This window comes from Homalodisca vitripennis, chromosome 5 (genome assembly GCF_021130785.1).
Source record: "Homalodisca vitripennis isolate AUS2020 chromosome 5, UT_GWSS_2.1, whole genome shotgun sequence".
NCBI classification, from domain to species: Eukaryota; Metazoa; Arthropoda; class Insecta; order Hemiptera; family Cicadellidae; genus Homalodisca; species Homalodisca vitripennis.
This window is the reverse complement of record NC_060211.1, coordinates 25006485-25150663: the sequence shown is the minus strand read 5'-3', so window position 1 is coordinate 25150663 and position 144179 is coordinate 25006485. Positions and strand designations below refer to the sequence as shown.

The 144179-nt window shown below is 34.7% G+C and overlaps 1 protein-coding gene across 1 annotated transcript; it reads left to right on the top strand.

Moving 5' to 3' along the window:
• The first annotated feature begins 26406 nt into the window (after positions 1–26406).
• LOC124363389 (protein kinase C-binding protein NELL1-like) lies at positions 26407–138982 on the top strand. Its single transcript, XM_046818640.1, has 19 exons — positions 26407–26508; positions 26816–26934; positions 36110–36309; positions 97478–97597; positions 101818–101968; positions 104603–104723; positions 106080–106235; positions 110411–110566; positions 111961–112089; positions 112372–112465; positions 115635–115826; positions 119368–119487; positions 120719–120979; positions 122006–122245; positions 123544–123681; positions 125602–125861; positions 127264–127491; positions 133803–133823; positions 138266–138982. Exons 1-19 carry the CDS (start codon positions 26407–26409, stop codon positions 138470–138472), a joined length of 3015 nt encoding a protein of 1004 aa, XP_046674596.1. The 3' UTR covers positions 138473–138982.
• Positions 138983–144179: the final 5197 nt, after the last annotated feature.

Here is a 144179-nt window from a genome sequence, read left to right as displayed (position 1 = left end):
AGTATGGTTAACGTTATTACAATTTGATGATGATATTGAGTAATAAAATAGATCCGTAGATCTTTGCCATAATTCTAATTCATATAAGCCTTATTTCAAAAAGAATTCAGTAAAAATTAAAATCAATGTTAGTTTTTCTAATTATCTTTCACTCGATTTATTCTCGTTAAACAATTTAAGTTGTCCTAAGTTGTTGGTAAATAACTGTATGTAAGAACCCACCTATTTTCCCTTCTAGATTGATACTGTCTTCTCTTAAAATATTTGAAGAAAATTTCTATAATCTGAAACTTTATTTTACAAACTATATATGTTAGAAACATTTACTATAACACACATTTTTATGAACAAAACATTCGTCCACAACAAATTTTATATTATTTTAGACGACTTTTACTTTTTCGTTGATAACATCGTCATTTTTGTACAATATTTATTTATAAAATATATATATAATGAAAATAAACGATAAAATTTCACGTGCAAGTAAAAAATTCTAAGACGAGAAAAAACATTGATTAATAGAGAGATATATCCAATAGCAGGAGAGGACACAGTTGGCCCAACTTGCAGAGTCCTGGTGGTCGGACCCTAGAGCTGAACCTGAATGAAACCGGTCTTCCAAAAAAAACTTGCCAAACGTTGTTTCAGCATTTTGAATTCTCGGAAGAAATAATGGTCCTATTCTATGTTTTTTTACTGTATAACAATCTCACAATCTACATAAACTAGCCCGTTATTTATGCGCGGTACATTTGTATACGACAAGACCTCATTCTATTTGCGATTTGAGTTCTTATTTATAAATAAGGAACAAATTCTAAGTAAGTAGTATAATTAATCAGTCTTAGTAGTTGGTAGACGAATTCAGACGTATTGTGACCTGTATTTTGTAGTTCAGTTTTAATGATTAGTGATGTGTATAGTTTTATTAAGTGCGTGTTTTAGAGTAAGTGAAGTTGACACACGACATTGTGGTTGTGATTCCTGACTTAGGCGTGTCACAACGCTCTGGTATGTTTTGTTTATTTTAACCTAGTTTGTAATTATTTGTTAGTTTATTTATTTACCTGAAGAAGAGATCAGATTTCAGATCTCGAAACGTAGTTTTACTGATTTTTTGTTTTCACTGAACGAGGGCAAATGTTCGGAATAAAATCCTGTTTCTTTTAGTATAATTAGCTAATTAAATGTAACTGTGACAATATTTTGAGAGTTTAGGAAAACAAAGCTATGCTTTCAAAGTAATTTGCCACATCTCTAATTAGAAAAGAAATGTTTTAATAACTTGAATCCTTCTTTATCACCTTCTTAACAACCTGTTTTATCATTCTTCTAAATGATTTTGTTAACCGAAGATGCACTCTCACATGTTTAATAATAAAAAAAAAAAAAAAAAAAAAATAGTACATACTTTTACTTTCTAAAATATTAGAAAAGTATTAATGTCAAGAGTGTCACCAACCGACGGAAAATTCTAGAATCTAGAATTCCAGAATCTTTTAGGTCTCAGTCTCGTGAGAGTCTGTCAATCAGATTACTAATGTGGTTCGAACTCGTAGATATCCGGTGCTCTACTCTATGTATTTCGAATCCCTTACATAGTTAACTATCCGAGTAAAACTACAGTATTAGTCTATAAACAAGAATTTCAGTCTAGTTGACAATATGAGGAATGAATATGCTAAACCGCTAAAAAAAACACATATTTTATCCATGCACATTTCTTTCCCTTTTCGTTTAAAAAGTCTGAAAAGTCGAAACAGTTTCCAGCGCTTGTAAATAACACCGATGTGATCGTACACACCAAATTCTATCGTACTCATTTGCTTAATTTCTATTAAATGTCCATCTAAAATTGAATTATATACTTAAACAAATTAATTCTTGGAGTATAATTTTCCTTTTCGTTAATTTATCATTGGTTGAAATTTAGCCGAAATTACGAAAACAAACATTCTAGATGAAAGTCAACCCATCATTAAAGAGTATTCGATAATGTACCTGATTAATGATCCTCAAATATAATTATCGTCGGTTGTATTTTATGCTACCTTAGCAACGTAATTGCTTAATAATAGATATGATTTGTTTTATTTCCGTTAATTTGCAGTGAGATAACTTGAAACATTGAAAAAATATATATATATATATATATATATATATATATATATATATATATATATATATATATATTATATAGTGTCGTGTATCGAGACATGATGATAGCTGCAGAGGACTGCTGGCACGACAATGCTACTGGGTGAGTGATAATGCTGACGTCGCTGCAGCCAGTTCTGGAGACACTCAGCCTAGACAACTGATTATCCTGCCATATGGTGGCACAGTTACCTGGACATTGTCAATCAACCAATCAATGTTTATTGCGAAGACATGATTTACATGTATAGCAAACGTCAATTCGAGTTCAGAGCTAAAATTTTGTACGAGGATCACACTCAAACATACAATTCAACATTCATGGATCCTTCATCCATTTGCCAATTTTCCACTACAGCGCCGAAGTCAATCTCCTAATTGAGAGGGTTCCCAGTCAAATGCCAAAAACTCGGTAACATTATAAAACGAGTTGTTAGCACATTCAGTGTCGCGGCATTCTTTACCAAATTGGGCAGTTTGTTGATGAAAAGAACACCTGCCTGTGAGGGAAGATGTTCATAAACTACCGTTCTGTGTTTACCAATTAGGTAGTTTCCTCTGCCTCTGGTCTCATACGAATGAATGTCTTGGCCAGTTGTCATGGCACATTTAGACATACAGAACAGAGTTGTTTCGAAAATGTACAGACTTGGCAGAGCAACAGCCGAAATCTTTGGAAGGTTGCTCTACAAGACTCTCTGAAATTCAAATGAGCAATTATTCGAATCGCTTGCTTGTGCAATTTGTGCGCGTGAGGTGACACCATGCGACTACTGGGTGACTGATAATGCTGACGTTGCTGCAGCCAGTGCTGGAGACACTCAGCCTAGACAACTGATTATCCTGCCATATGGTGACACAGCTGTTAGTTACCTGGACATTGTGTGCGTGCGGTGGCGCGTCACAAAATAATAATTCCTCGTAGTCCTTATACCATTCTAGAACTTCTAGTCATTGAATATCTATCGATTGTGTGGTGTTGTTACTCTAACAAAATACCCTTTGGTTTTCGCCTAGGTCTCTGCTGATTTAATCCAAATAAAATCTCAAGCATGCTACTAGCCTTTTTTTGTTCTTAAAAGTTCAGTAAGGCTATGGAACCGGATCAGTTGTGAACAGTTTAATTTGAATTTTTATCTAAATTAAAGAACAAAAATATAGATAGTAAAGATTATGATATAGATCGGTGCCAAAATTTTATTTCAACGCACTCTGGCATTGCTGTACCAACCTTGGTAGCGTCAATTTTAAATCCATCAATAATAGATTATTGTTTTACTAAAATAGTATCCTACGTCATAATCAATTGGGTCAAAATAGTCATTAACATGCAATATAGTTTTAGTAAGTAAGCAATTTATGCATCATAAACGCATGGTTCATAACAAATTAATTAATGGAAACTAAAAAGTTCGTTAGTATTGGTTAATTTTAGTAATTAATATATCTCAGCTTATACTTTTGAAGTCGAGATTGACACATGATTGCGCTGTGACATTGAACGATAGATGTTCCTGTGAAGTATCTGACTATTATATTCCTGTGTCATCGTTAACAATTTATTCTATACAAAAATAACAGGCTAAAAATCAATAGTTTTATGGAGCATTAAATAACTATTTAAGAAATTTTCTTCTGGATACGTTAAAATTCTTAGACTAAATATTACTAGAGTTCTGTAGTCCACATAAAATAAGGATATTGTAAGACATGTATTAACATGTTGATTGTGACAATAGCCCTTACATCTCAGAGCCTGGTTACTTTGTTCCATGTCGCTCAGCTGTGAAGGTGTCAAAGAAGATCTAACTGATTTCATATTAATTTATTAATATCAACGTTAAATCACATTAACACTCTTTTGTTGCAATCTGTGGTTTCCAGCTCTTCAGGAAGCTTGATCTTGGAGTCAGGTATAAAAACAAAGTGGCTGAAGTAGGATGTGATTTTAAAATTATTCACAAGGTGAAAGAAATCGTGCAAACATTATATTTACACTAAAATGTCAAGGATAATGGCAAATTAACAAAAATGAAGATATAGTGTGTTCAAACTGTGAGTAATGTAGGGGTTTTGTAAGCATACAGTTTATTCAAGGATAAGAATCTTCACTAAAATGACAACTAAGATATTATAGCGTAGTTCAACTTGTTAAACATATATTTAGGCCATGTACAACTGTTAATACAATTTTTAAATGCCATTATCGATGTAACAGAAGAAGAGCACTAATATGATTAACCTTTTTATGTCTTTAACTTTTGTTTCATTAGTATTTGAGCTGCAATAAATAAATGAAAGATAATGATAAACATCAACTAGCGTAATGGCAAGGTTATTGCATAGTAAGTAGACTGCTGTACGAGAATGTTTGTGCTCCAATAAACCACAGAGAGGGCCAGATCTACAGATATGTCAAACATTCACAAGCGAAACACGACAACACGAGATTGTTATCTAGTTTCGTGGAAGTTATGTTTTTCCTGTTTTAATAGCAATGGAACCATCTTTAATTCACGTCGTTTCCAATTAACTATATAGCTTGTTCATAAAGTAAAGTGGCATGAATAAGTAGTGTAGATATCCTAAAACCGGGGTTGTAATTCTGGTGGAAGACCCGGTCAGAGCAATCAGTCGTGTCAGATCTGGAATACTGTCGACACACACGATAGGGTCAGATTATTCCCTATAAGAATCAATCGTCTCAGATCTGGAACACTGACGACACACACGATAGTGTCAGATTGTCCCTACAAGAATCAATCGTATCAGATTGGGGGGTGGGGGGGGGGGGGGGTGGGGGGGGGGGGGGGTGGGGGGGGGGGGGGGTGGGGGGGGGGGGGGGTGGGGGGGGGGGGGGGTGGGGGGGGGGGGGTGGGCAGAGTGCGATAAACGAACCCGGTTTTCATATCGCTTATTGCAACCATCGATACTGTATATATCGAATAACAGAACTATCAATCGATATCAACGTGCCTAAAATGCTAAATTAAAGTCACAAATAAGTAGAAATAGTTTAAACGATTACGTCATAAATAATAAAAATCCATAACCATTAATAAAACGAAACCTTAAGAAAGGCGACAGTAAAGAAGTAATTTAAATATTAAAGAAAACTTAGCAACAAAACAAACGTCGTGAAACCGATCAAGCATGAGTAAATCTTTTTTTTTTTAAGGAGAGTCCGATCTCCTTTTAAGCCTTATTCTGTCCGCCCTCATGGGCCACTGGCCTGTGCGAGGATCTTATCAAACAGAATAAGGGGGAGAGTCGATACAGTACAAGGCCAATGGTACTGATAAAAAGTGCAATGGTCACAGACAGGATTTGAACCTGCGTTATCTCTAACTCAGACCCAAAGTCCAACGACTTAGACCGCTCGGCCATCGGCACTCCACATTAATCATCTTTAATGTTATACTGTATCGGCGACGAAGAAGCTGAAAACGAATCTTTCCATCGTTTCCACATCGGAAACACCTATAAATAGGTGAAGTGGCAGTCTCATTGTCTCATGCAGTGCACAATTGAGTGCACTACGTTTCTGAAACAATCTCTAAGCACGGTGGAGCATCCGAGTTTTCTACACATAACCTAGTTGTGGTTAGGAATAGTTGATTCAATTTGAATGTTGAGTTTAGTTCCAGTTCACCTTCCTTTTATTGCAGCGTCTGGTATTTGACGCTGTGTCAGACTTGACTCCTGGAATCTGGAGCCATGTTCGTCTGAAGAGATCAAAAGAAAGTCAGCGATGAAGAAGCTCAAAACGAACGTTTACATCGTTTCAACATCAGATACACCTATAAATAGGCGAAGAGGTATTCTCATTGTCTCATCAGGTGCACAATTGAGTGCACTACGATGTTACTGACACGATCCCAAAGCACGGTGGAGCAACCGAGTTTTCTACACATAACGTAGCTGTCGTAGGAAGGGTTGATCCAATTTGAATTTTGAGCTTAGCTCCAATTCTGAGATAGCGTCAGATACCAGACGGAAGGTGAACTGGAGCTAACCTCAACATTCAAACTACTCAAAGCTGATTCTTACAGGAAAAATATCGGTGGAATACGAATAACGGTACAATGCAATTAAAGTGAATTGCGCTTTATTAGTCGAATAGCAGGCAGGCAATAGGCTGTTCCACCACCTGTATTGTATTGTGCGACGGGCGATTGAATTTTTAATTGCCAGTCTGCCAGGGTGAGTCACAAAGGGGCCAAACAAAGCTGTGTGAGTGCCGCGCCGCGCCCGCCATGTAGCGACGTGTTAGCGCTTTGTCGGTTATTGCGAGTAACGATACTGTACTGTACATTACTCTCTTGATGTTTTAACCTAATTACTTTACAAAGCCACAAAGCAATCTCCGTTTAAATACCTTTCCCGTAATGGCTTTATAAAGGTTTATCAGATTATTGGATTAAAATAAAACTTAGTCTCGTAACATAAAAATATGTTTATAACCAAGGCAAGTTTCACATTATAGGGCTATCTTTATATTAGTATAATGAAAAGTCAGCTAAAACCTCTTTAAAAATGTTTTTATTACCATACACGTGTTTTGGTATTCAACCATCATCAGTGTACAAAGCTCAGTGTAAATTATAATAAAGATCCTCATAAAATTTTAAATAGTAATCTGAAAAATAAGACAAACCCAATTTTTGAAAAAATTAAAATATTAGATACAGATTACTAATCAAAATTACAACTGTGTCATTAAAATTTAACATACGTTTAAATGGTCCACGTGTGTATATTTAATTGTATATTATTTATTTAGAAGTTAATGTACACTGATGATGGTTGAATACCGAAATATGTGTATGGCAATAAAAACATTTGTAAAAGAGTTTTAGTTGACTTTTCATTATCCTAATCTAAGGATAGCCCTATAATGTGAAGCTAATAAAATAAAATAAAACAATTATTTTTTTTTTTGGTTGTAACATTTTTTTATGTCACGAGACTGTATGTTTGACGAAACATCATTTAGTTATTCCAGTGACTGTTATTTACAATTATTCATATACGTCCGTAATGATACATTGCATTGAGATATTCTTCCGTATTTATTCGATTGCTTACTCCAAAAGTATACCGAAAATTACTGAAAAGGAATAGTAAATGGTATTTATAGCCAATTATGAGGGTACGGTTGTTATATTGTAGGGCATTTTGTGAATTTAATCATACTCGTATATCCTCTAACAGTTAATTGTGTTTTAACATCTAGAGATTTAACATACAGGTATTTGATTTTGTAAATGTTTAAAATGTATTGATCTAGATCTTTCACTTCTCTCAAAATGTTTGGAAATCTTTGGACTGGAAAAATTGTATTTATGATTATTTCTATCTTGTCTCTCCACACGCACGAATATAAAAAAGCTTCATACGTTTATTATATAATTGAATTAAAGTAAAACTATTGTTTCAACCTTGATTGTAAACATTTTGCGTGTTACAAGACTGTATGACCAAAAAATCATGTTGTTATTACAATGATGGGTATTTACAATCAAAAAAATAGTATTTTTACTGTTACTATGTAACGCAGTTATGGTAGGAAGTTTTTATTCAATTTGAATGTTGAGTTTAGCTCCAGTTCACCTTCCTTTTATTGCCACTCTCGTAAACGATGTATGTTTTGAGCTTCTTCGTCACCTCCAGATTTCTTCTTAAGATCTCTTGAGATGAACATGACTTTAGATTCCAGAAGTCAAATCTGAGATACCTTTACCTATCTGAGACGCTACAATAAAAGGAAGGTGAACTTGAACTAAACTCAACAGTCGTATTATTGTGTGTTTAGACGACAAAGTGCTGATCAAGCTCGAGATTTCAGCGTTGACATTTTAAAGATATTATTGGTTTAGGGTTAGCGAATTCTGTCATTGGATGGGCTAGAAAAGTTTTATGTCTGTTTATACATCCGAACGATATATCGGAAACGAAATGATCTATACACTTTAAAATTTGTACGAAGCTTCATTTATATACGAGTATATTCACATCGATGATGATGTATGAAACTCCATGTGATTTGGCTGAGCGTTAGCGAACATTTTTAGACCAGCCTTCTGGGTAAGAATAATGGCAACTTAATTAGCAGAGTAAATAAATTTATAAACAGGCTGAGTAAAAGCACACGAGTTTTTAACAAGTGACATATTAACTCATGTACCCTAACTTTCCCAATATTTACATCATATTTTGATTACTAGATGAATAGGTTTTTACTGTTTTAAAATTTGCTATGAAACTTAAGTAAAACAAAAATATGAATGTGACATGTCGCAAAACCTCATTTCTACATAGACAAGAGCTCTATAATGGTACATGTCCAACCATTTAAGTAATCTCAACCATCTTTGAAACATATAATTCAGTAAGCAGACACAATTTCTCTTGTCTAACGTAGGGGTGTAAACAATTTCTTTTCTGTATGATTGTCTGCAAGACATTTCGAGAACAAAATGAGTTGTAGACTTAAGCTAAAACTTTTCATGCAACCTCAGCGAAGCCTGCTACGCGAAACCTGGTGTACTCATATGAAGTACAAGGTGAAATACTCTAGAATCAACATACAATCAACAATAGATTGGAAAATCTTCGTAGATAACCACTAATAATCCTCCTTGATGAGGCTCCAAATTCCTTACTGTTCCTATGTTCTGAACAGCCCAAAATGTTCTTTTCTCCCAACGAAATCAAATTTATATTTTTGTCACTCTAATTGCGCAGTGTTTAACAAGAATGTCACATCAATTATAACAGTTGAGCGACCTCCTGCACTGAATAAAGCAATTAATTGCAAAGCAATTTAGTTTGAATGGTGAAAAGCAATAACAATATTGTGACACGAACATGCGTCCATTGACGGGTATGGGTTGGTGGGAGGGAGGTAGGGGATTACATTTGGGGTTAGTCACTGCTGGGTCCTGTACTATCGCATTACTGTCACATGCTTTGAGCCTCTATGCTTTTAGTTGCGAGCAGTAATTGAGATATTATAAGTGAATTGTTTCTGTTTATTTGATAACCTATTCGATTTTGAAGGAAACAGGACTTTTCCGGACATTCGTCATCGTTCAGTGATACCAAAAAATCAGTAACACTACGTTTCGTAATCTGCAATGTGATCTCTTCTTCAGGTAAATAACTAACCTAACACATTATTACAAACTATGTTAAAATAAACAAATCATACCAGAGCGTTGTGACACGCGTAAGTCAGGAATCACAACCACCATGTTGTGTGTCAACTAATTCTAAAACACAAACACTCTCAAAAGAAAACAAAATACAACACGACTAATCGTAGGTGGTTGGTTGGCGAATGCAGACGAATTGTGACCTGCATTCTGTAGTCCAGTTTTAATAATTAGTGTTGTGTTTTGCTATTTATTGAGTGCAAGTTTTAGAATTAGTGAAGCTGACACACAACATTGGTGGTTGTGATTCCTGACTTGAGCGTGTCACAACTCTCTGGTATGATTTTTTTATTTTAACAAAGTTTGAAATTATGTATAAGGTTAGTTCAGTTATTTACTTGAAGAAGACATCAGATTGCAGATCTCGAAACGTGGTGTTACTGATTTTTTTGTATCACTGAACGATGGCAAATGTCCGGAAAAAACCCTACTTCCTTCACAATCCTTCCATCGTCAAAAACAAATGTTCAACAAAGAACTGTTAAAGTCTGAAGCAGTATTAAAAACAATAGCTGAAACCGTTAAGGTTAAGTTATATAAAAGGCCCAAGAGCACCACAGTACTTTGCCAAATGGCTGTTGTGTTTGGTTATAGTTTTACTTACTGGACTCTTAATCCAAGGGCCATTCTTGTACGACCACTTGGCTGACGCTCGTAGTCATACGTGAACACGTTTCTTTTGCTTCTTATCCAGATGTTGAAATGCATGAAAGGAACATTTCTGCTCACTTTATATAGTAATAATTAATTAATTGATTTCTGTTGTACTTGATGGTATTCCAGATATAATTTTAATCTATCCCTAGGCGAGCTTAATTTTGTAAATCAACTAATCTGCTCTGTTGGACAGAAAAATAATTGTTGTATTACTGAAGTTTATTTTGTGGGTAGTTTAAGTATAATACTGATTTAAGGTCAGTATTCTTTCAAAATATATTCACTTGACAACAACGATGTGTGTAAGCCTCTTGAGTAAAGATTGCATCTGTAACGTACATTTAAGCTTCTTCTTCTTTATCTCTAAACAAAAAGTACTTTGTACAATATTGTTCATCTTTAGGAACTCCGCAATAAGTTCATATAGTGAGCAATTTTGGCTATACAGAAAACACGAGTCTTAAACCAAACTTTAAAAAGGATTAGCCCCATTGTGATGGCTTAGTAAACAAATCTAGAAATTTGCTGTTGTCAGCGACATGACGCTATGTAGCGTGTGAACGGCTCGTGATCAGGTGATCCTGTAATATGACACGCTCGACACCTCTGCAGTTCTGTACTACCTGTAACCGATCTGGCTTGTCATATTTGTGACATTCAAGATTGAGTATTGTCATCGATATGTAGCTGAGGTCGAAAACTAATCATATCTTTTAATCAAAGCGAATGCAATACTAATAAATACTAATGTAAATTTAAACGAAATATGTAACTAATTATGAACAATAAACCCGAATCTTCTCCGTGTAACCATTCCGTTGAATACATTGTCGGCGCTGGTTGTCAACCCGATTACAGGCAACAAACCCAACTATTCTCCGTGTAACCATTCCGTTGAATAGATTGTCGTTGCTGGTTGTCAACCAATTACAGGCAACAAACCCAGCTCTTCTCTGTGTAACCATTCCGTTGAATAGTTTGTCGTTGCTGGTCGTCAACCCGATTATAGGCAACAAACCCAGCTCTTCTCCGTGTAACCATTCCGTTGAATAGTTTGTCGTTGCTGGTCGTCAACCCGATTATAGGCAACAAACCCAGCTCTTCTCCGTGTAACCATTCCGTTGAATAGTTTGTCGTTGCTGGTCGTCAACCCAATTACAGGCAACAAACCCAGCTCTTCTCCGTGTAACCATTCCGTTGAATTAATTGTCGTTGCTGGTTGTCAACCCGATTACAGGCAACAAACCCAGCTCTTCTCCGTGTAACCATTCCGTTGAATAGTTTGTCGTTGCTGGTTGTCAACCCGATTATAGGCAACAAACCCAGCTCTTCTCCGTGTAACCATTCCGTTGAATAGTTTGTCGTTGCTGGTCGTCAACCCCGATTACAGGCAACAAACCCAGCTCTTCTCCGTGTAACCATTCCGTTGAATAGTTTGTCGTTGATGGTTGTCAACCCGATTACAGGTAACAAACCCAGCTTTTCTCCGTGTAACCATTCCGTTGAATTAATTGTCGTTGATGGTTGTCAACCCGATTACAGGTAACAAACCCAGCTCTTCTCCGTGTAACCATTCCGTTGAATTAATTGTCGTTGATGGTTGTCAACCCGATTACAGGTAACAAACCCAGCTCTTCTCCGTGTAACCATTCCGTTGAATAATTTGTCGGCGCTGGTTGTCAACAAAATGCGTGCCATTTCATTTTAACGCACAGTTGTGACATTATAAAATGTCTAGTTAAATATATAAAACTACTCAATATTTCACGCCAAACCATTATAAGGTATTGAACAATAAGTTGCAATATTGAAAATAAGGTATCAAGTTAATTATTAGTAGATTCTCTATAAGTTTAGAAATGCTTAAAGTAAATTGTCCATCAAGAGAGCATGTGGTTTTGATATGAAATAAGGAAAATTCATCTTTTGACTCAAAATTGCTCACTTACTGCACATAATTTAAAATTATTTTTTGCAAAACCGTATCTAGAGAAAGAATTTACCTATAGACTTGAAATTTTGAACGAAAATACTTCATTTCTATATAAACAGCATCGAGTTCGGTTATGGTGCATGTCGTCCAAAGGGATTTGACAGAACGTTAACTGACATTTTTATATTGCTCCTATGCGAGACCACAAATTCAACGAGAAAATTGAAGAATAGATAATTTGTTTGGAAACTGATAAAATGATTTGATATTTTTGCGTGTGACATAGTAAAAAGCGTTCCTTAGTGAAATGAGGTATAGATTTGAAATGTTCCACGTAACCGCAGCGAAACCGCGTGATATTCGTGACATCTTGTGTATTTAAAAGTTGCCCTTTTAGGTTCAAAATTTTGATTCAGAAACTATTTCAGCAATAACATGAGTATAGACAGTGGTTGTTAGTTATAAATATTGATCTCAGAATTTGATACGCAGCAGGCCATATACGACCTCAGTTAAACTTTGAAAGGAACGACTAATTGTATAGTTCCACACCTAGTCCAGCGGTGGCGAGGCGGCGTAGCGCAATATTGCGGGGCCTCGGCTATTACCGCCACAATGGCCATTGTCTCCATGAGTGATGGTGTTTACTCGACACCCTCCCCTCCAATATTGCACCCTCCCTTCCCCCTCTATTTGTCTATGGAAATCGTATCAAACTGAACGGTAACACTCGCGCCACCAATAATAAGGGTAGATTCCTCAGGGTGGCCCCAGCCCCACAGCTACAAAATTGCTAAATAGATCAAGCTCTTTATGAGGGGCTTAATGTGTCCCTTGTAATGTTTACTATTCACAATGGACTTTATTTGTCCGTTGTTTTCCACGTATCTAGAACCTATTAAAGGACTAGTAGATCTCGCCAAAACTGCATGTAAACCATCTCATGAATATGACTCCCGTATAAAGCACCGGTGAGAGAATAAAATAAGTCCAGCATGGAGGGGGTTGTTAAGGCTTAGACGATTTTCTAATTTTATCTTAGATGGGGGAAATTTTCTGCAGGTGGTGGCAACCCTGAGCAGATTTCGAATTCCGAAGACCACTTGCCGATTTTAGTTTGTTATTTTGATGTTACGTTTAAATCACTGAAATACAATTGTTTTACCATATAATAGTTTAAATCATTGTCAAGATACATATCAAGTGGATTAGTGATGTTTCAACAAAGAGTATAAACATGCCAGGTTACGAAAATGTAGTAATAAAAAACTTAAGTACTAATTTGTTACGCAACTTAAAATGATTGGAAATGAAAATTAAGCACCATCGGCAATGGATCCATTGAGATATATCAACGAGATAATTATATAAAAAAGTAGATCTTTTTTTATTTTTGCTTCAGCTTTTATTTGATGATGACTCATATAGACTATATCAAAACTAGGCTATCTAGAGTTGTATACTTGTTGGGACGATTGAAAAATTGTGTAACATCTGAATATATTAGAATGGCTTACTTTGCTTTTTTCCAATCAATAATTAAGTATTGCTTACTTGTGTGGGGCAACTCTTAAAGAATTATAGAAATTTTAAAATTGCAAAAAAAGTCGTTAGAATAATTGACGGTTCAAATCCATCTGATCATTGTAAGCCTATTTTTAAAAGATTAGAAATAAATACAGTAATTAACCTTTACATATTTGAACTGGCTGTCTATTCCTTAAAAAAAAAACTACCTGACATGGTCCTAAATGAAAATATACACTCATACAATACCCGCAATAAAAATAAACTTAGTTTTCAGCACTGTCGTTTAAGTAAGTTTTTTAAAACGTCATGTTGTAAGTTGTAATGTGTAAGAAAGTGTATAATAAATTAGTTTCCAATATAAATAAATACCCGCAACAGGTATTCATAAAAAAATTAAATTATTGGCTTTAAAAAAATCCCTTCTATAGTTTTAATGAATTCCTAGAGCTTTCTGACACAACTTTTTAATGTAATTTTTTGTCCTGTTATTGTTACCCTTCGATTTTAACCATATGTTTATATTTTTGTTATTATATATGTTATTGTAAATAGTTTGTTGGTTATTTAATAGTTTATTAACGATAATGATCTAACTGGAAGGCATCATTTATAATTTGTAACTGGTTCAGTATATTTTAAGTTAACTCAAACTATAATTTGTTTCTAAATATTGTGACAAAAAGTAGTATTTCGGCTTATTGACAATGTCTATGCATGTACAATGTCTACGACAATAAAAGAATTTGATTTGATTTTGATTTGATTCAAATTTAATTGATAAACTTTTGGTTTTAAGGTTTGGTGCATACTGGAGAGCAAAAACAATTATTATACTTCTAATAATATACCTCAAAATTTAAATTGTATACATTCTCTTAAGGACAAACAATAAAGATTTTACTCTTTTGAGCCACGTGGGCTCTCAGGTCTTTGTTCTCGTGTACGGGTAAGCTCACAGAAAGGAAAAATATTAAAATCATATTGTAAAATATGTATAATACGTGATGGTTATAATATTGCATTTTTAAAGTAAAGAAAAAGCCTACTGCAATCAAAAAAATAATACATAGTCGAAAAAGTAAAACACAAATTTTCAATTTACGAAAGAAACAAACATTTAAAATGTATTTAATGGTGATGAATATGTGAAGGACATCGAATTGTACGATTTAATTAACGGAGAAATATTCCGATGGGGACGAAAAGACTCCCCATGCTGTTCTCATCTTGCAGTAAACAGGCTGTAGAGTATAAGCCCACTACAGATTTTCCGAGTGGTAGCTCAGTAATTCAATATAGCCTACAGGGTCTTAGTGAGCTGGTTACTGCTTATTAAATGTTAAATGATATTTTCGCTTCATGTACATCCGTAATTATACATAATGTTGAGATGTTCTCCCGTATTTATTCGATTGCTTACTCCAATATTATAACTAAAATTACTCCAAAGGAATAGTAAATGGTATTATAGACAATTATGAGGGTATGGTCGTTATATTGGAGGGTATTTTGTGAATTTAGTCATATATCATTTAATGGTTAATGATGTTTTAACACCTAGAGATATAAATATTTGTTTTTGTAAATGTTTAAAATATATGGATCTAGAACTTTCACTTGAAGAAATCTTTGGACTGGAAATATGTTATTTATATTTTTCTATCTTATCTCTCCGCAAGCACGATATCTCAAAAAGCTTCATATAGGTTTATAAGATAATTAAAATAAAATAAAACTATTGTTTTTGCTTTGGTTGTTAACATTTTTCATGTGAATAGACTATATGTTTGACAAAAAATCTTGTTGTTATTCCAATGATTGTTATGTACAATCAAAAGAATAGTAACGTATCCATGGTAGTAAGGGTTGATTCAATTTGAATGTTGAGTTTAGCTCTAGTTCACCTTCCTTTTATTTACTCTCTGATGTCGGAACGATGTAAAGGTTCGGTTTGATCTTCTTCATCGCCGACTTTCTTTGGATCTCTTCAGACGGACATCACTCCAGATTCCAGGAGTCAGTTCTGAGACAGCGTCAGATACCAGACGCTACAATAAAAGGAAGGTGAACTGAAGCTTAAATCAACACTCATATTACTTTGTGTTAGAAGACAATTCATCGAACAACTACCTTTAGTAAGTCGTTTACAGTTTCTGCCTGTCGATTGTGGAATGCTTTACCTGTGAACATCAGAGCCATCGATAAGCGCGCTCGCTTTGGGGCGGAGGTCAGGGCCTTGATGCTGGGGGCTCAGGGGGTATAGCGGTTTGCGGCTTTGGAGTGTGTTACTTAGGGCAATTGAATGCAAGTTGAATGAATGCGTGTGTGTCTAATTATAGTATTGTAAATACGTATAAAGTTACATTAATTGATGCTTGTTTTTTTATGTTAAGATTCATTTAATATGTAATGTAAATAAATAGATTTATTTTTTAGTTATAAATGTGTATATGTGTGTTTAATTTGTTATGAGGTTAAGTGGCAGAGATTACTTTATAGTCCTAACTTCGCCTCTAATAAAGACATTTTTCATTTAATTTCATTTTCATTTGAAAACCTCACAAAACGGATATGCATTTTAAAAAGTATGATGGACGCTCGAGGGTTTCAGTTTTTGAAAACTAATGGGGCAAGAAAGTCAAATCATTTGTGCAGTATTGCAGCAGCGTGTTCCTGTACAATATTGATGTGTTGCTAATGTCAACGCCCAGTTTCGTAAACAAACTCCACTTTCTAACAACAGAACACGTGACGTCAGCAGTCAGCTGTCAACAATCGATGACAAGATAGCCCAGTTGTATCATTAGAACTGCAGACGTGTCACGAGTGTCACCTGATCACGGCAGCCAATCGCACGGTGCGTAGTTGCCGAAATTAAATCTGTGACACGGAGATAAATTTTGTACGAAGTGGCAATTCAAAATTTCTGTAATAGTAAACCATTTATGTTTCTTTTTTTTTAGTACAGTCTTGTTAGTGGCGTGAACATGTTAACACAATATAAACAAACTTTTTGCAAAAAGTTGAAAAATCATTTGTACTTACTGAAAAGAAGGAGAAGTTTGTTTGCTTTATGATATATTTTTATTTATATTTGTACAGCATAGTAAATAATTTTCACGGCTCAGTCGGAAGAATTAAGTAGATGTTGTGATAAAAGAAGAATTAATAATTTATTTCCTATGAAATTTAAAATTATTTCTAGAAAACAGTTTGAGATAAAAAAACTCATTCATAAAAAGTTTAAGAAATGTATATATATATATATATATATATATATATATAAATGATATATAAATTGTATAAAAATACACATAAATATAACCAGTATTTGTGTAGAACATTTCTTTATGGTCCTTTAGGTTGATTTTATATACTAAATCTACGCACAGTTATGATCAAATTTCAACTTTGCAAAGAACGGTTTCCGAGTCCATTAATATCAAAATGGATTCCAAATAAGATACTTTACAACACAATTAGCTGCTTTACTCGTTAAACATACACAGAAGGCTTTAAACTCAAAGCATTGACAGTATGTTCTTCTTTTAGACAGTCTAAAAAGATTAACATTGGAGCTCGTTATATTATACTACAAAGCTAAGAAGTATGTTTATCAGTTTATCTTTCTTCTATATTTACGCTTTAAAAGATAAACCAATTATTAAATTTGCAACTGGTGATTCAGATACGGAAACGTATGGCAGAAAGTGGATGTCAAGAACTGAATTCCAGTAATTTCCAGATTACTTTCCATGTCAGGGGGTTGATCCTGCGTCTTAATCGAATTTTTCAATCGAAACCAGTCTGTGCCTCTCTACAGACATGGATATTGCCCTGTAAATTTGTGCCTCTACAGACAAGGTATTTGGTGTGTCAGTCTGTGCCTCTCTACGGATAAGGAGATTGGTGTTTTAGTCCGTGCCTCTATACAGACAAGGAAATTGGTGTGTCAGTCCGTGCCTCTCTAATGACAAGGACATTGGTGTGTCAGTCCGTGCCTCTCTACAGACAAGGTGATTGGTGTGTCAGTCTGTGCCTCTCTACAGCTAAGGAGATTAGTGTGTCAGTCTGTGCCGGCAGCCAATCGCACGGTGCGTAGTTGCGAAATTAAATCTGTGACACGGAGATAAATTTTGTACGAAGTGGCAATTCAAAATTTCTGTAATAGTAAACCATTTATGTTTTTTTTAGTACAGTCTTGTTAGTGGCGTGAACATGTTAACACAATATAAACAAACTTTTTGCAAAAAGTTGAAAAATCATTTGTACTTACTGAAAAGAAGGAGAAGTTTGTTTGCTTTATGATATATTTTTATTTATATTTGTACAGCATAGTAAATAATTTTTCCGGCTCAGTCGGAAGAATTAAGTAGATGTTGTGATAAAAGAAGAATTAATAATTTATTTCCTATGAAATTTAAAATTATTTCTAGAAAACAGTTTGAGATAAAAAAAACTCATTCATAAAAAGTTTAAGAAATTTATATATATATATAAATGATATATAAATTGTATAAAAATACACATAAATATAACCAGTATTTGTGTAGAACATTTCTTTATGGTCCTTTAGTGTGTCAGTCCGTACCTCTCTACTGACAAGGACATTGGTGTGTGAGTCCGTACCTCTCTACTGACAAGGACATTGGTGTGTGAGTCCGTACCTCTCTACTGACAAGGACATTGGTGTGTTCTGTCCATGCCTCTCTACAGACAAGGAGATTAGTGTGTCAGTCCGTACCTCTCTACTGACAAGGACATTGGTGTGTGAGTCCGTACCTCTCTACTGACAAGGACATTGGTGTGTCAGTCCGTGCCTCTCTACAGACAAGGAGATTGGTGTGTCAGTCCGTACCTCTCTACTGACAAGGACATTTATGTGTTCTGTCCATGCCTCTCTACAGACAAGGTGATTGGTGTGTCAGTCCGTGCCTCTGTACAGCTAAGGAGATTGGTGTGTCAGTCTGTGCCTCTCTACAGACAAGGAGATTGGTGTGTTCTGTATGTGCTTGTCTACAGACAAGGTGATTGGTGTGTGAGTCCGTACCTCTCTACTGACAAGGACATTGGTGTGTCAGTCCGTGCCTCTCTACAGACAAGGAGATTGGTGTGTCAGTCCGTACCTCTCTACTGACAAGGACATTTATGTGTTCTGTCCATGCCTCTCTACAGACAAGGAGATTGGTGTTTTAGTCCGTGCCTCTATACAGACAAGGAGATTAGTGTGTCAGTCCGTACCTCTCTACTGACAAGGACAATGGTGTGTTCTGTCTGTGCCTCTCTCTACAGACAAGGAGATTGGTGTGTCAGTCCGTTCCTCTCTACTGACAAGGACATTGGTGTGTTCTATCCGTGCCTCTCTACAGACAAGTAGATTGGTGTGTCACTCCGTGCCTCTCTAATGACAAGGGCATTGGTGTGTCAGTCCGTGCCTCTCTACAGACAAGGTGATTGGTGTGCCAGTCCGTGCCTCTCTACAGCTAAGGAGATTGGTGTGTCAGTCTGTGCCTCTCTACAGACAAGAGGATTGGTGTGTTCTGTCCGTGCTTCTCTACAGACAAGGTGATTGGTGTGTCAGTCCGTGCCTCTCTACGGACATGGAGATTGGTGTGTCAGTCCGTGCCTCTCTAATGACAAGGACATTGGTGTGTCAGTCCGTGCCTCTCTACAGACAAGGTGATTGGTGTGTCAGTCTGTGCCTCTCTACAGCTAAGGAGATTAGTGTGTCAGTCTGTGCCTCTCTACAGACAAGGAGATTGGTGTGTCAGTCCGTGCCTCTCTACAGACAAGGTGATTGGTATGTCAGTCTGTGCCTCTCTACAGCTAAGGAGATTGGTGTGTCAGTCTGTGCCTCTCTACAGCTAAGGAGATTGGTGTGTCAGTCCGTGCCTCTCTACAGACAAGGAGATTTGTGTGTCAGTCCGTGCCTCTCTACAGACAAGGTGATTGGTGTGTCAGTCTGTGCCTCTCTACAGCTAAGGAGATTAGTGTGTCAGTCCGTGCCTCTCTACAGACAAGGAGATTGGTGTGTTCTGTCCATGATTCTCTACAGACAAGGACATTGGGGTGTTCAGTCCGTGCCTCTCTACAGACAAGGTGATTGGTGTGTCAGTCTGTGCCTCTCTACAGATAAAGAGATTGGTGTGTCAGTCCGTGCCTCTCTACAGATAAAGAGACTGGTGTGTCAGTCCGTGCCTCTCTACAGATAAAGAGACTGGTGTGTTAGTCCGTGCCTCTCTATAGCTAAGGAGATTGGTGTGTCAGTCTGTGCCTGTCTACAAACAAGGAGATTGGTGGTGTGTCAGTCTATGCCTCTCAACATGAGAGTTGAGTGATGTGTTACGCCTTTTAAAATGTGTACTTCTATACCAATTGTTTGTTTTGTTCATTAAAATTGTTTGTATGTTATATTAGCAGCAAAACATTGACACTAGTCTAATTTAGTGGTATACTCTATATAATTACGTATTTTGTATTCGAACATGTGAATACAGGAATAATATGCAATATATTTTTCTTTTCTATAGGAATACAATTTTGATACAACAGTAGTTGCTGATAACCGGAATACTGACGAGGATTGGTACATAATAATTCTGCACTGTTCTTATTTTTGTTATTACACTTTTGAAAGTTCCTCCCCGAAAATGAATTTTATATTGTAATTTAGAGTTTATGAGAGCAAAATAAAGTATCCTGTTAAGATATTATTAAAGATGGTTTAATACAGAAGAAATGTACGGATATAACTTGAAGAATTGTAAGAAGCAGTGATGAAAATTGTCACTTGAATGTTTTATCTTCGTTGATAAATGTTTAAATCTTCTCCGATTTCAGGCCGATTAAGCAATTAAGAGCCAGATGTAGGCATTTCTTGTCTCGTCACTTCTGGCGAGCCGCTTGCCAAGTCGTTAGCGTGTTCCGGGAGATAAGAACAGAGCAAACTCGCTGGTCCCTTGGCAATTACCCGCTAATTTATCAGGGCAATTAAATAGTCAAACCCTAATATACGATTTTATCATAACAGTGTCAATTAGTTAATTTACGATCTGTAAACAATATCGGTTCTTTTTGAACTAACCATAGCGTTAAAAGTACCTTTGCCAAATACATTCGGACTGATTTAGATACAAATATGAAATAAGAGTAACTTGTTTATTTTATTGAAAATGTTAAATTTAACTAATGTGTCTTAAAATGCATTAACTATAACATTTTAAAAATATTTGTTTGATTAAGTGTCTATAAAGGTTTAAGAAAAATCTCTTCAACAAATACTGATATTAATGTAAGGATAGATTTATTTTTAAAAGAATGATGCCACTCACTATCTAATATGAAACTCTACTCTTTATAAATCGGTGAACCGCTTCAGTGAAAATTTCCCAATGTCTTAAAAATTTCCCCGTTAGATTCAAAATTTGGAGTCGTCGAGAATTTTAGGGAGATGTAGAATCAGCAGTTTAATTAGTCAGTAGTTTTAGACCTTTTAGGAGGTTTGTTGTACAAAATTACTAACTTCTTTTAGTTTAAGCTTTTACCCATACTTTCACTTAGTGTAAGCTTTTTCCCACAAATGGATACGATTTTATCATAACAGTGTCAATTAGTTAATTTACGATCTGTAAACAATTTCGAAACTTTTTGAACTCACCAGGATAGTTGAAATCAGATTGAGCTTTACATTCCTTTTTTATTTTATTTCAATTCTGTGAACCTGATATTCGTAAATGAACATTAAAATAAAGCTACTAGCTTCCAACATTTTATAAATGTGCTTCACATGTTTAATTACGAGCTCTAGACAGTGGATGGTTTTCCACATGGTTGTCATCTTGCTGCAGACACACTGTAGAAAATAAAGCCACTAGAGATTTTCCGAGTGGTAGCGTCGTAATTCAATATACCGCGCTCTCTTAAGCCGTTTAGTTCCCCCACACGTGAGTGATTTACATAGTAATTATCTGGGCATTTCTTTCTCGAATTTATCTCAAAATCTGTCATAAAGCATTTAAAAATAAATATTTTTGGTTCAAAAAACCATATACTTTGTTTTTGTCTAATGTTTTTCATAACAATTATACGAAATTCAACGGAAAACATTAAACCTCGAACTGAGGAGTCTTAAATAATTATATAGGCACGGATATACCTGCTTATAAACAACTTGTGCTTTAATGCTTTGTGCTTGTACTGTATCGACTCTCCCCTTTATTCTGTTTGATAAGATCCTCGTACAGGCCAGTAGCCCATGAGGACGGGCAAAATAAGGCATAAAAGGAGATCGGCTTCTCATAAAAAAAATTTTTTTTAACAATGTTATTTTCTTCACATCTCGAAAAATTTCTTGCGAACCGACCCGCTTACTGAATTAAATATATAAATTTGATGTTTTGGGAATGTAAGTAATTATAAAAACAAAATCAACAGTAGCATGTATTTAAGTACATTTTCAGTGTTAGGTCGATTTTGTATACAAAATCAGCTTATTGCGATAAGAACCACAAACGCTAAGAAATGCTGAAACAAGTTTCAAAAACACCTTGGTACAGAAATTGATCTTACAAATATCTCTTTTACATTCATTGGTAAACTTGATATGTCATTTCATTTCAATATGGTGTCTGTAAGAAATTTTGTATAACTCTGTTATTTGTGGGCCTAGAGATAAATTAAAAGTGTTTTGGAATGTTTATACAATTTGCTAATATTAATAATTATTTTTAATACCTACATCAATTACATATAAATCCCATAAGAAAACGATATTTATATTTCAGCTATCGCAAAATTTACTTTCTTCCGATTGAGCCAGAAAGATTGTTCTGCCACAAGCTTTTAAAAACGATTAAAGTCTAAAGATCCACTGACCATAAAAGCTATAAGCTTAGCATGACTGTTTTTACTAACGGTGGTTATAGGTACTTGGCAACAGCTTTTATATATTGCACAAATTTGTCACGAATTCGTAGTTAATTGATGAGCATAATCTTCCAATTACCTAATAATAATGTTCCTTTAAAACTAACTGGAATACTCGAAATGTTAGCTTTAAGAGTATTTGGAAAAGATTTAGTACGCATTACAAACATTTATTAGCTTTCAAAATGTGTCACATTCCACAATGGAAGTACGGTATTCCTAATTTTGTACATTATTTTTTCTACAAAGTTTTGATTCTATTTTCAGTGTTCCTTAAAATGCAGTGACCAGAATATAGGCCTATGTAAATTGCTGTAACATAAAAAATTCTCGAAAACATTTGTTTTTTAGTATAAACTGTTTTGTTAGAAAAATGTTGAGTGCCTTGTCAAAATACGATTGAGTGTCTTCCCGCAACCTATTTTTTACGGTAAACTGATACATTTCAGTAAACAAAGCACGGTTTCAAATTGGTGTTTTGTAATGGTGCCTTTGTCTCACCAAAAATCGTTGTTTTGATAAGTCCAGCTATGTCTTTTAATTTATAATTTTTTGCATCTCAGTACAGGTGTTATATTGAGGTCTACTAAAACTTTCCATTCTTTAAAAAGAGTTTAATTAGTTTAAACGTAAGGGTTTTCAAATTATCCTATTAATAAGCAGTACACTTTTTCCCTCCTGTAGAGCCTATACTCATTATTATTTGTAACTAATCCTAGCAAATATTATTGAAGTTTCAGCTGTGAAATGACGTTACCTATAATAATTAGACAATAGAATCGGAAACCACTATAATATTAGTCAGTTTGGTGGTGACAAAGGTAACCTACTTATAGGCACGTGACCGTATCACCTGATCGACAACATGTCATATACTTGCCAATGACCTCACTAACGCTAGGACCATCTATCATGTCATTGCACAAAGACCACGCGAACTAAAAAAACTCTATTCCTGAGAAAATTATATTTCACTTTATAATGTATGAGGTTTCCATAATGGTACGCTTATAATGTATGAGATTTCCATAATGCCACGCTTATAATGTATGAGATTTCCATAATGCTAAACCTATAATTTATGATGTTTACATAATGCTACGCTTATAACGTATGAGGTTTCCATAATGCTACGCCTATAATTTATGAGGTTTCCATAATGCTACGCTTATATTTAATGAGGTTTCCATAATGCTACGCTTATAATTTATGAGGTTTTCGTAATGCTACGCTTATAATTAACAAAAGCTATGAGTACAGCAGACCTCGAGTCGCGTTCACCAGACTTTGTTGCTTCAATGTCAAAGGCTATGGTTCATTCCTTTGCTCGGAAAAACTGCCTTGGAATAACTACCGCCAAAAAGTACTAAAAGGACTGACTTCCCCAGCGGTTTCAAGGCAACGGGCACAACATTAACGCATCTCAGGCAGACGAAGGACATTGTACTAAAGGGGAACCGATTCTGCCTATGTAGAAATAAACATTTATCTCATCTTCAAGCCCATTAGCTTTACACGTTGACTGCCGAGGATTAAGCACTATTAACTAATAATGGACGCAACATTGACAACACTCTGGTTAAACGAGGGATACGTACCAAAAGGAAATCCATGCTCTCTATGCAGAAATGAGTTTTTATCAAAAGTTATAGCTCGTATCTTAATTATCTCTCGATATATATATCCTCCAGTAGTCTGTGCTCATCTGAATCACATCAAGGGGCGTCAACATCATTGAAATGTATCTCGCCTATTTAAAAATGAAGTTGCATTGAACAATTCAAGCCTACAGCTCAATAAAGTGTCAAGATATTTTCCCGAGTGGATACTCACCATCATTGAACTGATCTTGCGGAAGTTAAGATCTATGTAGAGATGAATGTTCCTGGGAAATTCAAGACTATCGCTCAATCAGCTCTCGAGATATATTGCGGAGAGTTAGGTTACGCTAACATTCAGAGATTCCAATCTGACGTCATCGAAATGTAATTGTTCTTGTCGATGTAGAAATGATGTTTCAACTAAAACTGAATGTCCGTAGCACATTTCGTCCTCCCTACGGAAGACAAAGAGACGTAGCAGAGTAGTAGCAAAATTAGAAGTCTATAGCTCAATTCGTTCTTGAGATAATCTGTGGCAAATTCGGCTTCGGTAACGTTTAGCCAAATCCCGTGGAGGGATATGCTCAGTCATTCAAATCTGTGTTGACTTTAGAAAATAGACTTCTTGTTAAACCTTAGTTCTATGTCTCAATTAGTTTTCGTGATATCGCGGGGACACACAGACAGAAATGAAATTTTCCAGCTTCCGAGTGATTCTTCGCTAACGCATACCCAATTAAACAAGTTGTTTCGGTTATTAAACTTTGAAGGGAGTTCATCTTAAATTAAAATTCCAACTGTGGAATGCGTGAAATGTAATGTGAAATATGAATTTTTTTGATTGTTAATAACTAAAAATGTGCCTCAGTAATATACTACTCACTCATTGAAAACACAAGGTTCAGAAACTCACGAAAATAAAAAAACAGAAAAAATAAAAGAAGGGAAATAAAAGGGTTCAAACATATCCAAAAGCTGCTTGGAGTGCGGTCCCGACGTTGTGGGAAGTGACTTTATTTTTGTATGTATTAATACCTCCCCACCTGACGAAGAAGATAGATTTCTATCCTCGAAACCTTGTGTTATGCCTTTTGTCAAATATAACGATGGCAAATGTCCGAAACCCTGTTATCTTAAATTCAACAGTTCGATCGTTTTAGTCTACGATTTTACTATTTTACTGCCTAGGCCGAGAGTAGGTGTAATCTATAATTATATAGTTCAACGAATTTATTTAAATTTGGTTACTAAATATTAGCATATACACCACGTTTTGTTATAATCGCTTGGCTTTCTGTTTCGAGGGTACAAAACAAATTGTAGATGATAAAGTAGAGAAGGAAAATTCATACTCGTTACAAGACATAAATAATATTTACTATAACTTTCACCAAAATAATATAAACGATAGTTGTAAGAGGGTTTGCAAGGTTGTAGTAGAGCACACTACGCACACATTACTGTCACCATCTCAGGTAATTAATTATGTCATCATTAATTGCATCAATCGCTTAGTAGAAGCTTTTCGGAGATTTTAGTGTTTAATATACTCTCCGGCATACGATTAAACTGTCATATCCTACAATCATGTGATTTCAAAGGTAATCACTTTATTTCAATTAATGATAAATTAACTCTTTTAGTGTTTTAAATAAATATCCGTTGGATGGTTAGAGTTCAGTGATATAAAATAAACATAATTGCTTTGTAAAGGAAACAGGATTTTCCGAACATTTTCCATCGTTCAGTGAAACAAAAAATCAGTAACACTACGTTTCGAGATCTGCAATCTGATCTCTTCTTCAGGTAAATAACTAACCTAATACGTAATTAAAAACTCTCAAATCACACGCCTAAGTCAAGAATCACAACCACCATGTTGTGTGTTAACTTCACTAACTCTAAAACGTGCACTTAATTAAAAAAACTAAACACAACACTAATAATTAAAACATTTTATTAAGTGTATGTTTTAGAGTTAGTGAAGTAGACATACAACATGGTGGTTGTGATTCCTAACTTAGGCGTGTCACAACATTCTGGTATGATTTTTTTTAATTAACCTAATTTGTAATGATGTATTAGGTTAGTTATTTACCTGAAGAAGAGATCATATTACAGATCTCGAAACGTAGTGTTACTGATATTTTTTCACCGAACAACGGCAAATGTCCGGAAAAATCCTGTTTCATTAACAAATCTTTCCATCGTCAAAAATAAACTCCAAACAAATAAATGCTTTAGTAATTCATCATCACGTAGAGGCATTTGTATTTTTGTAAATTAACGAAGTTAGTGAACGTTTACGTTTCTCGGTGTTTGTAGAAGAATGGCAGACAAGTTTTACTGGAGAGAGCTATTACTAGCAACGCCGCTGTAACGAATGGGTGCCGCATTAGCGTTCAGCAGTGACGACTGGGTCAGCAGTAGAGTTACAATCAGCACGGGTGGCGTGATGCAGCCCAGCACACGGCAGCAGTCTATTGTAAACAACGTGTCAAGTAGATTGACTACTCGGCGATATTGATCACTTCTGTATTCCCCGCACCCATTCATTGAACTCGATCAAGTTTAAGGTGCGATTTCACCTATCGTGATTTCCGAGGCAGTAAATCTTTTTACAAACTGATTTGGCTTTTGTCGGCGTAACATCTGTTGATTGAAGATGGCTCTTCACAGGGAGGTTGAAATGTCTCAAGATTTTAACTGTGTGAACCTTGTTTATTATTCTCTTAGGACAAGAAGTTTAGAAATTACGTCTAGTCCTATAAGGACATGTGCGTTGCTTACAGGTTGACAGGATATTCTGGATGAGCTGTTTTGGGGTAGGGCCACCTTCTGTCGAGATCAATGAGGAAGAATTTAGGGTACTAATCTTAAGTCATGTTCTCTCGGAAGAAGGGGAAGCCAGGTTTGAACCAGCCTCTCCAGTCATAGCAGGCAGGGGGTGGCACACCCTTATGTCTAAGCTAGCAAGAACCTTTGACACTTAGGGAACAAACCCCACTAACTCCAAGAATCATCTCCCGCAGTAGACTAGACCTATCGAAGTACCTTGCACCCCAGAATCTCGACATTTGCGGTTAGCGATATACCACTTCTGGCCATCCACAAGTTTTGCCAGATTTAAGTGACACATCAGTTTTTGCTGTGCCCAGTGGTAGGTTCAACTGGAAGGTAAAGCCAACCAGAAGTGACCCCTGCTGGGGTTATCAGAAACCTTAGATCGTGGTCATAATTTTACCATCTACTCTGTGCTGAGGGTATGGACGTATTATTCTGACACCTTCACTGTGGCACGAGACATGTACTGGCTTTACAACAGTCGGAGTAGTAGTAAAATATTCCTTCTCCTAGCAGTCAATGTGTTAATGAGAGACTTTATAATTTTAGCCTCATTCCATCCGTGTCATTATCTACATTATATATTGTGCGACAACTGTTCAGAACCGAATTAGGTTACTGCTGGTACTGGGTAGGGAATACTTTTGAGCAGGGGGAGTTCCAAAACTGGAATACGTGAATAGTTGAAAGGCTCTATTTCGTGCTTTTAAAAGCCTGAATTATTTCAACTTCCTGCAGAGTTTGTCTTTTAAGAAACATTCTCTAATATTATTCACTACCTCACTTCAGCATACCTCAGATGTAACGCTGGTGTTAGTGTTTTCCTCTCACAGACCAGTGGCCCATACGGGCAGAATAAGGCTTAAAATGAGATCGGCATTTTTATTTTTTTAAGAAGAAAGAATAATAAGTTGCCATCTCTTTTGAGGATACCTATTAGAAATTTACTTTCAGAGTGATTAAAGGATATCTTGGTATTTTTATATTGCCTACCCGATTTACACGACTAGCTTCAAAAGTGTTGTGTATATTATCTCAGTAACTGTTGTCATCTAGGATAGTTTAGTAGGTTAGGGCCAACTGTTATCCTCAGGAGATCATTCTAGACTTTGATAATTTCTTCCGCACCAACTGCGGAAGAAATTATCCAGCACCTCCAACTGCTGAGGCATGAAAGAACCGAGAATCAATTCTTTGTTTGAATTTTATTTTTGACGATGGAAGGATTGTGAAGGAAACAGGATTTTGCCGAACATTTCCCATCGTTCAGTGATACAAAAAAAGCAGTAACACTACGTTTCGAGATCTGCAATCTGATCTCTTCTTCAGGTAAATAACTGTGGTTGTGATTCCTGACTTACGAGTGTTACAGCGCTCTGGTATGATTTTTTTATCTTAACCTAGTTTGTAATTATGTATTAGGTTAGTTATTTACCTGAAGAAGAGATCAGATTGGAGATCTCGAAACGTAGTGTTACTGATTGTTTTGTGTCACTGAACGATGGCAAATGTTCGGAAAATCCTGTTTCTTTCATGAAAGAAGCATCAAAGTTTGATGGTGGTTCATCGTGATTTAAAATTATTCAGAGTCTGTCTGCGCTAAGATCGGAGAAGAAAAAGATAGTTACGACAGCTTTCCTTAAGACGCACAGACAAAGATGTTGCGTTTATAATATTTTGCATTATCTTCAACTGTTTTTTGAAACTTAATTGAAACAAATCATATTGTTTACCTTACACTACAATTTTGTGTTAAACAACTCACTAAAAAAAAAAAAAAAAAAAAAAAAAAAAAAAAAAAAAAAAAAAAAAAAAAATAGAACTATGTTTATCCCAAAATCGCTTGAAACTCAAGTAGTCCACGACAGCCGGGTATTATAATTAAAGTGATTGCATTTACTGCCAAATTTACGAGCGACAGTTGGAGAAACAAATCTGCTTTGTAACTGATCTCAGGAGATGCTGAGTGGTAAGGGTAATGTGATACAGTTCAAGTCAGGACACTCACATGCGTATTGAGGCAGAAGTCGCTAATAAAGTAGGGTGGTCTATGTTTAGACAGTATCATCACTTTCCCTCCGGGTATGATATCGGCTTAAAATACAACCTCCAGGAGTTATAAGTGGAGTCTTCGTTTTAAAATCCCAGACAATAATCTTAAATTTTGAAATATTAATGTTTCATACAAAACTTACTGCTTCGAAGGTTCCAAGATTAGTTTATTTTAGCTCTTAAATTGTTCACGTCTAAGACATAAACGTTTGTAATGTATAGCTACCACCTCTCAACATTTTAGTCCCGACAAACCCCTCTATTCCAAACAATAATACTTAGTGTATTTAAAAAACTGTTGTTTATATTACGTAAAATACTTCATTTTTGGCTTCAGTGAAGGTTTTTATTTTAATTGACGCTACTAAAATAGGATACGAAACAGGGAAGAAGAACGAAATATGAGTGCAATAAGGGACTGAGTTTAATACTTTAAGCCAATTAAGAATTAAATATTTTTTTTTATTTATTTATTTATTTTCAATTTTACATGACAGCTACAGGACATGATATAGCACAAACAAAGTACAAAACCTTCAATTATTCAATTATATGATGGAATATTTTAAGGCAATCATTAATGGAAAATGAATGCAATAAGGAATAAGGTGGATATTGTAAGACATATATGAATGAAATATAAGTACGATCAGGGAATGAGGTGAATATTTTAAGAAAAGTAATAATGGAAAAATGAGTACCATGAGGAAGTGAAATAAATATTTTAAGAGAAGTATTAATGGAAAAATGAATACGACGAGGGAGTGAGGTGAATATTTTAAGGTAAGTATAAAGGAAAATTACAAAGATGAGTAGTAGGTGAATATTTTAAGGTAAGTATAAAGGATAATGATGAAGATGAGTAGTAAGGTGAATATTTTAAGGCAAGTATTAATTGAAAATTAGTACGATGAGGGAGTGAGTTGAATATTTTAAGGTAAGTATAAAGGATAATGATGAAGATGAGTAGTAAGGTGAATATTTTAAGGCAAGTATTAATTGAAAATTAGTACGATGAGGGAGTGAGTTGAATATTTTAAGGTAAGTATAAAGGATAATGATGAAGATGAGTAGTAAGGTGAATATTTTAAGGCAAGTATTAATTGAAAATTAGTACGATGAGGGAGTGAGAGGTAAGTATAAAGGATAATATTTTATAAAGATGTATGGAATATTTTAAGGCAAGTATTAATTGAAAATTAGTACGATGAGGGAGTGAGTTGAATATTTTAAGGTAAGTATAAAGGTGATGATATCAAGTATTAATTGAAAAGGTGAATATTTTAAGGCAAGTATTAATTGAAAATTAGTACGATGAGGGAGGGAGTTGAATATTTTAAGGTAAGTATAAAGGATAATGATAAGATGAGTATTAAGGTAAATATTTTAAGGCAAGTATTAATTGAAAATTAGTACGATGAGGGAGTGAGTTGAATATTTTAAGGAAAGTATTAATGGAAAATGACTACGATGAGGTAGTAAGGGGAATATGAATGACAGATGAGTGCGATGAGGGAGTGAGGTGAAGCCTTGTTACTACGATTGGTTGATTATGAATTTCGAGACTTTTAATAACCAATTAGAAAGACTTTGAGTTTTCACGTGGATTCCGAACCTGGGTGTTTCCGTCTCTGCTACAAAGACAGGTTTGCGAAATTCAATTTCCAATGCTATATTCCGTATATTCACCACCTTAAGATGACCAATATTCTGTATACATAAATATATAATTCTGTTCAAAGGATAAGAAGTCTTTGTGTGATTTTATTATCGACCAAACTAGTACGGAAACAGAACATCACTGTTACAGATGTACTGGATGTTCTTGTGATATCGACGGTAGACAAAGAATGCAAAATGATCGGTCAATAATAATGAAACGTTATGCAAAAGTAGGAAAATGACAGAGGCAATTATCATAAAACTCCTCAAATCTGCAATGCGTCTTATACCAGTAAAGCAAAAAAGTACCTTGAGTCACTTAAAGATGGCTTGTAATTCTAATTAGACTCATTTTCCTGTTGACTCATTAACAATCACAAGTCATTTGGCAACACTGAAGGACGGTACTTAAGACTGTAAGTATTATAGAGACAAAGTCGAGTACACGAAACTTTAGCGCTTGTTCAACAAATTAAGTTAAGCGCTGAAAAGAACTAGTCTTAGCTAATTAATCTGTCTGGGGAAAGAGGAGTAAACGAGGTTACGTCTGAAACGACCCTTCATTAATACGAGTACTTCTTGTGTTTACGTTGTAAGGGTGCGTTTAAGGATGGATATGAACATATTTCATCATCATTATGTGCTACTTATGTACAAGGGGCATTTCGAAAATTCGTATCAGCTGTCTTCATCGGTAAAAGAATAAAAAACATCAGACATAACAGATTTATTTGTTAAGCTTTCCGCCATCAAAATAAAACTCAAATAAACAATTAACCAGCTATTGATTTGGGGTCGGTCTGATTAAGTCTGTTTTAGAGGAATAGGTCTTATACGAGGTTCATCCTAACCTCAGGGTACGATAAGCGGACCCGGTTTTTTATATCGAAATTGGCAAACGATATTACTTAATCATAACCATCGATATAATCAATCGATACTGATTAATTATTTTGAACAATTAACTTAAATAATATATATCAACAGCTGTAAATACTTTCAAATAATACTCGTAATGTAATATTTCAATTTTATATAAGTAACATTTGATTATTAAAAATAGCAGTCAATTTTAGAAAACTCACGACATTGCTTTGAAAGATGATAAGAATGTTTTTCGTGACTTCAACATGTTGGACTCATACGGAAAAACCCATTATGTGAAATTTGTGGGAAAGAAACAACTGAAACTGTGAGAGTAACAAATACGGTCGTCTTCAGTGTTCCTAATTTTGGTTATAATACTTTGTTTGATCACTGTAAATATTAAATTAATATTTTAATTTAAAACATATGATTTTTATTGAGGACTATAGATACTTTTATATCGATTGACAGTCGAGGATTTCAGATGCGAATATTAGGTATCGATTATTACATTCTTCGATATAAAAAACCGGGTTCGCTTATCCTACCCTACAACTAACCTCATAGTGTGTTCTGAGTTGAAATTAAATCGTAATAAATAGTCTACTTGCTAAAGTTGAAACATTCTCAAAACATTTTATGTCTTAACAACCCAATCCCCATAAGTAACCGATAGGACTTTTGTGTTGCCGTAGTGTATAAACTATAGTTATAAGTCGGACACATATTAATGGTATTGAATTTTATTTTGAAATAAAGTTCTCCTTTAGTCTCTGCGATGTTCTCTATGCTACAGCATCTTTGTTCAGGGACTTTGCGTTTTATACGGAAGCGGAAAGGTACCTACATAAAAAGTTCTTTACAATGCCACAAACTGCAAATGAAAGATAATGATTTACAAATAAAATTTTTCATGGAATTCAACATTTCGACCTATGTCATCATCTACCCCAAATTCAAACTCCTGCTAGAAATATGCCTAGTTAGTCTTCCTCTGTTATAGTTTGTTCTTCTAAAGAAGATCCCGGCAACCTCTCTTACGCGCCGGGAAGTGAAATGTTTATATCTCACTTCTACTACATTAAAATATACAACTATATAACTTCGTAAATAATTTTTACCGATTCACCGATCTATTTAGTTTGTGTGAGAAGCAGTACAGATATACAGTATTTTCAAATTCTCAAAAAATAACTAATAATTGATTTCGTCTGGATTTATAAAAAAATAGTCATATCTTTAATTATTAAATCAGAATTCTTAATTCTTAGTTCTTCTACAGACATACAATAAATGCTATATAGGAATGTTTAACTGTCATTACTTTTGGTATAATGAAGAGTTAAAGAGGAGAAAACTTTAAACATAAAACCGTGTTTTCACCATATTTTTGCTTATCACAATCGACATCACACAAAATATTTTTCATTTATTCGAATACATGGGTGAATACTACCCAATCAGGAAAAGATTATCTCCTAGGTAATGTAGTGGTTTATTTTATTGTGGACAAGACATAGCCAGGAAAAAATTTTGGAGCATCAAGACTTATATTTTCCCTTAATAGACAGAAAGTAAAACAAATGCAGTCAACAGCTTTTCCCCCATTTTGTTCCCTACAATGTTCTTGATCCGTTTCAATGTTGAGAACGATATTTCAGCAGTACATGTCAGTACTACTGAATTATTTAAATAATAATAGTCGTTTGATAATAATAATAATCATATCGTTTCAATAATTGAACATATTGAACATTTGCCGGAGGGTCCGGACCCCTTGGATCTCTCGCTGGCTACGACCGTGGTAGAAGCCGTTTGAAGTAAAATATTTAGCGTGTGACAGAGGTCGCCGGGATCCGGCTCCGTCAGGGATATTCTTTAGAAAAACAGTATCTGATAGTAGCCTGTATAATCCAGTTAACAAAAACATTTCTATTTACCACTTGTAAATTTAAATTGAAATAGTGTTGTGTTGTCAAAAGGTAACTGAGGTTGACCTGAAAATTGATTTATGCGGACTCTCTAATGTAACATTGCGCCCAATGGCAGTTTAGTTTTTAGATGAAACCACAACCCTCGTTTTACCTACTAATAATTTGAAGTAAATCCTTTCAGAGCCTTCTGAAATGTTGAAACACTTTATCGTGTGCCGTTACATTTCATATAAAAAGTCACTCCTGTCAATAATAATTGTGAGAAATTTAGTAAAAAAACAATATATTTGTCACCGTATTTTTTATGTTTATGGTATCAAAACGTCGATAGTAAATTGCTCTTTAATTTCTCTTTATTCCCAAATATAATCAAAGCCGAATGAATTTTAGTAAATTGTTTAAAACAATTTCTAATTGCACCTGAAACTATTACCTACATTAATAAGGTACCTTAATTTTAATAACGGGTTAAGGCTTAAATATTTTATTTTATTCAGTTATTTTATTGGCAGAAAAACTAATATAACCCAACTATGAAGATTGTGGCAGTATACAGTCCAATCTTGATAATCCGACATTTGCCAGTCCGACACGCTCGAACAAGCTATCGGAAGTCGGCGCTGGCCGCTCAGGCCACTGTAGTACTGTACAATTGTACAGAATCTTTAGGTAAGAAGGAGCATAAAAACTGTTTTAGATTTTTTTAAAGTGTAAAGATGGTATTATAAGAGTTTTCACTTATTTATGCACAGTTTCTTCATTCTACTATAATTAGGTACGTACAATAAAAAAGTTTGTTTTTACTGTACAATGTTTGCTTATTTTCACGTTTCTTACTGATTATAGGTTATTTATTCATCGTGTAAATGACACCCTTGTCCCTTGGTAATCCGGACTCCTTGGTAATCCGACAGTGTGCTGGTCCCACATCTGTCTGATTATCAAGATTGGACTGTATTAGTGCGTTTTGTTGGCTGTAATCCCACTGAATTATTTGTAAAATAGTGACACGCATAATGGAAATAATCAGTTCAATAAAACAGCAGACATCAAAACTCCATCTAGTTGGGTAGTTATTTAATCGAATAACGCTAGACAAGGGTTCTCTGTTTGCATTGGCTGATAGTATACAGTGGTACTGTAATTTCAAAGTATCAGCTGTTATAAATGAATAATTCATAGATAATCATTATTTGCGTTATTTACAGTTCTTGCAGTAATCAACAGAACCACTTTTGTAAAACTGTAATACAGCTGTAATGTATTGGGTCGCAGATATTGTTTAATTTAGTTCTTTAACTTTTATGTCAAAAGTTATATTGAATGGCAAGTTAGTAATGGAATTATGACCGAAAACAATCTAACATTTGGAACAAAATGACTCTAGGCCGAAGTCAGTAGAATATTTAATTCAGCTTTTGATAGAACCAGTGTGGGACTGGTGAATTTGAATTGAACCGAGTTGGCGCCTCGCAGTTTGTTCAGGAAATGTGGCGTATCGTTTCCGCTAACCGAGGAGTGATGAGAACGCGAGAATGCGTGGTAGTCAAATTTTTGCACCAAATCGTAACACGGACTTTCCACTGTATTTTTTATTCTTTATTCTGAGAAAGATTTTTTTTTAAATAACTTGTACAAACACTGGAATTAAAAAAGTCAAATAAAATTAAAATTTGAGAATGTTTGGTAATAAGATTTTTGCACCAAATCGTAACATGGACTTTCCACACTACTTTTTATTTTTTATTCTAAGAGGAAATTGTCTTTTTAAATAACTTTTGAAAATAAAAAATACGCCAATTGAAAAGTCAAAGAAAATTAAAACGCGAGAATGCTTGGTAGTCACACTCTTGCATCAAATTGGAAAATGGACTTTTCCACTGTGTTTTTTATTCTTTATTCTAAGAAAGAATTGTAACATGTGAAAAAAAGATAATTGAAAAGTCAAAGGAAATTAAAATACGATAATGCTTGGCAGCAAAATTCTTGCACCAAATCGTAACATGGGCTTTCCACTCAACGTTTTATTCTTTATTCTAAGAAACAATCGTTTTTTTAAATAACTTTTGAAAATAGAATATACGGTAATTGAAATGTCAAACACAATTCAAACGCGAGAACGCTTGGTAGTCAAACTCTTGCACCAAATCGTAACACGGACTTTCCATTCTACTTTTTATTCTTTATTTTAAGTAATAATTGTTTTTTTAAATAACTTGTGAAAATAGAAAATACGGAAATTGAAAAGTCAAATCAAATTAAAACGCGAGCTTGCTTGGTAGTCAAATTCTTGCACCAAATCGCAATACGGACCTTCCACTCTACTTCTTATTCTTTATTCTAAGAAAGAATTGTTTTAATAACTTGTAAAAATACAGTAATTAAAAAGTAAAAGAAAATTAAAACGTGAGAATACTTGGTAGTCAAATTTTTGCACTAAATCGCAACACGGAATTTTCACTTTACTTTTATTCTTTCTTCTTCTTTTTTTAAATAACTTGTGAAAATAATTGAAAGGTTAAAAAATTTAAAGTACTAGCTAAATATGGATCTTTTGGTTATATTATAAGTAGTAACCATACAATTTGGGATGATTAGAAAAAACAAAACGAAGTAACTAAGAGCAGATTAAAAAAAAACTGCCGCTTGGTCCTAGAAGGGTTGGAACATCCTAATAGCTTATTGTACCCTGAAAGTGGCTATGACACGATGATACGGGTGTTATAGAGGGGTGGGGAGAGGGGGCACGTGCCAGACTGTGCAGGATCAGGTGTCACAGCGCCCGCCAGCTGACTGTATCAACTACTACCCAATCATCTGTGAAACTGTCGCCGTCATCTCCACCTGCAAACTGTTGTCAACACATGATACACCCCCTCCCCCTCCCCCTCCTACCACTGTATTACTCATCTCCTACCACGCGTGCTGTGTGTTCACGCCGCATTACACTTCTCCACTTAGTGGCCGATAAGAATTTAGAATGTATATTTTATAATGTGACAATTATAAATAAACAAAGTGAAACCTATAAAAATATGGGAACGTTGCTGGAGTAAGCCATAATTTTAGTGGAAATTCCTTGTTTCCGAATTTTTTCGGAAGAAGGTAGAATATTGTGGCATGAGAGTGGTAGTTAACTAATTTTGTAAGGATGGAAACCTGAGTGTTATGCGTAAGTTAGTTAAGATTAGTTTGGATGAGAGGATTATACAAAATATTTTCACTGACAATAGTACAACTAAATTTTATTATTTCTTAACTCCTATGTTTGTTTCAGGTATGGTTTGTGGTTGCTGAAAAATACGTGAGTCACACATCTGATCTATCCTTAAAATTAACCCGCCGTTGAAAAAGTGTATAGGTTAAACTCAATTTTAAAATTGTAAAACACTGCTGAATGTGACACTCAAATAAGTTTGGATTTTGGAGGTTTGTTTACCACACACGCCATGTTCCAGTCTGCAATATTTTAATATCGTGTTTCTCCCGAAGTACTTTCAGAGAGGGGTTTTCAAGCTTTAACGGAAATCAGACGGAGTTGTAAGTCTGGAAGTATAACCAATATAAAAATAATTTTTTTCATACAATATATCCCTTTCGATCCCAACGTCCTTATTTTAGGACGTCACATGAAATCGCGTATGATCCCAACGTCCTATTTTTAGGACATTCGGAAAAAATATTTTTCGAATATAATAAATTGCACTATAATTATATTTATTATATCAGAGTACTCGTAATGAACCGGCCTACAAAGTTACAGTAACTATCGATACTTTTTATTCGATGTGTCAACTATGTTTTAGTTTGATTTAGATGGCCGTGGCTGTTTGGCCATGTACACCTTTTTTTCTTTTGATATTATCTCAGCTATTTATAAATATATTGCAATGAAAACTTGGGTTCTACTTCAATTTTATGTGTAATAATAAAAAAAACATATTGTTTTTGACCTAGGAATTTTTCGAGGCTTCTCCTTACCATTAGAAATGCATAATTTAGGAATTATTTTTTTGTAAGTAACAATTTTTTTACAAAACGTTTTTTGTGCATGATTACAAAAGTTTAGTTTAAAGCATGCAATACAGTGTACTTTGGGAAGTAAAAACATAAAAACTACATGAATTTTCATCAATAAATGAAAATTCTATGCAATTTTTAGCTAACGTCTACACTTCTAGTAAAATGTGGCTGGGACTGGTGCAGATACCTCAGCGCCAAGAGCTGGGAATCTGGCAGACCCCCACATAAAAATCTTGGGATCGAAAGGGATATTACTGGTTTTGGAAAGGCACTTACTTCAAATAGGTCGTCGGTTTTATGGTCCAAAAAAATTATAAAAGATAGTACAGCCATTCCAAATTTGTATCTCCTCAAAAACGTGCTGATGTGAATTTTAAAATTCTGTAAATTTTCAAGAAATTATAGACACACTCCATCTTTCAATTACTGTTCCAGGAGACAGTTCAGCTTTAACTCACCAAAGCAGTAGTTACGTCATCTACAAAAGGCCCAACATAGTTCTGAATGACTCCTGTTGACATTTAACAGTCCTCGTATTCCACTCTTCTGTAAGACCGCTACGAGAGCACAAGTATGCCCGAGTACAGGCAGCAGTTAGCGTATCGCTTTGAGATAAACAACAGCTGCTAGTCCTCGAGTTAATTGTGCTGAGTGGCTGCCCACACTGTCTACCTTTCTTTGTGTTCTACATTGTTTCCATGACTTCCAACAATAGTAGCATCTATTTATATATAAATGAATGTTTGCCTGTATGTCCTTTATAGACTCAGAAACTATTTGACCGATCATTATGAACATTTGTAATGTATATGTATTTTTCCACGTAGAAGGTTTATATGTTATGCCCATTGATGTAACTCACCACCAGTCGGCGTTGCAAAATATAAACGTTATCAAAGCGCCTGTACATTATAAACTGCAATTACAGCAACACAGTTACGTATATTAAATTGTCAAACACTATTTGAAGGCGCTGAGTTTTTATGTATAAAATGTCTTTAAAATAAATTTCTGGTTCAACTTAAAGCTTGAGTAATAGACCCCTTTATTATTAAGAAAGCTACATGTACGTGTATAATGGATATATACATACACTTTTGACAGATTGTTTTTGATTGCGGCAACAAGGTGAACTTTACATCGGTGTTGGAAATATAATTCACTTGTACCAGAAGTGCTCATACAGGGGCAAAGCTTACGAAAAGTGTGCGAAGCTGCGGGAAACAGCTAGCAAATTTATATAAATCTCCCCACTGCAAACAACGTCTTCATGTCGGAAATTGTAGAAGTTAACTTAATCTCTTTCCTGTTCATGGATGACTTCCAACATCCAAAACCAATATTTTATGTAATTCTTAAGAACAAAGCTGATTCTAAGTTGAATATGTAATGTAGCAAGGATAATCAAAAAAGATAGCTTGCTTGTATTAGCACCAATACCAACGGAGATTAGGGAGAAACGGGATTAAGTAAGAGAGGAAGATAGGAGATCATGGGTATCCATAATACTTTAATCATTTGATTCCAAAACATAGAAAGATGAATGGACTCGCCAAATATCTCAGATGTTTGATCATGACGAAAACTCATCATCATTGTAACTTCGTGTCAATGTATTACCATATCTATATGCTATGTCTTTGAGCCCCTATGTCACGACTACCTTTATTTGCACCTTTAAAGACCCTGGATTACCTCTAATTCTACACATCTCAGAGCTACAATAGTGATGCCAAGCTTCCCAATAATTCTGTGTATTGTGATGATCAAATCCCACATGAATAGAGGTTAACGGTAGTCTCCTAACATCGCTCTGGGACAACACTAACCTCTAACTTATCACTAATTGTTTTAATTCTAAAGGAATTAAATTTTTGAAAGCTGCCGAATTCCAAAAATATTTTTATATATCTTTATACATTTTAAAATGGCATCTGTACTTAAAATCCATTGTTTTTTTATATTTTCCTTTGAGGAAATGAACATTTGCAAGAACACACTGTTGCACGTACAGGTGCACAATGATTTTCTTTATTTAGTTAATTTACAAAAATAATTATTTTCATTAATTTATTTTGATTGTTTCAGTTTCATAATGGTGGGATAATTCTCATTTAATAATTGAATTTGAAGGAATTCGATGTGTATATTTTATCGATGTAAATTTTCAATCACAATTTGACATGCTAAGCAAAGAAGCAAGAATGTAGCCAGGAAAGAATTTTGGGGTTGTCCAGACAACTGATATTTTCCCGTAGTGGACAGAGAATAAGGCCTCATTTCGTTGTTTAAAAAGGTCTCGACCCATTTCTTTGTTGAGAACGATCTTTCAGCAGTACATGTCAGTAATACTGAATTATTTAAATAATAATAACAGCTTACTAAAAATGTAATTGAAAATTTGGGGGATCCCTCGGACCCCCTCGCTGACTATGTCCAGTAATTATCCTCGAAGTAAATATCAAAACATTAATGTCGTCGATAAAACAGGAAAACTCCCATCTTTTGTGATTGACAAATCATACACACTTGAAGAAGTGATTACACCTCAATAACTGATATAGTTTATCTCGAGTGCTGCAAGTTCCTCTGTGACTGTGACTCTCTGACTTCTGTGACATGCATTCAGTTACTGCACTCACACACTTAGTCACGCAATATTCCTCACTAGTGTACAAACACTTGCATGATACAAGCAAGCGAAGTCTACTCAGTTTAGTAATTTCGCACATTTCAACAATGTAGTATAAACATATTCTAGGTCTTTATTTATTCTGTTGAGACATTACACAATATTTGGCAACCGATTCTCGAAGCCATGTGAGTAATATCCTAGGATAATGATCCGGTATCCGAATTCATGATGATAACTAATTATATAATAATATTTTACATCTACTTTCGATATCTTCTTTAGATGGTGAAGTTCTTGCGATTGATTAATCAGGTCTGTTGCATGTGGGATTGTTGAAAAAACTTACACTCCTGTCCTATGCCTATCCTTTCTGCTATTAAGGGCCCGAAAAGCCTTTTTTTTTAATCATGTCTTTGTCTGTCCGTCTGTGCGATAGCTTTTGATTGAAAAGTCCTAGACACTTGAAATTTTGGAAAATAGTGTTCTCTTGTTCCAAGATGGAACCGTGTTAATTTTGGGGTCGCATAATCAAAGTACAGTCCATCCGTCTGTAAGATAACTCTTGATGGAAAAGTTCTAGACACTTTAAATTTGGAAAATACGATTCTCTTGTTTAAAGATGGGACCCTTATTAATTTCGGGGTCGGAGAATCAAAGTGCAGTCCATCCGTATGAGCGATAGATAACTTTTGATTGAAAAGTCCTACACAATTTAAAATTGGTACAAACGTTCGTCGTGGCCAGAGAAAGAGTTTAACGATTCTGGGGTCAAAATATAAAAATTAAGGACAAAATACAATTCTAAAATGTTTACATTTTTGGTATAATGGGTAACCGAGAAGAGAAGGAAAAAAATGACGAATAAACAACTTTTCACACAAACAAGGTAGCATCACATTACATTTTATCATGTAACCGTATAACCGTACCCTATGTGATAATGTTACTTTGTCTATTGGTTGGAAAGACTCTAATACTTTGATTTATTCCCAAAGCATAAGCCCAATTAGTTGTGAACGAAATCTGTGTTTTAGAGGACATTTGAAGTATTGTTTGGTCTTGGAAATATTTTTGAGATAGTCAACAACTGCATCTCAATAATTTTCAATATAACAGATTCTCACGTAATTTTAATCCATTTTAAAGATTGCCACGGCATGAGGAATATTAAACAATAGCAATCAATATAGTATGACTATCGTATTATCTGCAAATTATCATTTCAATACCACTGCAGAAAAGTTTAGAAAAGGAATTTCTAAATTTGGTGTCCCGAATTTCTTCTGAGGGGGACTGTAAAGCCCCCTCAACTCTCTTTCGGTGTACGGCACTGGGTCCGCGGCACACGCCACTCGGCGCGCCGCCGGGGGAGAGTTTCCTGGAATACATCTGGCCAATACAATACCGCAGACTGTATTGCTGTTTACACCGCGAGATGGCCACTGACTCCTTAACTGCCGCCCATCAATCCTGTAGACAAGCCGTTAGCTCGTTTCCGGGCTTAAACTCGCGCCATTCATCAATTCCTAATTGTCAATTATTATTAATAACTGAGAGACTTTTTTATCTGTTATCAGAAACACTATTTTAACCCATACAGATTAATCAAGTGGATTGATGCGGTTTCTGTTGATAATTTTCTATTATTTTGTAAAGATTTGTTAGTATAGGCCTACTTTGGCGGCGGAGCGGAATGAGATTTTTTGCTCTCTCGAGTATCTCATTCGTGTGTTTATCTATCTGCCTCTTTGTTTATTCAACGACCGCGGACAAACATGTTGACCTAATACTATATTCCTTTCACAGACTTCTTCTAAATAGACCAATCGCTTATCGTTATATGTGATATGCCTTTACAACACGATAATACTGTAATTCAGTGATGCCTGGAATTCCACGTGGAATTGTAATATGCCTTTACAGCACGATAATGGTGTAATTCAGTGATGCCTAGAATTCCAAGTGGAGTGATCAAAACATTCTTTGCCTATTCAGGGAAGTTAGCCTATCTTAAAATGCCATGAATTTCATGTGAAGCATCTTTTCCAGACACCAGACACAAAACGTATTGCACCATTTAAAAATATTTAAATTTCGTACTTTGATGGTTATTATGAATAATGTATATAATATTTCAAGTAGTTATTATATGTGTACACACACACACACACACACACACACACACACACACACACGCACGCACGCACGCACGCACGCACGCACGCACGCACGCACGCACGCACGCACGCACGCACACACACACACACACACACACACACACACACACACATATATATATATATACACTATATGATACTTTGTGATTCAATGTATATTGAAATTAAATAAGGCTATTGCCATTTATTTATACAATTTAATGTAAATAAAAGTCGTTTGACAGGTATTTGGTCTTCCGATCATATGTTAGTTTGCTTATTTAAACGCATATGTGACAGATACGGCCAAATACAAAATAATTGAATCGGAAAAAGTAAGCGCTCTGTGGTGTAATGGTACCACATTCACCCGGCAAGTGAGAGATCCGGGTTCGACTCCCGGCGGAGCAAGTACTTTTTGTGATTCAATGTTTATTGAAATTATATATATATATATATATATATATATATATATATATATATATATATATATATATATATAATATATACTATATATCACCACAACCCTTACGTTTTACGATTGAATTATTTTGTATTTGGCCGTTATACATTAGTAGTATATATGTTATACATATATAGTAACTACTTGGGATCTAACGGTATGTAATAGTATATTTTTTTGTGAATCGCTCCATTATGACACAGTTATACAGCCACTCACCGGTATTTTGACTTATTCTAAATTCTATGTATTTAGAATGTCCGGGTTAATGGTGACCGTCCAAAAGTATTTTTCTTCTCTGGCTTTGGACACTAGTTTGTGTCTAAAAATCAAACAATATAGGTAATAGAATCATAAGATTAAACATTGTGTTATCATAAATATAATTAGCAAAACGATAGAATTATTATAAAAAGACATCTACTCGAAAATGTCAAGAAGAACGCCTTAGTTGTACCTTTCTATGAGAAATTATCTGAACAGGCTACTCAATGTTTGGGAGGCAAAACGTAGTTGTATTTAAGAAGGGCGTCGACCGCATATTAACCACATATACGATGCCATAACTGAGAACTGCGGTGAAATTGATAAGAAAACATCTTTATAGTTCTTCTTTCAAGAAAAGCAGACAAGCGTCTCAAGCCATATAATGCCCGCGGCAAACTTGATCGATTCCACCAGTCTGTCTGAGATCTGAATTTACCAAGAAACGACATTGAATACAAATCAAGACCCAAATGAACCCCTTCGAGTAGCCTTTGTATATCATTTTAGTTACATTTACTGTTAATGCGAAATGAAAAATATTTCCTTATTCAATATTCAAGTGAGATTAGTAAACGACAACAAGTTTTTTTAGTTGATTAAGTAGAATTTAAATAATTTCCTGCAATGTAACGTATTACTTTCGATTGTATTAGGAGCACAGGAGATAAATCATTGAATCATAAATCATCATAAATCAAGCGGACTTAGCGTGCTGAAGCCCGCTGTATTATATCAGTTAGGAAACAGGATTTTGGACATTTGCCATCGTTATTTGTTACAAAAGGTATTACAAGGTAGGTTCTATACAATGTTTTGTCTATAAACAATAAATGATTTCACTTTCACAAGTACAAAGAACACAGCAATGCTACGGATACACCTTCAGGAGGCCCAATCAGTTTTCGATTACAATATTTATTTTTTTTATTTTTAAAGATAATTTTTACACAATCATTCACATTTTCTGAGAACAAAAATAGAATAATATTTTTTTACAACTCTATGAAGAGTGGTGGGCATTTAAAGCAGAATTTATGTATATTTAAAAATCACGCCCAAAGAAACACTGCTGATTTTTTACAATATATACATAAAAGATGACACTTTTTATGTACAACATAATTTAATATTTCTATGAAAAAATATTTTTAAACACATTAAAAAATTATATTTAAATAAAAAATATAAGTTATGAAAGAGTAAAACGTTATTCTGATGTTTTAAGTTCCCTGTAATTAGAAATCATGCACACATTGTAAAAATTGTAAATACTTATGTTTAGTCATGTTTATTTGGTCCTGAATACAAAGATACAAATTTCATTCTTTGTGCCTGTAACCGCCGTGGAGAGGCCAAAAATATTGTCAACATTTCTGTCCTCAAGGAAGTTACCTTAAAGGATTAAAAAACATTTTTCCAACAAAAATTAATTGCACCACCTTGAGGAACTCCTACTGTTGTATTATACTACATGCTCAGCATCTTAATAAACATGGCCCTAGGAAAGGCGCGTGTGCAGGCGGGTGTGCGTACGAGAGGTGCAGATCGTCGCAGTAAAGTGCGATTACCGGCACCATCGTCCATTACCTACCCCCTCCCACCCCCTCCCCACCCACAACACCCACTCACGGCTTAAAGGCTTCTTTACTGCTCTTTTAGACTTTTCTGTTGCTCCAGCTAGTCTCCACGCCGACCGTACTCTCCACGTACTCAGTAATATGAGTACAAACATGGCAGTGTAGATCCTGTCAATGGTCACTATTTTTGTACAGTTTTAAAAATGGAAGGTACCAAAAGGGTTAAAAAATATCAAACAATATTTTTGTCTCAGATAATATTTTTCTTAGCGTGCACACCGTCATGTAAATCAAAATTATATGACCAAAGACACTGAAAGTATCCCCTTTCAGCCACCTCTGTATACGGTTAGCTAATGCTGACATTTATTAGTTACTTGAAGAAACTAAGAAAAATATGATCTGAAAAAATACCCTCCTATTTCGACGTACACCAAAACTTTCGACGATCGTTTACTTTCTTTGGTGTAATTCCTCTATCGATTTCAACGCAAACCAGTTTATGTGTTCATACAGTGCTAATAGACTCTGGACCTGGACCCAACTTTCATTAACGGTATTAAATGTATGGAGTATAAGAGGGCTCTAATAATGTGATACGGCGAAAAGTCTGGAGTCCGGACTGGTGATATATAATGTAAAAATGAGGAAAGAAAAAACTATAGTGTAACAATAGTGAAAATCTCAGTTTTTAGGTTATTGAAATTAACAAATTTGTAAACATGTGATTGGGAGACCGCTTACGGATTCACACCGAGTACCACTCCGGTCCTATTCACAAAAGTTTAGAAAGGGAAATGTTATTTACAACATACAGTTGCCCTAAGCAAATTGGAATAAATAATATACCTTAGTTCAAATACATATATTAACTAATAAAATTATATATTTTTAACATTTTTTTAATGTTTTGGAACAATCAGATTCACTTAAAAGAACGATAATAAGAGCAACTAGAGATCTTGACTCCGCAAAATATGCGTATTACTTGTTTTAGTCAGTAAATAGATTAATTTTGCGAATATAATTACCATTTAGTTTTCTTGCCACGTCGCTTATTATGAAAGGGTTGTCGTTTTCTAATGCCTGAGATACCAAGGAATGATAGGAAAACTTATTTTTCGTACTTTCGTTGAATTTTATCTGAATCTTGATAACAATAAAAACAAAGAAATGTGGTCAAAGAAATATGAAAAGAATTTTCCGACCAATGTGGAGCAAACAATTCTCTTTCCAAAACTTTCCAAAAAATTTTCCTTCTAACCTGTGTTGTTTTTTATTTTAAGACTTTTTGTTAAGATTCATCGTGACCTTTTGCTGTTAACCTTGTTTTGATATTTTCGTGTTTGTTTCCAAAGTTACTAAAAGTGTTATCTTTCTTATTTTCAAGAGTTGTTGTCCTCCTTGTACCTTCTTTTTACCTCTTACTGTCCTTAAGAGCTTCATACACATTAGGAGCTCTTGCTCTTCTTGTTGTCATTATACTCTCAATTGTTAAGGTTTGTTCTTGTTAAGTTTTTTCTTTAACCTTTCTGTTTCGTCTATTCGAGTTGGACAAATTATAGTATGAGAGTTTAGACTATACTAGAGTTTAACTAGCATTATCCATGCTTAACTACGTATTGTAAGTGTTTATTGCGGAACGAAAAGCGTACTTTATATTGTGCAAGTACTTTACATGACAATACAAACATCTCTTCTGTTTTAATGCTTGTGAAGTTTGTCAATGCTAGCTAATGGCATCATAGTGACCGGCGACACACATTGTACTTGTGGCCGGCTGTCGCTAGAGGAGCGTATGCGAGCAGTTGCCCAATCTGTGACATCTGCATCATACCGACTGGCCTAAACGGAACGTGTGAACTAGTCATCGGTGTGATTTGTGACAGTTTTTGTGCGGTGCCGTTCATCGTCAAATCATTTTGAGTTCACGATTAACACACCGTGATTCGACGATTCTCTACATTTATATGTTACCGTAACACAAAATAAAACCGATGTCAAAGATAAGAAATTAAAAATAATAGTACGCCACACCATATGTTGTAACAGGCTTCGCCGTGGTACCATGCAAAATTTTAGATCTATAGCTCATTTTATTCTGAGATTTCCTTCGAACAGATATACAGGCAGACAATCGTACAAAAAAGTTGACCCAAAAATGAAGCATCATAGAACTTAGAACAACAGAAGTTTCATGCAAAAGTTAAAGTCTGCATATTAAATCATTCTCGATATATCTTGCAATATGATACATTAAAATATGTGTATATTAAATCGGTTTCCATATAAGTGTTTAAATAATAAAATTCTACACACTAAATCACTATAAAATTGATGAATGTCCTGGAATTGTTGGATTACACGAGTTAATATGTCACATGTTTGAAAAGCAAATTTATTTATTCTGCTATTACCTCGTTACCATCATGGCTACCCATAAGATCAATTTAAAATATTCGCTGACGCTCAGCCAAATTTCATAAAGTGACATGCGCCAACATCGAACTCAGTGTTCCTCATACGCCTTGTGCACATTTTCAAGTCTATGCGTCAGTTAGTTATCGACGTGTACTTTGGACAGTCAGTCAGTAATGAGTGATAGGCTGCGCTAAAGCTCAGCCACTTCCGACAGACAGTCAGTAATGAGTGATAGGCTTCGCTAAAGCTCAGCCACTTCGGACAGACAGTCAGTAATGAGTGATAGGCTTCGCTAAAGCTCAGCCACTTCGGACAGACAGTCAGTAATGAGTGATAGGCTTCGCTAAAGCTCAGCCACTTCGGACAGACAGTCAGTAATGAGTTATAGGCTTCGCTAAAGCTCAGCCACTTCGGACATACAGTCAGTGATGAGTGATAGGCTTCACTAAAGCTCAGCCACTTCGGACATACAGTCAGTGATGAGTGATAGGCTTCGCTAAAGCTCAGCCACTTCGGACATACAGTCAGTGATGAGTGATAGGCTTCGCTAAAGCTCAGCCACTTCGGACATACAGTCAGTGATGAGTGATAGGCTTCGCTAAAGCTCAGCCACTTCGGACATACAGTCAGTAATGAGTGATAGGCTTCGCTAAAGCTCAGCCACTTCGGATAGACAGTCAGTAATGAGTGATAGGCTTCGCTAAAGCTCAGCCACTTCGGACAGAAAGTCAGTAATGAGTGATAGGCTTAGCTAAAGCTCAGCCACTTCGGACATACAGTCAGTAATGAGTGATAGGCTTCGCTAAAGCTCAGCCACTTCGGACATACAGTCAGTAATGAGTGATAGGCTTCGCTGAAGCTCAGCCAATGATAAGATAGAGCATACATCTGAACGCTTAGTGATGTAAAAACTCAGACTGAAGAAATTTATTGTAAGTCTAATTAGAAAAAATATGATTTTTTTGTAATTGTAATAAGTAGTTTTATCATCTTTCAACTGTTACCTTTGTGGTTTATCCACAAATAAATACGTTAATTGATTTAAAAGCATATGTAATATACTGCATTCAATGATACTCTCAACTGTCGCTGGAATGTAAGTTGCCTCTCAAAAAAGCAATCGCACAGAATGAAATTCAAAAGAACTTCGTGGAATACTCGGAGAATTCTTGTGTCAAGAGAAAAGTTCTACTCAGAACCAGTAAAAACTTCCACAAATAGAAATTTCTTACAACTGTTAAAAACTACAACAAATTGTATAGGAATGTTATTAAAGCATCAAATTCACAACGTAAATGGCATTTAAAAAATCAAAAAACTTTGTAAAAAGGTTTAAAATATAATGTAAAATTAAAAAAAAACAAACTTCCTTGAAAACCAATTAATTATTAATAAATGGAAAAATCAAACGCGATCCCCAAACTGTAATAACGGAATTTAATAACTTTTTCAACGGTAGCTTACCAATCAGATGTGATAAACCAAGTTCCCCTCTGGACCCCACGTGGTGCCTTCTATGATGCTTTCCTCTGTGTTTGAAGCGGGGATAGCAGTGATCATAAGATATTTTCAACCAAAAACATATAAATATATCAATAGATCATCAATGTGGCTGAGCAAACAATGCTTTAAGAGCACATTAACTAAAATTGTAAACCTCTCGCCTGAAGTGGCATATTTCCAACATAGTTGAATAGGGCCAAAGTGGTTCCGGTCTTTAAGAAAGATAATCCAAATTCGTATAGACGTACTATGTGATCATAAGAATTAATTAGTTGCCACAAAATAGTGTGTCCCGTTTTAATAATATTCATCAAATGACAATAGCCATTAAAAATTTCCAAATCCCATTAACAAATGGAATTTCGAACCCGCGTAGGGGTATCGTGTCAGGAATAGCAAAAACTATTGATGGGTTGATTAAAAAAGACCTGCCATTCATGGTGAAAATATTAGTGGTAGACACACAATAATTATTATTCAAGATACACTGAATAATTTATTTGGACATATAATTCATATCAAACTAAGTTATAAGTTTATTGTCTTTCACGAAGTTAATGTATTAAACCATGAGATGCACTGCTCTCAGACAGTTTTATGACTTTTCGCAGATATACTAAAGTGTTTATAGCTATTTGCAATAGAGTAAATTGTGATTAGTACAATAAATTTTTCTACGCACCTTTATTTATAACTTTGTGTTTTTTGTTTACTTTTTTTAGTTCAGTGCATTTTAAAAAGGGTTTCTGCGTGGGTTCGTATATATCTAAACATTTCGTTACTTATAACTGATTATAACTATTGAGTCTGTGGAGAGTTTAATTCCCTTTAAGGCCATAGAGATGCAGTACATAACAGATAACCAATCTTTTATAATCAGTTTGAAGTCAGAAATATAGTAACTCGTTATGCTTTAATTTGGCAATAATTAATTGAAATTATCCTGGAGAAATCTAAGAGAATTATAAATGTAAAGGAGATTAGATTGGAAACTAGTTGAAAATAGCCATTCACGTTGAAGAAGTATGCTGAAGATGTTCAGTGGCTTTGAAAATGTTCAAGGGGAATCCAATAAGTGATTAAATTCCATACTACAACCAGTAAAATGTTACGGTTTTCTTAGTAACATTTAACTTCTAATTCATTTGGTAACCTCTTTCAAGTCCATAATTTTAGTAATTACATCACTTTTGTAATTTCGGAAATTCGGAAACGAAACTTCAGCTCGCAAAGTTAAATTGCTTTAAATGTGTGTAAATATTTCCAGACGTTTATCTAGCAAAACCAAAATGTTTAGTTGTAAATCAATCTGCAATCACATAAGTGTACGGTATACCCATATACGCAAAAGTATACCCATATACCCATATAAGCAAAAGACGAACCGGCCCTGTAACAACGTATAAACCAATTTGTAGTGGATATTCACCGTGTTCGAGTAATACCGTCCAGCAAGGGTTGTGAATGAGCGAGTGGCGAGTAATGTGATTGTAGGGTTGAGTAGGGGGGTGAAGGGGTGCAGGGGGTCGTCGCGGGGCAGCGGGGGAGAGGGGGCCAATCGATACAACACTACTGCTACTGTACACGGGCTGCATTTTGCCGCATTGACTACACCACGGCTGGACACATACAGAATACTGACTCTCACACATAGTTGACAGTTCAGACCCTACAGTATGCAAATATAAGCGTACCCTGGTCCGTTACATATCGTCGAGTAAGACCGAGAAATTAAATTCATTCACTTTCTTTATAAGGTAATTCGCGTTTGTTCACAATATGAGAAATTCACATTTAAAATATTTGGTATTGAAAAAGCGTTTTCATTCTTTTAGCTTTTTATTGCAGTTATATAAAATGCTTCACACACACACACACACACACACACACATATATATATATATATATATATATATATATATATATATATATATATATATATATATGTCGAATTTGCGGCATTGTACCCTTCTAATAGAGACCTTTAATTTGGTGTACTACTCGACTTATGCTTTAATTACAAATTTCCTTCTGGCCCATTGCGGGCCATCCCCCTGACGCGACAAAAATATATACAAATTAATTTATAATATATATAAATTAAAGGGCCCAGTTTAGAATTCATTTTCAAATGTGATCTTTTATATATTTTTTCATCTGCCGTTTTATATTCAGTTATATGAGTTATTCACTTTTCACCAATGGTTAAAAATGCTATTTATTTGAGTTACATTTTTTGAAGTGGTGATCATGAACTGCTCAGTATCATAACCAATCTTTTGGAAAAGTTATGACCAAAAAACAATTTGTGTATTTTGTGTGGCAAATAACACTTGTTGGATGTCCTGAAGAACCAGCGACGTCCAAATAGTTGAGAGGATTCTACAGGTACCATCAAGAGCTCTAAAATTAACGAAATCTTTTATTTGGATCGGCGCAAAACTAACATGTTTACGCGTGTAACTGCAGTACTATTATACATAAAGCTAATAGACTTTAGAGATTCACAATCATTCTGAATTTAAAATTTCCAAATCTTGAACACCGTATGGTTTGGATGCGAATTAAAATATTTTTATCGTAGTTATATAAATAACTCATTAAGTCGGCGAGATTCACTTCCTAGTTACTGTGGAATATGCAATATAACGTAATCGGTAATGTAGTGCTGTACTATTTAATTTTCAAACAAAACTACAAAATATAAATGTCACATGGGAATATATAACACATTTATGCTTTACAGTCTGTTTTATTTTATTTCAAATGAGAATATATGACACGTTTATGCATTACAGTCTGTTTTATTTTATGTCAAATGAGAATATATGACACGTTTATGCATTACAGTCTGTTTTATTTTATGTCAAATGAAAATATATGACACGTTTATGCATTACAGTCTGTTTTATTTATGTCAAATGGGAATATATGACACGTTTATGCATTACAGTCTGTTTTATTTTATGTCAAATGAGAATATATGACACGTTTATGCATTACAGTCTGTTTTATTTTATGTCAAATGAAAATATATGACACGTTTATGCATTACAGTCTGTTTTATTTTATGTCAAATGAGAATATATGACACGTTTATGCATTACAGTCTGTTTCATTTTATGTCAAATGAGAATATATGACACGTTTATGCATTACAGTCTGTTTTATTTTATGTCAAATGAGAATATATGACACGTTTATGCATTACAGTCTGTTTTATTTTATGTCAAATGAGAATATATGACACGTTTATGCATTACAGTCTGTTTAATTTTATGTCAAATGAGAATATATGACACGTTTATGCATTACAGTCTGTTTTATTTTATGTCAAATGAGAATATATGACACGTTTATGCATTACAGTCTGTTTTATTTTATGTCAAATGAAAATATATGACACGTTTATGCTTTACAGTCTGTTTTATTTTATGACAAATGAGAATATATGACACGTTTATGCATTACAGTCAGTTTTATTTTATGTCAAATGAAAATATATGACACGTTTATGCATTACAGTCTATTTTATTTTATGTCAAATGAGAATATATGACACGTTTATGCATTACAGTCTGTTTTATTTTATGTCAAATGAGAATATATGACACGTTTATGCATTATAATCTGTTTTATTTTATGTCAAATGAGAATATATGACACGTTTATGCATTACAGTCTGTTTTATTTTATGTCAAATGAGAATATATGACACGTTTATGCTTTACAGTCTGTTTTATTTTATGTCAAATGAAAATATATGACACGTTTATGCATTTACAGTCTGTTTTATTTTATGTCAAATGAGAATATATGACACGTTTATGCATTACAGTCTGTTTTATTTTATGTCAAATGAAAATATATGACACGTTTATGCATTACAGTCTGTTTCATTTTATGTCAAATGAGAATATATGACACGTTTATGCATTATAGTCTGTTTTATTTTATGTCACATGAGCATATATGACACGTTTATGCATTACAGTCTGTTTTATTGTATGTCAAATGAAAATATATGACACGTTTATGCATTATAGTCTGTTTTATTTTCATGTCAAATGAGAATATATGACACGTTTATGCATTATAGTCTGTTTAGTTTCATGTCAAATGAGAATATATGACATGTTTATGCATTACAGTCTGTTTTATTTTAAAATTTAACTGATAATTTTTAAATACTCATTAGAGGACTTTAAAATGAGTGATTATTTTAATAAGTTAGGAAGTAAAAATACCATTTTTGGGAGGAAGTTGGAATAGTACACTAATTGTTGCATATTGTGGTTTTCGAAAGGCAAAAAAATAGATTTGATGTTCGTATAGTGCCCATCTCGACTCTAAATTAAAACCAATTACTTATTTTTTGATGAATTCGAATAGGAAATTACTGAATGGAGAGTATCGGTTACACAGATTAACGGTCGAAGTAACAATAACACGGCGAGGACGATGAAGCTGCCCGAGAGAGGGTTACACCGCCCTCTCTGGCGAGTCCGCGCGCTACTGTTGTAATTGGCCCCACTGTATTCCCGCTGATACCGTTGGGGCTCTGCGTTTCAATTTTCAGCTTTGCACACAAATTAATCGGACCCTCTCGGCGTCTGCGGGCTCCCTTGTGTAGAGGTGATTTAATGGATTCATTAGAGGGCCTTGATGTGCATTCCGCCAGAGATTATCCCGAATGTTTCCCCTTTCAGCGAGTTTGCTTTGAAAGGCCTTTCAGCGCTTTTAGAGGGCGGAGATATTGAATTAATATTAAGGAGGGTGGCCGTGATAGTATCATTAATTATATGTAATAAATACATGTTTAAGGATTACACAATGTGAATGTTTACTATACTTCATTTAAGCATTGAAACAACAACCTGCATGTCGGAAAATGATCTCCGTTATGTTCTTCGAGTGACAAATATCTGAAACTTAAGTTACAGAAATAGAAAGAGCAATAAATCAAGCAAGACGGTTCTGAGCACTTCTGCTATCTGAAGATACTTCACACATATCACCACGGATGAATATGTAAAAGCGATTTACATTCACCGGCATGGTATATTATCGTACGTGGTGATGGAATGAACACACAACTTAGAAAAGTTGTGTTACTTAGTCTTGAACAACGCCACGTTTTCGTTGCTAATAGTTGAGTTTGTTGCGTATTGTCACCCGAGTAAGAGAGCAAGTGTTATATCCCGAAACGTTGTTTTTCAAATATTTAATTGGTAAAAGGAGGCAAACTTCTTCTTATAATTGAAAATCAGCAATAATGTGAAGTAAAAAAAGAATGTCAAGCATAAAATAGATAAATGTTATTATCGCTTAATTAATGTTCTAGTATTGAACAAAATATGAATATGGGCGGAGAAAATATATTAAAGTGGAAACAGTACTTGTTAGAAAACTAACCCACAAAGCACAATACTAATGAATGGTTTCGCATATGTGGTACGACTTTCTCCCACTTATTATGCATACCAACAATTATCCTTAGAATCTTTGTGGTAATTTGGGGTAAAAGAACTTTTTTTAAGTACGGTTATATTTTTCCAACTACACAGATTTATTATACAACACCTTCTTTTCCAAAATACAAATTTTCATTCGTCATCCTCATAGTAGCGTTAATATTACATCAGCTTCACCGGGAAACCCTATCACGCCAGCTGCAATGCTGTACTGACAGTACACTGTATTTGCCGGAACCCTATATCGTCAGCTACAAAGTTGTATTGGAAGTGCACTGTCTTTATCAAAACTCTATATCGTCAGCTACAAGGCTGTACTGACAGTACACTGTATTTGTCGGAACCCTATATCGTCAGCTACAAGGCTGTACTGACAGTACACTGTATTTGTCGGAACCCTATTACGTCAGCTACAAATCTGTATTGGCAGTACACTGTATTTGTCGGAACCCTATATCGTCAGCTACAAGGCTGTACTGACAGTACAATGTATTTGTCGGAACCCTATACCATCAGCTACAAGGCTGTACTGACAGTACACTATATTTGTCGGAACCCTATTACGTCAGCTACAAATCTGTATTGGCAGTACACTGTATTTGTCAGAACCCTATATCGTTAGCTACAAGGCTTTACTGACAGTACACTGTATTTGTCGGAACCCTATATCATCAGCTACAAGGCTGTACTGACAGTACACTGTATTTGTCGGAACCCTATTACGTCAGCTACAAATCTGTATTGGCAGTACACTGTATTTGTCGGAACCCTATATCGTCAGCTACAAGGCTGTACTGACAGTACACTGTATTTGTCGCAACCCTATATCGTCAGGTACAAGGCTGTATTGACAGTACACTGTATTTGTCGGAACCCTATATCGTCAGCTACAAGGCTGTACTGACAGTACACTGTATTTGTCGGAACCCTATTACGTCAGCTACAAATCTGTATTGGCAGTACACTGTATTTGTCGGAACCCTATATCGTCAGCTACAAGGCTGTACTGACAGTACACTGTATTTGTCGGAACCCTATTACGTCAGCTACAAATCTGTATTGGCAGTACACTGTATTTGTCGGAACCCTATATCGTCAGGTACAAGGCTGTACTGACAGTACACTGTATTTGTCGGAACCCTATATCGTCATGTAAGGCTATATTGACAGTACACTGTATTTGTCGGAACCCTATATCATCAGCTACAAGGCTGTACTGACAGTACACTGTATTTGTCGAAACCCTATTACGTCAGCTACAAATCTGTATTGGCAGTACACTGTATTTATCGGAACCCTATATCGTCTGGTACAAGGCTGTATTGGAAGTACACTTTATTTGTCGGAACCCTATATCGTCAGCTACAAGGCTTTATTGCCAGTACACTGTATTTGTCAGAATCCTATGTCATCAGCTGCAATGCTGTTTTGGGAGTGCACCATATTTTGCGGAATCCTATTTCGTTTTTTGTAAGGATGTATTGGCAGTACACTATATTTTGCGTAATCCTATATCGTTTTTTGTAAGGCTGTACTGTCACTGCACTGTTTTTGTCGGAATCGTAAAACGTTACTTGCAACTCAACTATTGCCACCTCTGACTAAAGCACACGAGAAGGAAGTATCCAATATATATCGCATAACCTACTTCTATCTAATTACTATTCATGAACTTGACTTTCATATTTTATCTCGGGTTAGGGTGCTCGTGATATGAACAATCATATGAAATGATGTGCAGATAACATGGGGAAACGTCAGCCACCAATGATTTCTGCGGGAGGTGAGGGACGGAAGTGTGGGGTGAACGGTCGTGACATCGCAACATTTAGGACCCTCCTTCCTTATTGCTTTCCGTCACTCAAGTGCTACAGTCAAGGGTAGGAGGCTAAGTGGACTCGAGAGACGATTTTTTCTGTCATTAGCTCTGCACTTCTTAAATTGGGCTTACAGTTTCATCTAAAGGTGCTTTTGCATTCGGGGAAAATCTTTTAGTACGCAATTTACGTATTGATATTCACATTCCTTCAAATACATTGTATCGTATTATAGAATGTGTGTGGAATGTTCGATTGAGGATTATTAAATAGATTAAAAAAGGGTGGGAATGTGATGTCATGAATTTGTATGATATTATTTTTCAATAAACACTGAGTGACTGTCCTCAAATCGCATTTATTTAATCAGGCTACACGCTTGTGGACATTCACCCCCCCCCCCCAACGGTCGCACTGACCACAGATTCCCTACACTGAAGACATCTCAATAGATATACGCCAGACCATACGAAAGAGTTATGCTGGTCGGTTGCCAAAAGGAGGATTCATGGAGGGAAAGATAAGGGTGATAGGGTTGGAACCCCTCTTTTTCTCTATCGGTGTAGGGTTATAGTCTGTCTTGGAAAGATAAACTCCTTGCAGATATTTATCTGAAGTTGTGTAATTGCCTCTATGACAGCAAGAAAGGCAAAGTCCAGCAACAAGATGAAGCTGAGTTTGAATATATTACTCTGTTGCTGTATTTACACAACAGGTACAGGTAATATAGTAATAAAATGGTTTTACTGGTACAGTATTTTACCTAACTGATTTTTGTGTTTTTTTATGAACTGACGGCTACACTAAGTTTCAAGTTGACTCTTTAAAGCCTCATTTGTGATTGAAACGCGTTTATAAACATTGGTATCCTCAAATTTTTGATGCAGGCAATATTTTCGCTCGAAAGGCGTGGTCTGCCGCAGGGCTATAAACTAATAAACAAAATGATATATCAGGTGAAGATCAATAGTGTTTTTATTATAATCAGACAAATATTTAGGTCTGCAAATCGGAGCCCAAGGGTATGATCTCAAAAGTATTAGTTTTCTGCGCACGATCAGAAGGACACTTCAGGCTAGACTCATGGTTGTTGGTTATCATACGAAAGCTCTTTCTGAAACCGAGATTCGAATCCTAGTCCCTTACTGATAAGCCTTAGATGCTAAGTACATAGCTACCAGGGATGACCGTCTGAATGTTATGACTTTTAATTCAGAAACTTTTCTTTTTTATAAGAGTGCCGATGGCCGAGCGGTCTAAGACGTTGGACTTTGGGTCTAAGTTAGAGATAGAGCAGGTTCAAATAGTGACCTAAGCACTACTACGCATCAGTACCATCGACCTTGTACTGTATTGACACTCCCCTTTATTCTGTTTGATAAGATCCTCGCACAGGCCAGTGGCCCATGAGGACACACTGAATAAGGCTTAAAAAGAGATTAGCCTCTCCTTTTTTATATGTAAAAAATATCTCAGAGTAAGAAAGATTTAAACATTTCCTGTTTCAAAATGGCGGACAAAACCACATTGAAATTATTAATTATGAGAACACTCCAAGTGAAGAAGCGAGATCTGGTCTGATCCAAATATGAAATTCTTAATCGATTAATTGCTCTAATTGGCGCGAAGTTTACCAGTGACTTCACACTCCAGAAGTAAATAAACATTCCGTCTGTCAATTGTCACCACACCATAATATTTGCTACAGTGTCACTCTGCAGACACATCACTCACTCAGATGAGAGCTTTGTTATTACAATGACAATGTATGACTCATCCACTAATGCATGGATCCGTAGGATTTGTGAAGTGACATTTTTCGACTAATGACGTTCCAGCAGGACGGCCCACTGTTATTATTCCCTACACCTAGTGTGTACATATCCACTTTTGGTGTACTGCATGGGCCTTCGTAAATGATTTATTATGATAATTGTATGTTAATGATACAATCCCAATAGCAAAATCTAAGGCCTTTTTCATTGGATACAATTGCAAGAATGAGCTGTAAACAGCCTAGATGGAGAAAGGCGTGAAATACAGATGAGTATCGATTAAACTCAAATCTATAGTCCTGCGGAAAACTTCCGCGTGAGCGGAAATATCGCTTGAACCCAAAGCACTGAACACAAATTCTTGTACTAGCGTTTTACCGCTCGCAACTGAGACTTACTACCCCGCGAGCCCTCACTTACTTGCGATATATTTGTTATGTTATTTTAGCAGAAAACTGCAGTCTACTCTATGAAATGCCTTTTGCATGGAAATACGTCGGTTATATTGTAGAGGCCAAAGAGGTTTTCATTTCTTATTTCACTAAGTAACTCGAGGAAGGAATATAATTATAAGCATTTATTGATAATTTCAGATTGTCTGCCGGTCAGTGTGGAGAACGCGGCCTTCTCGCCCAGTACCAGTACCAGTACCGGTACCGGCTGTGCCCTATCAGTATCAGAGGCGCCATTGTTTGCTCGGGCTCGAGGAGTGTTACTTGATTTCCCCGCAAACAAAATCCGTTCTGTATACGTACGTTATCACCAGCAGAGCCGCGCCTCACGCCAGGTGTCTGCCGCTCTGCCTTGGGCTTTAAACCCTGTGCCCATAACACGTCTGTCCACACATGTGGTACTCACTCAATCTTGCCCGTATATCACCCTTTGTGTTGGGGTTGGAAATTTGGGTTATTTCATTTCACTCATACGATATAGCATCTAGGTATTAAGTTTTGTTTTTTCTTGCAGAATTTTAAAGAAAATAAATTTCGTTATTTTCAATATTTTGAAAAACTACATTTCGAATGAGAGAATCAACTCTTTTAGGTTTAATATTTTATACCAGAATGTTTTAAGATATTTGATCTGTTGAAATCTTGTGTTAAGTTGATGTTTACTCATTAAATTCTCCAAACTCAATCGGGTTTCATATCATGAACTCTTACAACAATAGTTACTATAGACATCGATAGTTACAATACTATAGTTACAATAGCACAGCAATTGAATGCATAGCAACTACACCTTTATATAAGTTGGTATATAAGTGACATGTCTATAATTTAACGGAAAGGGATAAATTATTTTACATAATAAAATAAATACCAATCATGTGTAAACAAAATAAGTGCATTCTGGGGTGAACTTCTGAATTGATTTGAGCTTAGTACGAGATTTTAAAATTGAATATACTCGTACTACAATAGAATATTGCATTTCAAAACAACAGCACATCACTTTTTATGTTGGTATACATGTTGCTCTTTATTGGTAACTTATGTAAACGTATGCAATGGACGTATAAAACTAAGTGACGATTTTTTTTTTGTATTTCAGTGTTAACAACAATAATTAAGGGTGTTTTGTTTCAAACATTTTGTAGCTGAGCTATTTATTTGTAAAGGTCTCAAATTTAAGTTTTCTTTGCTGTTCTGTGATTTTTCAGAGGTAAGTCAAACCTGAATTATAATCAAAGCTATACAAATCTGATGCTTAAGTGACAAACGAATGAAACAAAGTAGAGCAATTTATCCGAACTACTGTAATAGTCAAGTAGTTTGACATGGCTGCTGGATAATACATTCCTTTTCAGCTATACAGGGACGTCCTTCAGTCTTCTCTCATTTTAATATTAATCTCCCAAGACATTATTCTCTGATCGTAAACATGTTTAATGCTGGGACTCGTAAAGAAGAAGGAAATCACCCAAGATAATAGGCACATAACTCACAGAAGCCATCTCTTACTTGGGTTTTTCTAACATGCACCCTGTTGTTGTACTTCTAAACACACTGGCTATTGGCAGTGACATTATGGTTTTTGAAATCCCGTAGGCTGCAATCATTTTCAGAATTTTCATTTAACCCAGAATTTAAATTAAAAATATAAAAAAATTTTGTAGTATAGAGGTCGACAGCATTTGGTGCGCTTGTAATGAACATTTAATAACATTCCTTGGGGATATTTCTGGTCAAAACAGGTAATAGGAATAAAACATCTGCAGGTTTTAATCCAAATGTAATATGCATGCAAATTGTATGCAGTGGGTTGCATACTTGTTCACACACAGATATAAAATTTTACGTTTGGAAAATACGTTTTGGTGCCATGGGATCCGATCAAAGTGAGTGAAGGATGTGTGGTCTTGATTTTAAACCTCTTCGGAAAACTCTCTTCATAAACTGTCTACTGTAGTTTTAAGTTTCCAATGGAACTATTAGTATAGTGTAGATGTTATCGTCGGTACATATAACTATCTCTTCATAAACTGTGAACGGTGGAGGTTTAATAAGTTTCCACTGCAGCTATTAGTGTAGTGTAGATGTTATCGTCGGTACAGATAACTATCTCTTTATAAACTGTCTACGGTGGAAAGGTTGGTAAGGTTTAACTGTTTCCACTGCATTAGTGTAGTGTAGTATATGTATCGTCGTCGGTACAGTATGGAGGTTTAAGTTTCATATTAGTGTAGTGTATCGTCGGTACTCTATAAACTGTCTACGGTGGAGGTTTAATAAGTTTCCACTGCAGCTGTTAGTGTAGTGTAGATGTTATCGTCGGTACAGATAACTATCTCTTTATAAACTGTCTACGGTGGAGGTTTAAGTTTCCTCTGCAGCTGTTAGTGTAGTGTAGATGTTATCGTCGGTACAGATACCTATCTCTTTATAAGCTGTCTACGGTGGAGGTTTAAGTTTCCTCTGCAGCTGTTAGTGTAGTGTAAATGTTATCGTCGGTACATATACCTATCTCTTTATAAGCTGTCTACGGTGGAGGTTTAAGTTTCCTCTGCAGCTGTTAGTGTAGTGTAGATGTTATCGTCGGTACATATAACTATCTCTTTATAAGCTGTCTACGGTGGAGGTTTAAGTTTCCTCTGCAGCTGTTAGTGTAGTGTAGATGTTATCGTCGGTACAGATATAACTATCTCTTTATAAACTGTCTACGTGGAGGTTTAAGTTTCCTCTGCAGCTGTTAGTGTAGTGTAGATGTTATCGTCGGTACATATACCTATCTCTTTATAAAGCTGTCTACGGTGGAGGTTTAAGTTTCCTCTGCAGCTGTTAGTGTAGTGTAGATGTTATCGTCGGTACATATACCTATCTCTTTATAAACTGTCTACGGTGGAGGTTTAAGTTTCCTCTGCAGCTGTTAGTGTAGTGTAGATGTTATCGTCGGTACATATACCTATCTCTTTATAAGCTGTCTACGGTGGAGGTTTTAAGTTTTCCTCTGCAGCTGTTAGTGTAGTGTAGATGTTATCGTCGGTACATATAACTATCTCTTTATAAACTGTCTACGGTGGAGGTTTAATAAGTTTCAACTGCAGCTGTTAGTGTAGTGTCGATGTTATCGTCGGTACATATAACTATCTCTTTATAAACTGTCTACGGTGGAGGTTTAATAGGTTTTTCACTGCAGCTGTTAGTATAGTGTAGATGTTATCGTCGGTACATATAACTATCTCTTTATAAACTGTCTACGGTGGAGGTTTAATAAGTTTCCACTGCAGCTATTAGTATAGTGTAGATGTTATCGTCGGTACATATAACTATCTCTTTATAAACTGTCTACGGTGGAGGTTTAATAAGTTTCCACTGCAGCTATTAGTGTAGTGTACGATGTTATCGTCGGTACAGATAACTATCTCTTTATAAACTGTCTACGGTGGAGGTTTAATAAGTTTCCACTGCAGCTATTAGTATAGTGTAGATGTTATCGTCGGTACAGATAACTATCTCTTTATAAACTGTCTACGGTGGAGGTTTAATAGGTTTCCACTGCAGCTATTAGTATAGTGTAGATGTTATCGTCGGTACAGATAACTATCTCTTTATAAACTGTCTACGGTGGAGGTTTAATAAGTTTCCACTGCAGCTATTAGTGTAGCGTTAGTGTAGTGTAGATGTTATCGTCGGTTCAGACAGGCAATAGTAAAAGTTAGTTTGCGTTATAAATTGCTTCACGGTGTTGTTTAATGACGTGTATTTTCTACCTGCCTCCTCCCCCTCTCTGACTCGCGTGATCTTTGCAATTCTCACTTTCATTACATTTTATGTTCGATAGTCAACATGATACAAGCAAGTATGACATTGTATTGTGGTGGTAAGTAATTGAATATTGAGCTATGAAATATTAATAATTACTAATTCCTTTATCTTTGTGTATAGAAATGATATTCGCTGTTAACGGAATAATAAAAAAGGTTTGCAAAAATGTATAATATTGAAACTAAAACTTATTGTACGGGTTCTAGTTAAGTTGGTAACCGATTGTATTATGAACGCTTAGACAATGTAAATGATATGCAAATGTACTTGATGCCTTGTGTTTCCCGTCGGTGATGCATCTGACAAACTTTGAATGTGTTCATACGGATTTTCCTTCTTTACTCCGTAAAATTAATAACCTGCAAACTTTTACCTGGTTGTCATTGATTTTTAAATTATTAAATATGATTGTATACAGGAGTTTTAAATAAAAAGCAGGCTAATTAATTATTGATAATAATTGCATTTCTTTTCGATAATCCACCAACTGCTAACAAAGAAACAAAACTGTTTTGTCTGTTCATATGTTCAATACACCTGACCCGTTTTCAAAGATAAAACTAAATCTGTCTAACAAAATTGTTCCGATTAAGATTTCGAACTCTAAATGTTCACAATATCCATAAAAAGTTTAACCCTTCTCCTAAGACCTCGATCTATACTGTATCACTGTTAGCTGTCTCTTACATTGTTTTTTCTCTAATTCTTTTATGGTTTCATAGAAATAAATGCAGTCGTCACTGTAGCGTGATGCGGGGGTGGCCGGGGGCACACCGTGTGGTACCGAATGGACGAAACACTTGGAATTGGAGATCTTTGAGGTCGTAGTAATGAATACTCGGCATAGCAAAGTTTACTTATATGTTTAATTGTGGCAAATACAACAAACAAGCACCACTTCTAGATGTTACAATTTCTTTTTCTTGCTACGTTGCTGGAAAAATTTAGTAATGACCTAAAATTATATCTTGGGGGTGGTCCAGGTGGTTCCAATGTTCTTTGGATTTTTTACTATGAACTTAATCACTTAATAAAACTTTAACATGACTTCCTATAAACTTAATATATGAGGGTTAATTAGCAAAGAACCATTCGTACTTTGGATTTATTACCCTGGACAAGGCTTGAGAACAAGAGACTAAGTAATTTCCGTAGATTAGGAGACATGGCAAGTAAGTCACACCTTTGTCTTTTAACGGGCTTTTTTCAAACTATTATGAATGCGAAATTGAGTTTGTTTGTATTTAACCGATCATCATTAAATTTTACATGGTTATCCTTAGGGTCCATGGTTAACACATAGGCCTATTCTTATTTCGTAAATCTTCCCGGGCTACGCCTCACTGGTCTTTAAATTTGCAAAAAATCCAATCTTGGTCTCTAAAGTTCCATTCAGCAAAAAAGAACTATTAATTGAAAGGTCCTGTTAAATTTAATCAACAGTTCAATATAAAACAATGATATATGACTGTGTACCGTATGTTTTATTAATTTAACTTCTATATTCAATTTGTTAGTTATGTATATTCGTGAAAGCACAGAGTAAGCTCGATAGTAACAACACTTCTTGTTTCAACCTTTTCTGCAGCCGCTGTTGTGCACAGAATAAGCAAATATCCAAATAAAAAATTAAAAGTTTTAGTTTAAAATATACTTTTACCTGCATATTTTTAACAAATATTACGAATTAGATACGATATACAAAGTTACTATCTAACTTTTATTATATATTTAAAGACTGTTATCAATCGCATCTTAGTTGTCTTTTGGCCGATGTAGGCTTCTCAGACATGTGCATGTATATTTTCTTGATCGAGAAAAAAACAAAATCAACTATGGAAAAAAAATAAGCCAGAGTAAATTACAATGGGCTTAAATATACACTTTTTACAGAATTTTTGATCGTGGCAACAAGGCAAAATCAGCAATGGTGTCGAAAATATAATTCTCTCATACTCATACATTCACTCAGAAGTACCCGTACACGTGCAATGCCTACGAAATTGCGTGGAAAGCCACGGGTAACTGCTAGTATATTATAAAGGAAAATGCCTTGGTTTATTATTGTGATGGGTGTATTATTTAAAAGCACTGCTCCCAAAAAAACATATAAGATGCAGAATGGAACAGACTTCGAGAAAGAACAGGACTATCTCTTCACCGTTAGATGAAGTATTTTATTAAATTAAAAACTTTTCCCCCGAGAAAGATATTTTGTATTTAAAATCTCGAAAATGAACAAACAATCAATTTTACATTGTTAGTAATTTTATAGAATACGCGTATCTTTATCGTTACAGATGCCGAATGTTAGTAGTATTAATACTTATGTCGTTTTCACACTAATATTTATTTGTGATGGAAATGTGAATGACATGACTACTGAATACAGTTCCAACATCATCAATCATCAAAGTCAACACAAAAAACTTTTCATAGAGAAAGCTCCTCCAGAGCATCAAGCCTACTTTTGGAAATAAAAGCATAGATTTATTATGTTATGTATATAGTAAGAGACTATCTTGGAAGTAATGATGCTGGGGGAGCTGTGATGAAATAGCGCACTGTTGCTTTGCTCTCTATCTCTCTCTCTCTCTCTCTCTCTCTCTCTATCTCTCTCTAGGCGATACGACATATCACTAGTACCACCCATCATCCCCCTCCCCCTCCCCTTATACTTCCGGTGCTCAGGCCTACACTAAGCTTATTACGATGTGATCTCATTTTGTTACAAGAACACGAATAAAGAAGCCGTAATACTCGTAAATCCCACAATTTCCTTTACAGGATACCTCCCCTCCTTCCTTTACCTCGTCCATTATAGCGTTATGGGATATTTCTTTGAGAAGGTAGGGAATTGTATTACTCATAATATCCGACTTTTGTGTCCTGAATATTTTAGAAAATATTTAATTTATTTTCAAAGTTATCTCAGTTTTATTTTAATGAAAATTATATTAATTTATATTAAAATATGTGTGCAAAATCATTATTGAAGTTAACATTCTTGTGCCTGTATGAATTATTTTTTCTTCATCTCCGAAACAAAGCTTGATTTCATTATTCTTATATATTACATGTACTTATGTGTTACACACTTCGTATCGTGGGCGCACCGAGGGGGGACGAACGAGAATAATAAGCATAATACTTATAATACTTATATATATATATATATATATATATATATATATATATATATATATATATATACGTGTGTGTGTGTGTGTGTGTGTGTGTGTGTGTGTGTATATTTTTATTATTTATGTAATACAATTTTGTTCAAAACGCACACTATATAAATTTCTTCGAGACAACAACAATGAAAGTGAGGTTAGTTGTTACTATTTCCTTTGGCTTGTATAGCTGTACTCGTTACTTTCAGTCAATAGATTACAATATGTACTCATTACTCCCAGTAATCGATTACAAGATGTACTCTTTACTCTCAGTCATCGATTACAATATGTACTAGTTACTCGCAGTAATCGATTACAATATGTACTAGTTACTCCCAGTAATCGATTACAATATGTACTCATTACTCCCAGTAATCGATTACTAGTATGTACTAATTACTCCCAGTAATCGATTAAAAGATGTATTCGTTACTCCCAGTAATGGATTACAAGATGTGTACGTTACTCCCAGTAATCGATTACAAGATCTACTCGTTACTCCCAGTAATCGATTACAAGATGTGTACGTTACTCCCAGTAATCGATTAAAGCATGTACTCATTACTCCCAGTAATCGATTAAAAGATGTATTCGTTACTCCCAGTAATCGATTACAAGATGTACTCGTTACTCCCTCTAATCGATTTCAAGATGTACTCGTACTAATTTAGAATCATGCGTTACATAATACCCCGAGAATGGTACAGGTACGTGTTCCAGTTACTGTTACTGCTAAACGAGTTCGAGTAGTTTCTATCAGGAACGGCGGTAACCGTGTATCGTATCGTAAGTATCTGTATCGTAAAAGTACCTGTAACGGTAACCTGTACCGGGTACTTTCGGTTTGCGGTAACAGGTATTCTCAGACAGACCTCGTACAAAATATCAGTTACAGTAGTCCCGACGTGAACAGTTGTCACAGTAGTGAGTAAGTTGCCGAGCTCTAGACCAGTTCTATATTGTGTTACGTATCTCAAGTTTACAAATGTATACAATACGTGGTTCTTTATTTTGTCAAATATTTTTTGGATTATTTGTGAAAACAGAATTGCTTAACATCAAGTACGAAAAAGTTATCATACAATGCGACTTTTCACAGTTCATGACTTTGTTTATTAACAATTGATTACAAATTATTGAATTTATGACACGTATTTGAAGTCCAACCTAAGTGGAAATGTTTTATAGAGACTTAGGTACCAAAGAGGCAACTTTGAATGTACAGGACTATTAGTTGTGTATCACACCAAACGCACAGACGTGGACGAGTCTGATGGGAGAAGGGAGTGACTCATGCATGACTACACGTCAAGACGAAGACGCTGTAGTATGTAGGCAGGAGTAAATTCTGTGCGGTATTGCTGCACGTCTTAGGTACCAAAGAGGCAACTTTGAATGTACAGGACTATTAGTTGTATATCACACCAAACGCACAGACGTGGACGAATCGGATGGGAGAAGGGAGTGACTCATGCATGACTACACGTCAAGACCAAGACGCTGTAGTATGTAGGCAGGAGTCAATGCTGTGCGGTATTGCAGCACGTCTTAGGTACCAAAGAGGCAACTTTGAATGTACAGGACTATTAGTTGTGTATCACACCAAACGCACAGACGTGGACGAGTCTGATGGGAGAAGGGAGTGACTCATGCATGTCTACACGTCAAGACCAAGACGCTGTAGTATGTAGGCAGGAGTAAATTCTGTGCGGTATTGCTGCACGTCTTAGGTACCAAAGAGGCAAACTTTGAATGTACAGGACCATTAGTTGTGTATCACACCAAACGCACAGACGTGGACGAGTCTGATGGGAAAAGGGAGTGACTCATGCATGTCTACACGTCAAGACCAAGACGCTGTAGTATGTAGGCAGGAGTAAATTCTGTGCGGTATTGCTGCACGTCTTAGGTACCAAAGAGGCAACTTTGAATGTACAGGACTATTAGTTGTGTATCACACCAAACGCACAGACGTGGACGAGTCTGATGGGAGAAGGGAGTGACTCATGCATGACTACACGTCAAGACCAAGACGCTGTAGTATGTAGGCAGGAGTCAATGCTGTGCGGTATTCCAGCACGACTTAGGTACCAAAGAGGTAACTTTGAATGTACAGGACTATTAGTTGTGTATCACACCAAACGCACAGACGTGGACGAGTCTGATGGGAGAAGGGAGTGACTCATGCATGACTACACGTCAAGACGAAGACGCTGTAGTATGTAGGCAGGAGTCAATGCTGTGCGGTATTGCAGCACGTCTTAGGTACCAAAGAGGCAACTTTGAATGTACAGGACTATTAGTTGTGTATCACACCAAACGCACAGACGTGGACGAGTCTGATTGGAGAAGGGAGTGACTCATGCATGACTACACGTCAAGACGAAGACGCTGTAGTCATGTAGGAGTCAATGCTGTGCGGTATTGCAGCACGTCTTAGGTACCAAAGAGGTAACTTTGAATGTACAGGACTATTAGTTGTGTATCACACCAAACGCACAGACGTGGACGAGTCTGATGGGAGAAGGGAGTGACTCATGTATGACTACACGTCAAGACGAAGACGCTGTAGTATATAGGCAGGAGTCAATGCTGTGCGGTATTCCAGCACGACTTAGGTACCAAAGAGGTAACTTTGAATGTACAGGAATATTAGTTGTGTATCACACCAAACGCACAGACGTGGACGAGTCTGATGGGAGAAGGGAGTGACTCATGCATGACTACACGTCAAGACGAAGACGCTGTAGTATGTAGGCAGAAGTCAATGCTGTGCGGTATTGCAGCACGTCTTAGGTACCAAAGAGGTAACTTTGAATGTACAGGACTATTAGTTGTGTATCACACCAAACTCACAGACGTGGACGAGTCTGATGGGAGAAGGGAGTGACTCATGCATGACTACACGTCAAGACGAAGACGCTGTAGTATGTAGGAGTCAATGCTGTGCGGTATTGCCATATTGCCTCAGGTCTGTTTACCCGCTTAGTCATTGCTGGACCCTCCCGTTATTGTGTCCTCTAAACCCTCTCTCGGTCCCCTTCCCGCTGCATCAAGCACCCGAAAGATTGGTCCTGAAAATATAACGACTAGATTCGATGTCACCAGTTTCAGCGTGGAAAATACGAAGCAATTGTGGTATAAATGCACACGAAACGTTTTATGATTCACTTCATAAAGAATTGTTTAACTAGGTTGAGTGTGTTGTGTGACGTAAATTAATTCATTCATTGGGGTTATTCAGACGAAACGCCCCGAGACTTTGGTTCTACCTTCATGTTCATACCACTTGAGATCTTATCGTATCCTAAAGAATTTTGGTTTTCTCTCTTCAAAATGCTTAGCAAGTACCAATTTGAAGCTAATTTTGTCTGTTTACGTCACAGTAATTTCAATATCCTAGGAGTTCAATACGAAGTATAGATGTTTTCCCTTAAAATAATTAATAGGCCTACAACTAATTAAAATTCCTTGATCGTTGAAACATTAAAACTCCTCTCTTCTTCTTTACTTTAGTGAATGATTATAAATCATCCAAAAAACATCGTAAAAATATGTAAAATCGTTTCCGAATTCTTGACAAAGCTATAATTTATAGCATAAAAATATTGTATATATATATATATATATATTATATATATATATAAAAATTCCAATTGAATCGCAAAAAATATGAGTGCTCTGTAGTGAAATGGTCCGGCTCGTCCGGCAAGTGAAACACCTGGGTACGAGTCCCGGCGGAGCACGTACTTTTTGCGATTCAATGTTTATATAACCACAAACCAAGCATAATGATTGTATTCCCATTTGTTCTGAAGTAGGCAGTCAGCCTCCGATGCATTTAAAAGTTAAAAAATGTGAAATTTTAGATTTATGTGACATGTTTAATAAGGTTACTACCCCATATGACCAAGAAAAGGACGATTAAAACCTCTATCTTAATCGATTTCTTGCTCACATTTATTTAAAGCTAAGAACGTTAAATTAAATGTACACTTTTTATGCGCTTTGCATGGGAAAACGGGTTTTCACGATTGCTTTTAGTTTTTATATCAATAACAACGAAAGAGGGTAAATGCTTTTGCGCTTTTTAACTGAACTGCAACTTGGAAAACGCATAACTCAGAAACTTGTGATCCCATTAAGACGAAATGTTTTTACAAATACAGGTGTGCTATTTGTGTATGTAACTTTAGAAATGTATGTACAAAAATTATTTAATTAACATCGTAAATTTCTTGACTGGGCGGTCCAACACATTTTCTAAATCAATACGTCAAATACGGGTTTTAAACTACTATTTAAAACGTTTAATTTTTTAACACAGATTTATTGAAGCAGGTTGTGTTAATGTACCACGGTTGGCACATGCTCGTTTGAACACACAAACCGCCAGACTGTCCAGGACGACGTTACCTCCTGTCAACAATCTTTAATTCTAAATAGTTTGGATTGCAAAAATTAAAGATTATTCCAAAGGGGTCAGACAGAGAAGCGTAGGGCTTGTTTCACCCACATGTTAGAAGGAACGTGGTGTTTGGGGAGAGTATATGATATTCTTTTATTACTTTTCAAAATGTGTTCAGCCCGGTATTAAAATAGAGACCGAGAAGTTAAGAGTGGCTAGCAATAGTGGTGTGTATTGCGGGACAAGTCGGTGACGGTATGTTTGCTTGTCTCCCTTGCATCTCTCCCAGCACAATATTCAGTTCGGGTGCAATATTCACCCAGGCAGTATATTGCACAACTCCTACCGAGCTGGATAACCTCACAAAGTTTGCCCCTTTGTACTGTATATATATCTGGAATATTTGAAAACCGCTCTTTCGACATTGACGTCCGAAAATTGTTTTGGAGACACGATTATATATTTAATTTTATATTATGGAAATTTTGGGAGTACAATTTGTGGGAACCTCTTACACTATTCTTTTACAAGAAACAGTTTGCTTCTTAATCTGTACTTGTTTGTAACTTATATTTTTTCTTAAGTGGGGTGTTTTAGTATCATAAAAACTGCAATACAAATGTAAAAGTCGCCTCAAACGTCTTTTGATATCCAATGCGTTTGTATTTTTGACGAAGTCTGAATGAGTTAATTTCTCTCTAAAAATCTGGCCCGAAAAATACTTTAAATAACTTCCGTCCGATATCATTATTAGCAGTCACGACAAAAATTCTAGAAATATTTATAAAATTGTAGCTTTCAGACTATTTTCAAAGGATAAATATCATTTCAGAAATACAATTTGGCTTTATGAATGTTAAAGTACGGTAGATGATTCTTTTATATTACCAAATACGTTTCCACAAGCATTGGCAAGAAACTACGCTTATTATTTACCTTCCTTGATTTAGCAAAAGCTTATGATTTGGAGGACAGAAGCAAGACGTAGTCAGGAAAAAATTTGGGGGGGGGGGTCCAGACAACTGATATTTTCCCGTAGTGGACAGAGAGTAAGGTCCCATTTTGTTCCTTAAAAAGTGTTTGGCCCGTTTCTATGTTGTGAACGATCTTTCAGCAGTACATGTCAGTAATACTGAATTATTTAAATAATAATAATCGCTTACTGAAAAAGTAATTGAAAAAAATAGAAAAGTTGAGAGGTCCTAACCCTCTTGGATCCCCTCGCTGGCAATGTCCTTGGAGAGGAGTATATTGATAGAGCTAAGTGCTTTTGGTGTAAAGAACAAAGCATTACATTGGTTCCTTTGTTATTCCAAAAATAGATACAAAATTTGCAATAAACGGGGTAGAAAGTGATACATTAATTTATATTATGGAGTTGTTCAAGGCAGTTGTCTTGTACCGATTTTCTTCTTAGTTTATATTAACAATATTTCGAAATTAGACGTCAGTGATAGGGAATTTTTATTCGAAGACGATTGAATGCTTTAGTTTCTACGGACTGCACGTGGGATGAGGTTTTCTTCAATGAATCTAAGGACTTAATTAAAATTAAAACGTGGTTTAACAATAACATTCTTTCGGCAAACATCGATGAAACTAAATGCTTGCCAACTTATACTCGGAGAGACTGTAGTCCAAGATGCATTCCTGAGGCGATCCGCGGTCGGAGACTTGATTGTGTGGACCAGTATAAACACTTGGCGTCATTATCGATAACGAATTTAGGTGAGTTCCATGTGTCCAATATGTTAAAAGTTCATAAAGCAAACTTATCTGTGCTTTTTCGCAGCTTAACCGGGCAATAGCCGTGGATCTTTAGGAGCGTGTTATCGAATTACATGCCCATGCCTGGGCGGGCCTCAGTTGTGTTGCTATGTGTTGCGCGAAGAAGCATAATTAAAGCCATGTCAAATAAGGATAACAGATACCTCACTCATTTATCTTTTCAGAATTTCCAGTTACGAATAGTCGCCAATTGTACAATTAAACCTTTTAATTTGTATTTGTAGTAACATTCATGAATTATTCTCTGATATTCCTCACCAATTTCACACGCGAGCCAGAGAACATTTGAATTGTCATTTACTTACTTAGATTAAGCTATAATTTAGGAAGCGTCCATTCTACATTGCGCATCAGGTGTACCGCAGATTGCCTGTAGCAATAAATGAAGGGGAGTGTGACAGCGTCGCTGTGTACAAGCGGAGGGTCCGTGAGTGACTTTGCGTATCGGTGCTGCAGCTGCGGAGCTGCTCATACAATCTCCGTACAGTCAACAGTGATATTTTTCATTTAATCATCCCCCTTCTAAATGTTTTTTATATCTTGATACATATACTGTAACTCCTCCATTCGCACTAATTAAGTTATGTTTATTACCTTGCTTTTTAAAGATTCGTAGTACAACATTTAACTTGTTTTTTTTTGTTTTACAAAAATTTAATTTGTTTCACAAAAACGTAGTCAGCGAGGGGGTCCAAGGAATCCGGACCCCCCTCAAATTTTCAAATTGTTATATTACTTTTCAGTAAACGATTATTATTGTTTAAATAATTCAGTATTACTGAAATGTACTGCTGAAAGATCTATCTCAGAAAAGAAACGGGTCAAGAACTTTTTAAGGAACAAAATGGGGCCTTACTCTCTGTCCACTATTGGAAAATATCAGTTGTTTGGAGCCCCTCCAATTTTTTCCCTAGCTACGTTCTTGTTTGATCACAATCTTAACTTTTATCTCTTTATTTTTTAAACTTAATATATGTTTATAATTTATCTATATTTAATATTAATATCACCTGAGGTGATATTATTTTATTTTTAGTAATAAAAAAATAAAATTTATTTTTCTTGGAGTTTAAAAACAAATAAATTTCTTTAATTTGTAAATGGATCCTCTTTGCACACAGCCAATTGGTCTATGCAGTGAGTGATTCATTAAATTATTGTTGCAATTCCTTATCTAAACTTCAATGCAGAATAAACGTTTTTCTATCTTGAATAGTGTGTGTGCGTGCGCGTGTCTGTGTGTCATACTTATTGAATTTAATAAATTTGTTACAATGTACATTATAAATATAACATAACAAAATGTCTATTTATATTACAAATAATATTGCTAATTACGAACAATTTATAGTTGTTTATCACTACAATTACCAATACCAATATAATAACCATTCTATTTTTAACCTAAACAGAATTATTTTCAATGTCGTGAACTAAAATAATGCTGTAGTTTAATAGTGGCGTACAGTTCTGTACGTACAATGCTAATAATGGAATACTAGTAAATAACCTGAATTCCTTGAATATTTGTGTGCGAATGCTTTCAACGATGTTATTAATTGGGCAGTGAAGGGCTGTCAGGCACGATAGGTATCGTGTTAAAGGGCGCGGGGCGTACGAGTATGTTTGTGGACACTGCTTGTTATATGAGTTTATTTTTGGACAAACGAATTTCACTACACGTTAAAAATTTACACAGAACAGAGTAATTAATTTTAGTGTAATATTCTGAAACAAGTCATATTAAAGCTCTGACGTATTTAGATAGAGCTCATATTATAGCTCTGACTAAAGGTAGCCTAAATCACTGATTCAGCTTTTTGGCTGAGCGTTTGCGAAGCCCATTTCTCGCGGGGCTGTTATACAATGTGTGTGTGTATAATATAAGTTAACAATAAATTTATAATTCACATTATATACTAACCAAAGAATATAGGTCAATAATGCGTTATTTAAAAACGGTAGTTACTTCAAAAATTTATAGGTGCAGTAATGAAGAACCAAGTCTTATTGATTTACCCGTAATCGTTCGGGAATTATCAAGCCCGTGCAGGAATTTTGTTACACCCTGTATATCGAGTCTCGCTTCCAAATATTTACAAAGACTGTTGAGTTCACGTGAGTGGTGTCGCGGATTTCTACGAGACTCGTTTTGAGCGTTTTAGACGTGGACCCTAATGGTAAATTTTATGTGTTCACAATTCTGAAGGTGATACAACTGGTTAATCATTTCGTGGTTACGTTGCGAAACTGTCTAATCAGTTTCTTAGCGAGCACCTAATACGAACGTATGGACAAAATTCCATGTAAATTCGTATTTTAGTTTCGGATATTCCGTGAAGGCCAGTCAGTAATATTTGTATTTTATGTATGTAGATAAATAACTTCAATAATCATATTGTATAAGGCTTATGATCATCTGGGAATACATAATTAGAACAAGTGTTGTAATGTAAAATAAATCTCCCATTTTCAAAGACAAACGACACAACAAATTTACATTTCATTAATAAAGTAATTTATTCGTAAGGCTGTTTAAGTTTCCATTAATACTTTGACGACAATTTAAGTTATGCTTTCGTAGCTCTACGTTACTTTCTCCCGTATATTTATTATTAATGGACATTTAACATTAAAACTGTATAAAGTCTTTTTTAGCTGAGCGTTTGCGAAGCCCATCACTCGCGGGGCTGTTATATAATGTGTATGTATAATATAAGTTAACAATAAATTTATAATTCACATTATATAATAACCAAAGACTATATGTTTATCACTAACCAAAGAATATATGTTAATAATGCATTATTTATAGCCCAATCTTAAAATTCAAGATACGAATGAAAGGAACAAATGGCCCTTTTGGACAAATGCCTTGCGGTGTGTTGTTGGATGTTTTTAGCCATTTTAAAAGATTTTTATTAGCGAATGAAACCAGATTGAAACTTCAAAAATAATCTCCAATAGGTTTAATTTAAGGCACTTTAGATTTATGGCTAATGAAATTTCATGATTTTGTTAGCAATCAAAATAATATTTACACGGTATGGTAAAAAATTGTATTTACAATGGTTCCAAATCGACACTCCCAATAAATAGTAATTACGGAAAGCTTATTATAAGAAATTTCAAATCACAAATGTCACTCCACTGTTTAACTGAAATTTGCTAAAAGTGGACCTTAACAGCGTAATTTTATTGTAAACAAGGTAGGAGTACGCCACAACACGTGTTGAGTAACAGGCTTCTGTGAAGTTGCTTGCAAAATTTCAAGTCTATAGCTCATTTCATTCTAATCGTTAGGCTACATGCGTTACAACGTCACGTAATATTGAAGTATCAACATAATTCCGTTTGTTTACAAATTTATTTATCCTGCTATTTTATCGTTGCCATCGTAATTGCCCATAGCACCAATTTAAAAATATTTGCTAACGTTCAGCCAAATCGCATGTAGTGATAAGCTTCGCTTACGTTCAGCCAATAAAATCACAAAAATTCATTTGGAAGTGCTTTTAGAATTTTTTAGTTTGTTGTTAAAGTTAGTTTATTTCACTTATTATAAACAGTGAATATTGAGAAGAAGAATTAATCAGTCATGGAACTAAAAAGATAACACCAGATTCAGCATTATTTCAATAAACTTTAAATACATAAATCATTCATAAATGTTTACAACAAATAAAGCAATTTCAGAGAATATAAAGTGAAATTAATTCAACGCTTGTTAATTATAGAATAAACACAATACCCAAGGGGTATTCAAGTGAAGTTCATGGGAGTAAAACATTTTTAGATGGTCATTAACTTGACGACATACACATAAAGGCCGAGTTATGGCCGTGCATTTAAGTGGATTGGATGGAACTACCCTCCTTCTCAGCCCGTCCTATTCAACTAAAGTTTATACTGATTGTCCCTAATAAGCGGTCCTTAGGGCGCAGGAAAGTTCTAATGGCCTTTAAGGGTCGAAACATTGGGTTTCAGACACAGTTCGTTTGTACCAAAAAGCTTTAAGGCCAGCTTTAAGAGCAAGAGCTGGATATTTCTCTTTAGTTGTATGATTTTGTAAGTAAAGTTTCTTTGAAGTTCAAGCCTTATACTAATATGTGTCCAAATTTAATATCTCTATCGTAAAACAACTTGGGATGACACATCAATTACTATCCCATCTTTTAATTAATGGAAAAATCCTTAGTTTGTTTCGAACTTAAGTGAAAGATCACACCCTTGCAGGGCAAAAAGGTTTCGACCATACCGATGGTATTGAAAAAGGCATCAAAGCTGAGAGTATGGAGGTGTTACAAAACGTTATCATTAACAAAATTGTTTCAATACCTGCGAGTACGTTAACGTTGTTTACTATCCGATTGTAAAATATTTGAGTATTTATATATTCATACCTGTGTAAGCTCAAGGAAGTACATATAGGATTTCAAAATCCTCTAAATTCTTGTATTATTTCACAAACCTTTTTATGTTCAAGAAAGCCCATAGAGAATTTCGATATCCTATGGATTCAAGTAAGAATTTCAGTTCATGTACCTGTAAGTTAATGTCAATAAAGAATTTCAAAATCAGATTAGCAAAAGATTGGCAGCTTTTGATAAAAAAAAGTCGTATTTATCACTGATTGGTCATGCGTTTGTGTATCATGATACTGCTCTCCCCCTCTTTTCACCTTTATAAGCGGATGTGTATCGTTGGCTTTGCCAGATTTAGGTTAACATCAGTTCTACTTGACCGAAAAAGTGCCTCTACAGGAAGACCGAAATATGTGAAGATTTTAATCGTGTTAGTTCATTCACATATTACACCGTTTCTTTACAAATCATATTAACCACATAAAAGAACACAGTTCTTAGATTTAAAGAGCATCAAAACATGTAAGCAATGTCTCGTATTTAACCAGTCATACCCTAGATTAATTAATCAGGTGACGATGTACTGTATAAGTACAACTGTGACCATATGGATATACTGAACTGTTACGGGTTAAAACAAATTATAGAGCAATAACATTATATTTGTATCAGGTCAATGTTGCCACCATTCATTATTACACCAATTTTAAACAAACTCTTTAACACTATTAACCAACAATTTCATTTTTCATTGGAAAACGTTTGTTTTTATGAACAACTAGTTTTGTGTAAACTGACGAAGTTGCGTACAAGGTTTTTCTATATAATAATTATTTTATTTCGTTTTAAATGATAATGACGATTGATGAAAATGATGATTTGTTTCCATCTAAAAAAATCATACAGTTATTACAGTTTGCAATTGTGGAAAATACTAGACTTCGTTAGCCAGTTATGAAGGCTTAGCAATACAGAACAAAAATTTTAAATCTCAGAGTCCACCTTTTATACATTTCACAAAAAGTATACATCAGTCTTATGAGGTATTACTCCATTTACATAAACAGTACTAAATTTTCTTTAATTATTGAAAAAAATCTGACCCAAAATAACAATAATAAACATAAACAAATTTATATAACAATAATAAATAGTGGGCCTTTATTTATTATTATATACATATAATTTTACATCTTCATGAACATAGTGCTAAACTGTCACCCCCTGACATTACAAAAAGTGTAGTTACTTCAAAAAGTAGACTTATAGGTGCAGTAATAACGTACCAAGTTTTATTGCTTCACCTGTAATCGTTTCGGAATTTTCAAGTCCGTGCGCTTTTTTTAAACCCTGTAGGCTTGCTAACAATAATAGGTGGACGATAATATCCATATTTAAACCCGCAGGATTACAGGCCTGGCAAAGAAGGGAGATTTTACGCGCGAAACGGTGACTTATTACAATGACTATAAAGGGTTTTAGCAATGTTTGGGGGCAGGTCGATTCCAACGCAAAGACGCCTACAACCCAACCGTGGGAATTATAAAAATCTTATGACAAGCTTATTAGCTAAAACAACATAAATCACATCGCTAATTAAACGTTTTATACAGTCATTATGGCATTCTTGTGACAGCCTGGTGTTAAATCTGGGCTGAGTGGACGTTGTTTGGCGATGGATAAATTCAATTTCTGCTCCGCGATGAGTAATGTTTGCGGAGTTCACACCCTCGGCCTCGGCCCTGGTGCTGGCACTGATTCGGGCAGGATGTGATTCAACTTAGTTAGGAAATCATCAGCAAATAATGCCGTAAAACAAATTACTGCTAGGAAGTGGGGCCTGTGACACTATAACTGGGTACCACTAGTGTATTGTGACGTACGTACATTTGGTTAATTAAACCTTTGCATCGGGCTTTGAAACAAAATAATTGAGTAGTAGTGACTTTTCGTGTAAAAACCATGTTTCTATATTCTGTGTGGGAAAAGAGTAAATACATTTGCAGAACATTCTTTTATATTTAAATGACCTTTAAGGTTTTACAGGCATTTAAATTAAACTATTTACATGAACTTAATTCGACCAATACATCATCCGTTAAAATAAATAAAAATTAAATTGTATTTCAAAATGGGTCTACTCTGTAATTTTTTGAACTGTCTTTTTCATTAGCTGAGAACATAAATTACAAGCAAGAGGTGGAATTACTGGAACGCCTGGAAATAGACGAAAAAGGGTTTATGGCAAGAGCGCTGGAACCTTGAGTAGGTACTTATCTTTTGCATTATATTTGCCAACGAAGTAATCTAATGGGTACAGCAGTTATCGCAAGATAACAAAGTCAAGCAACGTCGAACGTGGTTGCTCTATGGATGGGTGACCGCTGTGAGACACTGTCTACTCGCAGACACGTTCCTGTCAGGACTTTCCAGGTGTTATTCAGAAGACACCTTAAGAGCCGCCTGTGGTGAAACGATCTTGAGTTTTACCCCATAAGCATGTGTTACTTCAAACACTTATACCCACTTACTCTTAGTTGTAGAAGAGAGTGAGTGAGTGAGTGAGTGAGTGAGTGAGTGAGAGAGAGAGAGGGAGTGAGAGAGAGAGAGAGAGAGGGAGGGAGAGAGGGAAGAGAGAGAGATTTGAACCAATTTTGATGATTCTGAGTATTTCACAGTGGTTCTACAACCAGGTTGCGCGAATAAAAGCGGTATGTTGAGGTTATGTTGGAGGTGAGTGACACGTGTTAGGGGTGGGCGGAGGGAGGGTTGCGTGCAGGGACCGCACCACGGCACTGCTGAGACAGACAGGGTGCGTACACGAGAGCACGCCCTAGGGGCGGCGTCCCTGCCCTACAGGAGGTACCATAGGGAACCAACAGTTGAGGTCGTAATGATTCTCTATGGGATTAGCAACGCATCTTTGTCAAAATTAGATAAAACGCTCTTATTTTATCTGAATGACGATAAAAGATCGGGATTGGAGATTATTAAAGCACACTAAAAAAATACAAACCACCACAGCGCCTTGCAGCGGCTTCAAACTGAATCTGCGTCTCCGTAGGGTGTTCATCGCAGTTAACGTGTGTATTTATCATGAAGGATTATTTTGGATTTTTATATACAATTAGGCAGCCGCCATTTTACGTGTTGAAGTAGTTTTCATACTATCAAGAAAATTTGTTAGGATTATACTCGTATATCACCCAGTCATGTTTGCGCTTCAGATGCGCTAGAATCCAAGATATCGAACTCGTCCAGGGTTTTCGGAATTTACAATTCATTAATTTCAATGTCACAAACACACCTTTTTCCTAAGTGCCGACCTCAAGGTTGAATCAGGTCCCTATGAAATCTTTCTAAGCGTAATTTGGACGCTTGGAAACATTATAAAAATTCAAAACAAACTAACAGTATCCGCACACATAAAGACAAAAACACACATATTAAATTAATAGTGGAGACAATTAAAAATTGAAGTCGACGAAAATGATTAGTCATAATGTATTACATTTAACACCCTAACATTGAATGCTAGACCAACCCTCCAATTATATTAAAACGCTATCGTTCATAGATATTATCTCTGTCTCAGTTTATTACCCTCTCCCTCCCTCCCTCTGGCCACACGACCCCCAAACAAACATTGATTTGTCAAAGCCCACTTTTATTAACTAATACAAATTGCTTTTGGAAAAATACGTGAAATGAACTCAACTAGACGAATTATTGTTACTTGTTATTTTGAAGAATATGATTTAAATTTGTAGGCTATAAATATATTATATTTGTTGTAACATGTAATCTTTATAAAATGACAGAATGTGCATATGCTTTAAAAATATTTAGCAATTCTGTAACTCTTAAACTAACGATAAATTCATTTTGTTCTCTTATTTCTTGCAAATTCAAACTGGGAGCACGTAGTAATAATGTGTATACAATACACAATCTAGCGTGCTATACTAGTAAGCGTTCTTGTTTGATGTAATATTATTACACCACACTGTAATTCACAAAATGTGCTACACTACATTGGACTGCACAATGCTGACACATTTGTATCGTTCACTATCATATTGATATTTTAGCAAGACCATAAAGTATCTGAGTAGTACCAGTTGATGTATGAGAGAGACGAACGTGACGAAAGAGATAAAGAGGGAGAGATAGAGTAATCTAGGGTGTAAACCACGCATTACGTAACATGGGCTAGCTAGGGTAGTGATTGATTGGCCGGGTCGAGATGGTACAGTATCTGAGTAGTACCAGTTGATGTATGAGAGAGACGAACGTGACGAAAGAGATAAAGAGGGAGAGATAGAGTACACAATGCTGTAACCACGCATTACGTAACATGGGCTAGCTATAGTGATTGATTGGCCGGGTCGAGACGGTACAGTATATGAGTAGTACCAGTTGATGTATGAGAGAGACGAACGTGACGAAAGAGATAAAGAGGGAGAGATAGAGTAATCTAGGGTGTAACCACGCATTACGTAACATGGGCTAGCTAGGGTAGTGATTGATTGGCCGGGTCGAGACGGTACAGTATATGAGTAGTACCAGTTGATGTATGAGAGAGACGAACGTGACGAAAGAGATAAAGAGGGAGAGATAGAGTAATCTAGGGTGTAACCACGCATTACGTAACATGGGCTAGCTAGGGTAGTGATTGATTGGCCGGGTCGAGACGGTACAGTATATGAGTAGTACCAGTTGATGTATGAGAGAGACGAACGTGACGAAAGAGATAAAGAGGGAGAGATAGAGTAATCTAGGGTGTAACCACGCATTACGTAACATGGGCTAGCTAGGGTAGTGATTGATTGGCCGGGTCGAGACGGTACAGTATCTGAGTAGTACCAGTTGATGTATGAGAGAGACGAACGTGACGAAAGAGATAAAGAGGGAGAGATAGAGTAATCTAGGGTGTAACCACGCATTACGTAACATGGGCTAGCTAGGGTAGTGATTGATTGGCCGGGTCGAGACGGTACAGTATATGAGTAGTACCAGTTGATGTATGAGAGAGACGAACGTGACGAAAGAGATAAAGAGGGAGAGATAGAGTAATCTAGGGTGTAACCACGCATTACGTAACATGGGCTAGCTAGGGTAGTGATTGATTGGCCGGGTCGAGACGGTACAGTATATGAGTAGTACCAGTTGATGTATGAGAGAGACGAACGTGACGAAAGAGATAAAGAGGGAGAGATAGAGTAATCTAGGGTGTAACCACGCATTACGTAACATGGGCTAGCTAGGGTAGTGATTGATTGGCCGGGTCGAGACGGTACAGTATATGAGTAGTACCAGTTGATGTATGAGAGAGACGAACGTGACGAAAGAGATAAAGAGGGAGAGATAGAGTAATCTAGGGTGTAACCACGCATTACGTAACATGGGCTAGCTAGGGTAGTGATTGATTGGCCGGGTCGAGACGGTACAGTATATGAGTAGTACCAGTTGATGTATGAGAGAGACGAACGTGACGAAAGAGATAAAGAGGGAGAGATAGAGTAATCTAGGGTGTAACCACGCATTACGTAACATGGGCTAGCTAGGGTAGTGATTGATTGGCCGGGTCGAGACGGTACAGTATATGAGTAGTACCAGTTGATGTATGAGAGAGACGAACGTGACGAAAGAGATAAAGAGGGAGAGATAGAGTAATCTAGGGTGTAACCACGCATTACGTAACATGGGCTAGCTAGGGTAGTGATTGATTAGCCGGGTCGAGACGGTTACGTGACGGCGTCTGGGAGGCGTCGGCCTGGCGTCCCGGCGCGGCGCGTTGTCTCTACCTCGCCTCCCTATACCTACGACCATCCCTGGAGGCCGTTTGTCATCACGTGACCTAGTTTGGATCAGCTGTTGGAAGTAACAGTTCTGTACCAAAAATAGGCCCAAATATGTCCCGACTAAATGCTGAATTTTGTTTTATCAAATAAATTAAATACAGTGAATGGTTATTTACAGTTTAAGGGTTTACACTGTTCACGGTGAATCGGTATTTCAAACTTATAAATTGCGCTGTTACAATATAGACACCTTTATTACAAGATTGCATTTCATTTATTTACATGAAATATAGTGGCTCATGTAATTTGATGTATCACATCTATAATAACATTACTGTTGATTTTATTAGAATATTCCGAAAAATCCGTAATCAGTACATATACCAATATGACTTGGATCAGTCATTTTTAATAAAGGATGATTATTATTAATTAATAAGGATTCTTATAAAATTTGAAGTGCATCTAAAGATTTACTATGAATAAATAAATGAATACAACCTATACATTGCATGTCTAACTTCCGAATAAATATTTTAAAATTGGAACATTTCTGAAGCAAATTTTTAAATAGCTACAGATCAAAACACACAATTGATACACATTTAGTCTTTAATGAATGAAGAATTTTTAAAATTCTAATTTTAAAGTCTTATATGATATAAACTGCTGTAAATCGAGCAACAAAAGATTTTTTTTATTGTATCTTCTTATGAAATTTATTGTTAGAATTTTAATAATCTTTCTCTCCTTTGTATGTTATTTCAATCAATTCTGTACCAGCCTTTTAAGTAACTAACTTAAATGCTGAAGACGGAGAAGCTAGGGAGCGCAGTGACCGGATTGGCCAGCAAAAAGTTCAGGATTTTCCTCTGTGGTTAATTCAAAACTCCTCGAACTGTATATAGACAGTTAAATAAAATTACATTACATATAAATATGCCAAAAAGCGAGCTGCCAAATTAAATGTTCCAGGAAATTAGGGGACAAACTGAGGTCATCGATAGTTCAAGAACAACAGGATTACTAAATAATTTTGAAGCACATGGACATTCTGTAATTTTACAAAGAGTATGTTACGTAATTTGTCACAACATGTATAAAAATTACAAACATAATATATTACATATTATACACATTGAATCACATTTATAACACACAAGTATTTGATCTCAGTTGAGGTAATTTGTACGTCATTTTACAGCAAAAACAATTTGTATTTGTTAATTACGTAGACCCTGACAGATCAATGTTCGTTTCGGGGTCATGTAGTCGGGGGAGGGGTGGGGGAGGGTAATAAACTGAGACAGAGATAATATCTATGGACAATAGCATTGTAATTTAATTGTTTTTTATTTTTTTTTTTTTTTTTTTTTTTTTTTTTTTTTTTTTTTTTTTTTTTTTGTCTAACATTCACTGATGACATCTTAAAATCATTTCCATATATACGTAATAATTTAAACCTTCTTGTTTTCAACGTTAATTTTTTAATATTTCCGCTATAGAGTTGTAATGACAGAAAAACTCTGAGAAACAGCATTAAATATAATTTAGTGTTTTTAAATTAAGATCTTTCTTTAGGAACTCATTTTAGGCAAATTTCAATGAAAATTCTACTTTTTGAGATCATTACTATAAATAACGTGGATTCTGAAATAGTATATCTGATTACTAGTCTGTAAAGTAAGCAATCTTACTACAAGTAATGAGCGATACTCTTAACCGTACTGCAAATATTGAAAGAGAATAACGATAAACAAATAGTTTTAATTGCACGAGAAGGTGTTTAATGTTTAGTTTGCACTTCCTACAAGAAGATTAGAACATGATAATCATGTTTTTGCCTCCATTGTTGACAGTTGTAAGACATGTTCCAACCTATTTCGTTGTTGAAACTACGTAATATGGTAATTTTTATTCAGTTTTTATATATTTTTAGGAAATTTACTTTTAAATCACGGTATGTTGTGATTCAAGTGAATATAATAATTTATATAATTATTTACAACACTGTTCCTTCGATAGTATAAAACAGCTGTTATACCTAAAAAAGGAACAATTTTACAATACTTTCGCACGTATATTATATGGACGGTTTTAATCTGATGGATTCTTTCACATATTCACCTTTCATGGGCGCTTGAAGGTGAAATAACCTGAATTAAATGAGTAATGAATATTTCAATAAATTGCTTTCTAGAAAAGGTTTCATGACGCAGTTACGATTAGCTAACTAATTAATAATAGAAGCTATTTTACACGAGAAGTACATCAATCTTCCGCCGACCCCTGTGTATTGTGTACATGATGAGTTTGATTAATTTGTTGTTTTATTTAAAGGAATTGATAAAATTATCATTTACAAAATGCAAGTTTTCTTGAACACAACAACTAATAACAATTATTATCACTCGCTCTTCTGAGTGAATGTTTTAAAGCCAAACAGAGCGACGTTGACTTTGAATTTCTTAATTTTGAAACTACAATAATTCCCATCTAAAGAGTTGACATAAACACACACAACATGGTTGTTGTGATTCCTGATTCACGCGTGTCACAACGCTTTAGTATGATTTGTTTATTGTAACCTAATTTGTAATTTTGAGTTAGGTTAGTTATGTACCTGAAGAAGAGATCAGATTTCAGATCTCGAAACGTAGTTTTACTGATTTTTTTTATCGCTGAACGACGGAAAATGTCCGGAAAATCCTGTTTCTGCCCAGTTAAAAAGAGAGAGAACTTATTTTGTTATCCAATGAACACCGCAGTTAAACACCACGCTTTGATTCACTAATCTAGCATCTAACAACCTCCCTGAAATACACTAATTATCAAGTACAACCGTTATAGGTGTTTATTTAACAAAGCTTTACATGTAACAAGGAATTAAGTTAGGAAGGATACGATATTTTATTTAAACATCATCGATTTTTATTACTGTATATTGTTTTTTTCTTTATAAAAATATTAATAGTATACCGTATTTTCTTCGTACTAATACAAAATAAATAACGGAAAAAGTAACCACATTGACAACGCTTGTAAATGTATGACAATCGTTTATTAAAAATATAGCTCCACTTAAAGTTTTCAATGTTGTACAGTATGAGTGTGTGCGCGCGCGCGTGTGTATGTGTGTGTCTATAAATTGATGTAGAGAAACAATTCCAGTGATGTAATACATGGATAGAGGATTCGATGGAAGGCATGAATGACTCGGATATTACAGGTAACTCGGTACATAGCTCTCATCTATAGCTGGATGCCATTAATTCCATAGTCTCCCCTCCCATTTCTGCGATCCAATCTCTAACTTGAGTTTTACCAAGAACCAATGTTTGGCTGTACTCAGACTTCTTGGTATGTTTCACTACATTTCTGTATGTTTCAGTGGGAATTAGTTGCCGTTAGAAATCTAGTTAATCTATCTTTACGAATATTAAGAAAGTTAGAACCTGGAATGTTATACAGATGTCAGTTCTGCTTAAATTTGTATCGTGTTTGTTACACATATTCATAATTAACCCTCAGTACCCTATAGATAGCCAGCATGGATGATTAGCATCCTCTTTAGACACATAGTTCTTTATATGGGCGCTTTAAGGGTTAACATTTACTCAGAACTTATTTACACTCAGTACAATAAATACGATCAACATGGATGTTTAGCATCCTCTTTAGACACATTGTTTGTTATATCGGCGCTTTAAGTGTTAGGATTTACCCAGAACCGATTTACACTCAGTACTTCCAAATCGCCATGCAGTTTTTATATGGTTTCTATTATGGTTACTAAAAAACCAATAAATAATGGTTTATCCATTATCTTCATTGAGGCACGTTTTACTATAACTGAACATTTTATTTTGCAGTTATTAAGGGGATCATTCAAGTACAGAGTTCTCTACCAAGTAATCAATTTTTATCTATGGCAGTGTATAAACTTATGCATTCTAGAGTAAATTATGTTGTTTAAAATATTGTACTTGCTCTTTCTTCGATGCCATAGTATGACATTTATACGAGTATTTAGTTTTTATGAAATTGCACTGAAGGCACTCATCAGTGACATGAAATTGGACAGAAAACACTCATCAGTCACGTGAAATTGCATTGAAAACACTCATCAGTGACATGAAATTGCATAGAAAACACTCATCAGTCACGTGAAATTGCATTGAAAACACTCATCAGTGACATTAAATTGCATAGAAAACACTCATCAGTCACGTGAAATTGCATTGAAAACACTCATCAGTGACATGAAATTGGACAGAAAACACTCATCAGTGACATGAAATTGCACAGAAAACACTCATCAGTCACGTGAAATTGCATTGAAAACACTCATCAGTGACATGAAATTGGACAGAAAACACTCATCAGTGACATGAAATTGCACAGAAAACACTCATCAGTCACGTGAAATTGCATTGAAAACACTCATCAGTGACATTAAATTGCATAGAAAGCACTCATCAGTGCCATAAAATTGCATGAAAAGCACTCATCTATGACATAAAAGACGAATATCACTCTGGCATGTTTAAAAAACTTTAAAAATCAAGAGTTTTTCAAGCTGTGCAGTTATCCACGTGCTATATTTAAGTATAATTGACCCGAACGGAAATAAACTAAAAGGATTCAATACCAAACCGATTATTTGCAGTTTTACATTTCATCAAATTTTAGTTACTTATATACCGAAGTACAAGGGAAAAATTAATAAATCAATCTCAGCCTATAGAGTTGATAAAGATAATTGATTATAACACTCTGTTAGGTACTGACAAATACTGCTGGCCGACTATGTATTTGCATACCCCTAGAAAACATATTCCTAAGCCTAACTACTGAACGCTTCCTTGTTAAATCGCAAAGTACACCAAATAGTTTTCCATGCAAAACACTTCCCTTTGACTTGACTTCACTGCATGCTAGTGATCATGCAAGTTGGTAACCTCGACTGCTAACTACGAAATGAATGCTGCCAAGAAAGCCTTGATCACGAACCCGCCTAAAACAACCCCGAACTAATTAACTTTAAGCCGGGACATTAATAAAATAAGAACTGCTTTACCGAAATAAGCACGTGCAACTGCATTACTGGTTTTAATCGATAAAACCAAAAAGGTAAGAACTGGATTACTTTTATCATTTACTGTACGATATTTTAATCGGTCAGTGAAACAAAAAGTCAGTAACACTACGTTTCGAGATCTGCAATCTGATCTCTTCTTCAGGTAAATAACAAAACCTAACACATAATTACAAACTAGGTTAAAATAAACAAATCATACCAGGGCGTTGTGACACGCCTAAGTCAGGAATTACGACCACCATGTCGTGTGTCAACTTCACTAACTCTAAAACATGCACTTAATAAAAAACTAAACACAACACTACTTATTAAATAATTATTATAATAACGCCTATCTTAGGCGTGTCACAACGCCCTGGTATGATTTGTGTATGTTAACTTAGTTTGTAATAAATTATGTATTAGGTTAGTTATTTACCTGAAGAAGAGATACGATTGCAGATCTCGAAACGTAGTGTTACTGATATTTTCTTTCGCTGAACGATGTAAATGTCCGGAATAATCCTGCTTCCTTCACAATCCTTCCATCGTCAAAAATAAACTTCAAACATAGAATGTCTATGGCATTTTAACACGTTTTATATTGATTTTAATATTGATATTTACTGTTAATAACTACTTATTACACGCAAAACTAATACTTACGGACAAAACTCGCCTGAATTTGGCTTCGTGACTGCTGAGAGAAGTGGGTTAAAGCCAAATGGCTTAAAGTCTATCACACGAAAAGAAGCGTTCATAACGATTGTTTTATCGTACTATCAAATATTGTAATATACCGTATAAGTAAACTACTAATGTGTAGGTAGATTTTCTCTTTTCAATTGCTGGAAGATTTCATGAGAAAATCCTCAAGGCCACAGATTAGCCAATTTTATTTTAGAATTATTAAAACAAATATGATTAGGGTTCAGTTCAATGTATTGGAACATCAAGATATAATGCGATTTAAGCCACGATAAAGCTTCTCTGTTGCAGTGAAATGTATTTCGGCCAACATTACACGAGCTCCGGAGTATGGTGTAAATAACTCTTGTGATCAGATAAGGATACACGCTATCCTTCCAACCCTCCTTCCCAGCGCCCTTCGCCGATAAGTGGCACAGCTGGTGTGGTGTGTACATTTATACAGCTGTTAATTTCCCTCCTTTACAGCCCTACATCTCTTTGCAGTACATCACAGATCGGGGGAGGGACATTTTGGGCGAGATTTTAAAATAAACTCCTCCTCAGCTTGTGTACTTCACCTAGATATAACATAGGTATTCAACTGAGTCAAAATTGAGAATGATATTTACAAGTATATAATCATCAATTTAAAAAACAAACACTAAAATTATATATTTTTTATTTCTGTGAGGCCATTCATGCTCAAGGAACTCACCATCAGACCGACAACTAAAAAAAGTGGTTACAATAATAATACAAACAATTAAATATCAACTTGATTTTTTAAATACACTTACTTTCCTGTGATAGATTATTATCTCGTTCCTTTGTTTGAAGTTTATTTTTGACGATGGAAGGATTGTGAAGGAAACAGGATTTTTTCCGGACATGGTATGATCTGTTTATTTTAACCTAGTTTGTAATTATGTGTTAGGTTAGTTATTTACCTGAAGAAGAGATCAGATTGCAGATCTTGAAACGTGGTGTTACTGATTTTTTTGTTTCACTGAACGATGGCAAAATGTCCGGAAAATTTCTGTTTCCTTCATTATCTCCTTGTATTTTTAACGACATATGTTTTTATTTCCATTCAGTACAAAATTGTTTATATTATTATTGTAACCACTTTTATTCAGTTATGTGGGTCTGATGATGTGTTTCTTGAGCATGAAAGGCCTCACAGAAATGTAAAGTATTTTATTGGAGTGTTTGTTTTTAAATTTATAAATAACTCCAATAAGAAAAGAGCTTCTAGAATGTAAGTATATAATCATCAACTTTAGGACTTCTTCTAAATTTAAAACGCCCAAAATTCAATGGTTGAGTCAAAATTTTTAAATAATTTACATTTAATTAATACCAATTCATCGCATATTAGAGCTTCAACAACACTTACTATCGTTGGGTGTCTCCAAGTTGTGACTTCAAATTTGTTCACACATAAAATGTGACCACCTCGCGGGTGTACCTCTTTCAATCTGAAATTAACACACAACGTTTACAAGATCATGGTTACGAATTAAACAGTTATTTGAATGTTGAGTTTAGCTCCAGTTCACCTTCCTATTTATTGCAGCGTCTAAAGTTACGTTTAAACAGTTATGCCACATCAATAGAAGCAGAGCGTGCACGATATAATAGGCATATCGTTAACCCTGTTATGTGCAACTCGTTTTCCTGGAGCAGTTCGGATTACGGATTAACCTCTCTCGTTAAACTAGAACAGTTTTGGAACAAAAATTAAGAGCTGGTTGTTAATCATGCCTGGAGTAGACGACAGGATTATCTCTATTCCTATTCTGAACTGTGATATTGAAAATGAGCGCGAAATTCAAACAGTGATAAATTCTAAAAATATTTACAAAGTACGGATAATAGAGGTAGAGCTTTATATCAAATTTCGTCCCTCTAGGTCAACTCGTTCGAAACTTAGTGAGCGGGAATGGTCGTGATAAAACAATGGGTACGTTGTATTTAATATTGATTTTTTAAATAAGTACATTAATTATGGCTTTATTCACCCTACGATTGGAAATAATTAATGGAATAGTTTAGATTAGATTCTTCCAGCGCGTTCGTTTCCCGAGAGCGAAATGAAAATTGCTAACACATATATACATATACACGTATTGCAATACACGTATACACATACATACATATGCATACAATGCTCAAAACCATGTATCAGAGCATAATAATATGGTACTTATACATAGTTAATTATTTCGTGTATATATATATAAAACATTTGGAAGAAGGTAGTAATATAATTGGGAAGAACCTACATGGGCCTAAGGCCTCGTAAGTGTATTGGAACTCAATATTAATAAAAGGACAACTGTTGCAATTATAAGTAAAAAGACAGTATTTTTGTAATTGTAGAGATTTAATGAAAGGTTGTAGAATCATTTTTAACCCGACTGGATGGCAATGACAACGGCGACCGCACAGGCTGTCGATGAGTCATGTTGATAAAGATACACAAGCGAATATCAATCTAGTAGTATTAACCCGCAAGTACTTCCTTTCAAGTATTGATTGGGTTGATTAGAGTTGAGGACAGACGAAACAACAATAATATGTGATGAATGGTTAGAGTTCAACGACAACAAGGAACAATAAGTCTATCCACTTGAAGTTTCAGTTCAGCTCCAGTTCACCTTCCTTTTATTGCTGCGTCTGGTATCTGACGCTGTCTCAGACTTCACTCCTGGAATTTGGAGTCGTGTTCGTCTGAAGAGATTTAAAGAATGTCAACGACGACGAAGCTCAAAACGGAACATTTACATCGTTTCTACATCAGAGACACATATAAATAGGTGAAGTGGTAGTCTCATTGTCTCATAAGGTACACAATTGAGTGCACTATGATGTGATAGACACGATCTCTAAGCACGGTGGAGCAACCGAGTTTTCTACACATAACGTAGCTATTAGCAATTGTGTACCTGATGAGACAATGAGACTACCACTTCACCTATTTATAGGTGTCTCTGATGTCGAAACTATGTAAATGTTTCGTTTTGAGCTTCTTTATTGTCGACTTTGGAGCTCTTCAGACAAACATGACTCCAGATTCCAGGAATCAAGTCTGAGACAGCGTCAGACACCAGACGCTGCAATAAAAGGAAGGTGAATTGGAGCTAGACAAAAAATCCAATTGAATCAACTCTTACTGCCATAGCTACGTTAAGTGTAGAAAACTCGGTTGCTCCACCATGCTTAGAGATCGTGTCTATCACATCGTAGTGCACTCAATTGTGTACCTTATGAGACAATGAGACTACCACTTCACCTATTTATAAGTGTCTCTGATGTCGAAACGATGTAAAGGATCGTTTTTAACTTCTTCGTCGTTGACATTTTTTGGATCTCTTTAGACGAACACGACTCCAGATTCCAGGAGTCAAGTCTGAGACAGTGTCAGATACCAGACGCTGCAATAAAAGGAAGGTGAAACTGGAGCTAGACTCAAAATTCAATTTAATCAATCCTTCCTACCATAGCTACGTTATTTGTAGAAAACTCGGTTGCTCCACCGTGCTTAGAGATCGTGTCTATCACATCGTAGTGCACTCAATTGTGCACCTGATGAGACAATGAGACTGCAACTTCACCTACTTATAGGTGTCTCTGATGTCAAAACGATGCAAATGTTTCGTTTTGAGCTTCTTCGTCGTTGACATTCTTTGGATCTCTTTCGACGAACACGACTCCAGATTCCAGGAGTCAAGTCTGAGACAGCGTCAGATACCAGACGCTGCAATAAAAGGAAGGTGAACTGGAGCTAGACTCAAAATTCAATTTAATGAACCCTTCCTACCATAGCTACGTTATTTTTCCGTACTCTATCCATTTCTTCGCCATCCAACGATAGTGGCCAAATCCTTCACGCGTTTTTTAAACCGGACATCGAAACGCATCAGGGAAGTTGTGATGCAAACACACGTTACTGTAATGCAAGTAATGGAGTAAAGTGCATCAGACAAAATGCAGTTTGGTGTATTGCAGGGGTTAATCACAACGAATGGACTGTGACAAACCGGACGAACGCTAGTAACATTGCAGCAGCGCGCGATGCATTATTAGCACGTTCCACAACTGTTGGCGGCTATGTATAGCGCCTGTGGGCCGCACAGGTGTTATGTGCTGTGTGGTCAGGTCAGTATCCTTGCCAACTCTCTCACGCCACTCTGTCTGCTCCGACCTCCGCCACGCCGCACCACCATCTGTCGTCGCCCCTCACCGAAATAACCGGCGGCGGAGTGCGTTTCCGAAACCGACTGATTACCTCCTGTCCACGCGGAAGTCTGGTGACTTGCGATGTCGAAACGGATGAACCACGAGCTCCTAATTGTTGACTATAAGGTCATTCCGTTATTATTTCGTGAAGGAAACACTACGTTTCGAGATCTGCAATCTGATGTCTTCTTCAGGTGAATAGGTAACCTAACAATAATTACAAATTATGTTAAAATAAACAAAGGTTGTGACACAATGAACGCTCATTACTGATTTTTTTGCATCACTGAACGATGGAAAATGTCCGGAAAAATCCTGTTTCCTTCACAATCTTTTCATCGTCAAAAACAAACTTCAAACAAAGTAGTATTTCGTAATAAATAGTTGTGCCTTACCTCTGGATCTTGGTCACTGCTGTTAGGTCAATGGTAGTGAGAAGGTTACTAATATTTCAGAAATTTTGCAAAGTTGTTTCATACAGGAAACACTACGTTTCGAGATCTGCAGTCTGATCTCTTCTTCAGGTGAATAACTAATCTAACACATAATTACAAACTAGGTTAAAATAAACAAATCATACCGGAGCGTTGTGGCACACTGAACGCTCGTTACTGATTTTTTGTTTCACTGAACGATGGCAAATGTTCGGAAAATCCTGTTTCCTTCACAATTATTCCATCGTCAAAAACAAAATTCAAACAAAGTAGTATTTCATAATAACTGGTTGTATCTTAAGTGCTGATGACCCATAGAGATCACAGCTGCTAGGTCAGTGGTAGTGTGACGGATAACTAATATTGCAGAAATTTCTCAAAGGTATTTCCATTTAGCTGAGTTCCATCTTGCGTTTCCATTTTATTTTATTTGATCAGGAATCAAAAGTATGTCCGAAAACGCTAGTTTTCTATGTTCTTCCTGTGTATTTTTTGTCTAATCCCCGAGAAAATCCCCACGAAAAACAGTTGAGTTAGCTCGGGGAACAAAAAATGTCGGGGACGAAAAAACTCAAGACGAACTCTTTGCATCGTTTCGACATCAGAGAGTTTAGGCTACACTATATTTTGTAATATAGGCGAAGAGGTATTCTCATTGTCTCATCAGTTGCATAATTCCTCACCAACTCTTTTTGGATCTCTTCGGACGAACATGGCTCCAGATTCAAGGAATCAAGTCTGTGATAGCGTCAGCACTAAGAGGAAGGCGACCTTGAACTCTTGAACTAAACTCAAACTTTCAGATTGAATCATCCCTTTCCACAATAGCTAAGTTATGTATAATCTTTCTGATTGTTTGAACAAGATTATGATCGTACCCAGACGGTCTGACACGATAGCCTACGTCCTCAGTTCGGCTATTGCCTATCACGAAAATAAAATTCTAGAGAGTCTAATCACAAATGCTTTTGTGGGAGCGATCAAATTTTATATACTCATCTGTATTGATGTACTCTATAGAGAAAGTTGGAGTTCCAACCCCGGCTATCTCTATAGCGACTAGACGTTTAATATTTGCACTAGTAAAGGTCTCCCCACACCGCTCGTACCTCACAATAATATCAAGTGGGGAAATTCACACTGGCGTATTAATACGCGAGCGACGCAAGCCACGTATTGATACGTTTAGACAGCTACCTTAGCTAGCTATGCGCCGTACACGTAGTTCGACCACGCGCATGTGCACTTTGCACCCTGTGGGCCGCGGAAATTGTATATGTCTGTAATGTGTTCTTTTGCGGCTTGAGCAGGTCACTTTGGCGTAGGTTTCCAGCATGTATTGTAGGCGCTTCTTACTTCCTCAGGGGTACCAACTTCAGTTATGAAGTATATCAGTGTTGTACGCACTGTCCATACCGCGAAAGCACAGCCTCCACGATTTAGCAAGAGTTTTTCACACCTCGTCTGCACCTACCTACTCTACAGTTAAACACTCTTCTAATCATTAAGATTCTTCTGTGGGTAAGGACGAATAAAGTACCGTTGCAATGGAAATCCTTCATCTCCCACTACAAAGTACGGTACTTGAGACTCTCCTGCTACCAAAAAGTTCGTCTTCAGGCACCGAAAGGCTGTAGTTTGTGCTTTTCAGGAAAACAGAGGAATCACATTCCTTTCACTATGGTCCTACGTCAATGGATAGTTGTACTCAGCGTCAACAAATTGTAGCAACACAGTTGAATAGAATTATTTATAGTTGTAGTACAATAATCCTGAAAATGGTGGACACTGAATTTTAACATGTTTACCGTCCACATGCATACATCCCTGAACAAACTAAAGTGAGCAACTTTGTGAAACGCGGTAGAGGGGTGGAGCTACGTCTGCATCGTAGCTTGCGGTGTGAAGACCGCTTCGCCGACGTATTAATACGCCCAAGACATATTAATACGTGGGCCACGGCGGTGTAGTAAACCTTAATGCTGTAAAATTGATTCCTAAGTAGTCGGTAACAATGTAGAATAATTTGTGAAATTGTTTTAGCGTTAGTTAACTATACTGAAGAAAGTTCGAGATTGGGGATGTATAACGGAATTTGAACGTGTGTTTTGTAAACAAATATGCTTATTTAAAGCACATTTTAAGCTAAAGTACTGACATTTGGTTTACATACTGTGAGTATCCTTAAGTATACTATATTTTAGAAAGAACAATGTTCATTTTTACAGTTTCAAAATGGCGAAAGTTTCTTCCGAAAGATTTTCGGTTATGAGTTTCTTAGAGGGTGTCTACTAATACACAACAATTATTACAATGCGTTCACAAAACAAACAATACTGAGTTTTTCATAATTTTATAAGATTAACAATGTATTATTTTATTGAAACTCCATTTGATCAAAACTCTTTTTAATATTTTTACAACGTAATCCAATAATACCGCACTGTTATATGATTACTCTTTGAGGTTTGCTTAGGTTAAAAACACGGTATGTCCAAACATTTTATTTAAAAATGGTTCTATTACCTATTTTCTTTTATTAATTAATGCAAGCTAATAATACTGATGTTCTACTTCACAAGACTGTACGAGCATTATTGTGTTATGGACTGTCTTTAATGTTCTGTGCCCTGACCCATCACCCTCAATTATTCTACTCAATCCGTATTAACCTCAATGCGCCTTGTTCACCCATTTCACTCATCCTCCACTCAAATTAAACATAAGTTACGTTGTTTTCTGCATCTTAAAAATATAATTTCCCAAAACAACATCCCCCAAGCGGCTGGATTACTGCAACATACCGCTAATTCTGGAAATCAATTTTTTTCATACACGATTATTTTACCTTCATCTGTGATAAAAACAACACATTTACATTAAGTAAGAATCGTATACATTAATGGATTATTTCGTTTAAATGTATTCTTTAACATTGTCCATTCCATTGCTGTAATAATTGCTTAAGATTATTATAGGTTGTTTCGGGATTTCCTTTAGGAATGTGAGAAACATTATACCTCTTTTAAAATAATTCGCCATTGTAGAATATAAATATGCCAAGCTGCTGACAAGAATCTCTTTAACTACAGAGGATGAAGAGATCTTAATTAAGACCGGTGCTTCTTACTAAGTGAATAATTTATGACATCCCTTGAAGACTCGGAGTTAAAACAAACATACATGACGTAAAATCAATTACCATAATTTAATAGAGTTCCTGCCAATCAATCCAGCATAAACACCGCTACCTTTAGAAATGAATGTGAATTTTAATTAAAACATGTTCTGTATTATTTTCTTCTTCGTTGTCGTCCCTTCCGTACTCGTTTTCTTGTTTAAGATTACGTCTTTTAAAATTTCAAATTGAGAATAACGGTTGTTTCCAAATAAAAGTAGCCTATTAACAAGAAATTATATTGTTTCAATAAAGTTTATTTTTTATACTAGTCAAGAACGTGTACTTGTACAATATCTCTTATTGTATTTTATTATTTATTTTAAGTTTTGGTGGAATAATTTTAAGTTGAAAAGCCTTATGTACTAGTGAATAATTAGTTAGGCTGGGGTTAATTATAAAATGTTGTATTTTTCTCAGGGACTACAAGCCGATTTTTTCACTGGCTGGCCGCTCTTGCTCACCCACAAACCTTAAAAATCAAATATTGCATCATATCCTGATGTTTACTTTACAAACTGGTGTTTTTTTTTTTTTTTAACTTAAAGAACGCTTTATGTACAAAATACTAAGCTTATGGTCGAGTGAACATTTTTAAACGGCGAAAAATATCAAATTTCACTAAATTGTTGATTTTTTTCCGACTGCCACTGTTGTAGACGCATAGCCTTTACCTGTAACTACAGTTTCTCACGTAAGACTAGTAGCTTCATTGCAGGCGTTGCCAAGCAATACAGATACAGATCTGTATTGCCAATATTGCCTACCCAGGTCTGCACGGCGCAGTCGGCCTTGAATAATTTAGTTCTCAATGAGAAGCATAAATTACTATCATAACCGTGTATCCTAACTTAATTTAGGTAATTCCGTTATTTTGTTCTAGTTTACACTCACTGTTGTATTATTTTGATCTTTGTTATATTATTTATATAACAGTTGGTGTATTCTCGGAACGGATTAGCCATGTAATGTAACATGTAATTTGTGTTATAGAAGTATAAGATCGATGTTGCTGATAATGCAGACAAGATTATTCTTTAATGCGTAGTAGATAACGGTACCTAGGTGTCTATACGTCTCTCTGAGGTTAACACTAGGACAGGACTTGGTAATGTTGTGCCATATTCCAGTAAATGGTAGTTTCTTGGTTTGGCCGCATGGTAGCGCTGTGAACTGTGTTCCAGTGTGACTTCTGTGGTTTGTATAGTCGTTTGTGTCTCGTCAAACCTCTCGTTTAAATCGTTACTCAATGAGTGTTCTCGTTGCAAAACTAGCAACCGTCGATTTAATAAAGGACAACGCTGCCTTGAAGAATTTAAAATTAAATGCTCTTCACTTTAAATAGAAATGAACAATTTGTTCAAATTAGAGTATAACAATTTATGTTTTGTATGTAGGCAGACGTAGTGTTACAGTTTATAGCGTTACGGCTTACACATTGTACACAGAGGGCACTGTTAAATTTGTTGAATGTTCCTGGAAAGTAGAGCCATAGATTTACAGGCAAGACAGAAAATTTAACAGATATTTTAAAATGTTAGAGACAACAGTAAGAACCTTGAGTAGAAGAAAAACATAATGTTTACGAATACTCAATTGTGCTCACTGGCCAAAACTCTTCTCATTAAATTATTAAAATGATAGTCCAGTGACCAGTACTTTGTCAATGCAGTACACCTGGACTCAAAACTATCTATTTCTGATCCTTTTATTCCATCTTTGACCAGATTTAAGCACGCCCCTATACAGTTAACCTGAGACGTACAAGCATAGAGTTACATATTATACCACACCTATGGTACAAGGAATTGGGAACGCCCATACTGATTTGTAACTGCGAGGTCATCGCGTTGAACATCTAAACCTAACCTACAAATTTCCAACTTAGCAGTCGCGAACCTAAATAGCAATGAACAGATTACGTAAAACATAAAAGGGTACCTTAAGCAATTGGAATACTCGACGTGGAGCCTCTTTCTTCTCTATTCTGTTCATACTTCTTCTATTTACAGTAAATCATTCACAGTCTCTGCTTGTCGACTCTGGAATTATCTCCCGGATCATATCAGAGGTATTCGTGGTCGGGAGCGGTTTCGGGGGGTGCTTTAGGATCATCTGTTTCGGGCCTCGTCGGGTTGACGATATCGTGGCATAGGGTATAGGAAGATGGCTTTGTATGAATGGTGAATGGGTGAATGTCTGTTAATTTTAATTTTTACTTTTATTTCTTTATTGTTAATATTATGAAGAATCTTCTTTTCATTTTATTATTTTAATATAGATTATCATACTTGAATGTAGACTATACTGTGGCTCTTTTTTCACTGATAGTATCATTTATAAATTTATAGTTAGGTGTAAGAGAGGACTTAATAGTCCTAACCTCGCCAATTAAATATATTTTTCTTTGTGGTTAATAAAGACATTTTTCATTTCATTTAATTTTTTTATCTCATTAGTCTTAAATACGTAATGATTGCTTGTTCATGGCTGACACCAAATTAGAATTGATACCAAATGATGTAACAGCGAACTGTGGTGTGTTACAGTGGGGATAGTGGAACCCGGCATCGACCTGTTGGCGTCCCTCCAGCTTCACAACACCAGCCGGCAGGGCGTCACCCTGGCTCCCGGGCCTCAACGTCTTCGGCCGGCCTTCTACTTGCAAGGTACTGTCACTAGCTACTAGGCATCTCACATGGCTGTCCGTTTGGTGGTTTGTTTGTCAGTGGCGGACAGTTACTAGTCATAGCGACTTGCCGCTTTTGTATATTGTCGTTGAACAAATTAGGAGAACGATCTCTAGAGCGTATAAGGCAAAGGGGTTGGAATAAAACGTTTCGGAAACCACGTCGTATACGTCATATACTAGCGGCGGCTGGTTATTTAGTGGTTTTTCCGAGAGTAAAACTAACAGAGGTATTGAATATTTACAGTAAATAATGTCATTTAAGGCGTTTTACATTTTTCTAACAAACAGAAAAGAATATAATAGATACATTTTTTCCTGAAGCGAAATTAGGTCCTTTCTTACATTTAACCTCTTAAACAAAAACAATCTTAATAGTACAAAATAAGGCATATTAACTCAAACTTACTAAACACAATATTCCATTTTTCTTCCATTAACACAGTCACGAATCAAAGAGTAGCCCCGCCGCCCGCCACGATCATCCGGTCCAGGTATCTTCGTCTCAGCTCCGCCACAAACCGTTCCCGGCTCCTGGTAAGGAGTTCCATAATCTACAGGCATTAGCGGTAAAGGTTCGGTTATATGTGGTTGCTCTTTGTATTGGAATTCTGAGACTCCAATAGGTCGTGCACTAGATCGTGTATTTCTTGCGCCACTCTCTGCCAAAAACTGAAAGTTTTCAGATAGATATTTTGGTGAATCCGTATTAATAATAGAGTACAATGTACAACAATGACAAAATGCGAATCGATATTGAACCAGCTAATTTTTGAATTGATGACTGGATAAAATATGGCGTAACATGATCCCTTCGACGTAAATCAAACAGAAAGCGAATGCAGTAACTTTGTGCTCTTTGCAGTTTAGTGCTAAGGGCTCCAGTCATGTCATTGATTACAGAATTGCATTAGGGAAATACAAGTGATCTGATCAACAGAAGTTTAATGTGAAATAGTAAAAGCAACGAACACCCTGTTACAGGTGTACACCACTGCATCGGTCCATCCAAGTGTGTTGTTTATGATTAGTCCTAGACTTTTCACCCTTTCAATGTATGCTAAGAGTTCTTCGTCTACAGTATTTTCGGTGTATTTTGTAGATCAATGGAGTTGGCAAGTCGTTTATGACAGACAATAAGTTTTGCAAAACCATCACCCTATTCTATTATTACTCATACTCGATCTTTTAGTCTAAGTACGATTTATTGCCTTATAGAATACAGTTTCACTATTCTAATAACTAATTTAATTATGGATATTAACTTAAATTAAATGTATGGTGTCATAAACGTATGTGATATATGTATAAAGGCATGTGATATTTGACATTTACATCTCCACAAAACCTAAGTTTGATATAACAACAGTCAATTATAGATGTATTGATTGCCTGTTAAAAGTAAATACTTCGATCTATTAACCTTGGGAAGTGACTATCTCCCTTCCTGTTAACTTTTTCATTGCAAAAGGTACGGCTTTCGTGTTAACTGAAAAAAGAATTGTGACGTCCTAACATCGTTTGGTAAAACGATGAGATTATTCATTACTTCAGAATATTTAGTGGTATGAAAATATGGAAGAATCCCCTTCCTCGAAATGTTGAAACGGAACTAGGTTGATAGTTGAAGAATTTTAAGGGGTTATGAAATTTATTTAGAAACCAAGTAAAATATATATAGTTAAAATCAGACAGAATAACGATTCAAATTTAATAAATAAGTATGTAAGTTATGCATAATTATTGCCTCCACTACTGAAATTATGGATTTGTTCTTACACTAATAACGCAAACTCTTAAAATTATTCCAATATATTTTGTTTCTCAGAGATGTTTTGGATAGCTATTTAGAAAAGTAGCTAAATCAATATGAATAGATTGTGCAATTTAATTAGTTATTCTAAATAGAACCACGTTACTCTATGTTAAAACTTCCTTTCCTTCTGAATTGCAACGCCAATTATTAACAAATCAAATACTAATATTCCATTCTTTAAACGTGGTGATTATTGAAATTGCATATTACCCTTGTATCACAATACTTGCTACGCTAATATCAAATTGTATCCATTCAAACGTATTAACTGGAGACATGAGTGTTGAAAACCAGACAATGACGCTGCTGCTGCTATCTCTTGATTACCACGGGAACTACGAGAACAAACTTTCCACGTCCGTCTCCATTTTTGAGGTTATGTTACATAATGTCGTGTTAAAATAACTTTTTATGAGTGATTCTTAAAGGTTTTGCAGGGCGTACGTGCTACAAACTGATTCAAACATTAAATTATATTCTTTAAGAATCTCAGAAAAGATTATTTCATTCAAACAGTTTTTTGTCTTTCCAATATACATCTTTCAATAAGACTGCACAACATTTTCCCAAATTACACTGTCTACGGATATTAATTTATTTTGGATTTTTAGTAAACTTTGCCATGGACATAGCTTAGTTAGAATGGAAATTAAAAATGCTGAAATACAATTGTTTTATAATTATGTATTAATTATTTGTGTGGTAGACCCACTCTACCCCAATACTAGTAAAACAACAATAAAACATGTTGGAGGAAACAGGATTTTTTCCGGATATTCTCCATCGTTCAGTGATACAAAAATCAGTAACACCAAGATTAAATTTGAGATCTGCAATCTGATCTCTTCTTCTACTTAACTTACCTAACACATAACTACAATGTAGGTTAAAATAAACAAACCATACCAGAGCATTGGGACATGCAAAAGTCAGGATCGCAAACTCCTTGTTCCTCCTTGTTGTGTGTAAACTCCACTAACTCTAAAACATGCACTTAATAAAAACAAAACAACACTAAACTATAAACTCGACTACAGAATACAGTTCACAATAGGTTTACATTTGCCGACAAACCACCTACAGTAGGACTGAGATCAGTCGTAGAACAATAAATAGCAACACATCGTGCGTTTCTGTTCAGACGAACGACATACTCAGTATAATCTTTGATTTTATTAGTTACACGAGAGATAACTCATCCAATACTATAAATTAAGGCACGGAAAACTCAGGCGCTAGCAGTGCCCTCTGTAATAATAATAATATTCTTTATTGCATGAAACAATTGCAATATTGCATGGCATGCGTCAACGTAACTATATAAAATTATAACATACATAACTACATCAGATAAATTATGTTCCTCAAGGTAAATACATACAATGCAATTCAATTCTTGTACGTATGAGAACCGGGAGTTTCATGGTTGTTGTTAATTTCAAAAACTTTCATCCCAGCGGCGCATCAAGAACTCATCAGTCGAGTAAAATGCCTTTGACATAAGAAAATATTTTAGTCGGGTTTTGAATTTTTTGTTTCATTTAGTTGTTTGATGCCCTCAGGGAGCCTATTGATTAGTCCGACTCCAACTTATGATAGTTCGAAAGGTACCGTTCTGTGCTGTTCGACTAGAAAGTTATCCCTGCCTCTAGTCCCGTATTGGTGGACATCCCTGCCCTGTCGTATTTAAGTCGGGAGTACAGGGCCACCGGGAGTGGAGGCAAGAACGTAGCCAGGAAAATATTTGGGAGGGGTCCATATAATTGATCATTTCCCGTAGTGGACATAGAGTAAAGCCTCATTTTGTTACTTAAACAGTTCTTGACTAGTTTCTTTGTTGAGAACGATCTTTTTGCAGTAAATGTCAGTAATACTGAATTATTTAAATAATAATCGTTTACTATAAAAGTAATTGAACATTTTGGAGGGGAGTCCGGACCCCTTGGACCCCCTTGCTGGCTACGTCCTTGTGTGTAAGGAGAGGCTCATACGTAGTAAATACCTAAATGGTAACATTCAAAGTAACGTGGCACAGATCTAGTGTCGGACCTCATAACTAACTGAAATAATTCCTCGGACATCAGCACATATCATCTAAATGAATGATCTATCTAATGTACTACTAATAGCCAATGGCGCAGTGTAGCGGGTACAACGGTTATCGCGAGATAACCGGATCAAGCAACGCCGAGCGTGGCTGCTGCTTGGATGGGTGACCTGTCCTTGCAAGCAGCCCGCCTGCCCGGTCATTAGTGGTGGTTCGGAAGCCACCTGTAACCCGTTGGTTACAGTTAGTAAGTGTTAGAGAAGGTTTCTTAGTCCTAACTTCGCTTGGTAAAATAAGACATATTTACTTTAATACAATAAAGGTATAATGTGTGCAGGAGACTACCGAGACCTACGGCTACCACCCAGTGTCTATCAGCAAGCAGTGGCTCTGTTACGGAACAACCTGGAGTTCACAGTGGCCGCCTCTCTACGACAGGAGGAGTTCAACTCTGGCACCATCGTTGCGTTCTCCCATGGCTTTAATCGGTATGTAAAATCCAGGTGGTGGATACAGCAGTTCAAGCAATTGGTGACTTTCAAATTCTTGAGCTAAGTGTCCGTGATAGATTTATTACTACGATATGACATAGCTGTCATGTTAGCTGTAATAAACAAATTCAACTTCAAGTAGTAGCATAATTTACAATACGTAGAGGAATGTTGCATTTCAACTTCTGATCAATTTAGCAACATTAGGAATTTAGTAAATATATGCTTTTAATTAAGTCAAACTTCAAATTACATTCTAGCTTTGTAATTTTACTGAAAACAAAGTGATTTGTACTCAACTCGTTATATTTTACTTCTTATTTTGGGTCCAAGTTTATTAAAACTAGTTGGTCAAGACTGATCAGTAGACATGACAGTAAATCTAGTTTTAGAAAAATGTAGTTAAATTTGTATTTTTTTAGCTTCTGCAGCATCCCTCAATTTCGAAGCACCCATAATGAAGCCCCTTTCCACCCATCATAATTATTGTGACTACATATCACATCAACACAGTATAACATGTAGAAAACTAGAGAAAAAAATATTATAATATCAATAATGCTTCACTATAACCATGGTCAATTTTAAAGTTCTGAGACCAAATTTCCATATTTATAAAGTAATGCCTACTAAATACAAATTTTCATGAGAATTTTTCTTGCTCCTTTTGAATCTCTTTATTTAAATATTTTTTCCCATTGCGATGCCGATACTGTGCTTTGTGCAACTTGTGGTAATGTTCACACTAACAACACTATCATACCACACTAAATGTTAATAGCAGATGTGTTTATTAGCATTTGATAATTCATCATTCATCAGGAACACACAAACTTTTTTTGTTATGGGTGTAATACCTTCTAAGGGTCACATCTGCCTAAGGCCAGCTCTGTTATCAAAGATTTATACCCTTGATTAAGAAACCATTAGATGATAAGAAGAAAATTTAAAAACTGTTATTAACTGTTCCATAATTTTTATATGTATTGCCTTAAAATTGTCGTTTATGGGTTTGATTAGTTAATTTATGATTTAATTTAGTGTATGTATTTCAATTTTGTTTACTTTATATGTAAATACAAACACTTTTTCTTAGTGCAATATATGTATAGCTGAAGTAACGTACTTAACAGCTTCTGAGTTTGACAGACCATTCCAAGCCTGAATGTTGAAATCTAAGTTTAATAGGTTGAAAACCCATTCATGCAGAGATTAGCCATACCGTTTACATTTTTTCATCAGCAAAAGTATAAATACGTAATGAAAAACCAAATTATAATTTTGTTATACACAATATTTGTATATAGGGAACAGTTTTTCTTTTAGATTGAGAGTTAAATAAGGAATATCCTAGCCGAAAATGCCTGTCACAGGAACATGGGACATGCAACTGCTATACACGGTTCTAATAATGTGTTTACTGCTCCATTCCGCTTTGAAGACAAATAATTTACACTGACTTTTACAGCCCCTGAAGATGTTTACTGCCTGAGGTGATATACGTTTATACCTGTTCCAAGGCTCTTGTCTGTAACAAATCACACAGTTCGTGAAGTTGTATAATGAATTTTATGTAATTTGTAATTTTCTGTTTAAACTGTAAGAAAAAAAGGCTTAGTAGGAAATTATTACCATTTCTTCAGTGAAGCAGACTTTCAATTTACGCAGTATGAAAATTTCTCTTGCTAATTTATTACAAAGAATTTCTATATGGCTTTCCCAGCTTAGCTAGAAAGAAGATTTCTAGTAGTTTAAAAGTCTTAAAACATTTGTAAATAATGTTGTTCATTGAAAATTTATATTTTCTGTTTTGCTATTGTTTACAACAAGCCTGATAGCCTGAAACCACTCAGTTGGTACCTCATTGCATTTTCTTGTTGTTTTATAAAATCATTAATTTATTGTACTATGGTGATTTAGAAGAGTAGTATTATCAGCAAACAAAACTGACATACAGGGTAAATTGAAAGCAAAATCATTAACAACAACGATAAATAAAAAAGGACCTAAAACCAAGCCTTGAGGCACACCAATTTTAATGGTTTGTATAAGAGACAAATTAGAACCCTGAACAATAATTTTTTTCTATTTTTCAAATAAGATACCAATAAATTTAACTCACTACCTTGCACACCATAGCAATAAAGTTTACTTATAAGTAACTCATGAGGTATGCTGTCGAAGGCTTTAGACAAATCAATTAAGGTTGCAGATGATGTTGTTTTTTATTCAAAACTATGAATAATATTAGCAACTAGAGTTTCTGCAGCTTTTGTTGTATTCAGTCCTGGTAAAAACCCAAACTGCTCTTTATATAAGAGACCATTTAGTATGAAAAAGGTTTGTATCTGGTTTTTAATACAGTATTCAAATATTTTGCATACAAATATGTATTAAAGATATGGGACGATAACTAGAAGGGTTTGTTTGATCACCTTTCTTAAATAGGAACTATTTTTAAACATTGAGGAAATGTGTCTTCAATTAACATTTGATTAATTAATTAGTTAGTGGTTCAGCTTTGACACTGGTAATCTATTTAGTAATCTTATTCGAAATGAAAACTACTTTCGCAGGACTGGCAAGAGTAAAGTTGATTGTAACATGTTACAACTTGCATGTGGTTAACAGGTACTTAGAGCTCCAGTCGAGTGGGCGCAAGGATGAGGTGCGGTTGCACTACACAGGCCACGACGCGATGGTGCACATAGAAACCTTCCCTTACAGGCTAGCCGACAACATCTGGCACAAGGTGAAAAATATCAAGCATTTAACTCTGTAGCAACACTTTATACAGTCTACAATAGTGTTTTAATTTAAGAAAACTTAATTTTTACAGGCGGTGTTACCTTTTTTTCATTTATAATGTAGTGAGATTTCTAAAAATTGGAAAATAACATTCTCATGGAAAGTTATAATGTATATGATAAGTGTATACCTGTATAACATGTTTGAAAATTTTTAAATTTAAATCTTGAGTAATCCTTATTTAGTTGTTTTTTTCTGTGCAGTTCTTTATGAATTTTATCATATAATATATATGGTTATTTGGACCATTTATAAGCTATTTAGAGTCGTTTGCATATCTGTTTTAAGTCAAAGGTTAGTAGATTTGCAATTAATTTACCATTTTAGTTGTATCTCTAACAGCAGACACTTATTTTTTTAACACAAATAATATTGTCTGTTATCAATAAAAACTTGAACAATTAAATTAATACAACACAGTTTAAGATAATCAAGCAAGTTTTTAAATCTTCATGAATTTATGTGTATTTATTTTATTGTCTTTCTGTACATGGCCCATTTTATAAGTTTATCAAGTTCTTGAGTAAAAAAAGATAGTTAATATAAATAATGTTTTGTACATTACATAATTATGCAAAGAAGTACATGTGAGATCTCATAGTTAATAGATAAATTTTGGCATTGAAACCTACAAAATGCACATGATCAGGGAATAGTCTGGACTCAAGGACGTAGCCAGTGAGGGGATCTAAAGAGTTCGAACCCTCCCAAATTTTCAATTTTTTCAAGTACTTTTTAGTAAACCATTATTATTATTTAAATAATTCAGTATTACTGACATGTACTGCTGAAAGATCGTTCTCAACAAAAAAATGGGTCAAGAACTTTTTAAGGAATGGAATGGGGCCTTATTCTCTGTCCACTACGGGAAAATATCACTTGTCTGGATCCCCCAACATTTTTTCCTTGCTACGTTCTTTTCTGGAATTTCATTATTACCGCTATGTTTATTATTTGTTATCAATTAACCTCTCAAAGTAACATGAAAATATCATATTTAACAACTTTTAAAATATACACAAGGTGTTTCAATAGCATAACTAACTTAAAGTTTGTATGAATTAAAACATTATTGCGTACTCTGAAATGAAGCTAAAATATCAAATAGAAATTAATTTTTAGTTGTTCTTTTCCACTTCTACAGGTATTTACTAGTTTATCAGTTCTGCTGATAGATGATATTGTACTTAAAAAATGACTTACATCAACGTTATAAATCGTTGATTTGTGTACGAATAAAGTTGATTTACAATGTTGCTTTGAGACGTATTCAGCTGTGACTGTGTGGTTGAACGGTTAGGTAGCAGTGAGCGTCAGTGGTGCCCAGGTACAGCTGATGGTAGACTGTCACCCTCTCTACCGACGATTGCTCAGTCGCACTCCGGACACCAACTTCACGCTGCCGCAACTCACCCTCTGGGTCGGCCAACGCAACAACAAACACTCTCTCTTCAAGGTACTGTTACACATAAACTCTTGGCTACTTTTTACTATTTTTACTAATGACCTCCCAAGTTTCTTGTCCAATAATTTTGTGTTTTATATGCTGACGACACAACATTGTTAAATGTAGGAAAAGATTAAGATCTGTTACTTGAAAACAGTGAAACCACATTTAAAAATTCTTGCATATGGCTTGAAAATAATAAATTACTATTTAATAAAAGTAAGACAGAAAGAATTGTTTTTAGGCTTAAAGACACTGATATAATAGATCTGTTAAACTCCTAGGAATAAATGTAGACTGCAAGCTTAGTTAAAATGAACACACAAATCAATTGTGTAAAAAATTGGTTAGAGTTCTTTACTTATTGAGGAAACTAAAAACATGTGCCAGTAAGGAACTTATTTTAAATGCTTATTACCTTATTACTTATACAGTACAACTCTTTAGGGGAACCCCTCTGGGGCATCTGGGGCTCAAATTTTCAGTGAAGTTAAATGTCTACTATTTTATTTATGTCATTGTGCTACTATTTAATTGACTTATGTGACAAAGCCTTTAGTAACTTATATGTTATTTAACAGCAATAAACAAATTGAATTGAATACTTTTAAATTACGCTAAGGTTCAAGCTAAAATAAAAACGAAAAATAAAGATCTAAAGATTACTAATTTTGTCTCTCTATTCAGTTTGTACTATTAAAGTTAAGGCACCGCCCTGCTGTGTATTCTGTAATATGCTAACATAAACATACATGTGTGCATGTGCAAACACACACGTACACACTACAAGTATATGTATTGTGAATGCATGCATACAGGGTGGTAATGAAGTTACTCACCTAGTTGTTTGTAAAAAAAATAACAATAAAACGTTTTAGAAGATGTTAATTAGTCTAATACTCAGTTTTTTTTTTGTATTCTTTATTTTGTTTCTTTGCTCAACATGGAAGTGGGCTACTTAAGTGTTTGAAATGACATGGCTGGTCCTTTCTTGTGACCCACCAAATAAAAGAACATAAACACTAAACCCAATGCCATAAAAAAATCTGTATCTTGTCCGAATATAAAATTGGTACCGGTATTTAACGTTTGAAGCTTAAATTAAATAATAAGCACCTCCAAAAAAACAATAAAATTTGAAATTAGGATTTCATCACTTTTTCGTGTTCACGTATTAAAGAATTCTCTGTTTTCTAAATGTAACACTTTTTCTTAATTCATTATATGTAGCAATCTCAATCATGCACAGCTTGTGTTGAAAAAAGTAAGAATCTTTGGATTCAGCTTTTAATAAATCATCATGTAACATAACCATAAAGCGTGTTACTATTTCATAATTTTTAATTGCCTCTCAAAACCCCATTTTTTACAATAAGATCAAATAAAAATATTTAAGAATACATCTTTAGATGTGTAATGTCAATATATTAAATCAATTTTGTTTTATTTGAAGTAATAGTCTAAATAAAGAATTAGACCTATATTTAATTTATATAAAAGTGTACAAAATTCTTATTTTCAATTGACCACCATTATGGATAAGGTAAAAGGTTTTTTTTGAACTGTGTTAAATTCAATAAATTTTTGTATATTATTGAAAAATTATTTAAAAAAAATGGTTTTATAGGCATTGTGGTTCCTAATACTTATAGAACCGAAAAAGTAATATATGCTATTAATTTTTTTAATAGATTTAACCATTTCCATACTTTATAAGTGTCCAAACTACCAAAGATCTATTACACTGATTTTATAATATATAACAAAGACTTTGGAATGTCTTTGTGATTTTTACACTTAAACATAATGTATTACAGTTAATTACTCAGCTGATCAAAATTAAACCAGACTAAATAATTGACAGACTTACAAAAAAAGGACTGCATTTCAGTAAACCACTTAGTTTCTCAAAATACATTGCATCACTAAAACTATTCCTGTTAAATGAAAACAGGAATAATGAGAATGGTTTAGGTGCAGGTCATGATCACAGGGTATTTATTTCATCATTGTCTTCCAGAGAGAACTATTAATCTAAAAAAAAGTAACAATGTCTGGAGAACTCCTTAATTCACCTTTAAGAAGTCACTTGTGTGCAGACAACAGGTGAATGCACTTAACCTTTGCTGAGTCAAGGTTAGAGACATTTGATGAAATGTCACACGGCCATATATCTCAACTTTCACCCTTCTGCAGCTTCTTTGTAAAGTTCTCCCACTTGTGAAGTAAAATAGCCCCCTTGTGTTATAAAAAAATATATTTACGATCAAGACAGTAAGAGCATTCCTCTTTCTAAAACCCATTGATGCATTTCAAGTTAACTTTTGTGTGTTGAATAAATGTAGGAATACTGTATAAAATTGTATAATTTTCAGGTGCATAGCTTCTGTAAGAAATGTTATTCAATTAGTTCTCTAATGTATTGTAATTTCTATCAATAAATCTTTATTTGCCTTTTTACATAAGACATGCATTGATGAAGTCAGTAATATTGTCTAGATGACATGGTCAGAAACAAGTAATCCTGAATATATATATATACATATTAACTTACACTCTATTCGGTTGTTTTTATCTAATAAATAATTTGATATTACAATTTATTTGACAAACCATATGATTCTTACTTATTAGTTACAGAGTCATTTATCATGTAAACAATAAACAGCACGAAGTTGTTATCAGCACATTATTTAAATGTCTTGTTGAAAATAAAACATATGATATATTTTTAACAAGATGGAGGTCCTCCACATTATGCTCTTCCTGTGCAACAATGGCTAGATGCACACTACCCGGATCCGATCACTGGATCGGTAGAAGAGGATTAATTGAGTGGCCGGCAAGGTCTCCAGACTTAACACCCTTAGAAATTTTTTGTGGGATCACTTGAAATCAGCAGTTTTTAAAACACATCCCACTGGTGTCCAAGACTTGAAAAAAAGGATCACTGCTGACTGCAGACGCTTAACCAGAGAAAATTTTAGAAAAGTTAGGCAAGAATTTGAAAATAGGTTATTTTTTTGCATAAACAGTGGTTACCAATTTAAACATTTTATTTAAAGTTTACAAAGGATTTACAACCCATTTTATTTAAAGTTTACAAAGGATTTACAACAGTATGCAGTGAGTATTTTTGTTGTTGTTAGCAGTAGTACAGTAGTTTGTAGACTAATAATTGTTGTGTAAGAAATTACATTATTGGGTGCTGACACCAAAAGGCTTGGCCGATTTCAGTTTCTTTTTAACCAAAATACAGCATTTTTTATGAGCTTCAATTTGAGGTGCCACAAGGTATTAGTTGCCATTTCAAAATTTTGACTTTGGCATGGGGGTGAGCACCACCATTTTGAATTTTTTTTGTTCCTCCAGTTAGTACTATACACCAGGCCCGTGCGCATGGGGGGGTTTTGGGGGTTCAAACCCCCCCCCTTGAAGATTGGGATATATCATATTGTTTCCATATATCAGTTTAATTGTGCTCTATTGCGCCGTCAGTTTACGCGCATGCGCACGCAAATATTTCCAATCGTTTGATTGCGCGCGCTTTCCGCCTGATTTGTGTTATATACTGTTTAAAAATTGGAGCTCCGACGCACTACACAATTGGTCGCGCGGGACCAAAAACGGAGCGCGCATGCGCGGACCAGAGCGATAGAGCGACGGAGCGTGCAGCGCTCAGTCCTCCTGCAGCCACGAATAGGTGTTTCTAACAACATATTGAAAGAGTAGATCACATATGTTTTTATTTGAAAAAGTTTTTACTTTGTTTAAAGAATGAGTTACAAATGTATTAAAAGTATGTAGTTTTACAATTTTATAATAAACTCATTTTCCATAGGTATTAATTTTTAATCTATTACTTATTTAAGTTTCTTCTTTTTTATTTCATAAAATAAGTATAGAACCCACCCCTAAATAAAATTCTGCGCACGGCCCTGCAGTATACACTCCCGTTTACATAATTTTGATACTTGGGTTATAAGTCTTTTAATACGAGTTTTAAGTTTTCAAATTAACACTCTGTATAATATCGAATTTGGATATTATATAGAATAGTTCGGTAAACAATTAATTGAATAACGAGTGTAGGCCGCTTATTAAAGTCTCCCCCTGATCAGAAATGATTGCATTTTACATTCCTTTATGTTTTGGGTTTACCGTACACGATGTGAATGTTGCAGGGTGCACTACAAGACGTAAGACTGATCACTGGACCCCACGGCTATCTGAACCAGTGCCCTCACCTCGACACCAGCTGTCCTACGTGTGGCCAGTTCACTGTACTACAAAACACTGTCGAAACTCTCACTAGGCACCTCCAGGAGCTCTCCCAAAGAGTATGTCATTTTACCACAGGGTAATTTTAATTACCTCAGAAACCACTAATTTTACATTAGTAGTTCTCTTGTATATACAGAGTGGCTGATCAGTTCGTTAATAGCTCCTTCTTAACTTTTATGAGTATATGAGCCATAATTGCTGCACAATTGTTGTAAAAGAGGTCCTTACAGTCCATTTATGGAATTTTGAGTCCTGGACAAAGGAAAGAAGAGGAGGGCTAACTCAAGACCAAGGGATAGAATAGTTGTGTAACACCTGCTAATTTTTAAGACTCCGATGGGGCATGGAAAATAATTTTTTTTTACTATTAAATTGTTCTACAAAAATCATAGTCATTTAACAATTTTGTAATGTTCTATATAAAGTGCAAATACAAGTTTCTTCATTGTTTCAGAACATGTACAGTGGTCAAAAGTCTGGAAGTACTCAATTATTTGGCTATTATCATTTGGTTAAATTTAATAATTACATTTAATACACTGTGGTCATACATAGATTTTAAAAATGATTAGCAGAGAGCCATTACATCAGAATTAGTTTACTTCAAGCAACGTTGAAATATCTTGGTACATAAAAATGTTATGAAGGATGTAACTTATTTTTAAGCTATTCTGAATAAATGTATGCACACAGTAAAAAACCACTCTAACAGGTAATATAGACACATATTTCACCATCACAGACATAGATTGGTACAAGGCAAACTGCAACACAATAATTCATTTACCCTTGACTAAAAAGTATAAAAACACAATCATATTAGATAAAGTAGATGAATATAATACAGATACCTATAATAAATAAATAAATATATATATATATATATATATATATATATATATATATATATATGTGTGTGTGTGTGTGTGTGTGTGTGTGTTTTAGATTTGTAAAATGACACAAACATATATAGAAATTATTATTATTACATTCTGATTTGTTGTCATAATTATGTTGCCTAGCTGTAATGAAGTTCATTACAAAATTAAAACTTTGCTCATAGCAATGGCAGAACACTTTTGGCAATAAAAGCTTTCCAAATATTTGTCAAATGAAATTTTGAAATAAAAAAAATAGACACAAGTTAGCAAAGCGCAATTTGCAATGGTCAAACTGGTTTATTTAAAAGTTAGCGTAGAGGATCTTTTGAGACCTTGATGATACCATCTTAGTTTGGGTGAGTTTACATTTACATTTTGCTTTGAAACTCTGTTAAAATTTCTTTACCTAACTTGATTATTGGAAACGCATTTTTGCACTGTGTGAAAAAGCACATGAGCTGCACACAGTGCAATGCAATCTTGCAATTGACTATTTTGTGTGTATTGAAAACCAAGTTACCATTATAAACTGTTACAACAGTGTGTTAATCGTGTTTGGTTACTTCCAGCTGATAGCGGTAGAGAGCAAGATCAGCAGGTTAGAAGAATGCGATTGTCAAAAATCTTGTACAGTCAATGGATCCATACATGCAGACGGTGCATCTTGGCAGCGCGATTGTGATATTTGTTCGTGTGTTGTAAGTATTTCCTGATTGTTATTTGGTGCATTGCAATAAACTTCTACCAATAAGTTGTTCTATCCATTTATATCATCAGTCTTTTCCTATGTATTTTAGCAAGAAGCAAGATAATAAAAAGCACATAAGCTGTGAATTTTAGTTAACTGAATCTCAAATTATAATGTTAACCTATTTATCCCAACACCCGATATTCATTTTTATTTCTCAATCAGCACAAATTGTTCACATTTTTATTTACAAGGTTTGGTATACTCACGCAATGTCTGGTGTCTGTTTCAGCATGGGGAAGTGCAATGCAGACCTGTTCAATGTCCTCCTCTAAACTGTAAAAACCCTGTACTTAACCCTGGAGAATGTTGTAAGAGTTGCCTTAGTAAGTATTCCACTTTATAGACTAACATATCTTCCTAGTTTCAATTTGGTAATAGCATTGGGACAATACCCACACTAGTTGAGTGCTAAGCTTTATTGATTTTAACCCTAAAAATAAGTCATAAACCCCCTTAAATCAAAACCATCGAGTGGAGTAGACGAATATTCATCGATAATCGTAAAACATTGTGCATAATGATAGTTTTAGTTAGCATGATAAACAAATCATTTTACCCTTGGTCAATTTCCCACTGCACTGAAAATATCCAAAGTGCATCCAAAACACAAAAAAGACCAACAACTGAAGTACAAAATTATAAACCCATATAATTGTTTTCTACTTTTTCAAAAATAATGGAAACAGTGGTTTTTAACAGACTTATGAAACAATTGGAGCAATTGAATCTAATTGAATATACCATTGACCAAATTAACAAAAAAAGAAAATTACACATCTGCACTTTTCCTTGATAGTAAAGTTTTTTACTGCCTAAGACACGATTTTATCTCATGGAAACTATCATCTGTTAGGTATCAGAGGTACAGTCAAAATCTGGTTATTAAGTTATCAGTCAGGATGATCCTAAATGGTTGAGGTGCAGAGCACTACACCTGGCCTTAAAAACACATATCAATCACACCCAATGCCTGTTACACGAGGAGACTTCAAGGATCCGTCCTAGGTCCAGTCCTCTTTGTTCTTTTTGTCAATGATTTCCCAACATACCTCCAAGATCACAATACCACATGTGTGATGTATGCAGATCACACAACACTCTTGAGTAAAAATACCACTACTGAAGGAATGTAAGTTACTGCATCTAACTCGCTAAACATTGCAGAGGAAAATTACCTGGCTATTAAATCATAAAAAGCTTTGGCTTATATGTTGTACGGCGGATAAAATGGGTTAGGAATTTACAGGCAGCAATGACAGTCTACCTTTCACCAGTGGAAAACCCATATGAGATACGGGCTTATCACGTGTGGGTGGATCCTCAGCTGGAAATTATGCTTTCCAATACATGGGAATAATCACCATTTACTGATCTGTATATTCCAGTAGTAATTGTGCATGCTTATCACTTGAATCTCCAAACAAGGAAACACCTCACTCACATAACAACCACCTCACAGCCGACTGTTCTGCCTCCACACCATACAGCACTTTTTTAAGAAAAGCTCTCTTACATCTGCCGAAAACTGTGGAACACTACCAGACGTTATCAAAAGACTAAACAGAGATGCTCTGAAGAGGAAACTTCACAACTTTCTTGTAAACCAGCCATTTTGCACTCTTGAAGAATTCCTGGAAGCATGCAAGGAAGAATGGAGATTCCAAGATACTTGATACTTACTTGATTACTTTTGTTTCCGCAGGAAAGTTGGCCCATTTTAGGGCTTCTGCAGGTCCAAAACTGCCCTGTATAGGAGGGACAGTGTTTAGGGTAGGGTGGGGTTGTTCCAGCCCTTTACAATGATCAAAAAATTGTTCCATGCTATAGAAGGATTGATCTATTAGGAAATTTTTTTAGCTCACTCTTTGAATTTTTTTGTTACAATTGATTGTTCTTATTATTATGGTAAAACTTGATAAAATTTTTAGTCCAGGATAAATTTGGTTTTTTTTTCAAAAAGAGTAAGCCTATGTAGCATTGAGAAATTGTTCTTAAATCTAGTATTGTAATTATGACTATTGTTTATAAATTCCAAGTTTTGAGATTTTATGTACCAGGCACATTCATAAATATATAGACATGCATCCTGACATCATCTATTGTCAACAATATTAATTTTCATATATATATATATATTCAACTGTTATGTTTTTACACATATGTAACTCTGTTACTATTTAAAAAAAAAATGTGATAATAAAGAAATTTGTGTATAGTCTATTGTCAAGTTCAAACGTAAAATATTGTTTTCAGAAATGTTGAAACAATTAGTAGTGGCTAAAGCTAAAACTAAAACAAAAAGAATGAATTGTTTGACCACAAACAGTGTTCTTAATTTTTAGTTTTAGCTGAGATATTTAATTCTACTGGAAGATATCTTAAACTTGAAAAAAAATGTGTTTTCATACATTTTAAAGTAATATTATGATACACTTTAGGAATACACTGATGACTGCTACATTAGGAGATGTGCAAACTTGGAAAGTAATTAAAGTTAAAATGTTCAAAAAACTGAATGGACCCCCACTAATTAGTTTTATACCTGATCAAAAAATATATTTTTAAATCTTTAAAAAAAAAAACCAGTCAATTCATGTTTATGTATGTATGTTTTCATAAAACTGTACTGTTGAAACGTACCCTTAAACCACATTTTTATTACATAAAAATAATATCCAACCATGATAAACTATACAATAGAATTAATTTATGATGTAATGCTTCTTCAGTGATTAATGATTTCTAGAAATGGCATGGGATATGAAATCGCAAAGAGAGGGAGGAGTATTTAAATGCTTATATTTATTATATATATATTTAAATATGTAGCCTTATTTATAATCTTTAACCCATTGTGATCATTGACGAAATGTCTAGTAATGCAATAGCTGGACCAAGTGGCCACAAAAGCTATGTTTAAAATTTTACTTCCTACTATTTCTAATAATATCTTGTAGATTGTGTTAGCGTCATCATAGTCTACTAAATGATTTTAACAACAGCCTTTTTTTCGTTTTCTCAAACATGTTAGGAGATAGTCTATAGATCCCAGTTGTATATAGAAGTTAAACTAAAAGCTGAATTTACACTCATCTACGCTACTGATATATTGTTGTTCTCAGCTGTTTTTACAATAGCATTTAGTTTCGCATTTTATGGTATCAGTTGCATGTATCATTATGTGCTGTTAATAATAAACCCCGGCAGTACGATGCTGTGGAATATTACTGTTCTGTTACCAAAGTGCACATTAATTTGTGCACGCTGGGACGTGCCTGACCAAACAAATCGATCTGAAATGGATTAAAGGCGATTTTATTGGATAAATTTCTCTATTTAATATAAAAACAGGGAAATATAATAATTGTCAATCAAATGTATCTGTAATTTTTTAGATTATTATTTGGAAGGCACATCTTTAAAATCGTATTTTATTAAATTCAAGGTAATTACTGATTAAAAGTTTCCGATTAAGAAACGTGTCTGTTGCAGAGCAATGTTACCTGCGAGGAACGCTGTATGACCACGGAGACTCGGTGAGCTTGAAGCAGTGTGTCGAGTGTGAGTGTCGTGACGGCTCCATGCACTGTAATCGCATTGACCCCGAGACAATGTGTCCCCCCCTCACGTGCCCCCCCAATCAACAGTTCAGTGTACCTGATGAATGCTGTAAATTTTGCCCAGGTAAATATATAGTCTCTGATCAAGATAAACATTTTGGTTTTGTGTGATTAGTTTGGAATGGTACTAGTGAAACAACTTTAGCTTCTTGAGGGGGCTTCATTAGCAGCTATCCATACAAAAGGGATTTATTAAAAGAACTGTGCATGCTCAGCTTTTGGTTTTCCCATTAGATATTTCTCTGTAATAGCCCAGAATGTTTATATTGTAATAAGAAATCACTTACTTTTTCGCTAACCGAACAACTGATAAACATCGCAAACACTGACGGGAATTTACCTTATAATGTAATTCACCTCTTTCTTACTTAAGAGACCTGGCTGTAGTCAAACAACCTTGAGAAATTTCTTTTGTCTTATAAAGTGTGTAATTCTTCAATATTTACATGTTAAAACAAAAAAATGCTTGATACTTTTCCTGAGTAACCATTATAAAACTTTAAAAACTTAAAAGCATTTGATTGTGTATTAACTGTGTCTTTAAAATGAGATAGTTTCCATATTTCTACGACTAAAGATCAGTTAGAAAGTGTTTGAGGTTTAACATTGTTCTTAGGGGGCTGAAGTTAAGATGGCTGCCAGTACAGCTGGATATTAATTATGTATAGTTACAAAATGACTCTCTTCCATTGATTCCATAAAAACTGGTATGACTTTTTTACCTGCAATTCTTTTAAATAAACCCTTTACTTAAGATCTTAACATGACTGCACGTAAAACTATATGAAGCCACAGTAGGATGTCTGTAATTTTGGTGAAATTCCGCTCAGGCTACAATGTGTAAGTATTTATTTTTACAAATTGTATTCATTCTTGTATTATATTTTTCATAAAAAAGGTAACTGTAACATTTCAGTATCTCTAACTGTAACACTGACAATTGACCCTTATTAATGAACAATGATTGTAGAAGTGTTTAGTGGTTTTGTTGTCTGAAATTATTGTAATAATTCATTGCAGCCATTTGTTACTAAAATATTTGGGTTTTCTATGGTTGTCAGGAGTGAATCCATTTTTTCAAGTTGTACTACTTCTTAAATGGGGGTAAATATATTTTGCCATGCCCATCATGAGTACCTAATCTGAAGAGAAGAGGAAGATCATTAGCTATTCTTCATCAGTGAAAGTAGGTGGGATAAACTACTCCCTCAAATCAACTCTATTCAACATTAGAAGAGTTCGTTACGCTCACTTTGATCTATACCCTCTGCGGTTTTTAAACTAAACCCAAAGATCAAACAATCTCTTTCCTAGGGTATTACAAATTATAGCAGGGTGGGATTGTTTGCAGTTAAACACTTTAAACCCTTATGGACTCTGTGAACTTGACTATGAAAGTTGGTGTGACAAATGTTTCCCATTAACCTTCATGTATTTCTTTTTCTTCAACATCTGATTGGCTGTCTTAGCTCCATCATCCTTGATGCAGTTTTCCTCCAGATTTTCACACATAATCTTGACCAACACCCCCTAATCGGTCATGTATATGGGTCCATTTGTTGGTTAGACATTCCATCCTGTTCCAACATCTGGTGTTTCAGAGGTGTGTTCATACTTTCTCTGAGATATGGTGAGCTGGAAGAGATTTTGGATTTCAGTTATCTGCATCTGGACTTGATGGGACTACCATCAGCAGTGGAATGTAATGCCAACATTTATTGTAGCCATTTAATCCAACCTCTTTCTTAGCTCGGAGTCTAACCCTAATAAACTTTTTGTTAATAAGGTGGTATTTATAAGCAAGTGCAAAAGGTTCCATTACTCATCTTCTTGTCCTAAGTGAACAAAGAAAAAGATAATACTCATGGCTAAAATCTCCAACTTTGTGTAGTCAGCAAACTTTCATCCACCAGTGTATTCTCAGTACCTATGATACGTAGAATTAATCAACTTGGCACAGCTTTACTTTGGCAACAGTGGAGCTGATAATGTTATCACCTTAAATCATTTTGTAAACACAGTTGAAGATGCATATGATTCTTTTAATATTGCAAAGTTATTTGACATACGGGCCACTTTGCCATTTATAATGTTTTGGCAGAGGTAGGAGTGCTGAATGGGTTTTAAGCTAAGTATCAACAAACAGTGTATGGAGTTGCAGATATTGGGTTGTAGATCTATCATGTTGATCAGTCATAGTGACTCCTGTGATTGATTTTGTTTTGCCTCTTTGTACCTGCAGTAGAACTCCAAACATGCCCTGAGATATAAGGTTTGAGATTGAGAGCTAACAAGTTAATTCTTTTATTTGTACTGATGAACTTTTGTTTGCTGAGTCACATTGGGATGTTCTGACGACACTGGAATTAGTGGAGCTGACAGCATTAGCATAAGACTTATCTACAATGCAAGTGTTTGTTTCCTGTACCAGCACAAAGTTAAGACCAAGACAGCTGCCACACATATCTTGGGAGAAGGTGCATTTATTTGCCAGATACCAGCTTCTAGGAATGGAGTTACCTTTGAGTGAAGTACAATTGAGTTGGATTTTGAGAAGGTGGATAAATACTTTCACTCCATCGTATACAAAAGATTTTTTTTTAACCGCAGCAGCATTAAAAGATTTTACACCTTTGTGATTCCGTGTCTTTACAACAGTGTACATGGTAAAGTAACATTGGGAAAGTTGAAATTGTTTGATCGCTTCAATTACGCTTCAGTTTGGTAATCATTACGCTGTCTAATAATGTGCTTACGGCCTTTTTCTCGCTACTGTCACGATGGTGGACTGGACATTCTCTCTCCGGCTTTTACTACTCCTGGTTTGATGGGCTCTTAAGCTTGTATAAGTCGTAAATGTTCCAATGTATATAGCAGTGTCTCATTTCAAGTGTGTCATTAAGCAAATGATTTGAGCTCGGAATGTTCTATTCAATGCAGTAATGAGTAGCTGTTTGCTAAGTCTATGTGAGACGTAGTGTGCTAAAGCACTTGAAAGTCCATTTACTGCCTCAACCGCCTCAGTGGACCCTATGTTTAATTTATTCATGTTTGAGTCAACTTTAACAAAAATATGCATAACAAGAGAGAGGCAAAGTATGGATGACGAATCCAAAGCTTTTTGCCTTGTATCAGAGACACAATCTTGTGTTCCTGTTTTCCTTGTTTGCTTTCAGTTAGTTCTAAGAAAACAGTTAGTATTGTTTTTTCGAATTCCCCAATCTCACATTAAAAAAATATATTTTAAATAAACAACATTGAAGTGCTGCATCACATCACACAGTCTTTGTTCATTCCGTTCAATTTGCATCTTTCGTTGAAAGATATTTATTATTACATTCTGAAGCTGTTGGCTTGACTTGAATTTCGCTAACATCGCAAGCGGAGTATAAGTAAAATCAGACAATGCCAAAAATTGATGTAATCATATTTTACCATCTTCAGCATATATGTATAAAACAAATTAATGGTGTTTGGTTTGTGGAGTTTATTGTAACATATGTACAGTTTCATAGCTTAACAACAATAGGTTAATGCTAACAGTAGGGACGTGCGTGTGCGCATTGTATTTTTTGCTTGACTAACAAACTGACTAACATTGCAAGGCGTTGACTACTGCAGCAAGGGACATCAGTGCCATACCAACGCTAGTTGCCTTAACCTTGAGACGACATACGCCTGCCACTGCAATGCTGGCTTCTCTGGAGATGGACACACTTGTTTTGGTAAGTCCCAATTTTAGGACTCATTCTGTCAAGAGTAAATTCAAAATCATCTTTATACAAGTTTACAGATCTCAAGGAAAATCTGTGCTGAATCTTTATTTAGTTATACTTAGAGTCTTTGTACAATTTTTTTTTAAATTCTAACTGATGATATGTTAAAAACAAAAATTGACATGAGAAGACGAGAAGACTTTAGAATGCTTCTTATTGTAAGTTTTTTTCAAAATCTTACTGATCTCTTTTTGTCAGTACCATCGACCTTGTACTGTATTGACAATTCTCTTTGTTCTGTTTGATAAGATCATTACACTGGCCAGCAGTGCATAAGGACAGACAGAATAAGGCTTAAAGAGGGATCAGTCTCACCTTTAAAAAAAGAAAGAAGAAAATAAAACTAATTTCCATAATTTGTGGTTTGGCTCCACCAAATGCACTAGTATTGTAATAAATTGATAGGTTACATTATAACAGTTACTACTGACACATGGATAAAACCAACTCTAAATTATGCTTTTTATGTTATATGCTGTAAATAGTAATTAGAGAAATATTAATTTAGTTCCTTATTTGGCCAAGAGTGTGCAGCACTTCCAATACAGTGCGCCACATTTGGTGGCCTGAGAAGCTGAGTGGGAAAACAGCCAGTGCCATCGGTTCTGACCTGATGCACGGAACACCCATAATGGAGCTGCAAGCTGAGTGGACAGTTATAAGTTCGAATATGAGTGCATAAATTGAATATGTACAGATTTGATTCAGTTCAGATGACATATTGTTACATTCACCTGTAATTTAAAACAATTGATTCTTTGGTCTGTAATAAAAAATCAAATGCACTTAGCCTAACTTTTTCACTAAAAAATCATGAAATTGCACTAGTGAATTGGGAAGGTAATTAATTAAATAACAGCTTAAAAAACTAATAAGCACACATTACTAATATTTGGAATGTACATTTTTTTATTATTTATTTACTCATTTTAGAAATTACTCTTAACATCCAAGACAGACCTTTGGGATAGTACTCAGCCACAGTGTTTTAGTGTCTAGTTGGTTACCTAATGAAAATTTTAAATTTTAAAATAATATTATCATTAAGTCTTATTTAACACCACCCCTTTAATAAAGGTATTTTTATTTCATTTCACATTCACATCAATTAAACTTTGAATCACTTTTAAAAAATATTACAAATGTACTATTGAAGTCATGCTTTCGTTTGATATAACAGACATAGACGAGTGTCAGAGCCAAGGGGGGCTGGAGGGGCATCACTGTCATTCAAATACGAGGTGTGTCAACACACCCGGAGGCTACGAGTGCGAGTGCCTGCCCGGCCACCGCCGCCTTGATCGCTTCAACTGTGTGGAAATCGATGAGTGCTCGACGGGCACTCACCAATGCAACCCTCATGCCACCTGCAGGAACACACAGGGCAGCTACCACTGTTTGTGTCAGGACGGATACACAGGGGACGGATACAAGTGTACACGTAAGCTCGCTTCCTTTCTTTTACCAATGAGTGTCACGCAAGAACAAATAATTACTTTCCTAGAGTGGAGAGCAAGAATCAATTAAACTAATATAAATTTACAATTAATATTTAACCCTTCGTACGCCACTAATCCATTACTTTAAAATTTTCTTTCTTTAAGTTGCTCCCCTTTTGTAAGCCGAGCCTGTGGAGACTTTTATTCAGAAGGGGGTTGACTCTAGTTGTATATTAGTTAACCCTTTGCATGCCACTAAATAAATTTGTAAATACTCTTTGCTATAATGCCAGGACAAGTAAAAAGACCTTTTTATTTAAGTTCAAAGCTAATTTTTATTATAACTAAATTATAAAAATGAAATTCAAAAAAGTATAAAACAGGGTATTTTACTTAAAATTATCATATTGATTGATAACAAAAAAAGTTAATTTACAAAACTGTTTATTTCAAATAAATTTAAATTTAACTAAATACACCTTGTTGCACTATAAAACAAGATAAATATTTCAAACTAATCGCAACACTAACACACGATGATACGTAGTAGACTGGCACACGACTGAGAAAGCAGTAATACATGCCACTGATATGTTTGTTTATGGCTCTGTAGGAGACACAGAACTGACGAATAGGTGGCCGAAGTTAGACAAGGCGCTCCCCTCCCTCTGCCGCAGAGTGAAGATCGTTTATAAATACTTCCTTGGCAACCATGATAAGCACGGAGTGTGCATGGGCATTTCAAAGGCTTTTTGTGAACTAAAAAACTCTCCAAGAGTCATAATCTACAATATCGCATATTTATTTGGCGTTTTGGTCTACCATTCTAATATATCCGTCTACAGTGCAGGGAGGGTTAATACTAATAATTATTATTATAATAAATAAATGTAAATTGCAATGTATAACATAATTCTAGTGATAAGTAAATACCAACCGGAAGTTAGCCAGGAAAGAATTTTGTTTTTTTTAGAGTAATTAATTGAAATCGAAGTTGGTTTGTAACTTACTGAATGTAATATGTTTAGCGATATGCAGCCAGACCTGTCTGAACGGAGGGGAGTGTGTGAGGCCAGGCGAGTGTCAGTGCCGCAAGGGCTACGTGGGCAACAGTTGTGAGTCCGATCTGGACGAGTGTACTGCTGGCCTCCACAACTGCCAACCTAGCGCTGTGTGCGTCAACATGCCTGGTTGGTACTACTGCCGCTGCAAGCCAGGCTACCGCAGCACCATCCTGCCTGACAACACGCTTGCCACTACATGCACAGGTTCGGATACTCGATCTAATTAGTTACGAAAATTTTATTTCTCACAGTAAGTACATTCATATACTGATTAGTTAACATGTACTTCCAAATCTTTTGACGGAATGTTGAATTTTAAACAGTCAGAACCATTGGTTAATATGAAGGATTTTACATAAATATTCCTTAAGCTCCTTATATATTTACACTTTTTAACAAGATATTTTCAATTTCATTTTCAAAGTATGGATTAACTTTGGTGTTGTAATTACTCGAGTTTTGTTTTGGGTAGGTTTCAAAGTTCACTTTACAACCCATTAAGCAGTTAAGAATGGCATAAAAAGAATCTTTTTTATAAGACTTAGTTTGGATTTTGTTTATAAAAATACAGTTTAAACCATGAAATAAATCAAAAAGAGGTCCCAACCTGACTTAACATCTAACATCTGTGAGATTGTATCTCTTACATCTACTAATTGCTTCCTGTTGGTCAAATATTATTAAAAAATATCTTTACCTTAAGTCTTTACCAAGAAACCAGTTATACGACTAATCTGTATAGGATCACTTAACAACTAGGGCAATTTAACAGACAATTTTTAAGCTGAATATATGTAACTATACATTTTTAGAATTAATTGCAGCTTGAAATGTATTACTTCAAAATAAATGTTTACATGGAGAATAAAAAGATTTAGAGAGGTCAAAATTACATTTAATCTAATTGTTTCTCAAAGCCTTTTTGACCGACTAGTCTTCTTTTAAAGTAAATATACAATGTGAAACAACAAGGTTGGACTGTTTGTGTCTTTTCGAATTCTATGTGTGTGACTCTAAGCTATAAATGAAGAATAACTTTTTTCCAATTTCCACTTCGTTTAGCCGCTAACCGCCATTTTTATTTTTTACTAACAAATTGTTATCTCTAAAACTAGTAAAGCTAAAGAAACCAAATTTAGCACATAGGTTTGAATAAGTAAGACAAAAAATTAAAAAAAAAATTGTTATTTTCTTTAATATTAACAAAATGGTGTCTGTTGAAATTGTTTTAAGCCAAATAACAAAAAAACCAGTATAGTCATGCAAAACGTACTAGACACCAACTGTTTGGAGAATTTTATTGTAATTCCAACGGTACTAGTTAAACGAAATCCATCAAGGCATAAACGGCTAAACAAAGTGGAAATTTGAAAAAAGTTATTCTTCATTTTCAGCTTAGATTCACACATAACATATGAAAATGCATAGCTCAACCTTTTTGTTATCTTAATTTACAAATACATTGAACATAGACAATATTAAAACTTGTTCACGTTGTGTAGATCTGGATGAGTGCAGCAACGGCAGCCACAGCTGTCACCCGAGTGCTCTGTGTGTCAACGTGGAGGGAGGGTTCCAGTGTACTTGTAGTCACAAGCCTCTCAGTGAGAACCCAGGACCTGAGGACGAGTGTAAACTAAGTAAGTAGCTGTCAGTATCTGTGTAAACAAGCTGCCTTTTGGCTACTTACCCAGTTACAGTAGGACCACGTTAATCCGGCACTCGATAGTTCAGCACCCGCAGCCTACAATTTTGTTAGCGTTAGGTACAGTACAGTAGTTCTTTTCAGAATCATTCAGGTGAAGTCGGGCTAATCTTGACGGAAGTGGGTGGATGAGATTGACCCCTGTCACAGGTGTTCGGGTAAAACTGAGCCCAGTAACAAGCGTTTGAGGAGCCGTCTTGGAAGTGTTCGGGAGAAGTCGTACCGTCTTGGGAATGTTCGGGCTGAACAGTACTGTAATATTTTTTGTAACACCATATAATTATTTAATTTTTATGTTTTCTAGTGTTTGTGTAGTGCTTACAGAGTTCTTAACACCCAATAATAGATCATGTTCTACTGCGGGCAATGTTCTAATTGCGTATATACTTATGTATTGCAATTTCTCTTGTTTAAACCATATTATTTTAAAATAAGATCTTGATAATCAATCAGATTTGATAATCCGGCATTGCCAGATCCCTGAGCTTGCCGGATTATCAAGGTCTCACTGTACTTTGTTTGACATCTTTGTATTTTATTCAAATGTAGATTCTCATAATGTTATAAGTAATGAACTTTAAAACACTATTGGAAAGAGATTGGATTATCCTTTGAGTCCCAACGTCCAATTATGAGTTCATAAAAAATTTGTGTAAGAAAAGCCAACATACAACTAGGAAGTGATTTCAAGTAAAGTTATTTAAAAATAAAAAAGTTGTTCAAAGTTTTATTAATTTTGTTATAGGAAAGATCAATCTTTCCAAAGTAACGCTGATATAATGCAATTACAACTAATAGGTTGAGAATAAAAGAAATAATATGATTCAGGTGACCTTACACCAGCTAAAAAAAATTGAATTGCTTTGTTTGTTGCAAGAAAAGTATTGTCAGAGGCAAAGGAAAAGAACTGTTATTTGCTAGAAATGCAAGAGAGGACCTCAATCCTTTGCCTCAACTGTTTGCCATTCCATAAATGTTGATTTTTTCCAAGTTTTGATGACAAAAAGACTTTAAAAATCCTAATGTTTGTTTTTAAAAATATATATTTGTCAAATGAAAATAATTTGTATATTTCAAAATTACACCAACAATATCTAAACTTAAATCAAATTATAACCTTTACAAAGTTTTATGTAAATATATTATATAATTTCTTTAATTCATATGGTTTTTGAAAATTAGTATATCAATTTTTTTTCCAAGAGGAGTGTTTGATTTTGAATGTGTAGATGTGTGTATTTATTTACAAAAGTATGTTGTTTATTGTATACAAATATTTGGGTGGGGATATGTTAGAAATATTTCGATTGAAGTGAAAAATTTACAAACATTGGTTTTGTAAGTAAAAGGTTATCTAATAGCTCTGTATTTTAAAATGAAGTATTATAGCTTGACATTTATTGTACAGCAGTTTAACAAATGAATTGTGGCAAAATTTTAGACTGTCCAAGCTGCACATAAAATTAGGTGGAACTTGAATATTAATGGAGCTCTACAGTATGACAGATTGACACATTTTAAAAATTTAATGTAGGACTAGTCTTTTTGGTGTAGGGGAAGAGGTAGGAGGGAGGTTCAGGGGGTACAGTAACAATAGATACATAAACGTTTTGTTAACATTACAAATCAAAATTAACCTGGTCTCTGGTATCAGTGGTTATAGAGAGTATAGATTCAGTAATGAAATACCAAAGTTGTATTGTGTTTGTCACCGGGTTGTATGCTGGAGGGAAATGAAATCGAGAATGGTATGATGGTAACTCCACACAGTGCGCCGTGCAAGCGGTGTACAGTACATGCGAGAACAGTCAGAGTATGAAGTGCGATACCAAAGTTGTATTGTGTTTGTCACCAGGTTGTATGCTGGAGGGAAATGAAATCGAGAATGGTATGATGGTAACTCCACACAGTGCGCCGTGCAAGCGGTGTACATGCGAGAACGGTGTGTTGAGCTGCAGTGAGCCGCGCTGTGACTGCTCGGTGCCCGGCAGTGAGAGGAACCGGTGCTGTCCACAGTGCGACCCACGAGCTGCGTGCAAACACCAGGAGCTGCGGCACGTTGTCTTCCGCAGCGGCGAGCGCTGGATATACCAGTGTCAGACTTGTGAATGCCTTGTATGTATTCCTGTATTGTTCTAATGATTAAATATCAATGCAATATCGTACATTTAATACTACTCTTGGTACTTGAAAGTTCCCAGCTTCTAGACACTTCAAACCAAAATAATTTTTTTGTTTCTGGAACTTTTGGATCTTGAGTGTGAGGCCATCAATGGAAGGTCCCAGTTTTTTCTAACTACGGCCCTGGAGCCACTTCCACTGGTTTGTGCAAACAAACTTGATTTTTCAAATCATCAAGTAGAATGCCATAAACATTACTACGTCCACCACATTCTAAATGGCATAAAAAATAGCATTTGAAATCACAGATAGCAGATAGTTAAAACGTTATTTTTATCATTTGTTAGGTATTTATTACTAATTTTTAATATGCCTGTTTACAACATCAGAAGTAAAGTATAGCTTTTAAAATAAGATTTCCAAGCATTTTACTTGAAATTGCTCTCCTCTTGTAAGCCGACTCTGTGGAGACTTTTATTCAGAAGAGGGTTGACTCTAGTTGTATATCAGTTAACCCTTTGCACACCACTAAGTAAATTTGTAAATAGACTTTCCTATAACGCCAAGACAAGTACAAAGACTTTTTCCTTAAGTTCAAAGCTAATTTTTATTATAACTAAATTATACAAGGTAAAAGCAAGGAAAAAATAAAACAGGGCATTTTACTTAAAATTAGCATATTTATTGATAAAAACAAAAAGAACTATTTACAAAACTGTTTATTTCACACAAATTTAAATTAAATTAAATACACCTTGTTGCACTATAAAACAAGATAAATATTTCAAACTATATCACACAATACCACCACACAATGAAAAATAATATCGAGATAAATAGTAGACTTGCACTCGTGACAACCAATTAAGCAGTAATACACGCCACGGATATGTTTGGTTATGGCTCTGTAGGAGATGCAGAACTGACGAGCAGGTGATCGGAGTTAGACAAAGGACGCTCCACTCCCCCTGCCGCTGAGTGAAGGTTGTTTATAAATGCTTCCTTGGCAACCGCGATAAGCACGTAGCTTGCACCAGGCATTTCAAAGGCCTTTTGTGAACTAAAGAACTCTCTAAGAGACATGATCTATAATATCGGATATAACTGTATTTGGCGTTTTGGTCAATATCTACTATTCTAATATATCAGTCTACGGCGTGGGAAGGGTTAAACAAATATTTGAAACTGTATCATTTTAAGAGTTTATAGTCCATTTAGAGATGAAATCTCCACTATGACTCATCTATCACTCTGGATTAGTAAACTTTAAACTTTGTTAGTGTTACTACTAATTAAGAGATTTAAACTAAGACCTTTGTTTACTTTTGAGGCCACTATAAATAATGCTGTAAGTCCCAGGTGCTTGCACTGACTATAACCTAGTGGTTTTGCCCAGTTCGGGGAGGTGGACTGCTGGCCAATGGAATGCCCACCTACCAGCTGTGCAGATCCACTCCTGGCACCTGGAGACTGCTGCCCTAGATGTCACAATGACCCCTGTGCCCTTGAACCATCCAACACTACTGTCACGTCTGGCCAGCCCTGCACCTATGCCGGTCGCCTCTATGATTCCGGCAGCCACTGGAACGATCCTTACGACAAGTGCACAGCGTGTAATTGTAAGGTAAGATTTGCAACACGATTGTTACTCATTTTGAGGACTTTCAAAACGGCTGTCCGGTTTTTGGAAACCAGCTGTGTAACTGTACAACGTGATGTTTACTGTTTTATCACCTTTTTTCTAACCCCATTTTGAATGTGTGCTGTTAAATAAATGTCTGTTTCAGTTTGCCAGATATTGTAATCTTCTTTGTAGGCAGAAGTCACTGAGATTGCTTTCAGATTTCGGGTACTCTGATACTGTTAATTAACTATAGGTATTTTATTCTTGGTCATCATGATTGTCAAACAAACAAGTTCACTGACAAATTTGGTAATATGGACCAATGAGCTGCTTCAGTAGCTAGATTTCGATCTCTAATGCAGTATTCTATCAAAACCCTCAGACAATCTCTTATAATGTACTCAAGCTGCCCAAGTATTGAACATATTCCATTTTCATCTATTGTCAACCATCTTTGGTAAGGCTATCTGTAATATCTATATCTACCATTTATATATAATAATAATTTTAATGATCAAGTATCCTTTACCGAAATCATTCTGCCTGATGCAAAGGTCTCTTGTTTTAGAAGAGTGATTATACAAGTTTTCTTACCATTCTACAGATGAATTTAGTACAAAGATATTTTATTTCTAATGGACTGTTCTTTAAGTAATCAGCGCAAGTATTATATTCCTTCTCGTGTGCATTAAAATTACTGGTCAAACATGTCTGTCATGCACAATTAGTTGGAGATTTGGTGCATCAATCAAGACATTGAAACTGGACTCAATACAGCGTAGTTCACGTCCTATCTTAATATGAGCATTCTTTATAAGTTATTTTTAACTTTAAAAATCCATCACCATTTCAAAATTTAATTTTTGTACAAACCAACAAGTTAAAAGGCCATGATAAAAATTTGAATTTTTAATGGAGGTAGTAATGGGTAGCAATTTTAAAACTTATCTTGTATAAAATAATGAAATAGTGTTTCTTAATTTAATATTGTACTGTACCATACTATTTTTGTATAAAAGATAATGAAAATTATTAATTTAATAAAAATTGTAAGCTTTAGTTCAATGATATTTCTATTTAATCTTACAGTAATTGAAGTATTTCAGAAACGTACAAAAAATAACAACCATTATTACTGGACCTATTGTTTTTATTTTTTAATACTTGCACTACAGGTGGCAAAATACAATGATGAGTGAAGTCTAGATTATTAAAGTACTTAATATTGTAAAATCAGTACTTTGCAGAACACCATTGTAACAATCTGATATAATTAAATATGGTAATCTTTACTAATCTATATATTTAATTCCGTAAGCGAATTGATCCCCAGAAAATTTCTAAAGATGTAAAGATAATAAGATTGCTTTAAGAGATTCATTTTAAAGCTCGAGTGCTATAGACAATGAGACAAATACCAAATATGATAAAAATGATCCAGACTTAAGTCACATTGGCCTTTAAAGTTGAAGTAATTGCCATCAGAAATACACTGTTGAATAATAAACAGTATGATTTTTAGTCTTATGTTCAAAGTTAATTTTACATCACTGCAATGGTTTTATGAATAATCTGTTTTAAAATATACCAGCTGATGTGAACAGTAGCTGATGTAAACAATGTATATCACCGTTTATTGATTTTAGTATTAATATTTAATTTATTATTTATATTATTATTTTATTTAAGTTCAGGTAATTTAAATTGTTTTTCTATATAAGTTTATTTTATAACAATAAGGAGCAGCACCTGCTTCTATGAGCCACTATTACATTATTTATTTTTATATTTCCTCATTTTAATCAAGTAGGAAATATTTTTATGTTGCATTGTATTTAACTTTACTTACTATTTGGAAGAGATAAATAATGAAGGTTGTTGTTGCATATTGTGTTGTTTTTACACAATATGTTAGGACAAATGTAGCCAAATCAGATACCATGATGATTATCATGGCTTGGAGATCATCAGAATACTGGTATAGAATTTGATTATATTCAGCAACCTCTTTATCACTTTTGTCATCACCAACATCCATTGCTAGTTTGTTGAGAGTCTTAAAACGGCATTGTCAGACATTACTTACTCCAAGTCATCTTTGATCCTATTTTTATAATTATTAATGATATGCTAACTCACTGGAACTTCTTTGATTTCAAACGTTTCAATTCTATCTCCTTCTGTAGATTTGGTGCACCTTCCCTAAGTAGGCTTCTCAGTTGAAAAAGTGTATAACGAAATCGTATCACTCTACCCAAGGCTTCAACTAGTCAATATGCAGTGTTCTTCAATTATTCTCTATTTGATTCTTTAGATAATCAAGAGCATCACCAAGTTTTCAAGAAGGTACTTGAGCTTTTACAAAATATTTTATCAGTTTCCAATAACATTTGGTAATTAGTTCTATAAATAGAATCCAATTCATATGCTAAAGAGCTTTGAACACTTTCTAGTTCCTCTGCACTGGGTAAGAAAATGTTTCATTGCGTACAAGCAGCAAACATATTGTAAGTGGCTAAGCTAAGTGGCTATTGTCTTGTCTCTTCATACTTAAATATTTGCTCTGAAATAATCTTTCAACGTGACGAGACTAACCCCCTTGACAGGTATCAATTATTACTTGTTTTGCTTTTCAATGATAATGCATATGTTACAACTAATCAGCTGATACTGTTTGGTAGATTGAGAATAACAGCTGTCTGAGCAAGATGTGTGTGTTTTAGTGAAGTCTGCTTTTTTAAACTAAACAAAAGTAGTCTTTTGTAATTCTTTGTTTAAACTTTGGACAACGCATAATTTGACAAAATAATAGGATTTTCGACATTTTTGGACATCCGACTATTCTTACTCTTATATGGTTAACATTTGAACTTTGGCACAGAACCCTATTGTCAGATATATTTCTAATCCACTAATGGCACATCCAAAGTGTAAGAACTTGTAACTGATACCAAATATGTATATAAAATAATAGTTATACTTACAATTGTTGTTGAACAATCAAGAAATTGTTTTAATAATAATGATTCTTCAGTTGAAAATGCTATGCCTCCATAACTGGTCTTAGATATGTTTTAACTATATTATTAATTTAAAATAAAACAATCCTATAATGTAGACCTTAATGTGAGACTTTAAAAGTATATCTAATAAGTAAGTAGCATCTACACTGTATGTTTAATCATATTACTTTATAATTTTTAATGAGGGTCATCCGGAAAGTAAGATCTGTTTCACGGTAACTATTTAAGTAATGAATGAACAGCCCAATGCGCATGAGTGCCAACTCACAGCATGCCTTGCTACGAAATGGTGCCATTTGCAATGAAATCATTGTAGAGTGTGGTTTACTGTGCAAATTTATGATGTTCAAAACAATTTATCAACCCACCGACTACGAACTATGATCAGTTATCCAGTTTTGACAACAAGGAACATTCCCGCAGCGGATATTCATAGACAGATAAGTGAAGTGTACGGCCCTAATGTAATGACTGACAGCAAAGTGGGTGAGAGCTTTCAAAGATGGACGGGAAAATGTCATGACAAACCACGTTCTCGCTCGCCATCGGTGATCACGAAAGACTTGGTCAATGTCATTGATGAAAATATTAGTTTAAATTGGTGATTTACTATCATCATTAGCACTGGAACTTCCAACCGTAAGTAAAATGGCATTGCACAAAATTTACTCTGAACATTTGAAATTTTGCAAATTGTGCTCACTCTGGGTTCCCAGGCTGCTTACTCGTCATCATCATCATCATCGTCAGACGTTTCCGTTCTCACGGGTCGTCGTACACAGCCTCCTCCACTTTAGTCTATCGTTCCAGGTCTCCTCTTCATCCACCTGTATTTTCTGTAGTCCCCTTCTCTCTATGTCTTTCCACACTTGGTCCTCCCATCTTCCTCTCGGTCTTCCTCTTGGTCTTCTTCCTCCTTCCTCCTTCTCCAGTGCTATTCTAGGCATTCTATTATCTCCCATCCTCTTCACATGCCCCATCCACTGTATTCTTCTTTTCCTTCCAAGGCTGCTTACTAAGGAACACAAAATGAGAAGAATAGGTTGTACTCCTGAGTTTTGGTCCGGTATCATGAGGAAGGTGATACACTTTTAGAGAACTTTGTCACAGGTAACGAGACACAGGTTTCTCACATAATGCCAGAAACGAAACAATAATCAATTGAATGGCATCACATGACGTCATCAGTTAAAGTCAAAGCCAAAGCCAAACAAATAAACCCAACACACAATGTCAAGGTGACCCTGTTTTGGGATAGACATGGAATATTGTTAGTCGAGTTTATGGAACGAGGAAGAACAATAAATGCAGCCACTTATTGCGATACTCTGGCTAAAGTTTGACGTGCAATACAGAATAAGTGATGTGACCTATTTGAAATCTGGAGTTCTCTTGTTGCATGACAATGCCAGACCCAACAAAATTGAAAACTATGTTGAAAAATAAATAAAGATGTCAGGAATCAAATGAAAGAAGTTTTTTTTAATCGGTTGCTATTTACCTTTTATACAAAATCTTGCCTTACTTTCCGAATGACCCTCGTGCATTATATCTGTCCAGTAGATTAAAAATACAATTTTCTCCTTATCTCTACATATTTTAAAAATGTCGTTGCTTTTTTCTAAGTCTGCTAAATCTGCCAATCATTTACCGTTATCAAATGACAAATAGCAATCAATTTAGTCTACAAGTCTCCAAGTCATTAGATGTATTTTAATAGTGGCTTATATCTCTGACAATATGTATTTCACCCTTATATACTTAATGACAATCAAGCATCTTGAATCTTGAATGAACTCTTGTACATTTAGCACCAATTTTTAACTCATAAGAAACTGAGTAAAACAACGTAAATAAAACAATACTATAAGTAACTGCAGCTACAAATGATCACAGCTAAATTTATAGTTTCTCTAACAAATACAATACAGCTTAAAATTAACAATTATGACTAGAAATTAAATAATGAACAAATGACAAACTGATGTGAATGGCTGATGCTGCAGAGATTCACAAACTTTATGACTTAACCAAAATGACAATCTTGACCAAATGTTAAAGCATTGAGTATAAATACTTATGCCATGCTAAGAATAAGATGTGTGTTTGTACATTCAAATGAACTTTTTTGGGGACCATACCTTGTTTATTAGCTTGACATATCAAGTCTTCTAGTTAAACAAGTCTACTGTAAATAACGTTTAGAGCAAAACCGGTCAAATATATCATTCTCCGTGTGTTGTGAAGGGTAAATAAATATGAAAATCTCATCTTCATTTATCCAAGTTTAAATATAAGTTAATCTTAGATATTATAGACCAACATAGCCAGTGACATGACTATCATCTAAGTTTTCTGGTTCACACTGAATTGAATTGTTGCTAACATAATTAACCTTGAGATATTTGGCATATAATTGTTGCTAACATAATTAACCTTGAGATTTTTGGCATATAATTGTTGCTAACATAATTAACCTTGAGATTTTTGGCATTGTTGTGGAGTCTTCTGTCAACAGATGAACTAAAACTGACAGACCCAAAAATGCAAATCCGCTTATAAAGGTGAATGGAGGGGGTGAAGTTGTATCATTATCGACTGAAACTCACTCAGCAATCAATATGGCTTTTTTATCGCCAGCTACCGGTTTTTTTGCTGTCTGATGCTATCTCCTTCAGATAACTTCCAAGAAATACAAAGTCAACTCTGTCTATAACTAGTTCATCACCAATAATTAGTTTTCAATTTCTTTATGTATGCTTTAAGGTTTTATTGATGCCTGAAGAAGAGAAAAGACTCCAATTATTGAAATGTAATGATCTATTTTTGTAACATAAAACGATTAAAAATTTCCAAAACATGTTATTCTTTCAAATCATCCTTTGCCAATAATATGCTTCAAACAAAGAATGTGTTGGCAACGTTTCACTGAGGTGTAAATTGGAAAACTTTTATGATATTCATGATTTGTTTTTTTTTTATTATTACTTATAAGGTGTCATTATTCAAATGCAGTTGAAATGTACGACGGATTTAAAGTATTTTTATTTCCAGATTATTATTTTTATGTGTATTAGTATATTTGTGTGGCTAAGCAGTTTGATCTAATCACAAGTGTAGTGTGCAAAGTTTTGTTTTCAAAATGAATTGGATTTCAATTGTGTTCATGCGAAACAAAGCTTTATTTTTTGTTTAGTAATTTAGTCTGTTTGTTGTGTGTGATGTTTGAAGGACAACTGCCTTCATTGCAAGACATTTTACTAACCAACTAACTCGGATTCATTTCAGGTGCCGTACTGCGACACTTTGGTGAGCAATTTGGCGTGTTGTGTGCATCGGTAATCACATGATACAACTACATTTACACTTTAAAACTAATATTATAATAACAATGCAGTATATTAAGCTATGAAAATTTAAGATTAACCAACTCAGACTGTCTAAAAGCACTCTTCTGCTCGTCAAAAGTCCGCACACTTTTCTATGCACATTTAATTCACTCACCCTCCTTCATGCAATATCTATTTGTTCTAGAATTACTGTTTTAATTTTTCATATATACAGTCCTTCCATTGATAAAATATATAAATTTACGCATACTATTATTTTATTAATCGTGTTATTCTATCATGAAAAATGCCCGTCATTTTTATAAAAAGCTGTCAGGTCGTTTATACTAATAATAGTTAATTACTTAAGTATAAAAAACAAATAAGAATATTTAAAATATAAGTTAAACTTTTATTATTAGTATGAATGTTTCAAAACTACTCTCAGCTTATATTAAAAGTTACGCATTATTATGCTATTTAGACTAGTACGTTAATTATATTGTTAAGATTTTTTAAATATTTAAATAAACAATATTAACTAGATAATATTAATATATATATAATAATATATTAATCCAAGAAACAAAATAAAGCCTTTTGTTAAGAGAGTTTTGCCTTTTACTGCTTATTTTTCATTCATATTTATCACCAACAGCTTGATTTTTGAGTTTGCACTATGTGTTTAAGTATATTATTGCAGTTATGTTTGAAGCACTAAAATAAGCAGCACATTGCACCCAACGTGCTACTTTTTCTAAAAACATTAACAAAAATAAAAATATAAAGTGAACATTACCTTTTTGCATGTTTGAAATGAAATAAATGATTTGAATTGATCACAAAAAATTATAAATAACCAAATTTAATATGTTGCATAAATTAATATTACATATATTGAATAGAACTCTTAGAACAGACTGTCTTTAAGCTTAATTCAAGGTCCCTAATTAACAGCTCTGCCACGTATCATACTAATTTAAATCCGGTTTAAACATAGATGTATAATAACTACTGGATTGCTCAATCATATGAAGTAAGCCTGCACCAGCCCAATGCAGTATACAGCAGGTTGGAGTGACCAATAATTGGCAGTTTAATGAACTTTTACGTTCAGAAACTAGATTTAATTATTTATTGACTCCTGCAGTAGATTACAGCCTTCTTCTGAACAGCTGAATATCATAATGTGCTATATAGAGAAGGCCCATCTCCATGCACTGAATTAGCAATCCAGTAATTATTAAACATCGGCAGTTCTAAAACACAAATAACGTTTGCAACATATCAGCTGTGTCATCGTTATATTTTTTTCCTTTTTAGTTAGTAGCATGGCTGGCTGAAGTTAAAATTTCTTTTTAAAATACACAGGTCTTAAAATTCTTCACGACACAAAAATCCAAGAGTTTGAATTTAGAAAAGGTATCCGTCAGAGTCTATATTCGTGAAATAAGTAACTTTAATATGTAAAAAAAGAAAAGAAAAAGAACAAATACTGTGCAATGTAGTACTCCAGCGACTGGTGGTGAGGGAGTGTGAGTGAAAGCATGTCTGCACTTGTCTTGCAATAGATTGCAGCTGCACCCTTCTTATGGCCGCATGTTTTGTTTGTTTCTCTTTATGTATTTTTTGCCTTCTTGATTTTACTGTTGCCCCACCTACCCAGTCCTTCCCTCCACTCGTCCATTGCTTTACAGCGATCCAACAACAGCCTACTAAAGCATTGCAACATATGGTCTGGTATAATTTAATTTGCATATCATTGATTGAGAATATAGATTATATCATAAAAGGCTTTGACTATATTGCATCTCGAGGACACATATGTCCATTAGGTAGAAAAAGAGCCTAGTGTTAATATAATTAAAATAGGTCATTATTAATTGGAACTAGAGGGGAAATGTTATATGTAAGATTTGTAGACCCTTCATTATCTGGTTGTAATCGGAAAAGAATTTGGATGAAACAAGTGTTATAATCTATGTGTACCTTTAGTTAATCATTTAAACCATTTATTTAAATTACTCATAAAAGACACCTATCGTACGTAACTAAATTCAAAATAGCCCAGATCGACAATGAGAACATGTGAATGGGTTAATGGATGTAACACTAGCTTACATACTAAACTAAACTAGTTTGTGGTGTCTGGATCCTAAACTCTGACTCCTACATCAAGGTTCCTTTAGAAGTTTTGTAGGTTTGATTAGATAATTATTAAAGCCGAAATCCTGCAGAGAATCAAGCACTTCAAGCATCATCGTGCCTTATGCACAATTTAGAATCATAGGCCAACAGTGCAGGAATAGAGCAGCCAGAAGATTGATATTTAGGAATATTCATCTAACCTATTTATCTCTTTTGAGATGTGGCTGGAATACAAGAAAATATAAGAGTGAGATTTACCAATTACAGAACTGATATAATTCATGTAGCACTCATGCTGTTCAGGTTTCTGTACAAGACGTGGTTAATAGATTATAGAACACATTTGCTACTCAGATGTTAAATTGTGTGGAGTAGAAAAAAACGTACTGTTGTTGCATAACAACTCGTCTGAGTTGTTTTACAACAGGATGTTGTTCCCTCAGGCAGATAGGAATTACAGGATATGTATTGGTCATCAGATCAGTACATACAACAAACAAGCAACGTAACATCGACTAGGCTTGCTAAAAAAACCTCCTTGATTGTTGTAAGAAGCTTTGTTTAACACAATCAATTAACACTATTAGCTAGCCTTTTCAATGGTTTACTCTCCCAAACAGATCAATAATAGCAAGGTCTTTAAAAGTTGGGAAGGAAACTAAGGATGAAAGTTTGGGTTATTGATAACTACAAAGCTACACGAAACTGTTTCACTTCCTGTTTGAACACCATCTAAGCCAGACAACTGGTGTTCGGATAATTGAGGTCCAGATAATCTAGGGTCCATGAATTCAACTGCTTTAATATGTAATTTATGATGAAAATACTATCAGGTGTTTAGAAATGAGAGTAATTATATCTAGACAGGTGGAATGTAGTTGATATCTGATAGTATCTCTCAACATCATCACTAACAAAGTGAGAGTACTGATAATGGGGATATAAAAATTTTAAAACTTATCAGAATATTAGGGAGAATTGATTACATTTCATAGTTATTTAATTACAGGGTAAATTCTAATTACATGTGTTGTTTAATTTAGTGTGATCTCAAGTAGTTAAAATAATGTACGTTATTATTTGCAATAAAACGTAAATCTTTTTGCAATTCAGTTCCATTTAGAAATTTTTCTAATACATTGAAGTAGCATTATTACAATGAATAGTTTATCAAACTCAGTTTTCAATACAAACGTTTCTTTAAATTAGACCGTAATATGATAATCATTTTGTTAGTTAACACTTAAAAATCTTGTAGGAAAGTTTCAAAATCAGGAATAAGTCTTTAAATTGAAATTACTTGAGGTAGAATGAAGAAATTTATCATGTATTTCAAGTTTTATTACGTGCAAACAAAATTACAATTTTATGAACCTGTCCTTTGAAGGAATAGTTTAACCCATTGGCATGCACATTTTGTGTGACTAGGAATTCATTTTTTTCAAACTGGTTTTCACTAAATTACACTCTTTAAGTGTTATAAATTTATTATGAAAACGAAAAAAAATATTTATACTATTACATTTATAGTACATAAAACATTCATAAATAGGTATTATATAGGCTCATGTAAAATATATAAGTATAGTATGTCATGGTAAATAAATGTTTTAGAAAAAGAGTATTGTTTTTATTATTAATGATGCTAGATAAACAATATTTAGCTTTTACATCTATTAAAACATGCCATTTTACACAGATCCCATTTATGAGTGCCCCACTCACAATCCTTAAAACAGCAAATATCAGTTGGCTGCAATAAAGGAAAAAGTAATTTGTTACGCAGTTGTGCCAACCAGAAACATTAAAAATATAACAGATAAGATTAGGAAAATTTCACTCTGTTGCTATGTAGCAGATGACAGTACAATTACGTACAAAGAGTCAAAGTGTTAGGATTTTGTTTTCCAAGGCTGTGCTACTGCCATTTCACGCAGTTACTGCTTGCCATAGCATGCTAATGGGTTAAAGGCCTACCTTAATTTGGCCTACCATAGAATAAATTATCTCCATGCATTTTACTATAACGCTATTCTGAATTTAGTAAGTGCATCATTAGGTCATATTGTATGTAATTAATTAGGAAAAGTAAACCTCAATTTTGAAACATTCACACCAGTTAAATAACCTCAGGTGGGATCAGGTTCTAACAGAGCCAAAGAGAATATTGAACTGTAGAAGGAAACAACCCGTGCTTTACCCAAAAATAAATTAAGCAGTAACCTATATTAGATAAATTCATTTCCAAGATGAAACAAGATGTGGATGTTTCAGGACGGCAAGCTTTGCTGCACTTTTGATGTCCGCTGCTCTGCTCCTGGTGAGTCATCACGAGGAGTTGACGCCTCGGAGGCGTCCGAGTCACCGCAAACATTGCTTCACTCGACTGTTAGTGGCAGTGCTAGTAGTAGGGTTAGTGGCAGTGCTAGTAGTAGTGTTAGTGACGCTAATCCTGCCAGTGCCGATAACACCCAACGCTGACATAGTTCCTTATATGTATTTTCGTGCGTTTTTATTGGATGATTTACAGGATTTCTATATATTTTTGTCCGCATTGTGAAATACGCTTTGCATTACCTTGCGAGAATGGAGGCCTTGAAAACTACTTCGTTTTAATGTTCATTTGTGTGTGTTTCTGGGTTTTGCCAGAAATCGATGTATAACGTTACCCGACAAGCGAAGCTGTCAAAGCATTTTTATTTTAGTGAATTTGTGAATACTATTAGATATAATGATTTAAAAGTACCTTAGCTCTGAGCCAGGCGGAGCTTTACCTGTGTACGTACTTAGATCTTAGCTTAAGGTTTGACTACTCTTGCCTACATCTGGTACCAGTTTTGTATTATGTTTTCGTACTATTACTTTGTATACTTTATAAAAGTATATTGTATAAATACAAATAATTTTTATATAAAGTAATAATAAACTTGTACAATTTAGTATTTTTGTTTGTAACATTAACAATATTTATAGATATATGTGTTGTACAGCATTTTATAATTTTTTTAAGTAATTTATTTATCGTTAATGTTGTTATTTTGCTTTTTATTTATTTGTTTTATACATAATGTTTATATATATGTTAATATAATTTAACCTTATCTCTATGAGTTGTGTATATAACAAAAGAAAGTTTTAACACATTTTTATAGTCGGTACTCAGTTTAATTGAAACCAAGAGATTATTTCATGTATCACTTTGATAGCTAAAAAGCACTAGGAAACAATCAAAGCTTAGTTATCTATTTAACTTCTTATTATTCTTTATCAATAATTTTTATGGTGGTAGTCTTACCATCAAAGGATTTGATACTAAGGAGGAGTAATTAATTTTCAAAATGTAGTGGGGTTGTTTTGTTTACCACATACAGATGTATGAGATACACTCATACTTATAGTACAAACTCTATATCAGTTGTAAAATTTATTCCTGACGATTTAAATCAGTATAAAACCTTGTCTATTTTTGGAAAGTTGTAAACAAATAGGGGCGGAAACTAAAACGGGAAATGAAAGTTTTATTTAAATGATGCTGGAAAAATACACTCACTATTAATCTAATTTTTCTAGTTTGACAGGGTTAAATAAAAAGATTCATTTATTGCGGAAGTGAAAATGTTAAATTTTTTATTCAAATTCTTTACTTTTTTAACAGTGTGAGGCCTGGCGTTGTCGTGGAGGAGAATGACATCTCTGATGGGTATGTCTCATACGATAGGCGGCTTTCACCGACCGTAACAATAAGCCACATTCACTGTACGTTGATCATGTAAAACATGAACCAATAAAATTCCCCTAAAGTCCAAAAGAATCATTGCAAGGACTTTTCCAGCAGAGAGACAAGTTCTGGCTTTCACAGGGCAACCTTTATCCTTCTTCACAACTCCTTACCGGACTTGCCATTATTGACTCGGGCTGTAGTGATGTAAACCACATCTTATCACATGTAACGATGCGCTTTAAAAACGCCTCTCCTTCTTTGCTGAAATTGATACATAAACCTACCAGTGATCTCCGAACTGACCTGTTTTTTTTTCAGTCAACAACCTCGGAACCCATTGAGCACTAATTTTTCTGAATCCGAGTTGATCAGCGATTATGGATTGAACACTTCCGTAGCTGATACACACTTCTGATTAAATTTCTTCTTCGGTTAGCTGGCGCTCATTCAATAAGCTCTCGAACAGCATGAATATTGTCATCTGTAAGTCTTCCCTTCGGGCGTCGATCATGACTTTCATTTTCAACTCTTCATCATTCACTCACCCACGTAAACACACGATTCTGAGACAGTGTGTTACCCCAAAACTGTGCCCGCAAACAACGTCAAACTACGTTTGGTGTTTTTTTAAACAGTGTACAATTCCAATAGTTTAACTATGCTTCTTGCCTTTAACTAAAAGTGTAACCCATTTCTTAGATGTCAAATCAAATTATTTATTGCATACAAAGACTTTTACAAATGTATTGAATAAGTAAAACATACCAAAGACAGAAATATTGCACAAGAATGCACAATTAATCAAAAATTTGATAAAAGATAAAAATACAAAACAATTTAGTAATCATAATTTGTATTAAGGAACAAGTAAATTTAAGTAGAGTAAATCTATAATTTGACTTATTTACTGAAAGAAATGTAAGACAAATTTTACAGACTCATTTCATTAAGTAGACTTTTTAACTTTTTCTATTCATCCAATTAAACTTTATCCTTATTTTAATATACAGTAAGCTGTCATCTTAATCTGCAGTAAACTCTAAGATGTGTGCTTTAATTACATTGGTTATTTCTCGAATGCAGTCTATTTATATAACTTTAATATCCAGCTGTAATGGTAGCCATCTTGATTTTAGCCCCATAAGAACAATGTTAAACCTCAAACACTTTTATGTTCTTATTTTTGATTGTAGAATTACGGGAGATATTTAACTTTAAAGATCTTATTAATAGCCAAACAATGTTAGTTTTTCTTGTTAAGTGCATAGTAATTAAATACTCAAACAATGAAGTACAAACAACTTGAGATCTTATTCTGAATAACCAATAACAGTTTTTTGGTACTAAAACATGGATGGGTATTAAGACTTAAGACATTTATTACTGTTGATCATATATACCATGAAATGGGCATTGTCAATAAATTTTTTAGCATAAATATAAAGGTAATTTCCTTATGGAAAACTACAAAACAGATTTAAAAAATTTTCCTTACAATAGTTGTAAAATAAACATATATTTTAAAATCAAAGCCTAATAATTTAAAACTGTATATTGACATCCATAGATAAAAACTCGTCAATTTCGACAGCTTGTTGAATAAAGTGGATTATTCAAAAGCCACAAATGCAATTTCCTTCTTAAATTATTTATGGAGTAACATGAAAAAATTCTGGAAGCTTATTAAAAAATTTTACACAATTCACCATATGGATGTTCCAAATTTGGTCAGTCGATGTTGTATTAAATATAAAAATAATGCATAGTCTTATATAAATATAAATATATATATATATATATATATATAGCAAACACAGTCAACATTTGGCATGCATTATGGTGTACAATTTGTTTGTAAACTCTATAAATGGTTATTTTGGCACATTTTAGTAGTACCGTTACATTAGTAATATACAATCCCAGATCATTCATAAAAAAGAACAAGTGACTTTGAATATACAAAAATACACTATCTGCAATACACTCCCACTATTCTTTTTTTCATAACATGATTTTATATATTTTGAAAATATTTGTATGGTCTAGATAACAATGAAACATATAGAGTTTTTTAAACTTTTAAGTATAAATATTAGCTATCAATTTTATGCGGATCATTATTTTTATACTGTAGACTTGCCAGGTTATATCTGGTTGTAAATGGAAACTAAGTTTACTGTTCTTTTAACAGCCATACTTAATTCTCTATCTTATGTTTAATTTTCAACTAAAGAGTACTTTGTTTCATGTTTTTAAATTTATATACATATATATATATATATATATATTACACACACATACATGAATTCAATACATCTACCAAAATGTGTTATATATTAGTGCATTTTACTCTTGTAGGCTTGATAACACTATAAAGTCAACAGAAGAAATTATTGAAGATTTGGGAAAGAACATTTAAATGTTTTATTCTTGATTATTCAAATTATAGCTATGTTTTGCCATATGTTGTATAAAAAAAGTACTCATAAAAATAGTGACGTCGTTAAGCAAAAATCTGAACTTGGATGGTTTTTTTTGTGGACAAGAACAACTGCACTGACTTTTAAAAGTTTTATCTTTATAGAAAAACACTATCTTTTTTGTATATTACGAATGTAATATCCTATAAAATATCCAATCCCAGCTCTATTCGCATTACAGCTTCTTTTGTCTTTAAAATTTTTAAAAAGCAGTCTATATGATGCTTATCCAATATGTTATGAAAGCATACTGTATAAATTAGTTTTAAAATGCCATGATAAACTGTTGTTTGAATTCTTTATCATACTATAAACACTATTATGATACATAAGCAACTTAATGAAAGGGATTAAATAATTTAAACTGTTAACTAAGTAGAATCACATTAGTTCTGTCCACTCAAATAATAGTTCACCAATCCAAATATTATAAATAATTATTTTAAAGCCAATAAAGTTATAAAAGTCACTAACTCAAAATAACATAGGATACAGCTCCGATATAGTGAGGACATAAATTTATTGCTTATGTTTGCTTAGATACTTTATCCTAGACCAATTATTTCTTTAATAATTTTAAATTATTTGTCATGACTTTTATATACATGTGTTTTACTTTATCTATGTAGTTTATTTATTAAGGTTTTTATTGGTTTGCTTTATTTTACTAATTATTGCACTGATAATAAAACGAGGCAACGAAATTAAACAATATAACTTGATCATTGACAATGAAAAAATGATGACAATCACTTTCAAAATAAAAAAAATTGGATCAGATGTAAGCAAGAATCTCCTATTCCTTGTATTATATGTTTTCTACTGTAGTATCAAAATGCAATAAATTTCTTGAAAAGAAATACTTGTCATCGCATACTTCAACTTGTACATTCCTTTTTAGGAAATAGCTTTAGAAAATCTGTCTTGTGTTATGTTAACGCACATAGTTCTTTCTTCATTGTGTTCTTTTAACTTAACTTTTAAGGCATATATTGTAAGTGCAACCATTAAAAAGAATTTGATTTTGGAAGAAACATGAGTCAAGATAAAAATATTTTACCATCAAAAGATAATTATTCTTTCCATTGTTTTCCGTTTAAGTTTAAAGTTAAATGTTGGTTTTACAAAAGTCTTTGTTGATAAAATGTTTCAAAATTAACACATTTTTAGTTTACTGAAATTTTTGAAGAATTGTCTGTTATATTTTGAAAATCTTAGGAATCAGTAGAGTTTCTATGATTTTTTACTCTAGATTTTTAGAGGATACTTTTGTGTTTCAAAACTATACAGATGCCTTATTGCCATTCTACAAACACGTACTTTCCATGAGTTGTCATTATTAATTACACATTTCAAATCTCTTGAAGTTTCGGTTGTATCGCTACAAATATTTTATTTTAAATTTTTAAACCAGATTTATGGATACTGCATAAAATCTTAAAATTGAAGCTTACAGGCCTAGTCATATCAGATAGATAAGTGTGATGCTAAGTCAAAGTAACCGAATTGAGTGCCAAATGGCAAGTATGAGGGAGTCGAAGGAATTTACACAGCGATTTCCTGGTGTGTAACGTTCTTCATTGTTATAAGTCAATAATTATACGAGACTGATGAACTGTGTAAAAAAGTAAATATGTATGTCAATAAAATATAAATAAGATATCTAAGGTTTATACATTGAAAGGAAAGCTATTTATGAATGATGTTGTTTGTGGAAGAATTCCAAGCAATAATTTTGTTCAATTAGCCAAACACCTTATGTATATGGAGATATAGTTTTATGTAATAACATTTCTTTGTTGCTTGTAACATGTGAATAAGCAGACTTTCCTAGTGTTTTTTTTTTTTTTTTTTTTTTTTTTTTTTTTTTTTTTTTTTTTTTTTTTTTTTTTTTTTTGTAATTTACTTTAGCAAATTTGAGCTTGATCAAGATATAAATTCATTGTTTTGAGCATTATTTTTGCACACTATATGAAGGCTGTTTGCT

What these genes read in the sequence shown, in the direction of transcription:
- LOC124363389 (XM_046818640.1), top strand. Translation starts at nt 26,407, where the DNA reads ATGGGTGCCGCATTAGCGTTCAGCAGTGACGACTGGGTCAGCAGTAGA. An exon ending in TTCTCCCATGGCTTTAATCG is followed by an intron (nt 101,969 to 104,602) that starts GTATGTAAAATC and finishes TGTGGTTAACAG; the next exon opens with GTACTTAGAGCTCCAGTCGA. An exon ending in TGCCGTACTGCGACACTTTG is followed by an intron (nt 133,824 to 138,265) that starts GTGAGCAATTTG and finishes TGGATGTTTCAG; the next exon opens with GACGGCAAGCTTTGCTGCAC.